We start from the raw sequence: 135,723 nt of genomic DNA, 5'->3' as shown, positions 1-135,723 counted from the left end.
CCTCCAATGCTCGCCTGTCCATGCAGAGGTTTTACTGAAGTGATGTTTGTTACTGGTTCACTCTTTCTGGCACTGAAGTTTTCCTTCATATCAGACTTATTGATAAGATTCTTTGGAGTTCTAGGGACAAAAATATCTCTGTTCTTCTTCCGACTTGGTGTAGTAGAAACACTAATACTTTTCTCCAAATCTGCCTCTAGAGCTCTTTCTCTGATTGAATCCAGTTTTGCTGAGAAAAAACGAGCACATTTTATTAAAGATAATACAGAAAGGAGCGTTTATTGGAAGTCCTGCTTCTAATAGCTTCGACTTACCATGACTAGAACACTCAATAACAGGAGAACATTGGTGGCAATGAATACCCAATTTCTGAGTGGATTTCAGCTTCACAACTTCTCTCAGTTGATACTTATGCCCACTAAGTTCCCCTGCACCAACTTGTGGAATAGCTACACCTCCATTCCCATTCTTATAACATCTTCACTAGTTGAATTGGCGTTTGATATCTCTGGATCTCATTTCTTAACTTTTTCATCGTCTCCAAAAAGCCAATCCATGACTGTTGACTACAGGCGAGGCTACATTCTCCGAAGCCTTAATTTCTGTTTGATCTCAAACATATAAGAATCAATTCACGGAGAAAAGGTTGAGCTCTGATTTATGGATTATTATTTTCTAATGAGAGTTAACTAGAGATGAAACACTGCATCTATTCAACCAAGGTAGCATCACTGCATTGCCAAGGAGGCTTAGGAAATGAAGATTTAAGGAGAAAAAAAAAATCAATTGACTTGCCATGGATTAAGGATGCATTTAGCACTGACCGTGCCTTGAAGCAGTAGCAGGAGTATCAGCAAAACCATCTATGCCAGCATTTAGACCTTCGAACTTCAAGGCTGAGACTCTTCCTGCCTTCAAGCCTCTACTTCTTGCACAGACAGATGTCTCTTTTTAAAAACACCGCCTATATATGAACAAGAAAAGACGTACATTTTTCAATAAAGATCAGACTAATATGGTGTTGTGTGCATATGAAAAAGGTTAATTATCAAAATGTTGTTTTCTTGGGATTCACCATTTTCACACAGGAAGAAGAGTTTGTTCAGATCATTCATTGGCAGATAAAATGCAATTAGAAGAGCAAAAGCACAGAGCAAAGATACTCACAAGTCACAACAGAATGAAACACTATGCAAGGAGAAAGTAGAATCACTTTCTTTCCTGCTATGAGAAATATCAGAAAATGATTTGCCATATGAAGAGACTCTTTCTTCTAACAGACTGTCAGCATCCAATATTTGCGGCGTTTTTTCTATCGACTTAACCCCATCACCAGCATTCTTAATACCATTATTGCTTCCATACTTCTAGTACTAACTTTGTCTGCAACAACATTATTGTCTGTACTGCCATCAACCAGTACATCATCACAAAGATTGCATCTACTCAGTTCATCAGAAGTAGAATCCTTGGAACTTGATGCTTCATTTAATCTCAGATTTGAAACCTCAATACCAGCAGCGATATTACTTTTCGAACACCCAACCACTTTTTCTGAACACACTGTATTGGGACCTACATAACCAAATGATAGCAAAGAATTTGCATCTTCTTCCTGCTTCATAACCATTACGTTACCAATCATTTATATGAGATTCTAGGTCTTCAGAAACTCTCAAATTTTCTGATGGTTGATCTCCCAAACAAGCATCAGTTGCTACCTTTTCTTTTGTACTTTCACTGTCAGCCTTACTAAACCCTATTAATTCACATAGATCTCCTGCAGTAGGGACAAATATAGATACTAAACCTCATCCATGTGTAGAAATTTCAGTAGTAAAAATATGGTCACTAAAATGAAATATTCAAGATTGATGACCAAAGGATACTCACCAAGAGATGAAGAAACAATAAACTCTGAGGCAATGGCAACACCTTTACACGTTTGAGGTTTGGCACAAGCATTATCAAGGCATGGTTCTACTTCTGTTGAAAAAGCTGAGCTCTAATTAAAGATCATCATTATTGTTATTATAAAAAGAGGTGGTGTATTCGCCTTCATGCAAGGAGCGTTTACCATAATTAGTAGCAGTAACTGGAGAATCAGTAGGACAATCAGCACCAATTTCAGGTTTTAGTGTAGAGGGTTCGGTGGAATCAGCAGAACAGGTGGCCACAGAACCAATATTATTGAGATCAAGTATTTCCTCAGTCTCTTCGGAGTTTAGTGTGTGGTTTTCTTCCTCAGAACCATATATGCCATTATCGATAAATTCTTCCTGAAAAGAACAATAATTAATACTTTTCAATAATGACCTTGAAAATTTTTTGTATTCAAGGTGTTGTGTACTTGTGTGCTGCAGACATAGGATCTAGTTTCCCGGCCCTTAATGTAGTCTTGCATGTGTATAAATTCTGAATATTTCAATGATAAATACACTCTGAATTTTTTTTTTTTTGAGAATAAATAATTCCATTAATAACCAAACAGATTACATAACATTAGATCCATAGTTACGGGACCGTCAACATAAGTGACTTCCATGAGCCAAAAAGCCTCAACCCCTAACCAAATTTTACGCTCATTCCCTCGAGCTACAATGAGGAACCACCTAACATATACCGATACAACCCAGTCACCAACATTACGATGAACTGTTTCCACCCGTTCGGACACCGCGATCCAAAATTGCCAGACCACGTGTAAGGGTGATTCACCATCACGTTGATAACCAAAAAGCACCGACAAAAGTCCAGACCACGACACACCCATGAACCCAAAACAAACTAACCCTCGCTCAATTGAGGAGGGACTTATTATACCTAAACAAAAACCAAAACGGAAAAAACCTACCCAAAAACCACCAACTATAAGTAAATAACAAGCCCAGGCCCAGAGAGCTAAAGCAGCCAAGCCCCACCTCGTTAGCCCAGTCCAGGAAGGCACCTGAACCAACACGCCACCATACTCGCCGCTCCGCCCCCGATGTCGGACCTCAACCATCTGCGAGCCATCTCCGCCGTCGAACCACCGGCCAAGACTACTCACCCACTCCACCACCCCAGCCCCACACATCCTCACTCCGGATATCAGAACTAAACCGGACCGACCTCTGATCCCAACCAGTCCCAGCCAGCCTGTCCTTCCGCCTCCCATCTCCGATCTCCCACCTATCCATGGTAGCGTCGCCGTCAGTCCCACTGCAGCGCCATAGAGCCAAACAACATCGATCCCACCTAGTAGCCACCAACCCGATCCACGTTCAGCCGCCTCCTGCACATGAGCACGACGAGAAAAGCAGCTTCCCAACTCCAGCCACTGAGCCACAAGCATGCCAACGAACCAGACCACCCGTCCGGCCGCACGCACCGTGCACCGGCGAGGCCAGAGGCCAGCGCCAGGGCCGAGGCACAGCCGGACAGGCAAGAAGGACCACGCGGCTCCCAAGATTTTTTCCTCTCTAGGGTTTTTTCTCTCTACAATATTGTCAAGATAAAGAATCAGTTAGGGTTGCGGGGAAGTTATACTTTCTAAGAAAATACACTCTGAAATTCACCCAACTCTTTCTTGTGCAAATGAAAGGAAAGAAATAGTTAAGCATAAGTCATTACCGAATCCATCTGTGCTAGCATTGTCACCAACTAGCATATGCATATTCTTCTTTTCAGGATCCTTGCCTATGACCAGGAAGACAATTTTCATTTAATAATAGCCATTAAGTCATTGTGCATTACCAGTACAGAAAATGATATAGAAGATTGTTACATAATATTAGCTTGAAAAAATCATATACATAAGGACGAGAGGAACTACAATAGCTAAACGCCTAAGGGCTAGTTTGGGATTGCTGTGACTTTTAAAAAAAACTGCTGCTGTTGTGTTGTGAGAATAATTAGCTGTGAATTAAAACAGTTTGGTGTTTGGTAAATAATATTTTTAAAAGTGTTGTCAGTACATAAAACAACTGCAGAGTGTGTTTTAATCCACAGCAGCTTCTAAAAGCAACCTCTAGGCGACTTCTAAAATCTGCTGCCAGTGACCTATAACTTTCAATTAAACCGGGAGAATATCAAGATGTATTTCATTTTTTAGTCTAACTGACCTAGCCGCTTTCTGCTAGGGTTTCTCGAGGATTTTTCTTCGACAAAATTTCCCAAATCTCATCTCAAGATCCATGGCAGATGCCATTGCTAGTCTCTCTGCTATGTTCTAGTTGGCTGATTCTGCCCGGGTTGACCTAGGATTGGCGGCTCTCCATGATGATCACTGGTATATGGTGGGGCGTTTACTCGTTCCGAAAGCGAAATTTCCAGGGTTCAAGGGCACTATTCCTATCATCTAGAGGATCAAGAATGGGCTTACCATTCGTGATGTTGGGTGATGCGGGAAGCGTGAACACGATAGTAAGAGGCTCCGTCAAGCGTCGAAAGCCATATGAGATGAGCTAGAATCCACTAGCAATTACGGGCACAGCCGTAAGAAACATAGAGAAACTTCTCTAATATTTGGTTTTTTATTGATAACTTGAATGAAAATTACAATCTAAGAGGTGTCTTCTATATAGGGCACATAACATAAACCTAATACAACTAGAAAACAAAAAGAATAATTTATTATAGACTAAAACTAGAAAACCTAATTGAACCTCATTAAATAAAAATCAGAAATAAAATCCTAGATACTAAAGAATATTATGCAAATATATAATTGGAATCCCAACCAAGATTTTGTTCGAGAATCCCGATATATCTAAAATAGTAATTTATGATTAATTCCATCATTAAGAAGCCTATTTGAATACCAATTTTCAATATTCAAATTATTCTTCTTGATGTGAAGACGCTTCTTTCTTTTCAAGATTCTTTGTTGAAATTGGCTAAAATCTCGTCCTACATCATTGGGGATCGCTATGTCTTTCAGTTTGATCAGGAGGCAGCAAGGAATCAGATCTTGCATGGTGGACCTTGGTTCTATAGGAATACCATGTTGATTGTGGAAGAGTATGATGGGTTCAGTGCTGTGGAGGCTGTTCCCCTTCAAACTTTGGAGACCTGGGTGGCTGTTAAGGGATTACCTCCGGCTCTACGCAATAAGGTGGCCTTGGCGTTGGTTGGATCCTCTATTGGGCGGGTCATAAAGTTTGATCAAACGGCTCTTAGCCGTAAGGAGGAAGAACAGAGGATTAGGGTTGAGTTTGATGTGAGGCGTAGGGTTAGGGTTTGGATGGTCTTCACCTTTGCTCCCACGGTGGAACCTAAACTCGATCTTGTGTTTGAAAAGGTGAAGGGCTTCTGCAGGGATTGTGGGCTCTTTGAGCACAATGTGACAGGTTGCGACAAGCTACTGGTGAAGGAACGAGAAGAGTTCATGCTTTAGCCGATGGCGGCGGCACTAGTAGATCTCTCCATTTTTTCACCTAGCTCGTCCCAGGGTTCTGGTGCTTCGACGCCCAAGGGACTGACGTCGTTGACTGGTGCAGTGTCTGATGGGAGAGGGAACAATGCGATGGTTATCTGCTTTGGGGCAGATCGCGGTGCTAAGCATAGGGAACTGACCAGTATGGCGTCAGTGGAAGGGCAGACTTCGTTGAGTTCTAAGAGTGTGAGAACTCCCAGCTTAGTGGAGAAAGGTATAATGGGGCTGGATTAGGCCTTATCATTTAGCCCTTCGACCCTAAGCCCGCCCTAAACTCGCTCGACCCGACCCTTACATTAGGGCGGGCTGACCCTACCCTTTCTCAAATAGGGTAGGGTAAGGGTCATGCAAATGAAGCCCGACCCTACCCTACCCTACGGCCCGGCCCTACCCTAAAATTTATATATTATTTTTATTATTTTCTATTACATAGGCTTTGTTTTCTTTAACTATTATTTTCCTTGTTACACAACAATTAATATTGATAGATTTAGAGAGATAGTTAATTGAATATAACCATCTTAACTAAATTAATAAATGGTATAAATTAATTTCTATATATGTGTGTGTGTGTGTGTGTATATATATATGTATTAAATATGATCAACAAAAAACAATGAGTCTTGTATTACGGTATTACCTATATAATTATTGAGCCACATTTTGAGGAAAAAAAAATAATGTATTTTTTTTTTTGGTTATACAAAATAAGGCCCTATTCGAAAGGCCGGCCCTAGCGAATCGGGCTTTTCGAGCTGGTAAGGGTTAGCATATTTAAGCCCCGGCCAGACCTTACCCGACCCTAAATTTTGTTGACTTTGACTAGGCCCGGCCCGGCCCGACCCTAAACCCTAAAATTTAGGGTAGGGCCGGCCCTAGCCCGGCCCACGATGACCCCTAGGCTGGATGCTGCATTTCTGAAGACTTGGGTGAGTACTTTTTCTTCCCCTCCTGTTCTTGATGTTATAAAGAAGATGGAAATGCTTGGGGTTGTAGTTCCTTCACCTGTTATTATGGATGAGGACTTTAATAGGCTGACGATTACTTCCATGCATTGCATGCATCATTGTCATACATATTGCCTTGACATGATGGGATCTATGGGAAAACGGATGTGTATCTTCTGCCGAACCGCAAAGTCAATGTTTGGATCAGCGCTAATTGTGGAAGCTGTAGATGAGTTTTCAAGTTCTTCAAGTCCAACTGAGGAACAGACAAATAAAACGACATTGTTTTGGTACAGAAAGCTTATCCATGGGAAAAGAACAAAACGTGGATATGTACTGCTTGACTAGTTGACTTTAATTAAGACCAACTTGGGTACTTAGAGCTAGCTAATCTTCTTCTATTAATGCTTGATATAGCATTTTAATATTGTATCAATTATTATTATTATTATTATTATTATTTTGAGGGAAACGGAGTCGGGCTCCATATAATATTTCAACGACGTCACTGCGTCAATCTAGAGGGAATCAAAAAACCCTCATAATACAAAGCGATGATCAGGTCTGCACAAAGCAGAATACAAACTGCCCAAAGCAGCCAAATTATTACTAGCCAACAAAACTGAAACCTAAAGGAACTGCAGAAAATAAAACAAGAAAATAAATCCCTAACCCCACCCTATCCCAAAGATGGAACCACTATCTTGAGCATTTTGATGCCTAAGAGGCTAAGACCCATATGGTGTACGTCGCAACAAATCAATCAATTATTGAATTCAAATTTGGATGAATTTATTTTAAAATGTTTTGAATTTTATTGTGTAACTCCTGGTTTTTATTTTGATTTATTTTAGTATTTCTTGTAACCTATGACATTTGGTTACTGCTCTATAAATTTCACTATTTTTTACATGCATCAATACATCTAACTTTTACCCAAGTATTCACCCATTAGCTTTCTATTAAAAATCCCAAAGTGTCTTGTCACTCTTGTGTCTTTTTGTGGCCAAAGAAAGGTGTTCGTTTGGTGGAATTTTGGATTCCTCCAATTTATATAGGTTGGTGTATGAGTCATACTGTTGTATCTTGGAGGGGACAAGTCAAGAGATTTCTGCTGCATTAATATTAGGAAAAATTTTACAAATAGTACCCGAAATAAAGTCCATTCATCATTTTGGTACCTCAATTTTTAAAACTATAACAATGGTACCTCAACATTGAAATCCCACACAATATTGATGCCTTCCGTTAATAACGCCGTTAGGGCATATTTTTTCCATGGGCAAAATCGTCTCTAGCCCTAGTTTTGAGAAAAAAAACCGTTTATTATTATTTTTTTCTTCCGGCCTCGTCCAGCCCCATGGACTGCCTTCGTTTTCCTCCAGCACCGGAGATCGGATTCGTCGCCGTTCTAGATCAGCGCCAAGCCTGACCTCGCTCGCACAGACGCTCGCCTCTGCCCAGCCGCCTCCCACTCTGCACCGCCGAGCCGACTCTAGCCCTGCACCGCCGGAGCACGCACGGACCAGTAAGCACCATTCCTGTCCCGGAGAAGACTCAGTCGAACCTGAGCTCGGCGTAGCAAATCCGGCCAAGTCCCGATGCCCCAGACCTCTTGGCCGGCGCTTCCTCCGTCAGTCGGCCTCCATCACCACACCCACCACCGCCCCATATTTGCCCAGAAAGAACGAACCAGAAGGAAGAAGACGCGAAGAAAAAAAGAAAAAAAAAAAGAGAAAAGAAAAATTCCCATGGAGAGACGATTTTGCCCATAGAAAAAATCGGCCCTAACGGCGTTATTAACAGAAGACATCAATATTGTGTGGGATTTCAATGTTGTGGTACCATTGTTATAGTTTTAAAGATTGAGGTACCGAAATGATGAATGGACTTTATTTCGGGTACTATTTGTAAAATTTTCTCTTAATATTATTCCGCATAGGGCTTGAATCTCCTTAAAGAGAGCGAGATACCCGCACCTTAGCCTTATTGTAAACAAGTATCTCAACGAGGACCGAAGCACGTTGACTGGTTGGTTTGGCAGAAAGGAGGCCATTAATGAAGAGTGGCGTCCATTAATGAAGAGTGGCGACCATTCGGTATTGAAACGCCTTTTGGTCGCATCGTTTCCCTCACTAAATCTCTTATTTAAATCTCGACGCCTCCGGCTCCATCAAATCACCAAAACTGTCACTCTCCCTTTTCGAACTTGACCTGCTCTTGCTTTTTTAGAGAAACCCAGAAAAAACCCATTCAAAACTCTCTCCAAACTTCATCTATTCTTTCCGAAAGAACCCAGAAATGGCTCCCAAGAAGAAATTCGTTATCGATCAGGCAGATGAAATCTCCGAGAAAGCCGCATTGACCTGGAGAACCAATATGGGTGCTCGATGCAGGAGCCAAACTGGAGCCGAGAGAATTCAACTAACGGGCTTTGGCGAAGGCGATAATCAAGCGAGCTTGGGTCCCACCCCTTGCGACCGATTGCCAGATGATACTACAGCTTCCCATCCGCTGTCCCATCGCGGCTCTTCGGCGGATGCCCGGTGATTTTAGCAGTTGGGGGCCAAGGAGGAAAGTGGGTTACTGGCCTACCGTCACCGCTGAGGAGGATGCTTGGTATCAGGAGGTTAGAGCGAGGGATTTGACCCGTTGGGATGCGGTGGGTATTACGCAAACCATCGATCTGTGTTCCATCTTCCCAGTAATACCAACCCTGCACCGCTAGCCGCCACTTTTTGTTTCTGGAACACCTCCAGCAATACATTCGATTTTAGGTTTGGGCAAATGAGCATAACCCTGCTGGATATTCTTACCATCACGGGGTTGCCCATCGACTATGAGCCCTATGTGCATGGCCAATTTGATGGCATTCAATTCCCTTCGCGAATGGATCAGGCTGGTCGAAGTCATTACAGCAAGTCCTACCCATCATGGCGCGAATTTTACTGCATCCAGCATGGTCGGACCGGAGGTATTGCTTTTCTTGAATACTGGCTTTGCAAATTTATCTTTTGCACTTCCTCCAACAAGCCTACTGGGCCCTGGAATTCTTTGGCCACTGCCCTTTACAATGGCATTTGCGTCGGTCTTGGACAACCTATGTTGGGCGCGCTATATCGCTCACTTTATAAAGTCGTAATGCGCCCATTCGATACCGACATTACTGGCCCTTTCTGGATCCTCGCTTTCTGGCTGCAGATCTATTTTCCTCGCTTCCGTCGCGCCGACATTCCAAGGGATCCCCCAGATGACTCTCTTTTGGGGGAATGGCTTTGCCGCGATGTAAAGTACCGGGCTCCACCATATTCCGAATGTTTCACTTACTTGTACTTGCTAGATAGGATGCCGGACCCAGAAATAATCCTTTCTAGGCGATATCCTGCTCCTCTTGATGACAGCTTTCTGCCCAGCGGACGAGAACATAGCGAAAGAGCCCTCCTGGCCTTTCGTCGCGCCATCTCCTGTTTGGATATTCGTCTTGCTACCGACAGCGTAAGCTACGAACTCTATGCCCCTAACCACTTTTCTGGTCAATTTGGGCTAGCCCAATTGGTACCCTGGCCTCTATATGATTCTGCCAATTACTACACTTCTTGGCGAAGACTAACCCCGCCTGGTTCTGGCCCCTTCCAAAGTTCGTTCACTCTGATAGAAATTCTTTCTTGGGTCAGAGTACTGTATCCCCTCGACGATGTCGATGAGGATTATGTCGAGTGGTGGAAAGAAGCGTCCGTGAACTGCTGGGATCCGCCGTATGACAAGGTGTTTGCGCTGATTTTCCATGGCTTGAGTAGTCTTGGTGCTGTGGACCGCGAAATTCTCGAACGCTTCCCAGATCCTGCGGCACAACCCCCGCGACCTCCTCGGCCTTCTTGACAATCTCAACCAAGGATCCAAATTCGCGAGCCTGGAGCAACAGTAAGTCTTTGCCTTTCTTCGCTATTTTTTTTCTTGTTTGATTGTTTGCTCATGGGCATGCTTTGCAACGAACCACCCGGAATAGGATTGCTCCGCCGCCACCTGGCAGCGACCAAGCTGGTTCTTTAGCGACAGCCTCTGTTTAGGCCGGGAAACAAAAGGCGATAGCAGAAGAGGTTCCTGATGAAGAGACTTCTGATGACGAAGATCCTGCTGAGGTAATTTCGTTAAGAACTATTCAAAACCTGTACTTTTGGTGTTGTTCCTCTTTTTGAGTTGTGATTCTTTTCTCTCACAGATTGCTGCTACCCTTGCCCGTAAGAGCGACCGCACCCAATTCATCGAAGAGAGTTTTGAAGATGATGAGCCTCTGGGAATGCGATTGGTAACCTCTGGCCCTGTCTTGTTTTATTTAAACTCTCAGAATTTGGGCAGGACCCTTATTATGTATCTCTTAACACGTCCGTCGGAGTCCATCTCATCCGAGTGAGGCTGGGTCCTCGACCGCTGAAGAAGAACTGGCTCTTTCGCGAGTTCAGGCATCGCCAAGTCCTGCGGCTCCTCTTCCCTCTCCTAGTTTTATGGAGCATTCGCAGGGTCCCATCATCGAAATACAAATCTCAGATGAAGACTCCCCGGAGCATGGAAATGAGGAATGTACCCCTGAGGCTTCTGCTCATTTTGATGAGGACCTGGTGATGACAGAAGCTCCTGCGGAAATGGATGCCCCAGAGATAAATGAAGCGGAGCCTCTTCCTCTAGATATCCTTGTCTTGGATGTCGAACCAACAGCCCATGAGGTAAGCCACTGTTGGCCAATGCTTTACATTTTCCTTAGTTCCAGTCCCGTTCCCTAAAATTTTTAAACTTGACCAGGACTCTGTTCGTACCGAGGAGGTAGTCCTCGATGCTGAAGATCTCGTCGACGGGATGTACATCCCAGATTTGGATAATGAAGCGAACAATGGTGGTGGTCTTTTGGTTTCAGAGGTAGACGAGGCAAACGATACATTCGAGGCTGAGGATTCTGTTCTTGAAGCTGTTCCTTTCCAACCTACCACTGGTGGGCCGTGAATTGAATTTCCAGAGTCCCCCGCTGCTGAGACGTTAGACCAAGCTCAAGAGGCTGTTGAGGGGGACGATGCTGAGAATGAAAATATTGAGGAACCAATCGACTCTCTGGCGTTGGTGGTTTATGATCCTGCTGGGAATCCTGACACCATTGCAAGCGACCAAGAACAAGCGGTGACAGGAACATCCACCCCTCCAGCAATGGTTCAAGACGCTCTGATCATTCCTCACAAGCAACATGCTGAAGAGGTACCCTCTATTCAAGTATTTCTTATCCTAGTCTCTTTCCCTTGATTCTTTGTTAATATTTTGAACTCCCTTTTCAGCGTCAGAGTCCTGCCCGCAACGAAGAGGCAGTAATCGCTGTTGAGCCGGTGGACGCCGGCGAGAATCCTGTCGAACCAGAAGTTGGGGTCGACGCTGAGAACAAACCTGTTCCTGATGCCCCCCAAGCGTTTGAAGTGAATCCTCAACTAGTGCCGGAGGCAGTTCATGTCGTGGAGCCTCTTGAGGCTCCTGTCATTGCTCCTGCTCCACCGCCAGTACCTCCCTTCAGACTAGAGCATTTGGCTCGCGTGCTCGAAGCAACTCCGCCCGGAGTTGTAGACGATGCCAGGGAGGGTCTCCGCCGTCTTTTGGGCCCTGACATTCTGACGCCTGGCGCCCCCACGAGCACTTTAGAGTACCTGCGGGTACTCCTCCGCGAGCGCGCTATTACTGAAGCCCAATTTCTTGATATAGACAAGATGCTAAAGGATCTCCCTAGGTGGCTCAACGAGAAAGCAGTCGCGACCGCGCAAGCTAGGCAGGCCCAAACACATTATCAGGCCCTTGCCCACGAAATGGACTCTTCGCGCGACTTCCTGGGTGAACGGGCTTCTCTTATCAGGGACCTGAGGCTCGCGGGGAATCACCTCCGGTCTCAGATTCAAGATCTTCAGGCCCAGTTAACTACAGTGACAGCCAGGCTTGCCCATGTGGAATCCCAACTGGAGCAACCCTTAGCTGCTTCTGAGACGTTGTCTCAAAACCTGGCCCAGGCTCGTGAGGCAGCCCAACAAGCCGAACAAGCCGCTGCTGACGCTAGCTTTCGTCTGGATGAACATTTCCTCCGCCTAACTTATGCGGGCCGAGGTCTTTAGGCCTCCAATGTTAGGCCCATTATCTTCTTGAACAATATTAATATTAATATGATCATCTATTTATTTAGCCCACTTCGCTGGCCCAAATTTCTTCCTTTACTTTCATGCAACAAACTGTTCAACTTTGCCTTAACTGCGCATTAAAACAGTTTTAAAAGATCATCTCGAAATGGAGCGGGCCTGATCTCGAGGCCTGGGGGGCAATGTTTGAGCCCAAAAGTATCTTTGGGTTGTGTCCTAGGAAAGATTAGCACCAAGGATTTATTTATTTATTTTTATAGTAGAATAAAATTCTGCCTAGAAGTAGTTCTTTAGAGTAAATCTCTTTTGTGAAGATCATATCAGTAAATATACATATGAACTTGGGAAGTTCAAAAGAAATAACAGCAGACGATTAACATTAGGCCTAGGATCGGTTCGGTTAACAAAAAAATTTGCCGGAACCAGAAAAGCAACTTCGGTTCGGTTGTATTGTTTAACAGTACCGGACCCGAAGCTTTTCGGGTCGGTTTTCCGGTTTTAACGGTTCCTTGATGAAGTTCAGAAAAACCCAGAAGTGGGGAATTTTCCAGTTCCAGACTTCCAATTCCATACTTTTGGGAAATCCATTCCTGCTTCTAGTTCATGTAAGTTGGAGATAATGACATGCACAGATGCATTAATGCAATGCAGCAATTGAATAATTTGAATCTACATACACAATGACTTATAACGATCAAATAAAGAAGTAATTTCCAACTACGAAAAGAAGTGTGCTGATATGCACTAATGTAAAGTCGCAAACTCACCAAGTGCAGAAATGACCAAATCAAATCAGTAATAAAAAGTAACAGGTACTGCAAGTCTAACAAAGTAAGACAATGTAAGTACAGTAAAAGAAATAACAACTAAAGTCATCAGTTCACTCTATCCCAACTTGAAGTCTTCAAATTCTCCAGTTCTGCAGTTCTGTTCTTCAAATCTTCAACTGTTCATCAACCAACAGCCTCACAAGTTCTGGATCCTACATACGTTCATGACTTCATTAGTGCATGCTTATTACTCGCAAAGAGAAGTAATACATAGTTACATACCAGATTTGTGAAACAAATTACAAAAGTACAAAGTCAATCAAAAATAAAAAATGCAAACCAATTGAAAAATCAAAATAGCTTACTGGCAGTTCCTTTGCTATGTGAGCTATTTTGTGTGCTGATATACACAAGAATATAAGCAAATTTTATTAGACTTTTTGTTAGATAAGCTTAAACGAAAAACAAGAAGAACAGGCAAAGGAACTCACATGAGACTACAACATGGTGCAAAGGACTCACTGATGTGCTCCTTGCTTCCAGTAGACTGCAGCCACCAATCACACACATATATATGATCACTATGCAGAATTGATTCCTTACTTCAATATATTGTGACAAGCGGGCTATTATCACCAAACAACTAGTTTCTCTTTACAGAAAGTTTTCCCCTTCAATTTCCCAAAAAAAAAAAAAAAAAAAAAGTTTTCCCCTTCAAAAAGAAACATATAGAAATTCAAGGACCGTTTAGCAAAATTGACCACGGTGCAAAATGATCATCTATGCCAAAGTTAGGGGTCAAAATTGAACATAAACCCCTGAGTTCTAAACCCTAGTCACTCTTTGGCTTCACTCTTTGTTCCTCACAGAAAAGTGAAAACCCAGATGCCATCAATGGCTTACATTTCTCTCTCCAAACCCTCCCAATGGCGACCCCGCTCCCTCACCCTCCTCCGCCTCTTCTGCTCTTCCACCGAAACCCCAACCCCCCAACCCGACCCGCAAAATGGATCCGCCGCCGCCCCGACGGCCCCAAGACCCAGGCAGCCGCGTCGGGTCCGGAGCCCGGAAAAGCCCGAGGACATTATCTGCAGAATGATGGCGAATCGGGCCTGGACGACCCGGTTGCAGAACTCCATCCGCGATTTGGTGCCCGAATTCGACCACCATCTCGTCTGGAATGTCCTTCACGGAGCCAAGACCTCCGACCAAGCCCTCCAATTCTTCCGATGGGTCGAGCGTTCCAGGTACCCTATATAAACCTCAAAAGTCTTCAACTTTATCTCCTCAAGTTTCAAACTTGAATTGCATTTCTACTGCTCAGAATTCTTTGGTAGCTAGGATTCTAGATAATGATTCTAGTTAGTTCAATGGCAACGTAGTCTGAATTGTTGTTGTGCTGACATGGCATTGTTTGATTCAATGAATTTGTTGCTGGTGATTCAAATGCTAGGTTGTTTCAGCATGATAGGGAGACCCATTTGAAGATAATTGAGATTCTGGGCCGAGCTTCGAAGCTCAACCATGCCCGGTGTATCCTACTAGATATGCCCAAGAAGGGTGTGCAATGGGATGAGGACCTCTTCATTCATCTTATTGATAGTTATGGCAAGGCCGGCATTGTTCAGGAGTCGGTCAAGCTTTTCAATCAGATGAAGGAACTGGGCGTGGAGCGGAGTCTCAAGTCGTATGAGGCTCTGTTCAAGAGTATTTTGCGGAGGGGGCGGTATATGATGGGGAAGAGGTACTTTAATCATATGTTGGCTGAGGGAATAGAGCCGACTCGGCATACTTATAATATTATGATTTGGGGTTTCTTCTTGTCCTTGAGATTGGAGACTGCAAAGCGGTTTTTTGAGGACATGAAAAGTAGAGGAGTTAGTCCTGATGTTGTCACCTATAACACCATGATTAATGGGTATAATCGGTTTAAGCTGATGGATGAGGCCGAGCAGTTGTTTGTAGAGTTGAAGGGAAAGAATATACAGCCCAATGTTATAAGTTATACTACCATGATTAAAGGGTATGTTTCTGTTGGGAGAGTGGATGATGGGTTCAGGCTGTTTCAAGAGATGAAGTCTTTTGGTATTAAGCCTAATGATGTCACCTTTTCGACTTTATTGCCAGGCCTTTGTGATGCGGAGAAAAAGGATGAAGCTCAGAATATATTGAGTGAGATGGTTGAGAGGCATATTGCTCCCAAGGATAATTCAATCTTTGAGAAATTGTTATATTGTCAGTGTAAGTCTGGAGATTTGGATGCGGCAGCCGATGTGCTCAAGGCAATGATTAGGCTGCACATTCCGACAGAAGCTGGTCATTATGGTATCCTTATTGAGAACTTTTGCAAGGCCGGGGTGTATGATCGAGCAGTTCACTTGCTTGATAAGCTAATTGAGAAAGAAATTATTATGAGGCCCCAGACTACTATGGAATTGGAGGCTAGTGCTTACAACCCAATGATTGAGCATCTGTGCAACCATGGGCAGACAGGTAAAGCTGAAGTCCTCTTCAGGCAGTTGATGAAAAAGGGTGTTCAGGATTCAGTTGCCTTCAATAATCTGATCCGTGGGCATGCCAAGGAGGGAAATTCTGATTCTGCGTTTGAGATTTTGAAGATTATGGGTAGAAGAGGGGTTCCTAGAGAAGCAGATTCCTACAAGTTGCTCATTAAGAGCTACCTAAGTAAAGGTGAACCAGCTGATGCTAAAACAGCTTTGGACAGTATGATTGAAAATGGGCATGTTCCAGAATCATCACTATTCAGGTCAGTAATGGAGAGTCTATTTGAAGATGGTAGGGTTCAAACGGCAAGCCGCGTAATGAAGAGTATGGTAGAGAAGGGAGTGAATGAGAACATGGATTTAGTTGCCAAGATCTTGGAAGCCCTCTTTATCAGAGGTCATGTTGAGGAAGCGCTTGGACGGATTGATCTACTTATGCAAAGTGGGTGTGCACCTGAATTTGACAGCCTCTTATCTCTTCTTGCTGAAAAAGGAAAGACCATTGCAGCTGTTAAGCTATTAGATTTTTGCCTTGAGAGAGATTGCATGGTAGAATTTTCAAGCTATGATAAGGTGTTGGATGCTCTCTTAGCATCAGGAAAGACTCTAAATGCGTACTCAATTTTGTGTAAAATAATGGAGAAGGGAGGGGTCACTGATTGGCGTAGCACTGACGATCTGATTAAGAGCCTCAATCTAGAGGGTAACACAAAACAAGCTGACGTCCTCTCTAGAATGATAAAGGGAGGGAAGGAGAAAGCCAGTCGAAGTAAAATGGGGAAGAAACATGCAAGCCATGCAGGACTGGGTGCTTGACAACCTATAGATCACTGGAAGAGTTAGCAATGAATTTCTTAACTTTTCTGTTTTGTGCAATGTTGGGAGCTCAGCATTTAGGAACAAAAGGAGGGAGAGTGCTTATTTAAAGTGCTACTTTGCAGCATTAGATATTAGCATGTAGAGAAATTGGGCAGCTTCCTCTTAGTGCTGGATTCATGTCCTAGCGATGAGCTATTTTGGTCTTTTCTCTCCAAAAAGTTTCCGTTAGTTAGATTTTCCTTTACGTCACTTTCATACATCTTTGTTGGTTACTCTGATGATTTTTGCATTGCCAGTTGAAATTTTGGCACAAAATTCAATAAATGCAGCCTGTTTCCAATGTGTCTCCCTTTTTTAGTGTTCTGTGATTTGGGTACTAGTAATGTTTGTGATCCAACCTTTCATCTATTCTATTTTCAGTTCTTTGAAAATCACTTCATCTTAGATTTGAAAGCACCCCATCATCTCTACTATTAGAAATGGAAGTGTCTGTTTTGGTCATATGCTTCACCAAAAATGAAATGCTTTAAAAGATTCATAATTGGAACAAAAATAACTGAATACATGTGAAAGGGTTGGTATGGGAAAACACAAACAATAATAAAAATAGATTTAGAAAAGATGGGAGAACTGCAGAATCCAAAGTGTAGTACACGATGGGCCGATGGCTTCACCCACATTCAGAAGCAGTTAGCATTGCAGTTCATGCAAAAAGGGTGACTAATGATCAACACAGAATGAAAAATTAGGGAATTGAAGGAAGAAACACAGAGGCAGGTATGTTTATGCAGACTACACTGAATTTATGGGGGTTTCTTTTCCCCAATGATTTAATCTGTACTTGCACGTATGGTTCTTGGTGTAATCTGGCTCACTCAGCACCTGGTTCACCCAAAACATCAGTTAGAATAGAAAAACTAATTTCAAATAAAAATCTAGAATAGTAATAAGTTCATAGCAAAATATGTCATAACTCATATCTGGTATGCATTAATAAAGAAACAGAAAGAGACAGTTTTTCATCTTTTTGAGCATAAAAAAGCCACTTTATTCTTCATAACACAATCAACCTCAGCATCTTTTTACTCTTTTTAGATCAAAGAACAAAATGCACAAGAAAAAACAGCACGTTGAGCAAATCAGCAAAACTTTGAACAAAGAGTAGAGAACAACAACTGACTGAAACACATAGAAATAAAGATGGCCAATTTCTCCTTCCAAATTACAAACCCCAATTTCTTTTCACCCTCACTAATACACATAAGTATATCAATGAAGTTTGAAAAAAGTCATAGAATCCATTTCATGACGTTTTTAAACGCCATCCTCGGACAAACAATATATATGAACATCAATATATATAAACATTAGTTGTTCAGACAAACATAACATCAGGAATTAAGGGTACTGAACCTTCAGATCATATTCAAGAAAGGTCCAAAGTTTTGCATCCAAAATTCAGACATGAGAATCTCATATTAGCATATTGCATTGCATGTTCACACACTTCTACACCATAGGTACATTTTCAAACATAGTAAATGGGCAAAAGACTTCCACATCTGCATGAGATATGCTTCTGTTTCAAAAGTGCACAGCCAATAGGAGCAAAGACAGACGAGCAGTAATTTACTTATTTTGGAGATCCTCCAGTGCTCGTCTGCTATGCAGAGGTTTCACTGAACTGATGTTTGTTACTGGTTCACTCTTTCTGGCATTGAAGTTTTCCTTCATATCAGACTTATTGATAAGATTCTTTGGAGTTCTAGGGATAAAAATATCTCTGTTCTTCTTCCAACTAGGTGCAGTAGAAACACTAATACTTCTCTCCAAATTTGCCTCCAGAGCTTTCTCTCTGAATGAATCCAGTTTTGCTGAGAAAAAACAAGCACATTTTATTAATGATCAATACAGAAAGGAGTGTTTAATTGAAGTCCTGCTTCCAATAGATTAGACTTACCATGACTAGAGATCTCTGTAACAGGAGAACATGGGCGGCAATGAATACCCAATTCCTGAGTGGATTTCATTTTCCCAACTTCTATTGGTTGATGATTATGCTCTCCAAGTTCCCCGGCACCAACTTGTGGAATAGCTACACCTCCATTCCCATTCTTAACATCTTCACTAGTTGAATTGGCGTTTGACATCTCTGCATCTGATTTCTTAACTTCATCATTGTCTCCAAATAGCCAATCCATCCCAAGACTGTTGACTACAGGCGAGGCTACATTCTCCAAGGCCTTAATTTCTGTTTAATCTCAAACATACAAGAATCAATTCATGGAGAAAAGGTTGAGCTCTGAATAATGGATTATTATTTTCTATGAGAGTTAACAAAACTAGAAGATGAAAAACTGCATGTAGTTAACCAAGGTAGCGTAGTATCCATCATTGCATTGCCAAGGAGGCTTAGGAAATGAAGATTTAGGGGGACAAAAAAAAAAATCAATTGAGCAATTGGAGCAATTCTTGCCATGGTTTAAGGATGCATTTAGCACTTACCATGCCTTGAAGCAGTAGCAGGAGTATCAGCAAAACCATCTATGCCAGCATTTACACCTTCAAACTTCAAGCCTGAGACTCTTCCTGCCTTCAAGCCTCTACCTTCTTGCACAGACAGATGTCTCTTTTTGAAAACACCGCCTATATATGAACAAGAAAAGACATACATTTTTCAATAAAGATCAGACTTATATAGTGCTGTGTGGATATGAAAAAGGTTATAAAAATGTTTTCCTTGTGATTCACCATTTTCACATAGGAAGAAGAGTTTGTTCAGATCATTCATTGGCAGATAAAATGCAATTAGAAGAGAAAAAGGCACAGAGCAAAGATACTCACAACAGAATGGAACATTGTGCAAGGAGAAAGTAGAATCACTTTCATTCCTGCTTTGAGAAATATCAGAAAATGATTTGCCATATGAAGAGTCTCTTTCTTCCGAAAGATGGTCACCTTCCAATGTTTGCAGGGTTTTTTCTACCGACTTAATTCCATCACCAACATTCTTAATACCGATTATTGCTTCCATACTTCCAGTACTAACTTTGTCTGCAACAACATTATTGTCTCTACTGCCATCAACCAGTACATCATCACAAAGATTGCATTTACTCTGTTCATCAAAAGTAGAATCCTTGGAACTTGGTGCTTCATTTATCACCATTACGTTACCAATCATTGTATGAGCTTCTAGGTCTTCCGAAACTCCCAAATTTTCTGATGGTTGATCTCCCAAACAATCATCAGTCGCCACCTTTTCTTTTGCACTTTCACTGTCAGCATTACTAAACTCTTTTAATTCACATAGATCTCCTGCAGTAGGGACAATATAGTTACTAAACCTCATCTATATGTAGAAATTTCAATAGTAAAAATATGGTCACTAAAACAAAATATTCAAGATTTATAATCAAAGGACACTCACCAAGAGATGAAGAACTATTAAACTCTGAGGCAATGGCAGCAGCATTACACGTTTGAGGTTTGGCACAAGCATTATCAAGGCATGGTTCTACTTCTGTTGACTCATCCCAAAAACTTGGAATATGCACATTAGTATCCATAATAGCAGAACCAGTAGGGCAATGGTTATACATTTCCTTAGCGGATTTCGACTCCACAACTTCCCCGACCTGATGATGAAGTTCCTCTACAACTTGTGAATTATCAATACTTTCTTTTAAATTATTCACATCCTCAATATATTCACTCTTTGAATTGCCTTTTGACATCTCGAGACCTGATTTTTCGAGTCCAGCAGTTTGGTCATCTGTGAGTCGTTTCATCCCAAAACTAGTCAATATGGGTGAGGCAGCCTCTAATTCCAAGGCTTTGTTTTCTATTTTTCAAATAAGCAAGAATCATTAGTAAAGGAAAAGCTGAGCTATAATTAAAGACCACCATTATTGTTATCATTAAAAGAGGTGGTTTATTCGCCTTCATGCAAGGAGCATTTACCATAATTCGAAGCAGAAACTGGAGAATCAACACCCATTTCAGATTTTAGCATAGAGGGTTCGGTGGAATCAGCTTTTTCGAGTCCAGAAGTTTGGTCATCTTTGAAAAGTCCTTTCATCCCAAAACTATTCAATATGGGTGAGGCAGCCTCTAATTCCAAGGCTTTGTTTTCTGTTTTTCAAATAAGCAAGAATCATTAGTAAAGGAAAAGCTGAGCGATAATTAAAGACCACCATTATTGTTATCATTAAAAGAGGTGGTTTATTCGCCTTCAAGCAAGGAGCATTTACCATAATTAGAAGCAGAAACTGGAGAATCAACACCCATTTCAGGTTTTAGCATTGAGGCTTCGGTGGAATCAGCAAAACAGGTGGCCACAGTACCAATATTATGGAGATCAAGTATTTCCTCAGTCTCTTTGGAATTTAGTGTGTGGTTTTCTTCCTCAGAACCATATATGCCAGTATCTAAACCTTCATCAACCTTCTCACCTGCGACACTTTCCAGCATTCCTGGAAGAACAATAAATAATATTTTTCAATAATGACCTTGAAACTTTTTGTGTTCAAGGTGTTGTGTACTTGTGTGCTGTAGACATAGGTTCTTGTTTCCCTTAAATGTAGTCTTGCATGTGTATAAATTCTGAATATTTCAATGATAAATACACTGAAATTCACCGACTCTTTCTTGTGCAAATGAAAGGAAAGAAATAGTTATGCATAAGTCATTACCGAATCCATCTGTGCTAGCATTGTCACCAACTAGCATATGCATATTCTTCCTTTCAGGATCCTTGCCTATGACCAGGAAGACAATTTTCATTCAATAAGAGCCATGAAGTCATTGCGCACTACCAGTACGGAAAATGATATAGAAGATTGTTATATAATATAGCTTAAAAAAAAATCATCTACGTAAGGAGAAGAGGAACTACAATAGATAAATGCCTAAAACAAGTACACAATATAAAAAATTCAAAAGAAGAGTTTATATTTCAGCCCCCTTAAACAAAATTATAAGAAAGTTTTATTAGATATCATTTTTGTTAGATAAGGTTAAATGAAAAACAAGAAGCACAGAGCAAAGGAACTCACATGCTACAGCATCGTGCAAAGAATAACCAAGGTCGCACTCGAGCCTGTTCCAAGAGACATCAGAAACTGATTTCACAACTGACGTGCTCCTTGCTTCCAGTAGACTGCCACCAATCAGTTTTTGCTCAACCATCTTAGTTCTATCCACATTATTCTCCTTACTAACTTCCATGCCTCCAGGACCAGTTATGTCTGCTGCATCATTATTGTGTCTATGGCCATCAGAGCTGATGGAAAAGGAAAGGCTTTCTCCTCCTCGGATATCCTTAGAACTTGAATCTTCACCCATCTTCCATGCATATGCTATCGTTTCTGCAGTTTTGTCATCCCTAGATATGGAGTCACTTGAAGCTGCTGAAACACATTTTTCCACCTCTGAGGATATTTGATTGCAATTGTCAGGACTTCCAAAGTTCACTTTATCTTGTGATTCGAATTCTATAACTTCATTTGCGATCTGATCTGTAACAGTTTCAGAAAAGCTTTCTTCGTGGATGTATACATTAGGATTCTTGACCTCTAAATATTCATTCCTTTCTTTCTCGCCATCTACATACTCTTGTATCATAACAGATACAATGTCTTTCTCTTTTAGTCTTTCATTATCTTCCAAAATAGACTCTTCGGCATGTTGATCACATTTTTCAACTATGTCTTTGCCGTCCCCAGCATCCATTGCATTCTCACTGTGCTTAACCTCCACTTGCCCATCAGAATGTTCACCTACATCTTGTTCAGCAACCCCTAAAAGTATTTCGTCTTCTAATCAGTGAAAATTTCAGAGACAACATGTAACTGTAAAGCCTATTATATGTAATTTCAAGATATAAGTCACCATTAACAAAGATATTCTATCAGTTTGTTATATATTATCGCAGGACATGCGTAATTAATTACTACTCCGCTAGTATCAAGGCCTTAACCATTTTCCAGAAACCAGAACTAGTAGCATCATTAATTTGTTCTAATGACGAAAGCAACTTATTTTTAAATCCACATGTTTCTGAAACTTCACTTATCAAAAACGTGTCATCATATGCATAAGAACTATGATCACTATGCAGAATGAGTCTTTACTTTTATTGAAACAAGCGGGCTATTATCACCAAACAACTAAATTTTCTTTAGAAAGATTTCCCCTTCAAAACCTATTCTGTCCTGGACACCATCTTAGTTGTATACTTGTATACTCAAGGTCAAGTTGAGATGTAGTTTCAGATGAGGACATGACATATTGACCCACATCTCACCTCACATATTAAACTCATCTTGCAAATTTTAAGAAAAACTCTAATTCTAATAGGCGCAGATTGTTGTATAGAGTCAACCATACAACAATGCAAGGTGTCAAGTTAGCAACCCTCAATGTACCTTTCTGGATATCAAGTAGTTCTTGACTATGTTCCTTGGAAGTTGCATTTTTATCCATACTCAAATCAGGCATAGCATCCAACATTTCTTCAACTTTACAGGCCCCTTCTTTATTTTCCTCATCTTCTTGAAAAGCTGCATTCACATCAAGACACTCATCGTCTATAAAATGAAAAGAGCAATTTACAACAGGGCTACAGTTATTAAAATAAATAAAAAAGTAAAAAATGAGAGGGCTTTTGAACATAGTGCTACACATGTCTATTAAGTTCGAAACTTAAACAAGAAAAGTACCTAGATCCTCATCAACATTCTCCTTTCCTTTCGGATTGTTTTTGTCACCCTTGCTGCAGTATCGATCTCCTGCATTTGAGACAACATGCTTACTTAAGTGTAGACAGTTACTTAAATCAGCCTCTCGTGTTATTACTAATAACCAAAATTTTGTCCTTCAGTAATAAATTCACCACCAAAATAGTATGCATAAGTTTAATAATCAAAAGATCCAAAGATTTGAGACAGATTACTGAGACAATGCCACTACTGGAATCAATTTGACACTTGGTACAAGAGTTATCAACAGATAGTATGACCTCTGTTAAGTCATCCTTAATACATTCAATATCAACTTGTCCATGCTGATAGTAATTCCTATTAAGTTCGAAACTTAAACAAGAAAAGTACCTAGATCCTCATCAACATTCTCCTTTTCTTTCTGATTGTTTTTGTCACCCTTGCTGCAGTATCGATCTCCTGCATTTGAGACAACATGCTTACTTAAGTGTAGACAGTTACTTAAATCAGCATCTTGTGTTATTACTAATAACCAAAAATTTGTCCTTCAGTAATAAATTCACCACCAAAATAGTATGCATAAGTTTAATAACCAAAAGATGCAAAGATTTGAGGCAGAGTACTGAGACAATGCCACTATTGGAATCAATTTGACACTTGGTACAAGAGTTATCAACAGATAGTATGACCTCTGACCCTCTGTTAAGTCATCCTTAATACATTCAATATCAACTTGTCCACGATCATAGTAATTCAGATCAGCCAGTTTACCTTCAGTCAAGCAGTTGCCAATATTATTATTTTCTCTATAAGTGACATAGTCCTCCATATCAGCTTTGCTCCCCATCATTCTCTTCTCAATACCCCCACCAAGGGTCCTGATATTATCACTAATACTAGCATTTTCATCCTTGTATGTCAGTTCATCTGTAGCAAATGAAGCCTTTCTTTCCCTATGCAAGTAAGAATCACCAGTGTTCATGCAATCTGGTGGGAGAGCAGATTGTGATGTTCTCACTCCACCTTCACTCTCTACAGACACCACTATATCCAGACCTTTCAAAGATTTTCTCTCATTTTCAACCTCCACAGCATCCATCGCACATTCAAGATTTGAATTCATAGTGAGTGCCGCTATCTGATCATTCACAACTATTTTCCCATCAAAAGATAAATTCTGGTACTTGCTTCCATGCAACAAACCCTCAACTTCTTCACAGAGATGTATGCCTTGAGCTTTAAGTTTGTTCCCTTCAGCAAATTAAACAATCACATTATTTCATAGCTTTCAGGATGCAATCAATGTTTTTCCTTAAATATCCCACATCTACCAGAAATTATGTACAAGTACTCATTTACATCTATTAACCATTTTGATTTTTACTTCTTTGAAACTGTTACTAGGAATTGAAAGAATATACATATCCTTCCAACTTAGTTATCAGGAATATTCTATAGGCCAAAAAGAAAAATGTTAACAGTAATGTTGGTCATCAAGAGCATAAACAAACATATATTAACCTGAATTGGCAAATTAGAAATCAGGAGTAATTTAAACTTTCCATATAATACAATATCTTTGTGAGGAGAGTTCATGGAACTGACCTTGTTCATATTCATCATTGCTACAAGAGACCCCACAGGAAGATGAGTTTTGGGCATCACCATCAGCTGGAACAAAGAGGTCATACAAATGTTATACAACAGAAACAGTAACAGGCAAAAAAGCTTTGATACTCCAAGCAGATAACAAAAAATAAAATAAAAAATAAATAAATAAAAAAAGATTTCTATGTAAGCCTCACGTTTTAAAACTACAGGGATTGTGCCACTTTCAACTTTATCCATCCTTTCTGCTAGGGTGATTGGACTTCTATCACCATTTGAGGATTCATGCTCACATTTCTCTTTAATTTCTTCACTGGCATTGACAATGCTTTCCTTCGAGAATTTATCCTCAGCAACCTGACCATCTGTGTTGTTTGAATCAGGAAGGGCACTCTCATCCGAGTTTGAGCTTTTTTCAATACCCACATTTACCTCTTCAATACCGGTTGGTAAAGTTCGAGCAATATATAATTCCTCAACAGATTCATTATCGGCTGGCACAACTTCTTCCGTCCTCTCACCATAAGAAGATTCATTCTCATATTTCTCTTCAATGTCTTCAGTAACATCTGAGATTTCAGGAAATTGAACTTCAGCAACCTGACCATCTGTGTTATGTGAATCCAGAAGAACACTTTCATCAAAATTTGAGTTTCTTTCAATAGCCTGATGAAGAACCTCTTCAGTAACAATTGGTATCATTTGGGCACTATCTAATGCCTTAACGGATTCATTATCTGCTGGCATAACTTCTTTTGTGCTATCATGATTACATAGTATCTCTTCATTCCAGGAAGATGTTGTTTCATCGGGGACTTCAGACACACATGTAGAAGAGAAATTTGTTCCAATATGATTTATATTTATTCCTTCAACAAGAGCGCATTGAGCTTGAAACTCATTCCCAACTGCACACCAAGTTGAGAAAGGAAATAAGAAAACAACAGAGGTTCAGAAACTGCGCTAGGTTAATATGATCATTTAAACATTACTGAAAAATGAAACATTCTTGTGGAGCAAGTATACACCAGTTAAAAATATGTATTATACAATATAAGCAAATGTTTGTAGAGCAAAGAACTTCCTTGTGGAGCAAGTATAGACCAGTCTCACATACCTTGCTTTACCAGTGAAGAATCTATTGGAGTTGTATCACTGGGAATGATACTACCCAGATGCATTTCTCCAACTGTCTCTGCAGCCTCTTCAGCAGGTTTTTTAGAATCCATATCAACTTGAACCATCACTATTTTGTCAATTGATTTCTGATCCTCGGAAACACTAGCTATGACCCCGTTTGCCAATTGATCATCCAGCACACCACCTCTTCGACTAATGGATTTAACAATCAATGACTCTTCTGATTCTGATCCTTCATTCAAGTCCAATAAGTTGGAAGTTTGACCTACAAGGTATAAGAACATATTAAGCACCAAAAATGATTAGTACATCTGTTTGTCACCGAACTGAATAGCTCATTTACCTTCACATTCTGATCGATAGGTTAATGACTGAACATCACGTACACCGGCATTTGCAGAAACCACCACGCTGCAGAGATTATCCGGAGATGCTACTGGGTTTTGTTCAACTGTGTTTTCTTGTTCAGTATCCTTTCTGTTAAAAGACAAACAAGGATCATCCATAACACCCACAGTAGAGTTACTGAAGATGGCAACTTCTACAGCAACACTTTCGATATGATTAATGATGGGTTGTGCAGCATTCTGTTCCTTATGTAACATAGAGGTCCCTTGAAAGTTCACAGATTCCACAACCCGATTTCCGTTCAGATGAGCCAAAATATCTGTGGTTTTCTCAATGTCCGAATATACAGTAGATGCTGCCAAACTAACTGGCTGATCCTTTGTGGCAGATTCTGTCTTCTTGCTTGATCCCTTCCTCTTCTTTCTTGACTTTTCTACAGCTTTGTTGAAACAAGAATCAGTTTCATTTTCATTTCCTGCAGGTTCCTGTATTTCCAATGCAACATCCATCTTTCGTTCTTCAAGTGGTGAATTATTTTCAGCAGGCATACTTTCTGTCAATAATGCAGTCTTGCTATTAGATCTCCTTGAATGAGCCTTGGGTGGAAGTACATTTTCCAAACCAGGCTCAACTTTGGAATCCCCTCCAAAGTCTTTATTCCTTGGCCTTTTTCTAGTAACATCTCTTTCCAGTTCCTTGCCCATCTGCAGCACCGGAGATCTATCCAATGACTCGTACACAACTAATGAACTCTCCTCTATCAGTGACGGGTCTTGGATTTCCTGCATAAGCCCATCCATTTCCTCAGCAGTTGCAGTTATGTCATCACAGGTTTCTGCTTGTACATTTTTACAAGCATTCCTACCAGACTTCCTTCCAGGTTTAGCAGCATTAGAACTCTTTCTAGTAACCGGCTTTCTTGCTAGTTTCACGGTCTCAACAGCTTCACAAATTCCCAACTCCTTCTCAGCACAAGCCACAGAAGAAAATGTGGTTTTTCGTCTGGACCTCCTTAAAGGAGGTTTAGGTAAGAAAACTTCACTTGGCACCACTTGGGAAGCGGCTTCTGTATTTTCGTTCCTTGTTCTTTTTCTAGCATCATCTCCTGCAACCTCCTTTCCCTTATGGAGCACAACTGCTTTACATTCCTTCTGGACTCTTACAGGTTTAATACCTATCCCATCAACATTTTCTGCACCAATTGTCACTTTCTTCTGCCCATGACCAGGCAAAAAAACAGACTCCACAGCTCCTGCAACCACCTTTTGCTTTCGAGACCTCGTAACACTAACAGGGGTGTCCTTAATTTCCACTACTTCAACTTCTCTTGCATTTTCAACCACATCCAAAACTTCCTTCTTCTCCGAAACCTTCTTCCCCATAGACTTCCTTCTTCCGCCCCGCTTCTTTGGTTTGTACTCACAATCCGAGTCCGAGTCTTTGTCAGTAGCCACAAAGTAAAAGGTTTCATTGTCAGGACTGAACTTCACTTTCTTAGCTTTCTGACTTTCAACCGAATCAATCACCATTTCAGTTGCTTCCAACTGTTTCTCCACCGGCTTAGCTTCTGTTATCGAATTTTCATCTTCCTGTTTATTAAAAACAAAAAATGGAAAGAAAAATTCCAACAAATTAAACCACACCCCCCAATTCCCGTTCTGATAGCCAAAGAGGAAAATTGCCTGGAACTAAAATTTGTAAAATTCATACGGATATCTCAAACCCAATAACCTAACCTATAGTATAAACAAAGAACACAGCCAACAAATCCGATTCGCCCCAAAAATTTAAAATTTTGAACTCAAAATATAACACAATGAAAACAAGAAAACAAAAATGTTTGTAGAAAATTGGAGGGGGATTACCTTAAGAAGCAAGGTAAGCCTTTCGGCCATTTCTGTGTTCTTCATATTGGCACGAATCCCATGCTTCTTGCACAGCGCTTGCAGCTCCTTCCTCTTCATCGCGTAGAAATCCATTTCTGGAGCAATCACCACTAACAAATTAAGACCCAATCAAATTGAAGAAAACGATTACAGTTCAATTTCAACGAAATTAGGGATTTTGCTTCGTTTACCTAAACATGCCCAATGCGAAATTGGGAACCGAGAGAGACCTAGAGGATATAAAGAGATCGATGCAGATTGCAGAGAGAGAATCAAGACGCTTCTTCTTCTTCTTGGTTTTCCCGAAAATCCGATTTGAATTTTTGGCTTTCTCAGTTTCAGCGCTTCTTCTTTTAAATTTCAAACTGAACGGGCTCTCCCGCTTTCCAACGCGAGTATCCGCGGTTGCGAGAGTAGGAATTGGACCGTTGTAGTCGCGGGATGATCAATGGGGGAAGGAGAATGCGGTGGTAAAATAGTAATTTGATAATGGGAGAGAGCGAGTCTGATTTACGCGACCCGGACTGAGGCGTGTGTGCCGATCCAGGAAGTTTGGGAGGCTAAACGTGTTCAATGCCAAAGTGTCTCGAAAAAAAACTAAGTGTCGTAAATGTTCATGGCTATGATCGATCAATTAGATTTTAATAATTTGCAATCCGATTGAGTTTTATGAGTTTATCCTAGTCAATATTGCTAGCTAGTGTATTCATCCTTTGTTACATCTGGCAGGAGATGATATTTGTAAAAAAACAGCTTCGTCTATCGATGAACAAATGAGCTCTCTTGGTATTGCTTTGTTTTTCTCTCCTCTTCTAAATCCAAATCTATTTAGTAATTAAAAATTTTCAACTCAACCCGTTCCGTTAACCCGACGGATCGTTGATAGCTCAATCCAAATTCGTATATGCGCGGGATTAACGAATACCCGATTTGCCCAAGTCATTTATAATTACAAATATTTTTAATTTTAAATAGTAATATTAAATTTTTATCATGATATCTCATAAAATATCAATATTTAACATCATTTCTAACCTAGTGGCCTTATGAGAATAAGAAATATTTGGTGGCCTTAGGGCATCTCCAATAGAGTAGCTATTTAAAAAAAAAAATTGAAATTTAACAAATATTAAGATAAGTTCTATCTCCAATAGAATAGTTATCCAATACCTAAATTTAGCTTTAGCTAAACATCCTAGCTATATTTAGCTAGAGTAGAGAGAGAATATGACTTCACGTAAAATCTCCAACGTTCCAATTCTTGAGTTCCAACGTTCCAATTTTTCAGTTTCAACGTTCCAATTTCTGGGTTCTTGAGTTCTCTATTCCTCTAAGCTTTCGTTTCTAAGTGTTTTGTCCCATTACCAACAATTAATAGTTGGTCATGAGTTCCACAGCCACAAATCCTTTAAGCTCTTGTTTACGTATTGTTTCGTCTCATAATCAACCAAATAATATATACTTCGTTGAATGCATAAACCCGGGAGGTTGCTTAATCACATAATCAACCAATATGTAAAACACCCAAACAACAATTGAATCTGATCATGAAATGAGTATGTGAAGATTGACATATGAAGGGTTTCATAAAGGGATATATAGTTTGAGATATGCAGAGCGTAAACATCTTAATCACATTGCTTACATAAAGGGTTTCGTCATAATCAACATGCAGAGCATAGTTTTAGTTATCTGCTTTTTTTTTTTTTTAAATTAAATTAACTCAAGAATAGCTATCCTTGCTGGAGGACAACTCTCAAATTGGATAGCTATATTTAGCTTTTAGCAATTTTTAGCTATGTTTATAACAAACACTGTTGGAGATGCTCTTAAAGCTAAAGAAACATTCAAATATGCATTTATATGTAATTTTCTCTAAAAACTAAACCCCCCTAAACGCTTTGGCTTTCACTTCCACTTCTCATACTCCGTTCGTCCACCATCTTTCACTTCTCATACTCGGTTCGTCTACCATACTCTCTCTCTCTCTCTCTCTCTCTCTCTCTCTCTCTCTCTCTCTCTCTCTCTCTCTCTCTCTCTCTCTCTCTCTCTCTCTCTCTCTCTCTCTCTCTCTCTCTCTCTCTCTCTCTCTCTCTCTCTCTCTCTCTCAACCTTGGGCACTTCACACTTATATATATATATATATGGCACATTGCAGTAAATTGCAAATCCCACCCATTCCGATATTTGTGCTAAGATTAAAAAAAAAAAAAAAATTTCTTAATCTTACTTTATAATTATTTATTATTGTACAATTATTATTGTGTGTTTCAGGTTTTTAAGTATGGGAATTGGTCTAGGCGAATATAGTTTCTTCCAAGAGATGAAACCTCATATGAAGGAAGGAACGTTGGAGAGTTTTGTAAAATGGAGTGGGCATAAAATTGGGATAGATGGTACTGTTTGGCTCGTGGAGGCTAATAAAAAGGGGTATCAGGACCGGTATAACATTTTCTTTATGTCATATATTTGATATTATTTTAGTTTTTTTTTTTCAAAAAATAATTGTATTCTTTTGTTTATTATAGCAAAGGTGAATATTTGGAGGACATGTGCAAAAAACTGACAGACATCAATATTAAGCCGCTACTTGTATTTGACACAAAAGTGCCAAATAAAAAGAAACATCAGAGACGCATGGTTATAGATTGTTATGTTGATTCAAGTGTCATACAGGTAACAATTTCATAGATTATTAACAAATGCATGCTACTAATGCCGGGCCTTGACAGTTTTTGACATACATTAATGAGGGTGAATATGTGTGTGTGTGTACACACTAGGACTTTGTAATTTTATATCAAGTTCGGCGCGGTCCAAGCCCGCTATAGATGGACTTAGCCTGACCCATATATTGATGACCCTCTACATAAATTATGTTTATTCCTTAGTTTTTCTTATCTATGATTATATATTTTGATGTTGTGAATCTCAATTGATGTCGTTTTTATTTATGTGTGAAGTATCTCAAGAAGCAGGGAATTGAATACATCTGTTCCCCGTACGAATCAGATGCACAGCTGGCATACTTGATGGAGATGGATTACATTTATGTTGTGATGACAATTGACTCTGATCTGATGGCTCATGGGGTTTCGAGGGTAAGTAATTTTTGCTTCTAGTCATGGAATTCCCTCATTTCTCAAGTATTTTTAAATTTTATTTGTTTTTTTTCTATTTATTTTGTGTAGATAATATATAAGTGGGATCCAACTAAGACAAACTGCTATTACTACGAATATGAAAAAGTGACAAAGAGAGGTGATTGGTACGGGTTTACTAAAAAAATGCTTTTAGAAACATGTATCTTATCGATTATCAAGAGAAGCGAGGTTATTACATCATGGAAGATAAAGATGGCAGCCAAAAGAAGACTCCTATCGACTTCAAACGTGCTCGTGACCTGATGCGTGAACACAGGAGTTACAAAAGACTGATTGAAGAGGAAAGGATAAGCACGGCCAGCGGATATTGATGAGCTCAAAATTAACCATGTTGACAATTGTTAGTATTTAGCAAGTAGGGATCGTTCTATCCGGGGATTGAGATATACTTTCTGTCAAAAACGTTAAACAAATTAGTATTATTCACAAAATATAAAAGAAAAAATAAAACAAAGTATATATCTACAAAATTACAAGATAAGGGATTTTCGAAAGTTTATATTCTAATCTAATTACATAATACAAGTGATCGATCAACCATGAATCATACAAGTGATCGATCAACCATGAATCAAGGAAAAGATGGACGGATAAGATGTAAGATGTAGTTATCAACCATTAACACGAAAACAGAATATCAAATCATAATTCACGAATCAAAACACACACTTGAACGAAATCAATCAAGAACAAACCATGAACGCATGCATAAATTCTTATTACTTTCCTTAGTTAAATTAACTAGATGAACGCACCATAGTTAATCATATTAATCATGCAAAGCTAGTGAGTGATCAATCCAATAAACAATACACAATTAACGCAAGAAACACTTTGAAAGTTTGATTGATTTAAGAAAAACACACAAGTTAGAACGCTCATCGAGCATGCAATTCTCTTTGTTGATTTACCTAAGTAATTATAGGTTTTCCACTTAAATTAACAAGACCTAGAACGCTAGCATCTTATTATGGATTCAATCATGCAATTCGAAACCAAAAGTGGCCACTAAAGAAATCGAAAACATGATAGGTGGGATTGAAGAACAAAACCAACAAACATTCAAGAACACATATTGAAATCGCAAATTACAAATCTGATCCTAAAACGAATTCATGCTTCAAGGTTATTGGAAACTAAACATCAAAAAAAATACTTTAATCTAACAAGAAATCGCAACATCCAAGAAAACCAAAAACATAGAACGCTATTGAATCTGATTTTTAAGTTACAAAGTATCAAAACAGAAAACAAGAGATTAAGGTTCATGGTTACACTTTTAAAGATGCTTCAAGAACGCAAGAAGGTCTTCAAAGGTGATGGACGGCAAGGAGGATCACGGCAAGGATGTGTTGGAGATGACGATCTTGCTTCACGACTTCAAAACCTTGAACACTTGAAGAGACCGAAACTTTGAGAGAGTAAAGGGGAGAGATTGCAATTTTTGATTCAGGGTTGAGAGATGATCTTCACGGCAATAGCTTCCCCCTTTATATAGTGCACGGCCTAGGGTTAGGGTTTCCTAGGAATTCTCTCTTGTGACATCATTCAACCAATAAGAAAATTCCATTTGAATTAGAGAACAAGTCACCTTAGTCTTGGCCGAATTCTCCATGTATCTAGACCATATTTTGGCTTCCTTGGATGTAGGAATCATAATTCAATACTTATTCCCATATTTTCTTGTCCAAAAATCCAAAGAAATCCGAAATAATCCCAAAAAGATATTTGCCGAAATCTTTGATATTCTTCTTTAATTCTCACGGCAAAAAAAAAAAAAATTCATCTAGGGTTAGAACTCCTCAAGACTTCATGGAAGGATCTAGAGACTCATGTGCAAGTCACATGCTTCAATCTTTGGGCCAGACTTCTCAATTGGACAATTTCAAAGCCCATTCCTTTATTGCCGAAATTCCTTGTGTCTTCTAGAACTTTCTTGAACAATCTTGAGTCATCTTGAAGCCACAACATCTCCTAGCGCTACCAGGACTCCTAGTGTCATCAGGTTTCCTAGTCCAACTAGGACTCTATCATTTCTTCATTTCTGAACACCATTTTTCCGAGCTCACTCCTAGTTGCATTAGGATTCCTACTTCAACTGGGATTCCGTTTCCTAGTAGGATTAGGAAAGTTTCATTTCTCCATTTCTTTCCATTTCTGCACCACATTTCCTCCTTGCCTTCATTTCCATCATTTCTAGCTCTTCTTAGCTCATTTCTTGCAATTGAAGCTCATTTCTACCTAAAAACAACAAAGTAAGTTAGAAATGACATTGTTAAAGGAATAACTAAGTAAAATGTAGGGAAAATGATACTAAAAACATAGAAAATATTACTCCGATCAGATATGTTGAGAAAAAGGCTGATCTATTTAATTTCAGAGTGTCTTATTTCATTCACAAGACAACAGGTGCATGATCATTTGACAAAGAAAAGCCCCTGCTTAACGCATTGGCAGATTGATTATGAACCAACTGACAATCAGATGAATTCACGGAATAATTGGATGGACAGTAACTGATGACGGAGTTAAGAGACTTAATGAAGAGGCGCGTTCCTTTAAACCTGATGAGTATGACAAAGGATCTCATAAACGAAAATTGGCCTGCATCTGATAACACGGGCAGCTGCAAAAGGAGCAATACGTACTAATCCAAATTAGATGTATTTCAATGTCATCCCAGTTCCAAATACCTGCTTGTATTTGACGGATGTAAACATCAATCATAATGTAATAAGTTCGTATGACCGATGATAATCTTGTCTTAATGAAGTTTGCTTAATCAAATGTTGCTTAACCGTAGAACTCCAACAAACTTATTAGTAGATTCTTTCGAGTCTCAAAATGTGAACTTGTAAGTTGTAACAAAGGAACGAATAGCACAAAAGCCACTCTGATTCTCTGAAGATAATCGGGAATAGAAAGTGGCAGTTTCTCCAAGCATAGCCCGCTTGATGATTTCATAGTACATGGTGATCCATTCTGACCAACTTCCATAAAGATACTTGTGACATCTTGAAGCAGCTTTGCATCAATCAGCTGCCCACAACGCTGTTGATCAATCTGCACCAAATATAAGTGTGTGAATCTAACCAATAAGTGTGTGAATCTATATTTATGAAATTTACCTCTAGAGAAAAGACTGAATTAGGAAATTACTCACCCTTCTTAATCATCCAATCCAAGCTTTAAAGCCACTGCAGTCCTTCTTCATGTGCCCTATCTTTTTACAGAAATAGCACTTAAACTTCAAAAAATTTCCAGCTTTAGCTTCTGCAGGTTTCCCAGCTACTTTAGTGATGGTGGTCTTCTTAGCCTTGAGCTTATTCTGCTTTTTCCATTTTGGCTTCTCAACCAGGTTAACTGTAGTAGTTGGTGCTCCTTCTCTCTTAATTCTTTCCTCCTCATCCACACAGATAGAGATTAGCTTGTTCAGGTTCCATTTGGTCTCTAGGGCGTTCTATGAAGTTCTCAGGTTGCTGTAGGTGTTTGGCAGAGAATGAAGTGCCACATGCACTACCTGCTCATCTTTAACTCCCTTGTCTAGGTCTCTGAGCCTAGAATTAATGTCAATTAGCTGCATAATATGCTCCCTCACACTGCCCTTCCCAGAGAAACTCAGTTCATTGAACTTTCTAGACAACCTAGCTGCTTCAGCCTTGTCACTCTCTCTATATTTGTCTGCAATTTCCTCCAGAAAGTCCATGGCTAACTCGGGCTCCACTATAGACCCTTTCACTGTGTCAGACATAGTACACCTAATGACATTTTTGGCTTTCCTGTTGCTGCTATACCACTCCTCCTATCCTCATTTGTACTCTCATTATCTAGTTCAGAAGGCTGGTCCTCAATTAGGCAAACATAATACACAACCCGTACCAGAACCAAAAAAAAAAAACAATTATGCAGCACACCATGCCAGAAGCCCTCCTAGTCTTGGTAGGAATAATCACTTTCAATCCCTGCAACCACAGCTTGTCCAAGAGCATTCACTGAGGCAGACATCTTCTAAGATCAGAAACAAGCAGCTGCACAATGGAAGAAAGGCGTCTATGGTTCAACACTATTAAGCTTCAGAATGGGGCTGAGAATGTATGCAAAAGGCAGTGTTGAACATTGGCCAAAACCTCATCCCGGACTCATCCCATAAGGAGTCCTAGTTTTACTTTATGTTTATCAGATAGGAGACTTAAGCTTTATCACAATCCCTTATGTTAATCAGGTCTTTAACAATGAGGTTCCTACTCCTATCAAGAGATATACATCTCGATAGGTGACTGGTATTAGAATTACAGCTACATATTTCTTGTTATTTATTTAGCTAAATCAATTGTTCAATTTACTTAATGCTTTTAGATAATGTTCACTACACCAAAAACTGCATCACACAACACTAATCACACAACGGAACAGAAATCATCCGTTGTGTGTTTAAGTAAACTCGATTGTACAACGGTATTAGTGATGTTCTATTGTGTGAATGTCAATAAAGTGATAACTTTTTTATCAGAACTACATTGCACAACGGAATTAAGTATTGTCCGTCGTCTGAGTCTTAAAAAATTTAGCGGCAGATTTCCCTCCACTTTGGAGTCTTGGTTGCCTCTTGAAACACTGAAATTTGGGGTGCTAGGTACAACGGATTTCACTATTTCCGTTGTATGATTGAAAAACTGAGCACCAAAGTTTGAGGAAGCTTGCTTGAATGTCTTCCTCTAGATAGGCTTAGTGCAAGCTGTAGAAATTATACAACAGAATTAAGATTTTTTGTTGTGTGAACTTGGAACTGGGCGGCAACATTTTGAGCTAAAATGCTGTAGGCGCCATGTTTCCCTCCATGATTTCACATTTTGATTTTTAGTGCGACACTCAGACGACAGTTGGGTGAGGTTTTTGTTGTGTGAGTAACTTTGACAATTTTTTTTCTAGGTTTAATTGCCACACCACATTGTGGTGCAAAGAAAACAAAGAGAGAAGAAAAACAAAACCTAGGTCTTTGTATCTCTCAACCCTCTCTCTCGAATAGCCTCCCCGAAACTCCTCTCTTTCTCTCTCATGAAACCTCGATCTCTCTCGTGAATCTTTTAGTCCTCCGCGAAAGCTCTCTGGCTCGTGAAACCTCTCTCGGCCCTCTCTCCCCAGTTTCCAATTCCATACTTAATTTCAACCCTCTAAATCCCTAAATCCTCCACCTTTACAGGGAGCCGACTACGATGGCCTCGATTCTCAAGCCGTCCAATGGGGTGAGATGGGAAGACGATGGCGTTTCGGGATAGGCAGAGGGCTCGCTTCTAAGAGCCTTGACTGGCGGTGGCTTTTTTCTCATCCAAATCAGAATTAGATGGGTATGTCAGTGACTCGATTTATATTGCTTAATTATGTAGATGAGATCTTAAGAGGTTTATTTTGTTTTCATCTACTCTTCCGCAGATGCCAAGCCTAAACCCTCTCATCCTCTTCGCAATGCTATCGCCGTCATCTCTCCGCAAACCACCGACCTCATCGCCTACCCTAGACGCCTCTGCGATGCCATTGGAGAGCTCCAGCGCCGCCAGCGCACCGCCGAGTTATGCGTCCTCACTTACCCACAGTTCTTACCCTCACTGCGAGGATCTGTTTCAAACAACGAATCCGAAACACCCATATCATCCACCGTCCTCACCAAATCGAACTTTTGGTAATAATTATTATAAGGTTTTGTTGGGTTTTGGTTAGTTGATCAGTTTAGCTCCAAATATGTCTTACACGTCTCATATCATCCACCACTCCAAATTGGTCAACACTTTAATTGAATTGGGTTTTGATTCTAATATGGGTGTTGCTGTTTACTTTGGTGTTGATCTTGTTGGCAAAACAGGTTCTTCTGTAGTGATAGGATTAGTTAAGCCAGGGTTTAATACTTCGTGAATTGAACAGGTGATGATGATCCTGACAAGAGAAACAAACTAGTTCAGGACTTGAATGATTTAACTGGAGAAGGAAACATTGGTAGTATGCTTGCAGTTGAAATGGGATTAAAACAGCTTGCTTTCCTGAAGGTTCAGTTCTTATACTTTGCTCTCTTTCTTTCATTCTTATATTGTTCTTTCTTATGCAATTCTCCAAATAAGACGTCAGACATTAACATCAACATGGGTCCTCTGTCATTATATTGCTGTCATGTTTCTTTTTTGGTGGTGTACTGCTTTATTGTTAACATGTGTAATGGTTAATATAATGAAGGTTGAGGAGAATATTGTGCTTTATTGTTAACATGGGTCCTCTGTCGTTATCTTGCTGTCATGTTTTTTATACGATCACTTTTCAGTTTATTTCGGTCTCTGTTTTCCGTGTGAATTTAGATTCCAATATCTTTTTGGGTTTATTATTTCCAAGTTTCAGCTGCTATTGTTCTAGCTTTTAATTTGTTCTCTCTTTCAATTGAAAAATACTTGTGTTGATGGTAGTTGTAGCTACAACCCAATTTTTTGTCCGTGAAATCATAGTGTTATGAGTTTGATGTATGAATTTCCTTTAAGTGAGTGTTCAAGGTTTCCCACATGTGTATACGTAAAGTAACTGTGCAGCTTAATTGTAACTACAGTTCAAATGTTAGATTTTTAGCATTAACCCTTGGATGTGCTCGTGAGGAAAAACGTTAAAAGTTGGAGTTGATAATGATTGATGAGCCATAGAATCTGTAGATATTTGTAATTAATCTTACTGTTTTTGTTTTCTACCTGTTCTTCACTCTCAACTTCATTTTCTTGCTTTTGATTCCTTAATTAAGGAATGAAGGAATGAATAACTTAAGAAACAATTAACCTTTTTATTTTCTGTTTCTGTTGTTCTGCTATGGTTGTAAAGAAGCTGAGTAAGTTGCATACCTAACTGCCTATCTTTGAATTTTGTACAGTTACAAAAGGAGCACAGCAGCCATATCTGTAGGTAATATATTATCTTCTCTTTTGGGTTGTTTGATACGTAACTGAAATTGAACTCTTGACATATGCTTAAGAAAGTTCAAGGAATTAAGGAAAAGAATTAGAGTTTAATGCTTCTTAGTAACTGGACTTAAAAATGATTGCTTGCTTGGGTTCTTCTTTCTGGTAAAGATTCAAGGGGAATGATAGCAACAATTAATATAAGAGACTAAAACTTGAATTTTGAACAAGTTTGGTGTTTTCTGTTTTCAAGATCACACCCTTTATGCTTTTCATGCTTATGAGTTTTCATGGTGGTTACTGATTAGACTGTTTTGGATAGGAAAGAAGAGTTGTGCCAAAGAAGAGGCCCTGATTTTTCAAAACTGTGTTGTGTGAGCTTGAGATGTCTGCATCAATGTGCTAGTAGTGGAGAATAGCAACTTTTGCGCTGACAAACTTGCTGAACAACAGTCTAGTTCGTTGTGCTTGAAATTGAAGAGTGCGAGGATGTTGAAATATATGTTGAAACTGTTAGGCTGATGTACTGCAAAGAAATGAGGCAACGGCTGATGAAGCAAAGCGTTTCCCGTGTACTCCGAATTCTGAAGGTAAAATGCAGAACTGTGTAAGGCATCAGTTATCTCATTTCTGTGTTGACTGCAGATGTTTTGTTGTTGGTTGTACTTCAATGCCATGTAATGTTCAACTACTATATCTGTTTCTTAATATTTATTTTTCTATCAGAAGATGAAATTTATTCAAAACTTTGGTCTAAGAAAACCTAAAAAGAAAAAAAGGTATAGTGGCGACATTAAAACCTTAGTCAGTAAGAAATAACTGATATAAGGGGAAAAGACATAGCTGAGTAGGGTAGTTCTTACTGCTGTATTGTTTTTATGAAATATTTTCAAGTTTTGCCGAGTATTAGGCTATTTCAGAAATTGCAGTTTTAGAAGCTCTAGTCTTTGAATGGAACTCCTCCTATTTGGACAGATATTTTTTGCAAATCCTTTTGTTTTGCAGAGTATGTATACTAGCTGACAACTATCAGACTGACATGTAGTTGATATAAGCTTGTTGCCCTTTCTAGTTCCATTGTAGAAGACTTTCTCCTCCCATTAAAGCTGCCACAAAATTGACTCTTATTCTAATCATCCCATTTCTCCTATTGTTTTTCCTGTTATTTGTACATCTCATCTAGCTTCTCTGTAATATAATTGTTATAGACAAAAAGGACCCAAAAAAATGGAGCAAATATAATAAAAGTTTACCCTTTTTTCAGCAATCGCATTAAATAAATCTGCAATGCACCTCCCTTAAAAGGCATCTGGTAATTTGCATAGATTGTTCTTTGTCCATTATGATTGGGAATGAAAAGAGAGATCCCGATGGGGGTATGTTTTATAGTTGGTGATTACTTATAGATATCTATGCACAAACTTTGTAATTGCTATTTTTGATGGAGATTCTCATAGTCCTGGTGATAATGGTTATTTAGACATGATTAGTCTGGATTAAAGCGATGGTGCTTCAACTATGTACAGTCATGTATAGGTAGAAGTGGCCAATTGCAAACTTTTTTGTTATTTCAGCTCTAATAAGTGTCTGAGGAAGAATTTCCCAGATAAATGTGTCTTTGGATTTAAGCAAGTAATGCAAGTCGCATGCTCCATCTTATTGGAGCTTTCCGCACCCTACTTCCTAATTGCAGAATATGATAAATCATTAGTAGAGTATTGGCACTTCTGATAAAGCATCATACTTTTTTCTTTGTTGCAAGTGATTGCTCTCTTGCATTTAATTTATACCTATGACATCATACTTTTAATTACTGCTAGAACGTCACTCTCTGTTTCTTTCTTGCTTGTATATTATAAATTGTTTAATTCTAAAATGCTTGTATATTATGTACATAGTAAGGCATTATCCCTTTTGTTTTCATTGCATTTGTTAATTGTGTCAGGAACTAAATGGTGGAATGTTGCATAAAGAGTCTTTCCGAGATCGAGCGTGGAGTACAAAGCAATGCAGCAAGCCATATTTTCTTTCATCATGTAAAACTTAACCAGGAAACTTAAATGCTTTTTAGTCTATGAGATGTATGAATGCTTTAGCAATGTTCCTTAAATTCAATATTTGATGAATTGATGTATCACAATGATTTTGGTACAAATGTTGATCATTTGATGGTTTGCATTCAATTTGTATTCCAATTGTTCACTATTAATTTATATCCATTCAAAATTTGGGTACTCACACAACGCAATTATATATATCACACAATGGATTTCAATAAGTTACGTCGTCTAGTTTTAAGCTCATACAACAGAAAATACTAGAACACAGTTGTCTTACTTTAAATCACACAACAGCTAAACTACAAAACCGTTGTATGAAAATCTCAACCCACAACGGAAAAAAAGCAAATTCTGTTGTGTGAACTGCTGCGCATGGATGAGTCCGGCATCTGTCGAGTTCTGGGACAACGGTGTTAAGGAATATACGTCGACTGACTTTATATCATACAACGGTGAATTCACCGTCGTCTGATTTTTCATCAGACAACATCGAGATAGACGACGGTGAGTCTCTAAATCACACAACGTTTTTTCGCCGTCGTGTGATGCAGTTTTTGGTGTAGTGGTTAAGTCCACTTTATTCTAACAAACCTCACCAAAGTTTTCTAAAAATATCAAGCAAAGGACAAAAGTTGATATCCCAGACGAATTGTTTAACAAAAGCCAATGTGCCTTGTATCTGATGGCTTTTAAGCATGCTCAATTATTGACTAATAAAACTTCAAGGCAAACTTTTTGATATCCTATAGCTATAGTGACAAAATAAGAAACTTCGCAAGAACATGAAAGCCAAATACCTGCCAGCATGTTGGAATCGAAACTCTCTAGCTATCATCCATACAATAATTTTTTTAACAACTCCCAGGAGGATACCAAGCACAATCAAACACCAATTAACCGTATGATAACATGAAACCATTACAAACAGAACACCACATACTGAGGAGCTGATGATGTCTTCCAAGCTCTTCTTAAATTTTTCATATAGCAATACCTCGTTTCCAGCCCCAGGCTTATCGCACATAATATAAACATATCTAAGGAAAGAGTGTAGGAAATCTCCTCCATTCAACCAGCGGATTTGGATTATACAAGACCCCTATACGAAAATGCAGTGCGTGCAGGACAATGTTCAGTAAACAGCTACAAATATACGGCAACAAATAATTTATGTGTGTGGGTGATGACCAAACGATAAAGGATAATCGTACTACTTCATATATTCTTCTGTGGTGAGCTTTGTCTCTGGGAATCCTTCCACTTTCTGAATTGCCTCTTCCATAATCATTAACCCTTCCTCAACTTGCATAGGATTATTTATCTTAATTTGCCGCTTCTTCACTTCAATATAGTACAAATAACTAGATCAGTTTATCGATCTGAATTTCAATCAAGCACACCTATACAGATCTCTTCACCTCAATACATAATACAGTTGATTCATGCTAAAAAGTCATCAAACCAGAAAGTGCATTGGGTAATCTTGCATTTGAGAATGTACCCCAGTATGGCAGGGTAACAAAACTAAAACACTGGAAAAACTAAATTCCTACACTTCATTGCCAAAGAATAAGGAAAACCAAAAATTGAAACCATCAAATGGCTCGAAATCTTTGAGAATAAGGTAACCCATTCCTAACATTCACTTACCCAAACAGATCGACATGTGAAAACAAACAAGTAAATAAAATACTTCCCATTCCTGCCATAACACACTCAAGATTGTTACTTTCGAATCAGATAATACAGTTATGCATACAATAAGTCAAACAGATACAATTCTAACAAAACCCTCAAGGTAAAACCCTAAGTTACGTTAAAAATTGAGGCATTTTACCACACACAACCAAAGAAATACACCCTAAAGTAGAACCCTCATGTTAAAACACAAGCAAGAGCATAAAACCCCTCAGAGAATTTTGAAAACCACAAAGCGTAATGATACAATTTGTGAAAAAGGAAAAGAGGAGGAGCATGAGAGTAAGAATTGTTGGGCTTACAGAAATGGGTGTGGAGAAGAAGACCCTGGCTTTGGATTTTGGAAGAGCTCAAAGCTGGTGAGGCACTGAAAGAGTGTGAGTGCGTTTTCCAAAGGTTTAGTCTTTGGCTCGTTGCACAAAGAGTAAAAGAAATTTTTTTTTTTTCTCCTTTCTTTCTCCGAACAATACTTATGGGCGGGAAAAAGTGGAGGGGAAAGACAAAAACGTCATGTCACTCATGGTGTCTTTTTTTTTTTTTTTTTTTTTGAGAAAGTGATGAGCAATCTAGATAGTTACATCAGAAATAAGCACATTGGAGAGTCATTGCGGTCCTTCTTCAACCCAAACTTGAAATGCAGGAAACAAAAACGCTTTTTTGGCTATACTATGCGCTGCCTGATTACATTTCCTAGGGCTATAAATACTTTGAAATTGAAAGTATTTTGATTGGTGAAATCTTCCTGTATGGTAGCAGTTGTTGAACAACACAAAAATACACCCAAATTTATGACTTTTTTTTTTTTTTTGGAGAGGTAAGGTAATAGTGATGATTATAGTTAAGACATAAGAATCATTTTTGCATAAGTTTCTATTTCATGATTTTATCTAATCAATACTTTATCTTTCATGAAGGATTTTCATCTTTCTACTTTTGAAACTCTGTACCAATTAGAGCTGAGTCTTGGACTCTTGGTGGTTGCACTTACTGGGAATTGCTAAGAGTGAAACATCTCGCCTTAAAAAAATAGTGTAAGATAGATTGAAACGTATTTTGAATTAGATGAGCTTGAAAGGGATCTGGTCAGTCCACCAGCGTAACCAAATTGTTTGCTTTCCTAGAGACTATCTCTTTTAAGCAATGCACGGGACAGCGGCCGGGATGAGATGGAAGTGGCAGAATATTTGTTAAAGAACGGTGAGGTTTTGAATACAATGAAGATCTATATTATGAATCCTAGATCTACAGGTGAGCATACAAAAGAAGAGTTATAAACTTTTAACGTATGAAAAGGGTTCGAAAAATTGTCAAGTCGAAGTTATCTGATGAAAATTGGACAAAGCATGCTAATGTAATCTATTTGCAGTTGATTGTTTTTAATTGTATAACTATCTCTGTTTAGCTTCTTGACTCTGGATAATTAGATTATTGTGACATATGATCACGGTCTCATTTGCAATGGAAGAAGTGTGTTAAATTCAATATCATTGAACTATTATTTTCCTCTCCTTTTATTTAATTTGGCCAAGTAGGGAGTTTAAAAGTGAACATATAGGAGCGTTGAGCTCTGAAACTAACGAGATACTATGTCTGTGGTTGGTATATTGCAATAACATAGAATTGAGAATTGCAATAGAATCTAGCTTATTTTTGGTTGAATGATTAATTTCATTCCATGTTTGGATAACATGCATTCACACGGGAATGAAATTTAAATTAACGAAATAAACAAATACCTATTTTATAAAACATTACCATTATGATAATTTTGCCACTATTATGATGATAATTTTGCCACTATCATGTTAGCAAATTTACACATCTTTTCACCTCAAATTGAATGTAAAAAGTTCACATTTATGAGTTACAGATGAAGTGATGACGGCTCTCCTAGTTCTCTCTTTTTTCTTTTCTTTTTTTTGGGCAAGAAATATTCAAACGTGGCGCGGGAAATCCCCCATCTAAAATATCCCCAAATGAAAAATGGGGCGCCGGGCAAATTTCAGGCGGGCGTGCGGGTATTCCAGTCATTCCTAAAATGTTTTGGGCCTCTGCCTATGAACTATTCCTTTTTATCACCTCCAAATAGAGATGACTAGAAAAGTTGGCCGTGCGGGTTTAAATTCAATGCATACTAAAGTAGCAAATATAATTCACGAAATAACGGTTTATTTTAATGCTAAATATGTAATGTAACTGAAGCTGTTATTATTTTACAGATTGCAAAAACTGGTATTCTAACCAGACTAGTGCATTTACAAATTTCAAAATAGTCAGAAATTACAAATTTGGTACTAAATACCTAGCTTTTTGAATTTTGACTGCTTGCACTATAATATACACTCATTGCAGCCCTTACACTTTTCATTAAGCTAATATGAGCCTAGCGATAAAATTAAAAGCCTGCTTGCATTATCAGATATATTCATGTAACGACTCTAACACATTAAAACAAAAAAAATTTCACTTTATAATGCCATATTTCTATATTCTATCAGCCTAGATCATCATCCAGTTGATTTAATGTGATAAATCAACATTTATCTGCTAAAGAGTTTCTGAATACAAAATGTCCAAAGTTTCAAATAATACAAACCCAATGGTGGTATGAAGCTGGTTGTGAAGGAGCCATCAGAGAATCGTAAAAGCAGGCAACTCTTTCCAACACCTGAATTTAGGTAATAGTGTCAGTCATTCAGAAACTGTGGTGACCCGAGAGGGGGTCCCACAGCGCCGCGACTCCGAGCCAATGAGGAATCGACATGTCACGAATGGCATCTCGATAGCTCATCAACCCGAAACCGCAAGGCCTTTTGAGTTTAGGTTGTTGGTTTACAAAACACTCTCTTGGACAAATCATTCTAGCAACCTAACAACACATTTTCAAAAGCGGAATTCGAAATGGGCTAAGAGTTTTGGGCTTGCGATCGGAGCCCAATTTGGAAAATAAAACTGATCCGTAAGTAACGACAAGTATGGGAGACGCGCCCCAGGGTTCCGGGTCTCCCGGAATTTTTGTAAACGAGTAGGAAATAAATAAATAAATAAAAAGTAAATAAATAAGTTACTACAAAATCCGATTGAGGACCAAAACCTTCTTTTGATAAAACTAAAGAGAAATGCGCCAAGCCGTGCCATGTGCCTCCCCTGTACGCTTCCCGACCACATGCTCGAAACCTGCACACTATAGTAGGGGTGAGCTTTCGTCCTCGCATGCCCAGTAGGGGCCGACCCAACCATGCTAGGTTTGAAAAATAATATACTTGAAAATATTACTACATAATATTGTGCACGTTTATCGAAAAATGCTTTAAGAAAAGTGGCAACCACAAACATTTGTTTCTTTTATAAAGCATATGCAGTATGCTTCACACAATTTGGAGCTCCAAGATACTTACCTGCCGGCTAAAGTAAAATAAATCAGTGACCGATCTGGTTCGTCCTGAGTAAGAGAACCAACCAACTACTCTGTAGTCCTTGTGACTACAAGTAGCGAAAGTGTCCATTTCCTGGCTCTGAGTCTCCTATGACTGGTTCACTGTCTGTACTTACCTTTCCCCGACAAACATAGGAGCACAGCCCCCTCCGGAGGTTCACGGTTATCGACACCGTGGGATCCCTAGGAATCAACGCGTCTAGGTCCCATTCACTTTCAGGTCACAAACATACAAAGGGTACAGTATCTCAACATGCAAGTCTAGCCTCGGTTTTCGCAATCAACAATTATCAGCTCTGAAAACACATGTATCACGAGGCATCGACTGATGAACAACCAAAAACGTTCTTGCATGCAACATACTATCATAGTATACCATTCCACATATACTGAAATGCCTCTAACAAGGAAGGGACAGCTCACCCTACCTGGATATGCCGGCGTATTCCACGCTCTGACGCTTTCCGCTTAAGCTTCCTTAACGATCGTGTTTCCTAAACCATTACTTAGTTTGTAAGTAATTATCCAGGTAAACATCATGATCAACTTTAAGTAATCGCGCACGCTAAATCCTTTTTATTTCAATGAGGCCATTAATTACTTCTTTTAACCTTTACCAATTTGGGAAACTAACTTCTTTCTTGAAAAGGAAAAACGTCCTTATCGCTCCGCTAAACTATCGTCAATCCGAGCGACCAAAGTCGAGTCAACCCTCATGTTTTACGAGGTCGGTCAACCCTGGTCAACTCTCGGAGTTGACTTTTGACCGTTGACTTTGACTTCTAACTTTTGACCAAGTATTCCCTTATTTACCATTATTTCTTATTTATTAAAAATAAATAAGTAAATAATTATAAATAAAGTTTTACTTTTCCCTTTTACCCAAATACTTCTCCTTTTTCACATTTTTACTTTTACCAAGACTTTTACCTCCACACTTTCACTTTTACCTCCTTTTTACCGAATTTACCTTTACTTTCACCTTCTTCACTTTTTACCACTTTACCACAGTAAAACCTCAATTTAATCCAACTTTTACTCTTTTCTTCATTTTCTTTATGTTCTTTCAAAAATAAAGTCATTTCCTTTTCTTCATCCTTTTCTTTTTCTTTTGGCCAAAATACACAACAACAATTCACCAAATCTTCAACACCAATTTCCAATCCTTTGAAAATTAGATCAATAAAATCCTACTAATTAAACTCTCTTCAAAACTCTATTTTTCACAATTTTTCCAACAACAACAATATCTCAACAAAATCAAAATCAACCAAATAAATTCCAAAAATTCTAGGGTTTGTCCAAAACCCATTCCTTACCCTCTCTTCTTCAAAACTCACGGCCTAAGCTTCCTCCATGGCCTTCTTCACCTACAAATCCGTCCATCATCAATACCACAACCAAAAATTGCGAAACAAGGTTGCATGGATAGATCCTTACCACAAATCCTTGTCAAACCCATAGCCTAGCTTGATGGTTCAAGGAGAAATCGGGTTCATGCAAACAAAATCACAAACCCAAATCAAAAACTCGGATTTAGGAAGAAAGATGTATAGATCGAAGGAATATAGGCTAGATTAGGATGGAAAATACCTTGATTTGAGCTTGGAAAGAAGAAATCACAAAAGCCCCAATTTTAGATTCGGGTTCTAGGGTTTTTGGGGGATTAAATGGCTAAATTTCATGATTTTGGTTGGAGAAATGGAAAGAGGGAAGGAAGAGGAGAAAATCTGGAAATTTTGGTTGAAATCCGGATTCCGGCGACCGGCGGCGGCGGCGGCGATTTCCGGCGACCGGGTAGAGAGAGAGGCTCTCGGTAGAGAGAGAAAGCTGATGGAGAAAATGAGGGAAGTGGTTAGGGTTTGAGAGGGATGTATTCCTTAAATACCTCTCCCAAATTTAATTGTGAAAAGTCGAATCTGCCCCTTCTTTTGGGCCAAGTGGGTTTGGGCTGCTCCAACTTTCTTTTTCTCTTAATTTCCTCAAGCCCAATCCGAAAATTACATCTCCAAACATCCTTATTTCTCCGACACTTCACCGAATCCTTTCGGGAAAATTTTCCGGGCTTGTCCTAAGCCTTAATACTTTAAAAATACTTTTCTAGACCCAAATTGGATTTTCTCTAATTTCTTAATCCTTTTAATGGCCTCATAATCTTAATCTAATCTCGAATACATTCGTACATTACGAATACGTAATTTCATACGTTATGCGACAAATTAAAATAACAAGAAAAAGTACGAAGTTAAAATGTTCTCCTTTCAAATTTGCTTCGGCGATCTTTTTGCTGCAAGGAACTTTAGTACCTTCCAGGCCCAAATGAAAGGACTTTGGCCCAAACTTAAATTGTCGACCCAGTAGGTGGTCTCGACACCAAAACAATTTCCAAAATCGATTTCTTCACTTAAATCACCTTGCGAAAATCTTATTGACGAAAAATTACCTTCTAAAAATTAAACAAAATTTTCGGGGGCTCACAGAAACCAAAAGCTTCATAGATGAGAATATGGGTAAAAAAAAAAATTGGAAGTACTTAAGTCCTGATACTTCACAATTACACCAAAACCAAAATTCATATCATTCTTATACATCTAAGATAATTTTCATAATGAAGCCTCTGATAGCATTAAACCTCCTTTGATGCCAAAACCATGACCTCTGACGCTCATACTTGATCTACCTAAATATATGCCTTTTCCTGAAACACAAATACTAAATGCTCATAGTATAGTATACCCTGGCCAACTCTCTTGTTTGTTTCAGTAGGCATATCTCAGGATACAGGTGAGGCAAACATTACTCATTGCAAGCTTCATAATCGGGCAAAACCCAGATCAAAAAGTCTATGCACAATTGTATTTAAGTTACAGTTTGGACTCATATACTTAACAACCATACCCAAAATCTTCAGAAATTCAGATCAGAAATAGGAAATACTTAATATTATTGTTTTTGCTCCATTTTTTTGCAATTTTTCATCCTAGGTGTTTTTAGTGTGTTCTTAGTGTTTTTTTTTTCCTTCTTCCACCAAAATAGATAGACATGTGAAGTACTACATATATATACCAATCTTTCTTATCATATGGAGCTAGTTAATTTGAACATTGATTATGAATGTGTGCAAATTTATATAACAGATCAATGAGGAGCCTGACAGAAACATTTCTACCTGGCTGAAGCAGCTGACAACTTTGATTTGATAGGTTCGTGAAACTGAGCATCTCAGATGGGCTTAGTCTGTGAGGTCCATTACGTGCTGGCCGGCCAAAGAGAACTCTACATTGACCAAAGAAATGGTAAGACAGAAAGACAACCAGAAAAAGATGTGTAGACAATAAGGAAAATGCAATAACCAAGTTTAGATCATGATTCATTTATATATGGGACTACGGGAGAATACATTTTCCGGACTTAAGATTTCGGTGCAAACTGTATTCTAAGTGAATCAATGTAATGCACTGGCTGGGAGTATTAATTTCCATTCATGACCTTCATGGAATATTTCCTCCAAAATAATAATTAATAATTTCATATATGTCCACATTAGGAAAATGCAGTGCATGCCAAAAAAAAAAAAACAATTAATAATTTCCTCCAAAAAAATAATTAATAATTTCATATCTGTGTCCACATAAGGAAAATGCTTCTGGCCCTATTTATGGAGATGAATTTCTTATTGACAGCGCATATCTGAAAACTTGCCACCATTTACCATCTAAGGTAAAGCTTGAGGCAATTTCAATTGCATTTTCACCTAATATCATCGACCTCCATCTTTTTACACCTAATTTTTTTTTTTTTTTATAAGCTTCTACACTCTAGATTGTCTAATTGCTATTTTTTTTTTCTTCGTGAACTGTGTTGATCAAGTTCTTGTCTCTGTCAAAATAACTTCGAGTTTGATGTTCAAAGTTCAAATACATCACTTATTGCTTTCATATCTGCATAAGTTAAATTCAGTACTGCGCTTCTATTTTATATGTGCACTTTGAATGGCATAATCTGCAGAACACTGTCATTTAGGTTTACATTGCTGCACTTTCAGGCAAGATTACCACAGGCAAGATTATCTTAAATGTATTGAATAGAACATATACTTTACACGTAACTGTATCACATGAACACACATAATCACAATGCAAAACTGAGGAAATCAAAGCTATAAAATTTAGACATCACATCAGAACTTAGAACCTTATTTGCTTGCAGAATTGAAATGTAATGCATATGCAACATTTTCTACCCTCAGCCCTTTCTTGGTGTTGATGACAGTTATAAATCAGGAAAGGAGTACTTATTAAATAACAGTACAAAATGAACTAAAATGACTAGTGAGATTTAACTATCATGCAGGTTTAGCAATTTTTCTAGACAGTTGATAGAGAATGATAAGATTTGTGTAGATGAGTTTTACCTGCATGGAATGGAAAGCTTCCAGTCATGTGCCTCTTCAAGTAAAATTTTTATTCGTCTCTGCAAAAGGTAGATACTGTGTTTAAATAAAAAGATTAATGAAAAGGAACATAAAGCTGTGTTCTTTCTACTGGGCATCAGTAAATTACAAATGCACTTGAAAAAGCATGGGCATCAGTAAATTTGTTTTAGCAAATAATGTGATTATCTTGTAAGAAGTTTTCAAAATCATGTACCTCAGGTTTTCCAAAACAATCTCACACTTCAATCAAGAAAGTGATCAATCATCCAGTCAAAGTAGTCCATTTTGACTCCATTCTCTCCTTCATTCAATGGAAGCACTGTCATAAAAAATTGGTAAACTTTATTGCTTTTGTTTCAAAAAGCATTTAACTATATTGCCATATCTCATTGCTGTACAGAAAAAATTTACCTTATCTTTGAACAGAAGCAAAGCAAAACTAAAGTATACTTATAGAAAGTGTGGTCTTTTTGCTGACAGAGGTTTAATGTTGAAAAAAAGAGGTTAAACCATACTAAATAAAATGAGTCATTGCAGGAGGGAAAAAAAAAAAACTTATATTCTGAATCAAATGAAAATAAATCTGAAAACTAGAGTTAGTTTGAATACCAAACTACGATTTTCATGGTTAATTCTCAAACCACCTTAAAGCCTGTTTTGAGTTTAGTAATGTATTGGCAATGAACGAATACAAATGAGAACATGAATTTCAGACCAGCTATAACAAATAATATAACATATTTCAATGATATATGATATTTATAGTTGTCTCTTTTTGTAACAATCCTTGTGAATACTTAACCAATAAATGCATGCATCGACTATCAGTTTACTGCACAGAGTATGCATGCTGGATGAAGAAGGTAAGTATCAAGTCATAGAGTTACCACTGGTGTTGAGACTTTGTCAGCGAAATCACATACACGAAGTAGCTGCACATAAATAAATTAAAGCAGATTTTAGTAAAAAGAATGCAAAATTCGTATAAACAATAAATATATGTATTATACTTCGACTCATAGAGTTACAAAATGTGAAATGTAAAGAAACAAAATCAATAAAAATGGACTCTTTAGCAAGCCATACAAAAGGCATATATACTCTCTCTCTCTCTCTCTCTCTCTCTCTCTCTCTCTATATATATATATATATATATATATTTGGTACTCACCTCAAGAACTCTTTCCATTATGTCCATGTCCAATATATTGGGTTTGAATCCAACCCCATTGCCAGTAATCGAATGAGGACCTATTACCATTGCAGTAATAAGTCAAACAGGACAATAAACCTTTACCTCAAAAACTCTACAACCCTCATACTGACTCTACAAAGCATTTAGGAAAGAAGGAATTTGAAATAAGGTAAAATACTTAGTGTTTAACCCTTTATTTTATTTTATTTTATATATATATATATATATATTTTTTTTTTTTTTAAAAAAGGGAATGAAGAAAAAAAAAAACGAAGGAGGCCAAGTCCACCCATTAATGCGCACTCGACACGGTTAAACATGAACTACAAGGCCCAATGATCGGTACCAATCCTTCCGCTTTACTCTCTTAATCTCTGTCTAGGGTTTCGAATCGTGATGGACGGCGGCTTCACCTTCACCTGCGATGAGGATTACTTCGGTTCCGATCCAGATGTTTACCGCTTTGACCCCAGCGACTCCGACGAGGTGCAAGCGTCCCGTCCGTTTCATGTGGACATCAATCCAGAAGTTATCTGCAATGGTACCTTCCTCTTCCTCTTCCTGTTGCTTCGTTGGAATTGAGAAATAATGTGCTATAATATATATACTCTTATATAATTTATGCCTTTTGATCCGTGCTCTAGTGATCTTATTCTTCCTCGATATTTTCGGTGAAAATTTATGGCTTATTATAATTGCAATTGTTTATTAAACGTCTGGTCCATGGTGATGAGCATATATAGATATGAGACCGGATGCAAAAACATAGCACTTGTGTATTTTGTTTGAAGGAATGAGCTGCATTGGCAATTAACATCCTATCTTTAGCACACCCTGATGGATGGCTGTAACTTTAGAAGCCGGGGGGCCCTGTGCCAAAAACAAAAACATTGATCGGCATTGTTTGCTCTTTGTGCAGATGATGCTGCTTGGGAAAAAGAGGTGGTACCAGCTTTTGCTGAACTTGGCTTTATATGCATATGGACCAGCGTATGTGTTCCAACAACCAAAAGGACTTTGTGTGTGTGTGTGTGTGTGTCGGGTTGGGACTATGAACATGACTCTCTCTTCTTATTTTGGGGCAGGAATGCAGGATAATAAGATGGGATTTTCGATCGATCCAAAACTAGGGCCGCTTGAGGACACGAGTGTCTACTTCAGGGCTGTGAATGCTTTAAATGCTTTTGCATGTGGTTTTCCTCGAAAATTCTACAATGCTCAGAGCTTGCCATGCTTGGGCACGTCAGCATAATATGGACCGCTGGATATCCAATCTGAAATCTGATGGTTGAAAATGCTAACCGGGTGACCTGCTTTCCATGGATACAAATTTGCTTTGACATTTGCCCAGCGCTTTACCTGAAAAAAACATTTATTTTGTCATCTCTTTTTTCCTTTTCCTTTGCTACCGAAACCCAGCAACAACTCCAACTTCAATTATTTTCCATCTTCATACAAACCCAAAACACCCAAGAAGAAATTGACAGAAACTCATTTCAAGTCCGAAGAAGCTTTTCCAAAGCTGCAATCCAATCTTGAGAGATGATTCTCCAATTCCCTCGCAGCAGCTCTCTAAGAACCTGGTGATGAACTGGCAATCCAAGCCTCAACGTCCACAACTCAAAGTTTCTGAATTTATAACTCCACCAAAATAACAACCCGTCAACAACGTAACAACAATCACAATTCAACAAAGCCGAGAGTAACTCAACTAACCTTATTTTGATCCTCAACGTTTTCCGGAAACTCGACGAAGCTCAACTAGTGATGAAGTACGATCTGACAGTCACCAACTCGAAATTTCCAGACTTTAACTTCAATCAAGGTCAGTCCTCGCCTATAGATGCAATCGAACCAGAAACCCAGCCAAGAAGTGTCGGAAAACCACCGATGTCGGAGAACGGTGCCGGAGCCGAGAGAGTAACCCAGAAATGAAAATCATCATAACTTAATCTAATTCGAAAACTAAGTACACCAACGTATAGAGCATGATGAGATGAGTGATTTTCATACCACATGCACCCCAAACGGTGGCCAGAGTCGCCGGAATTCGTTGAAACTCGCCGGAGGTTCTTCAAGCTTTGGATCGTCGATTCTCCGTTCACAGTCACTGCATGTATGATCCGAGGCCACAGGAACGGAGGCGACATCGAGATGAAGAGGATGGTGCTCGTGCGCCGTCCGGAGGCGGCCTGATGATGGAGCGCCGGTCGGGTTAGGGGATCGGGTGGCTGGCTCTCGGTTTCGAGTCTCGAAGCCTCTGGACGTGATCTCGATCCTTGATCTGATCAAGGGTATTTATAACCCCAAGTTCAATCTATTTCAATGGCTAGGATGAAGTGGTGGTGGAATTGAAGGCCACGATCGCACCGTTGATTTTCTATTATTTTCTAAAATCTCATAACTTCAGAAAATCACGATAAATAGCTCGGGTATCCTAAAAATTCCCCAAAAATTTTCACGAACTTGTCGTGTCGTGTACTTTATTATTCAATCCTTAAATCGAGGATTTCATTTTATGAAAATTTCTGAAAATATTCTCGAGCACTTTGACTTTTATCGAGATCGTTAAATTTTCTCGTACGATCTCCACTAAGCTCGATACATTTTTCCGGGGCTCACATCCGTCGTCATATCGACATGAAATAAACCGGTCAACCCTTTAAAAGCTTTTACTTCCCAAAGGGGAGCCGACCCTTAAGGAGATAAAATTCCCGAAATTTTCACATTGGTTGATATAGCTCCAACTCACGAGAGCGTGAGAGCTGCGTCAGCTGACAGATCGAAAAAATAAGTTGCGAGTGAGCAGTTATGAGCATATTAGTTTTATGTGGTATTTAAGGTTTATGGTTGACCTACTAGATCGAGACCCAAACGACGCAGAAAATAGCTGAAATTTTGACCATAGCTATATCTTCTTATCATGATAACATCCTACGGTCGATTTTAATAAAGTCTATTTCCTCCACATTGTTCCTCATGGAAGGTATGGTATTTGATACAACTAATAAACAAGTTATATCACATTAGTAAACATATAAAGATTTTGTGCGATGTAAACAATCGAAATTAGAAATTGATAAATTTTAAATTACCCGTCTATTTATAGAGTATTAATAGATATTATGTAAAAAAATTAACCCCATCCGCCTTCATTTCGACATGAAATAAACCGGTCAACCATTTAAAAGGTTCTACTTCCCTAAGGGGAACCGACTCTTGATGAGATAAAATTCCCGAAATTTTTACATTATTGATATAGCTCTTACCCACGAGAGAGTAAGAGCTGACAGATCGAAAAAAAAAAGTTGCGAGTGAGCGGTTATGAGCATATTAGTTTTATGTGGTATTTAGGGTTTAGGATTGACCTAGTAGATCGAGACCCAAACAACTTTGAAAATAGCTGAAATTTTGACCATAATTATATCTTATTATCATGAATACATCCAACGGTGAATTTTGATAAAGTCTATTTCCTCCACATTGTTCATCATGGAAGGTATATTTTTCAATACAACTAATAAACAAATTAAATCGCATTAGTAGGCATATAAGGATTTCGTTCAATCTAAACAATCGAAACTGAAAATCGATAAATTTGACATCACCCATTTATTTATAGCGTATTAGTAGGTATTTTGTAAAAAAATTAACCCGATCCGCCATCATTTAGATATCAAATAAAGCGGTCAACCACTTAAACACTTATAACTCCCTAAGGGAAGCTTAACCATGAGTAGATAAGCTTTCTGAAATTTTTACATTAGTTGATATAGGTCATAGCCACGAGAGTGTGAGAGCTGAAAGATCGAAAAAAGAAGTTGTGAGTGAGCGGTTATGACCATATTAGTTATACGTGGTATTTAGGGTTTAGGGTTGACCTAATAGATCGAGACTCTAACGAAAACAAAAATAGCTGAAATTTTGACCATAACCATTCCTTCTTATCATTATAACATTCTACGGTCAATTTTGATAAATTCTATTTCCTACACATCATTGCTCATAGAATGTATACTTTTCATTACAACTAATAAACTAGTTATACCACATTAGTAGACATATAAGAATTTTGTGCAATACAAAAAATTAAAATTGGAAATCAATAAATTTGACATTACCCATCTATTTATAGCGTATTAATAGGTATTGTGTAAAAAAATTAACTCGATCCGCCGTCATTTTGACATGAAATGAACCGGTCAACCCTTTAAAAGCTTCTACTTCCCTATGGGGAGCCGACCCTTGATGAGATTAAATTCCCGAAATTTTTACATTAGTTGATATAGCTCCTACCCACGAGAGCGTGAAAGCTGACAGATCGAAAAAATAAGTTACGAGTGAGCGGTTATGAGCATATTAGTTTTATGTGGTATTTAAGGTTTAAGGTTGACCTACTAGATCGAGACCCAAACGACGACGAAAATAGCTGAAATTTTGACCATAACCATTTCTTCTTGTTATGGTAACATCCTACGGTCGATTTTGATAAAGTATGTTTCCTACACATTGTTGCTCATGGAATGTATACTTTTCATTACAACTAATAAGCTAGTTATACCACATTAGTGAACATATAAGAATTTTGTGCGATCCAAAAAAATCGAAATTAAAAATCGATAAATTTGATATTACCCATCTATTTATAGCATATTAATAGGTATTGTGTAAAAAAAATTAACCCGATTCGCCGTCATTTCGACATGAAATAAACCGGTCAACCATTTAAAAGCTTCTACTTCCCTAAGGGGGAGCCGACCCTTTATGAGATAAAATTCCCTAAATTTTTACATTATTTGATATAGCTCCTACTCACGAGTGCGTGAGAGCTGACAGATCGAAAAAATAAGTTACGAGTGAGCGGTTATGAGCATATTAGTTTTATGTTGTATTTAAGGTTTATGGTTGACCTACTAGATCGAGACCCAAACGACAACGAAAATAGCTGAAATTTTGACCCTAATTATATCTTCTTATCGTGATAACATCTTACGGTCGATTTTGATAAAGTCTATTTCCTCCACATTGTTCCTCATGGAAGGTATAGTATTTGATACAACTAATAAACTAGCTATACCACATTAGTAGACATATAAGGATTTTGTGCGATCTAAACAATTGAAATTAGAGATCGATAAATTTGAAATTACCTGTCTATTTATAGCGTATTAATAGGTATTATGTAAAAAAGTTAACCCGATCCGCCGTCATTTCGACATGAAATAAACCGGTCAACCATTTAAAAGCTTCTACTTCCCTAAGGGGGAGCCGACCCTTGATGAGATAAAATTCCCTAAATTTTTACATTATTTGATATAGCTCCTACTCACGAGAGCGTGATAGCTGACAGATCGAAAAAATAAGTTACGAGTGAGCGGTTATGAACATATTAGTTTTATGTTGTATTTAAGGTTTATGGTTGACCTACTAGATCGAGACCCAAACGACAACGAAAATAGCTGAAATTTTGACCCTAATTATATCTTCTTATCGTGATAACATCTTACGGTCGATTTTGATAAAGTCTATTTCCTCCACATTGTTCCTCATGGAAGGTATAGTATTTGATACAACTAATAAACTAGCTATACCACATTAGTAGACATATAAGGATTTTGTGCGATCTAAACAATTGAAATTAGAGATCGATAAATTTGAAATTACCTGTCTATTTATAGCGTATTAATAGGTATTATGTAAAAAAGTTAACCCGATCCGCCGTCATTTCGACATGAAATAAACCGGTCAACCCTTTAAAAGCTTTTACTTCCCTAAGGGGAGCCGACCCTTGATGAGATACAATTCCCGAAATTTTTACATTAGTTGATATAGCTCCTACCCACGAGAGCGTGAAAGCTGACAGATCGAAAAAATAAGTTACGAGTGAGCGGTTATGAGCATATTAGTTTTATGTGGTATTTAAGGTTTAAGGTTGACCTACTAGATCGAGACCCAAACGACGACGAAAATAGCTGAAATTTTGACCATAACCATTTCTTCTTGTTATGGTAACATCCTACGGTCGATTTTGATAAAGTATGTTTCCTACACATTGTTGCTCATGGAAGGTATACTTTTCATTACAACTAATAAGCTAGTTATACCACATTAGTGAACATATAAGAATTTTGTGCGATCCAAAAAAATCGAAATTAAAAATCGATAAATTTGACATTACCCATCTATTTATAGCGTATTAGTAGGCATTGTGTAAAAAAAATTAACCCAATCCGCCGTCATTTTGACATGAAATAAATCGGTCAATCATTTTAAAAAGTTTCTACTTCCCTAAGGGGAGCCGACCATTGAGGAGATAAAATTCCCGAAAATTTTACATTATTTGATATAGCTCCTACCCATGAGAGCGTGATTCGATCTGTCAACTATTTCAGACAATTCCATCATAGTAATGACGTCGATCCACTCGGTCAACCGATTAAGGCATAATAACCCTATATTTTTTCACTACAAGATTTAAAGAGCAAGGGTGTCATCGGATCGTACACTTGAGACACCGTCCGTTAGATATGACAAGTACATCATTTTAGGCTTCGGGTTCAAAATTCAGACAATTCCGTCACAATAATGACGTCGATCCACTCGGTCAACGGACTAAGGCTTTTTTCTTATTTTTATTAACTTCGCACTTCGAATGGCTAGATCGTTAAGGAATACAAGGTTTGGGACACAATATTAGAGTACACGTCATGATGAGTCTCTAAGAATTTTCGGGAATTTTTGCGGACACCCGAGCTATTTATTATGATTTTTAAAAGTTTCAAAATTTTTAAAATTATTTATGTATTATTCTTAAAAACATATAAATTATTTAAAAAATAATAATTTCTAAGAGGTGCGATCTGGACCGTCTACTCTCCACTGTTTGATATGAACCGTTGATCGAAACTATTTATCTGGGCTCCAAAGATTGATGAGATCGAGATTCCAGAAGAGTTCTCGATCCGGACACCAGCGAGGATGACCCGACCGGAACTCCGGCGCCAGGCGGCGTCACGGCTGCCCACCAGCGAGGACAACGATAGCTTCTTTCCCGCGCATTTCGTCAAGTCCGTCGAGGAACTCCCCTACAACATCTCCGTCATCCACATCAACGCCGTCCTGGCCTCCGCTGTCAATCTCATCGGGATCATGTCGGCTCACGGCTGCAAGGTCTTCGCTGGAGATGAAGGTGGTGCTGCCGCCGATGTCGGAGTCCAAGGGTGCACATCAGGGATTATAATACCAGAGAGCTTCGAGTAGTCGCCGCTACAGTCGCCTCCGACTCCATTGAAGAGGAGAGCTAACGCCATGAACAGGTGGAGCTTCCACGTTGCTCGTATTTCTCTCTGCGATTCATTCCCTTCTGTTTCTGGATTTTTTTGCAGAACAGGAGAATTTGGCACCTCTCTGGGACCCACTCGGCTGCACTTGGTTCTCGGTGCATTCCAGAACTTGCCTTAAACCTCTTCTCAAAAAAGAAAAAAAAGAAAGAGTAATGAGATACTGGGAACCCGCCAAGCCCTTCCCTTGTACAAATAAACTGTCATGTGCACCTCACATGTATGGACCCAACAATCCGAGTATGGAAAACTCGGAGCATGGAAGACGTTCCCGGTTTTCCTGCACATTGGGTAATCACAGCAGATCTTTTGCGTTGTTTTCTTTTTCCTTTGTTCTTTCCGCATGCACACTTATTTCTCTCCCCTCCTTCACTGCAACAGCATGTAAATAAATAAATACTTGTCCTAGGACAAACAAACATTAAGCGCACATGCACATAATTTTATGTCAAACAATTACATTAGTGGAAAGCTTAATCAGTTTATGGCTTCACTTTTTTCTTTTTCCTTTTTCTTTTGATGATTGCAGGCACTGAAACCACTGTCGGGCGATATGGAGTTCGATTCCTTCGAGCTGACACCCGCGCACGGGAGTACTGAGGTCGGCATTGCATAATTCTTTTCTAGTTTCTTTGTGGAATTTTATTAAACAAAATCAAATTTATTGAACTCATATTCAAAGTCTTCTCATATATTTTATGTTGAGAGGCAGTTTGATTATTTTAGGAATCTAGTGTTGTTTGTAATGCTTCCGTTCGAAGCTAGACAAGCAATAGTGTTTTTATTTTTTTAATATTATTATTTTATGCAGGAGCTCACTCTTCTAATTAATTTTTCCTTTCTGTGCAGGCACAATTGGTTGAACGGTACAACATTTTTAAAGGCCTATATCAACATCATCCTGTGAGTAATCTAACTAATCTTGCTCTCTGATATTGCATGAATATATATATATATATCTTGGCAAGTACTGTTAGCAGTTCTAATTTTTCACAACTTAATGGGCATGCAGGAGCTTCAGGCGTTGCCCTGTGCAATTAGGTTTTATGATGTAAGTAATCTTATTGTTGTTGCTATTATTCCACCTTTGTTTTTCTCATCTTCCTACTTGTGAATTATGACTTTAACTTGTTTTTTAATGAGCAGGAACCTGATATTTCTCTTGTGGCAAGTAAACTATTAATTTATCTACTGGTAGATTTCTCGGTGGAATTCATTAAGTGCGGTGGTGATTTTGAAAGCCTGGCCAAGGAGTTGTTGGAAGATCATGAAAGACTAAAGGATCACCCATTTCCATATATGGATGATACGATGGAGACTGGCAAAGCACTAAGTGATGCACTGGGCAGATGTAATCTGCTGACCTGATGAACTCCACTTTTATAAATCTATGTTCAGGATCTTTTTTACATTTCCAGTTGAGATTTTCACTGCTTTCTCTGTGATGATTTAAATCCACGTATTCATCCATTATGTAACTCTGTTGTAGCATTTTGGATTGAAAACATTTTAGTTTATCTTTATCCTTCTGTGGTTGGGGAAATTTGGTGGTCTTTATGTCTAGCTTATAGCTCAGTTTCTCTCTCACAATTAACCTGGGTTCCACTAAATACTCTTTACTTCTAATATCGGGTCGTTTTGATGCATCTCAATGAAGGGCCAGGATCTTCGTGATCATGTGAGGCCGTCATCTCTCTCTCGATATTTGTTCTCTTATCTTCTCGCAATTTTTGTTGACTCTCGCTTTGTGGTCTATATTATCTCCACCTCCCTTTTCACAGCCTCCGTCTTTCTTGTCTCCTTTTCTTGAATTTGGGGCTAATTCAGGCTAACAAAATAGTACACTAACCATGGCTTTAGATTCAGGTTCGCTCGAACTTTCATAATACCAATCATCTAATTTTTGAACTAAATTGATACAATATTCACTGTATGAAGTCTCATTGGATTCTATGCATCAATTTTACTCTACGATTTCTTGCCAACTGATATATTTGTGTTTTTCAATTGTGGGTTTCACTGAAAGCTACAAGGCCAAAAACTCCAAAAGAATTGTATTTGACTGGAGTCATAAGCTCTGTGGGCACTGTATGGCAAGTCATTGGTGCCATACAAAGCTTCAGATATGCTAATATGTCCCATTATGATGTAGTCTGCCTCAAAGAATTTAGAAGCATGCTGGTTGTGCTGGTAATTTTGAGTTCTTGAATTAATTACAAGTTTGCTGATATTCTCCCAGAATCTCTCTTTCTTCAGTAGTTGAACAAGTTTTCAAACTAAAAATGATGGTTATGCTAACATTAGGTTTCCTTTCTTACTCTTAAGATAGAAGTGGTTTATAACTCTCGTGTCTATTTTCTTGGTATCTACCTTGATTGATTTATCAATTTCCATACAGATTATTGTTACCTGTCTCGTTTTGGTCTATGATCAGAATCTACAGTTGGAGTGTTGATTCAGCTCAACCTTCTGACATGAGCAAATGGAGCAAATGGATCATATTTGTGGAGATGCCCACGTTGTGTTTCTTCTGTTAGTGAAGGAATTGAAAGCTATAATGAGGTTCTCATGAAATCCTTTACAGTTCATATTGTAATTTCATAATTGGAGTTGAATAAGATGCTGATTAATGAGAAGCTTCTTTTCCATTTGGTTTGTTGTACTCCTTAATTTCTTTTGACTAAGATGGTTACATGATTTTCTAATTATCAAATGGTAAATCAAGTGTATTCTGCAATAAAGGATTTCAAGCATTAGGCAAAAGAAAGTACAATCAAGCTGTGAAGCAAGTGAAGCTGAGTGCTTGCCGTAGTGAGAGACTAGAGCTCTAACTGATCGTAACCACTCAACCGGCTAAATGCGTGGTTCCTGATTACATGCCTTATCACCATCTGTGAAGTATGATTTTCAGACCCATCTCTTTGAATCAACATTTGAATAAGTCGCACCCGACCTAACAATGTTACACAAATCTACTAAAAGATTCCCCCCCCTTCCCTGATCACCATCTGTGACTCTAGGTACAAGGACCAATACATTTAAAATAAGTCACGCTTGACTCAAAAATGTAACATCAAACTCAACACTTTTCAAACAATAGAAAAACATCTTTTTCCACAATATTGTTTCCCAAAAATTCGCATTCAAACAACAATATGAATACGATCATGCATATTGTTTCATCACACATCACTCACAAGAATGTATATATTTCACGTAATTATCTATATACGTAGTTTTTTTTTTTATCTGCATATATATACGTAGTCATTCGCTCATAAATGTCACTAATACTAATTATAGTTTGCAGTTAACTAGATAACTCTCAAAACAATAAAGGTACGGTAACTCCGTTCGAAAATAAACATTGTGAGAATACTCACCTCAAAATTCTCGCTGCGTCTTCACACCACTAGGTAACTCACAGAACGCACTCTGTCAAGCACCTAAGGAAAATACGGTCTCAATCAGTGTACGAATCACAAAATGATTAAAATCCCCCAATCGAACTACAACCCGATAGTAACATCGATCAAGGCAAAACCTCATCCGAGACCACCCAAAGTCTTCGGAACACTCCTACGATCGGTATGACAAAACTACAAGTCGATCGAAAGGCCAGATCCTCTCGGATCGAAAACCGAGATACTCAAAACCGGTAAAAACCTTAACAAATTCATACGATATCCAAAAATTACGTATTATACATCGAAATGCTCGTATTGACAAGTAGATGATATATAAAACCAGAAACTGCCCCTGCATGGCCAGAAACGCCGTCAAGCATCGTAATAGGAGGTGGCACACCGCCGTCGGCCAAACTCAAAACCACGACAATCCAACCGTCCAAAATTTAATTTACATCAAGTGGAGCAACTTTAATACCTGGGGTTCAAGCCAACTCGGCCTAGATCGCTGCCGATCGCCGTCCAAAGCTAGAATTTACTGTTCACCTGAAGTTGCAACTCCACAATGAGAATTGATCTACGACCAAGGATTGATGGAGGAAGCCTCTGCGAGCTCAACAAGTCCGGTTTCAAGCCTTGCCGTCAGCGGAGTTGAGAGAACCAGTTGGGTCCGACAACTCCAATCTTCGCCGCCTTGCTGTGCTGCCGTGGGTGAGAATCGCCGCTAGAGACCATCGCAGGGAGGACCAGACAGGGGAGGCGAATCGATCTGGGTAGGTATCATCGGTAGAGGTCGCCCGAAAATGGAATTCCGATCGGTCGGAAACCGGAATACGGGTCGGGTCGGTCGCTTTAGAAGAGAGAACGGAGGTTCCAACTTTTCGAAAATGGAAGCTTCCAAAAATGAAAATAGTAAATTTATGAAAACAGAAATTTCTATTTATAGTGGTTTCCAAAAATTGCAGAAACTTCCGATCGCTATAACTTTCTCATACGAACTTCGATTTACGCGTGCCACATGTCCACGAACTCGTATCGACGCGCTCTACGAATTTTGTGAAGGAAGTTTTTGGAGAAACTCAACGTATAAAAAGTCAACCTTTGTACCCCCCCCCTCCCCCAAAAAAAAAAAAGACGCTTCCTAAATAATTATTCGTCTTAAACATTCCACTTCATAAATAACATACGAATAAAGCAAAACACTCATAATTCATACAACTGGTCCCTCATTAATTGCAATAATTAAATAACAACTGGTCCCTAAATAATTGAATAGAATGATTCGGGTAGTGAGCCCGTAGCCATATGATCTGGGCTAGGAGTTTTAGCATAAGCAGCATTACGAGTGGACGATAAGCAACATGTGACCAGTGTGTCTTCGCATCAACCAACACCATAAAACATCTAAATGGTCAGCAAATTGGTTGAATCGGTCCACAAAATCCCTTTGGATTCTATGTAAGAGCATAATGAGAACACTTGTATCCTTTGCATAGGACGGTCTCGGTCCTAATTTCCCTAAGGAACAGGATTTGTAAAACGAGCGATGGGCCATAGAATCAACCAATGAGGATTTTGGTTGAGCCACAAAGTCATAATTGACTTGAGAAGTAAGGAGAGGTGGCAACGTGCCACTCTTGGAGTCAATGCCAAGTTTATGCCGTAGGGGGGTGACGACATCGCCGTTTTCCAGCTGGCGGCTAATGGTTGCAGTGTCGTGAGGAGCAGTGGCTGTCCGAGTGTCTCCACTAATCAACTTTTGATTCATACTACTCTTCATTCTAAAGAAAGGATGTCCATGTGAAGTCTTTAATATACAGATGCCCATGTCACGACCTGGGTGTCCTAAACAGTCATGTCAAAGCCTATATGTGTCGAAATCCCAAATGTCATATCTTGTGACGTTGTTGGATTCAATTACTCGAATAGTGGTTACATATAACCCACTAGAGCGACACATAAGCTTCTCTAATACTCGTTTACGTCTGCAGTCATTAGAGGCAATGCAAAGGAACTCAGGTCCATTCTCACTATGTGTTTCCACATGAAAACTATTGGCTCTAATATCTTTAAAACTCAAAAGGGTTCTTCCGGCTCTAGGAGCGTAGAGAACTTCAGTGACATAAATCAATGTGCCATTTGGCAACAGATTTTGAGCTGGTCCTCGAACCATGAATCAATTGTAATGGCCATGTCATCGTAGTCACAGAAGATCGAGTAGGCATCATCTCAAGGAATAATTGCCTATGTCAAGGTATGGTATGCGTAGTAGCACTATCCGCGATGCATTCTAGCTCTTCGGGAAACATACCTAAGTAAATAAAGCTCGAATTAAAAGAATTGACACTTTATTAATAATAGCCAACGATTACATCAAAGTTTCTAATCCAAAATAATTATAATCAATACTCGACTGATGGTCGTTACTCAATCCTTTCGGTAACTCCAATTAAGCATAACCAGGAAAGTATGAAGAGATGTCGGTAGAGCAAAGCTCGCTTAAGTACCACTTATCTCAACCATTTCCTAGACATCATACTTAATTAGATGAGTCTAGTTGTGAAAGAGTTATAACCAATGTCTTTATTGATAATAGTTTAAGGCAAAATACTGTTACATATATATATTCTTGGAAAATAAATTAGTTTCGGAGTATAATACTTCCACGACAACTAATTAAGAATTTCTGAGCCTCTTTGCTACCAAGAAATCGTTTTTCCAAGAAATTTGGATTAGACGGCCGAAACAATGATGTTTGAATGGTCGTTCAAATTTCGATGCTCACGAACACTTTTAGTTCGTAGCTTATGAATGCTCTTAGTTCGTAGAATAGCGTGAACTCCCCATGGTTCCGCTTTTATGAATCGAAACCACATTATAAGAAAGGTGGGATGTAGAAGAAGGGATGTTGCAAGTCCTCGAGAAAAAGAAGAGAAAATTAAAGTACAGAAAGCAGGAACTTTAATTGTAAAATTTACTTGGATTTTTTTCTTGTTCTTCTTCTCAGTCTTGAACTCAAAAGATGATGGCACATGGGTGTGCATGAGGATGGCGGTGTTGAAGGTGGTGCCCGGCCAATGAAGGTGCGCACGCTGTTCCTAGGGTTTTGTGGTTCTAGGGTTTGATGTTTGCATAGCAGGATGCTTTGCAGAAAAGTATTTGGCTCCTGATTTCAGGGTTAGGGCTTGTGCTGATAACGTGTTTAAAGAAAAGAGAATTGTAGAGAGAATTGGGAGACTAGTTGTCTTTCATTGATAATAGGAGCCCCTATATATAAGGAGTACAAATACATAATCTTTGAGTACAATGAATCCTATTCTAATTAGAACTAGGAATCTAGAACATTCTCTCCTATTACAACTCTAGAAAGTAATCCTAGTTTGGTAAGGCACACATAATCCTAATGTCCTTCAACAAGAAATCATGACCAAAAAATTATAGTCTCCTTTCTATCAACTCTATTGCATTGTTTCATAGAGTTTGCTAAGAAACCTACAACTAATTAACCTGGCCATTTTGAAAAAGAAAAAGAAACAAAAAAAAAAAGAAAAAAAAAAGCAAACAAGTCTGGAAAATGAAAACCAAATATATCCACTTGAGCTATGGGAAAGGAAGAGCAATTACACTGATTATGTAAGTTGCTCTTGCTTCTTCTTCTAATTTGTGTGAAATATCACTTGTACACTATTAGAACAAGGAGTACCATCAAACATAATCATGGAGTGACCCTATGCTTCATCTATAATGGCATTGACATGTTGCAGAACTGCAGTAAAATGAAGTATGGCAATATGAGTTTATACATCTAGCTAGCTAGAATATTACTTTTCATAAGTTTCTTGACATAAAATTCTCTTTATAAATGGGAGCTCCTGAGATGGATCAGTTTTATAAATATATATAGATATTAGAGAAAAATTCAGTGTCAGTGCCCAAACTCTAGTGCCAAGGCCAATTTGATACTCAAACTCTCAACTATACCAATGTAATACTTGAAGTCTTATTTTGATATCAACTTGATACCTCCTGTTTGGACCCAAAATGAGCATTTTGGCCTGACAAAGCGTGTCTTGGAGAAATTGAGCCAATGTGAGTGGCTCAAGCTATATATTGTCGACTAGTTCGAAATATATTATTTAGAGGCTAAATAAAGCCTACTTGCAGAATTATGGAAGATTATGCAAACTGCAAGAAAAGGAAATGATGGAAGCATGGAAATGAAAAGTCAACTTTAGCACATTTTCCTACTTCGGCTAGGAGAAACCGAGCTAAACAAGGAAGGAGGGGCGGCAGACTAACCAAACGAAATCCAAATGAGCTAAAACTCTCCAGATTAATTCTAGACATCCCAAGGATCATTTCTTATGAAGAGTGCCAGAGCTAGTTTTGAGTGGAAAGCCTTCAAACAATCAGTCCAATTTTCTGCACAAGCAAAACTGGAAAACTGGACCTGTAAGGATTCCAGCAGCGTTTCCGGCCCAACCACATGGAATTAAGCTTTGAAATTGTACCACAATGATCTACACTCATTATGGATCATTTTATATGAAGAAGTCGAAGGCCCATTCTAATTTCTTGGTGGAGATATAACTGAAGGAATAAAGGAGCAAAAAGTGACTCAAACCTAACAAATTCCATTAGTGTTTAAGTGCTTAAACCTAACAATTCCATTAGTGTTTAAGTGCTCAAACCTAACCCATCATGATTTGTTTAAGGCCAACCACTATGGCTTGGTAGCCTATATATAGAGGCTACAACAAGTAACAATTCACAACACAATTCATCAAAGAATCTCTATGATCATCCAAGCCTCTCTAGAGCAACCCCTCTCTTTCTCTTACCGGTGATCACACTCCAGTCCTAGTCTTCTCAAGAGCCGACTGTCAGTGCCACCAAACCCTCTGTCAAAGTGCTTCGGTCCTAGTCTCCTCAGGAGCCTACTGTAGTACCGCGACTACAACGATTACGGAACCAGCCAAACAAGGGTAACGCCCTCGCAAACCAACCAAGCTAAAGTCACGCTTTAGCAAGTTCTCTCTACTTCCCGGTGATTTCGCTCTGCTTAACCTACAACGCTGAGTATCGACTTAGTGACACAAGACAAAGTCCTCACCACGAGGCACAGAAGACCCCACGACGAGGTTGGTGCTCTCCTCGTCTACAGTCGCTCAAAAGAAGTCAGGTCAAGGGACACCCCCAACGACCGTACCCGAACGGTGCTGGCACGCCCGCGCAGAAAAGAGACTGTTGACCAGCTGCAGCAAAACTAGAGCCAAACACCTCCGTCCAATTTCCGTAACGGCTCCGTCAAAGTAATGATGTGGCAAGCACGTGTCACATTTTTTAAGGGTAAAATAGTCTTTCACTACTAACTAATTCAAAAAAAAAAAAAAAAAAAAAAACGAAGCATGCGTCTTCCATTCTTCTTCACAACCCTCTGCAACTCCCATTCTTCTTCTTCTTCTCACTTAAACCAACCTGCTCTGTTTTGCCAATAAAAGACTTGGATTGGGTCTGAGAACTCACATGCGTCTTCAAATTGTTCTTCACAATTTGACCCCACCTCCTCCTCTTCACCTAAAACCCCAAGCCCGATCTTCCCCTCGGTTTGATCTTTCACCCCAAGATGGCCAACTCTACCAGAAACACTCGAATCGGGCGAGTCTCTGGCCAGGAGATCCGAGAGAGATGACAAACAGAACAAGATATTTTCAGTCTCCTCCGCCAATCAAACGGCGTTTTCACCATCGTCACAGAAGCCACCTCATCTCCAAAAGAGAGAAAGAGAGGAGAGAGAAACTGCGAAGTAAGAGAGGCGAGGCAAAGAAAATCGAAGACGAAGTCGAAGAAGAAGAAGAGGGATTATGACTTCGGTTTGGGGTCTTCAAGTGGTGGCGGTGATTCTGAGCTGGAGAGGAGCCGGGTTGAGCCGCAAGAGGTTTTGCGAGACAGTGGAGGTTCCGAAGATCTTGGGGTCGTTCACCAACACCATTCGTATCTTCCTCATCTGCATCTAAGAACATTCATTAGTTTCTCCAAAGATTGCTCCTTTATTTCCTTCTTTGCATGTCTAAAGCTACCTGGGCTTTTCCTTGGTGAAAAATTTGGATTTAAAGTTGTTGAAGAAAACAAAATGGGTTTTTTAGATTATACCCAAATCTTGTTTCTTTCTTATCCAGCTGAATTGCTTGTTAATTTTTGGGACAAGGGTCAGAGATTCAATGTGGGTTTTCAAGGTTTTGATATTTCAGCTCAAGTCAATAGTCTTTAGCTTTTGAATGCAAATTGATGGTTTTATGCATCTGGGTTTTTGTCAATATAAGCCAGGATGTTAGATTGTTAGTTGTAGAAGGTCAAAGTTTAGTTTACTCGAGCAAAGTATGGACTTTTGGTTTGATAGATATAGATCAGAGATCATAAACTAAGCAAGCTGCTGATTTTGCATTGTTCTGTTTCATTGGATTTAGCTAGAACAAAATCCCAGAAGAAGAAGAAGAAGAAGAAGGAGAGAAAGAAAAAAGGGTTCTTGACCCAAAGCACCAAAATTGGATAAAATTAGCTCACTTACCCCAGCAACAGATTTTAATTCCCACTAACCCAATTTAAAATAAAATGTCAATTTCACCCTTAACCTAATTAATAAATTACACCCATACCTCTCTCCTCTCTTTCCCCAGCAGGCCAGCACGACGCATCTCTGTCTTTGTCTCTCTCTCTCTCATCCCCGCTCTCTCTCTCTCTCTCTGTGACTCTCTCGCATACCATAAATCAAGTCCACCTCGATCTCCGATAGGCGTTGGGCTGGATCAGTGGCCGTCGACATCGAGGAGCCGGAGTGGAGGAGGCAGGGGCAGCAAGCGGCTCGGCGGTGGGTTGGCTCAGTGGTCATCGCCATCGCCGTCGACCTTGAGAAGCCAGAGTGGAGGAGGCAGGGGCAACAAACGGCGAGCTTCTGGAGGGAGGACCAGTCGCCGCAAGCTACTGTACCTGCAGACCAAGTCGGTGTTTGTTTTCGACGACGGAACTCTGGCGCTCAAGCGCTGCACTGTGATCGCTCGCCGGAGACAGCGTGAGAATTCTCAGACTAAGCACCACAAGACCGCTGAGAAATTGCTTCTCAATCATGTAAGCAAATTTTGGTAGAGTTCAATCAAGTCTAGTCTAATTGTTGTAGATAGTGATTGTTGATGATAAGGGCAGATCCCTCTAAGGTGTTGGGAATCAATTCAGAAAAATTTGATGCGGTATTGAGGACTGTTGGTCATCGAGAAAAGCTAGACGAAATGTAATTGCATACAAGATTATTTACTTCTTTAAGTATTTAATTGGATGAATATTGATATTTAATTTTTAATTTAGGATTGCAGCTTCTATTGCGAGACAGACAGTGTAACTAATAATGCTAGTGTAATTAAATTGGGGCAGTAAGGTCCAGAAAGAAAGAAAAATAAAAAATAAATAAATTCTATTGGGAGGCAATAGACGTCTATTGCCCCCCAATAGACGTCTATTAGGGAGCAATATATGTTTTGAATTGATGTAATGTCCTCATTTTTTTCCTTAATCAAAGTTTTATTTGTTTAATTCTACGGAGATTAGTTCTCATTCCGGTGACTGAAAGTCCTATTGGGGGGCAATACATGGCTGATAGTCGTCTATTGGGGGGCAATAAGGGGCAATAGACGTCTATTAGGGGGCAAAAGATGTCTATTGGGGGCAAAAAAACCTTTCAGGTGAGATTTTCAGCAAATTCCAGTGGGCGGAGGCCGGTGACTGGATTTCGGCGGCCGGTTACCGAAATATGGCGAAAGTTGGCCGGATTCCGGCGGCCGGTTACCAGAATCCGGTGAAAGTTGGCCAGATTCCAGTGGCCGGTGACCGGACTCCGGCGAAGTCTCCTATGGTTTCTCTCTCTCTCTCTAAGTAACAAAGGGGTGAGGGTAAAATGGTATTAAAAAAAATTAAAAAACAAAAAAAAAATCTTAATGGGGTATTAGGGAAGACCTCCTTAGAGTGTTTTGGGTAAGAGGGAATTTAAAAAATTTAATGGAGTAAGTGAGAAAAAAATCCATAGAAAGGGGGTAACAGGACAAAAACCCAAGAAAAAATGAATTAACAAAAGAAAAGGGTAAATTGGTCATTTATTTTTTTATTTTATTTTTTGTCTCCACATGCTTGCCACGTCATCAATTTGACGAAGCCGTTACTGAAATTGGACGGAGGTATCACATCGATATCAAAATAAGACTTCAGGTATCACATTGGTATAGTTGAGAGTTTGGGTATCAAATTGACTTTGACACTAGAGTTTGGGCACTGACACTGAAATTTTCTCTAGATATTTTTTTGGGATAATGACCATTTACACAATTTTGGGGTTAATTAACCCCATTTACCCAAACACTTTAAGAGATTGCTCACTTACACAATATTATATATATTTTTTGCCCTAATACCCAATTAAGTATATTTTTTTTAGGATTAAAGTTTGTTTAGTCCCTGTACTCTGCCTCCAACATCGTTTCAGTCCCTGACATTTTAATTTCATCCAAAAAGTCCCTGAGGTCACAATTTCCGTCTGATTGGTACACTCCGTCCAATTGCTCCGTTTATAGGCTGACGTGGCATTAAAGTCAACGTCAAGTCAACCTTTTCAATTGTGAAATGTCCATACTATCCATGCCTTTTATTATTTTTTTATTTATCTGTTTATCTCTTCTTCTTCCCTATCTCTCTTCTCCTTCTGTTTATCTCCCTCCTCTCTCTTTCTGTTCGTCTCTCTTCTCTTCCCCATTCTTTCTCAAATGTCATCATCCACCTCTCACCACCTCCTCCTCGCTTCACCCTCCTCTCCCCCCTCCTCTCTCAAATCACCTTCCTCGGCCAAAACGACGCCGTCCTCCCCAAAAACGCAGACAGATCCCGGATCCTCCTAGCCAGGGACTGCGCCGGAGGGAACCTGGCCCACCACGTGGCCGTACGCGCCTGTCAGTGTCGGACAGTCAAGTTGGCCGGGTTGGTATCTATCCAACCGTTCTTCGGCGGCAAGGAGCGAACCGAGTCAGAGATCCGGCTCGAGAAGGATCCATTGGTCTCGGTGACCCTAACCGACTGGCTGTGGAAGGCGTTTTTGCCGGTCGGGTCGACCTGGGACCATGAGGTGGCGAACTTGAGCGGGCCGAACGCGGTGGACATTTCGGGTATGGAGTATCCGGCGACGGTGGTGTTCGTGGGAGGAGCGGATCCGCTGCAGGACTGGCAGATGAGGTACTATAATTGGTTGAGGAAATCAGGGATTGAGGCCAAGCTGATCGAGTATCCCAATATGTTTCATGGCTTCTATGCCTTGACGACGGGTCTGGGTTGGACGGAGGAGAGCAGCACGAAGCAGTCCAAGGCCTCGCTTGTTTGTTGTGCAGCTTTGTTTATGTATTTGCTAGTTCATCCATGGTGTTCGGTTCAAATTGGTTTCTGTAGAGTTTGATTGATTGTGCAGGTCTGGTTCTTGGAATTTGCTGATATATGATGGCAATGGGATTGGTGGTTGAGCTCGGTGGTGGTGGTTGTGGTGATTTGAGATAGGAGGGGGGGGGGGAGAGGAGGGTGAAGCGAGGAGGAGGTGGTGAGAGGTGGATGATGACATTTGAGAAAGAATGGGGAAGAGAAGAGAGACGAACAGAAAGAGAAAGGAGGGAGATAAACAGAAGGAGAAGAGAGATAGGGAAGAAGAAGGAGAAGAGAGATAGGGAAGAAGAAGAGATAAACAGATAAAAAAATTAATAATAAAAGGCATGGATAGTATGGACATTTCACAATTGAAAAGGTTGACTTGGCGTTGACTTTAATGCCACGTCAGCCTATAAACGGAGCAATTGGACGGAGTGTACCAATCAGACGGAAATTGTGACCTCAGGGACTTTTTGGATGAAATTAAAATGTTAGGGACTGAAACGATGTTGGAGGCAGAGTACAGGGACTAAACAAACTTTAATCCTTTTTTTTATTACTTTTTATTTATTTTTAGTACAATTTTGCCCTCTCCATCTTTGTCACTCAGAGAGAGAAGTCATCGGAGACCTTGCCGGACTCCGGTGACCGGCGCCGGACTCCGATTCCAGTGACGGGAATCCGGCAACTGGTGACTGGAATCCGGCCATCGGACCGGTAGCCGGATTCCTGCGTCCGATTTGATTGCCCCCTAGTAATACCCAATAATCATATTATTGCCCCCCAATAAATATATTATTGCCCCCCAATACTCTTTTTATTGCCTCCCAATAATCATATTATTGCCTCCTAATAATCATATTATTGCCCTCAATAATCATATTATTACCCTCCAATAATCATATTATTGCCCTCCAGTGAATTGCATAAACTCCCAAAACCAAAATGAATACACTACAGACACAATTGATCAATTTATATGTTCAATTCTACATGTTCATTTTTTTTTCCTTCCCCATTCTCGGAGCTCACAGTTTACCCAAAAAAAAAAAATTGGCCACCCAAAAAATGCTCTGGGCACCAGATCGGAGCAAACTTCAACCTTCCACCCCCCCTCCGGCTGGGACTTCCTCTCTACCAATCCTTCCAACTACCACCTCCTCCTCGTCGCCGGCGACTGCCAGGGCCGCATCACCCTCCTCGACCTCCACCACAAGTCCCCGTCCTCTGGTTCTCTGGTTCGACGCCGACACCACTAACAACTCCCGCCTCGCCGTCCAGGCCCGACCCGTATCCTACCTCCTAGCATATGATGACGAAGCCCGCAGACGTTGCCGGATTCGGTCTCCGGTGAGAGAAGAAATCAGTGAGGGGGGAGGGGAGAGACAGAGAGAGAGTCTGAGAGGAGTCAGAGGGCGACGACGTTGCTGGATTCGGTCTCCGGTGAGAGAAGAAATCGGTAAGGGGGGAGGAGAGAGAGAATAGATCGAAGAGGGGAGGGGAGAGAGAGAGAGAGAGATAAGTGTAATTTATTAATTAAAATGAGGGCAATACTGTCAATAGATGTTAGATTGGGTAAATGAAAGTAAAAAACTATTGGGGGAGTAAGTGGGCAATTTTTAGGCCAAAATTGTGTAAATGGTCATTATCCCTAATACACACATGCACACACCTTTGGTAGCCACCTCCAAATTTACTCAACTACTGGCAAAAGATATTCACTCTTTTACTCTGGATCCTGGTTCAAAAAATCTACCCAAGTACACCAATTTCTAGAGGCATCAGTTATTTAAACTCGAGGAACTCTAAACAAACTCAGCAACACGATTCAGCAATGGAAATAAACATCCCTCGTTCCCTCCCAAACTTGTTTAAACTTTAAACCAATATATTAATTAGCTTCTTCTTCTTCTTCTTTTTGGTAAATGAATGATTAAACAAGAGTAATAATGTATTAATTAGCTTCTTCTTCTCTTTTTTTTGGTAAATGAATGATTAAACAATAGAATAGCTTCTTCTTCTTTACAATGTGAGATCTGTCCTCTCCAACATGCCCCCTCACGTGCAACCTAGCTCTAGGTATGCACATGGAATTAATTGACAAACCCAATTCCACATTGGAAATTGGGTCACAAGTCCCACATTAGAGACTTGACCAATCACATAACAATCCAAGGCCCACATCAGACACTTGGCAATAATCCAATCGGAAACTTCCGATGACCAATTTAATGAACCCAAACTAGGTCCATGATTGGAGAAGTGATTGGTGAATCAATTAATGAATGAACCCATATCCGGGTCCATGATGGCGACGTATTGAAGAGTGACCCGCTTTGATACCATGTTAAATAGCGACAAGCGTGGCCCGTGGCCCACCATTGTACCGATACTGTCCCAACTTAACCACCCGTTAGGTGTTGGGTTTTAATCACAAAAGGCCTCGGTACAATTGGGTAAGAGCCACCCACTTATAAGTTATATTATATTTTATCACTTTTCCAATGTGGGATCTGTCCTCTCCAACAACTTGTTGTTCCTTCGCTGCAACCTTTCGAATACCAGAAGGGCGAGCTGATAATCAAAATACACCAGAAATTAGTGTACATTAATTATAAGTAGGAGAAATCAGAAAAGGTAAATACATAAATTCTTAATGTATTAAAGTACTACTAATTATATCAGAAGTGTGTGTGTGTGTGTAAACAGTCAATTTATACCATCTACATCTACTTCTACTTCTACACACCTTTGTTATTTGGTTTGAATATTTGTGAAAAAGACAGAAGGCACATGTTTGATCTTTTCAAAATCCTCTCCTCTTTCAACAAGTCTATGGCAGAGTTCACTGTACATAGTTGATGCTTAGTTCCTTGAGGATAGTAATATATTTCAGGCCCCATCTGGAACTAATTCCCTCAATTTTTTGCAATGATAAGACTTCAATGTGCAGTAGGCATGGCTCCCTTCTCGACCCCTAACTCATTTAAGATCAATTTATCAAGGGTAAGACAAGGCAAGCCTCATTCTCCGACTTGGAAGTACTAAATCCAAGGGTAAGCACTCTTAAGTTTTGGAGCTTCTGTAAAATGTCTAATTGGTGGTTCTCCTCAACCTCAGTTCCCTACAGGATTATCTTGGTGAGTTTTGGAAGGCACAGCAGGTCTTCCAGTAACTCTGTGATTCCCCCAGTCTTCACCGTTTGCACATCCAGTGATAGAGATCGAAGTTGGTTAAAAGTGATTCTTCTTGATTTCAGGATTTCCTCCAAATGTTCAACTCTCTTGATGACTCCAATCTCCAAGACTAGAGAGTGACAATTTCTCACTTTGTAAATGATCTTGCGGTAATAACAAATGCCCCAGTTGCTTCATATTCCCAAACACTTCTAGCATTTTGTACACCCCGCACACATGTAAGTCTAGAGTTTGTAGACATACCAAATTAGCTATTCATGATTGCAAGGGTTCCCTCACACTATTCTTTAGACTTGAAAACCTCAAGTGAACTAGAATCCCAATAGCACTCAATAACTTTATCTTTCCCTCCATTTGTTCCAACTTCAAAACTCGAAGCAATTCGTACTCCTTGAAATGTGATGGTAACAACATTCTGGTCCACTTTTGGGTAAAAATATAACAGAGACCGAAGGTGGCCGTCTCCTTCCCCTCTTGTTCAAGGTAATTTTTCAACTTTTCCTTTCAAATAGATGGCAAGCCTTCTGACCCTACCTGTTATTGGTGCCTTGGTTACTGAGTCTGCAGATGAAAAAATCAAAGAACATGGAGAAAATTCTACTCTATAGCTTTAACAAGGACAAGTCTCGCATAAGATCATGGAGCCGGCAAGTTTTAACCTTCCCATTTAAACCAGGTTTTACAACTTGAACTATGCACCTCTCCACCAATTCACTTGATTAGGAGATTATACGATACATCTTCCATTGTCTCCACTGGACCATGCATTTCTCGAAGATATAATCTCTTCTGCAGTCCATAATTGAGTCAACCATTTCACCGGTACATCATAATCTTTAGGAAATTGGGCTAAATATAGAAAGCATAGTTTTAAGTGGGATGGTAAGTCATCAAAACTCAATGCCAAGATACCTGCATGAAGCGCCATTTCACCTGGTGCCTTTCTTGATTTCAGACAAGAGATCGATATCTCTTCATTGTATATGAAGTTACTTATTAAAACAACTACATTAATAATACGATTTGAAATTGTGAACGTAAAATTTTACAATAATGCAATTTGGATGCAACAGACGAGCCCATCACTAATGAAGTAATGATAATTCGGTATAAAAAGTTGAGTTTACCCAGAAGCTCTGTTACTATTGGTCAGTTACCTAATACAATAAGGGCTGCATTGCACCCACATGTGCGAGTACCAGGGTTTCCTTGTACTCAATTGCATTTCTCAGTCCAAAGATACTTTGTTAGCTTAGAAGAACAAGTGAGCTGTTAAATATCGGAGCTGAACAAGATTCAGAACATAGATTCTCTTGATCACCAAAACATGAATACTCTTGGTCTCAAGAACAGCATTGGATGGAAAGACCTATAGTGTGCTAGTTAACTACTGGTGATGCTAAGATGAGGTTCTTTCACTTGATCACCACCACTCCTGTAATACCCCGAAAAAAATCCAAATTAAATTCCGTGGATTTTTAGAAATGATTTCACGATAGTGGGAGCGAGTACGAGGCTCGGAGAAGTTGTGGAATTAGTTCGAACGATTAATTTTCGAAAAAACGAACGTTATTTAGGGGCTCGCGAAAGTTGACTTTTTATACGTTCAAAATTTGGGAAAACTTCCTTCGTGAAAGTTGTAGAGCTCGGCGATACGATCTCGTGCATATGTGGAACGCAATATTTGGAGTTCGTATGAATTAATTATGATTTTTCGAAAAAGTTTCCAGTTTTGTATAAAGCTTCCATTTTCGGAAATTCCAAAAAAAAAAATATATTTTCTTTTTTTCCATTTTGGAAACTCAGTTCTCTTTTTCTCTCTCTCGAGCCGCGTCGGCCTCTTCCCTTCGCCGGCGTCTATCTTCCTCTTCCGGCCATCTCTGGACGAGAAACCACGTCCAGCAGCTTCGCCTCACTCCTCTGAAGCCATCTGTGGCAGCCTTGCATGGCGGCGCGGCCTGTACAAGCGGCGGGGAGCTCGACCCGGTTTGATGTCGATTTTGAGTCAACGCCGATATCTCGAGTTTCCGCCCACCAATCTTCAAGATTCTTGGCTTGTTGAACTCGCCTCAACCTTCTGATCATCCTCCGAGAAGGATCGCACTTGGGGTGAACGTTTTCACGTTCGTCGGAGCTCGCCTCGATTTAGATCGAAAATCACCTTTTGATCCGTATATCTCGAGCTACAGACCATCATTTCTTGTGATTATTGAGCTGGTGAACTCAGATTAAAGTTCTGAACAACTTTCATGAAGGGATCGAAGCGAGAAATTGAAGTTTTTACGTCGAATTCAAGCTCGCCGGATTCTGGAAATTTGCCGGCCACCGACGCTTTCGATCAAGATATCTCGAGCTGTAGAGCTTCGTTTTGAGTGATTCTTGAACCAGTGAGTTCGTCTTTAAGTTCTGAACAAGTCTCCTGAAGGAATCGAAGCGAAAGGAGGACATTTTTACGTTGATCGGAGCTTCGCCAGTTTCTGCAAATTCTCGCCGGTTTCTGGAAAAATTCCGGCCACCTCGACTGTTTTAGGTAATTTCAACCACTTCCGGTCATTTTCAGCTTACATGGTAGTTATGAAAATTGTTAAGCATGATGAGAGGAAGAAGAGCAGCCCTGCCCCGACACCATTGGCGGTGGTCGGCGGCGGCTCTGCCACTAACTCCGGCGGCCCTTTCCGGCCACCTCCGGGGATCAAAAATATGGTTTCTGTACATTTTCAGATTCTATATTTCAATACGATCATTTTGGTATATTACACGTAATTTTTGGATATCGTATGATTAAGTTATGAATTTTTAAGTTTCGATCGATTTCGATCGTTCGATTTGTGATCTGTGAAGATCAGACCGTCTGATGGAATTGTAGATTTGATATGTTGATCGTATGACTGTCCCGATGACTTTGTGTGGTCACGGACGAAGATCCGACCGTTGGATCTTCGTATAATTGAGAAATGGTGATTCGGGAGGCGATTTGTGAGAATCCATCCGTCGGATTTTTATATAAGTTAGAATCCGACCGTCAGATTCCCGTATATGTGTGCTTTTGAGTTGTTGGCTAAGTTAAGATCATTATTGGATTAGGTGATCGATGGATTTATTTGGCGGACGATTCGTGAGATTGTTAATTGAGCTGTTAAGAAGACGCAGCTGGATCAGAGGTGAGTAAACCTCACGCGGTTCATATTACGAACCGAATAAATTTAATTACTTTATTTTGTCGTAATTGTGTGAAAAATATTTATGAAATAAATATTTGTTTTAAATCATATGGGCTTGATCAACTACGGTCCATAGGTAAGTAAAATGTATTTAAACTATAAAAATGAATTTCACGATTTTATTGTGTGGACTATAGTTGGTATTAGTGATTATCCCTGAGCGGATAATTACGTATATATATATTTATGTGGAATATATATATGGATGGTGTGGCATTGTGGTATGTGGATTATTGAATTGAATATTTACATATGTCGGAAACATATATGTATTGGTAGAATTGTTGTGATGCAAACAATATTTGTGAGTGAGTTCATATATTGTTTTTGGGTATGACTTTTCGGGAAACAATATGTCGTGGGAAATGGTATTTCTATTGTTTTGAAAAGTGTTTGAGGATTTGGGGAGTTGCAGGTTGTGATTTCTCCTTTTGGGTTGGGAAACATTTCAGGTCCGGTATGACCATTTTAAATGTTTTAATCTGACGACCGGTGGTCTGAGGATTTGAGAGTCACAGGTTGTGATTTCTCCGTTTGATTTGTTTTAACATTTTGGGTCCAGTGCGACTCGCTTAAATGTTTTGATCTAAGGGTCAGGTTGGCCTAAAGATCCGGGGTTTGCAGGTTGCATCCTCAGGCAATATATCGTAATTACGCCTTTGGCCCGGTTAGTGATTTCGATCAGTTAGAGCTCTAGTCTGTCTGCCAACGTGTCCAGGTTGGACCGGATTTTCATAATGATTTGTTAGGTTAACATTTCCTATGATTTTGTCACGATGTGACTTGTAAGAGTCCTTTTGGTAAAAGGTGTTGAGTTTTGGATGGATTTATTAGTGTGAGTTGATGATGTTTTTAATTAATTTCCTTGTTAATTCTTTTGTTTAAATTTCTATTCTTTTTCTCTTTTCTTCTTTTTCGGTTATATTGTTTATTATCTCTATTTATTTCCTTGATCATTTCTATGGTTCGATTTCCCGTTTATTTCTCGTTTTCATTTTATTGTTTGATTTTAATGTAATCTCCTGAACTAAATTATATGCAGGGATTACTATGACTTCTGATTTTATGCGTGTTGGTTATTTCCTGAATTAATTTTCTATGCATGATTAATGTTCTTATTAGTTTAATTGGGAAGTGCAGTGATGGATGAGACTTGTAGAAAGTTGAGAAATATTATTCCGTATTGTGGGGATAAAGACATCTTGTTAAGAGTAGAGATGAGTGATTCATTTGATTTCTTTGTGTGTGATTTCAAATGATTTGGAGTTAATGATTTTGGTGATCGATTATCGAGATTGTGGTTTTCTTTGTGGATGTTGAAATTGTTGGTTGTTACTTGAGTTAAAAGTACTGTGTTATGATAAATCAACCATTCTTTCTTTTACTCATACTGGCTGTCAAAAGCTTACCGGGTTTTGTGTTGTTGCAATCCCGGTACACTATTCAAACGGTGTAGCGGATAATCCTACAGGACTGGAGAATTCAGGAAGGTGATCGAACCGTGTAGAGTAGCTGCTTTGTAATACTCTGATTTTCAGTTGTGAGGTTTGTTATGCTCATTAGAGCTTTACAATTTACTTTGTACGAGTGAGTTGTATTAATTAACTCGAGGTCTTCGAGTTTTGAATTTGAGCGTGAGTGGCGAGGTTGTTTCTGAAAAAAAAAAAATTCAGAACGTTTATTTGTTTAAGTTGTTTAATTCATGTTTCGGATTTGAATTTGTTATTCAAAATTCGGGGCGTGACAACTCCAATTAGATGTTCTCTGCAGATGGTCCCTAGAAATTGAGCTGCTGTTCTTAATGTGAGGTGTATAACCTAGGGTTAATTATGAATTTATGATATCAAGTTATCAATCCTGCACTAAATTCCATTCTATTCTAAATGAACCAAGATTTGAATTTGGCGTACTAAGACGGGTTTTGATGCTGGTTGGTTTCAACTAATTTCCTGCTGCATAACTAAAGTGTCTATCTCGGTGGTTCGAAATGCGAAACCTGGAAAATTCCTCCAACCTGGGTTTAGACAGGGATATCACACATCCATACCTATTGTCAAATTGTTCCAGCAGTCGAGGACTACTGTTAAGTGTAAATCCTAAAGTTAATCATGATATAAACTTTTCAATTGTTCTAGCATGCAGTTATATTTCTACAAAACTCCCAGAGTCCTGCATATATACATTTTTGAAAAGTCCCAGGACTCATATACTTCAATTGAACTCTCAACTTAACCTTTTGGTTTTCCTGAACCAGATAAATAAAATTTAAAACATCCTAAAATAAGAAAATGTAAACTACCAAAACTAACAAAATTCATAGAAGAACAAAAAGTTCATAACAAATCTGTAGTAGGAGACTCACCTATGCAGGCAAATGAAGTGCCCCGAACCACCAGGCAGCCTTCTCACTTCAAATTGAACTTGCAGATTTTCCCTCACTACATGCCAAAAAGATAGAGACCTTTATTCTGGATATTAGTTTCAAAAATCTATCTAATTAAACCAATTTACAGTGGGAACAAAAACTCAGCAAACCTCTAAACATACTCCATTAACACCATTCAACAAAGAAGAAAACAGCCCTACTAAATTTAACTGAATTACACCATATTACTTCATTACTGCTTTCCCGTATCCAAAAGAAAGCAAACACAAGATGCTACAATAGTGGTCACTTAGAATAGAAAAACAGAACATTAAGATAATCCCGCCACAAGTGGGAACTAGCCATTACATACACATTGTGATCATTTGTGAAGGCGATATGCTGGAATTGCCAGTAGATGCTTGGCCCTAGGAACCGTTATTCCAAATTCTTCCGTCATGTCCAAATCATCCGGTGACATGTTTTCTGGAAGTTCCCAATCAAAACAATGCACAAGTTGCGCCAGCACTAACTGGACAACCGTTAGACCTAGTTGAATTCCAGGGCAACGCCTTCGTCCAGAGCCAAAGGGAAGAAGCTCAAAGTGGTTTCCCCGAAGATCTATACTACTATCCACGAACCTCTCAGGTATGAACTTCTCTGCTTCAGTCCAAGCATTTGGGTCTCTCCCAATCGACCATACATTTATCATAATGCGCGACTTTTTGGGTATGTGGAAGCCATTAACAGTGCAATCTTCAGTTGATTGATGGGGAAGCAATAATGGTGCTACCGGATGTAGCCTCAAGTTTTCCTTCACTACCATGTCCATGTACTCCAACTTCTCCAAGTCTGACTCCTCCACCATCCTCTCCATTCCGACTACATTTGCTAACTCTATTTGCACTTTCTTCATTACCTCTGGATGCCTGATGAGTTCGGAGAGTGCCCACTCAATTGTTGTTGCTGATGTGTCCATTGAGGCGGTGAGCATGTCCTGTAAAGAAATTCACCATTGTTAGACAGAATGTGGAAAAGAGATCCTCTAATATGTTTCTCCTTTCACTAATGACACTTTTTGAACATAGAGTAAAGCGTTAAATCAGAATCATTCTGACCAAGAAACTATTGTCAGTTTGTCACCCATTGGGATTCATATCAGAAATATATCAGAAATATAATATATTAAATTAGAGCTTAAAGCAATGTCATTATATGAACACAGTGTATAAGCAAAAAAAAATAAAAATAGAAGGAACCTAAATAGAAAATAAAATGAATCTCAGACAAGAATACCAAGACAGATATGTGAACGTGCTTAATTGTATATATACTTACCAATATGATGGCTTTGATGTTTGAGCGTCCGATTTGGTACGCAGATTCTTCAGACTCCATGAAGCCCAGCATGACATCAACAAAGTCCTTGGTTCTTCTTTCTCCATGATCCCTAGATTGAAGATGCTCCTCCACAATCTTCTCCAAAAAGTCATCAAAGACCTTGTGAACAGCCTTCATTCGTTTAGTGAATCCTTGGAGATCAAGTGGAGCAATGCAAGGAATGTAATCTCCCAAGTTAGGGGCAGCTCCTAATTGCAAGCCTTCTTGAATCACGGATTTAAAACCCCTCTCACTAAATTCCTCATCCTTGTATTTCTTCCCAAACACCATCCTGCAAGTCATGTCTGCGCTAAGAGATGACACCTTGGAGCTCAGATCAACCGAAACACGTTGGTCCTTGGCTGCAGACTCTCGAATAGAATCCACCATGAGGGCGACCTCTTCTTTCCTCATTGACTTGAAGGAGTTGATTTTGTGGTTGCTTAGTAACTCAAGAGTGCACATCTTGCGCATGTCACGCCAGTAAGAGCCATACTCAGCAAGAGTCAAGTTCCTTTGGCCATAAGAAATATGCTTTGAACCTTCGTGAGGCGGCCTGCTCGCAAACACAAGGTCGTGGGTTTTGAGGAACAGCTCGGCTGCTCGAGGGGAAGAGACGACAATGACAGGCACAAGGCCTAACCGCATGTACATGATGTCACCGTACTTTCGGGCCAGTTGATGCAGATCTTTGTGAGGGAACTTCCCTAGCAAGTTGAGGCTTCCGAAAATGGGAAACCCTCTCGGACCAGGAGGCAACCGCTTCTTGCTTCTCCATGACCAGGGTTGCAGGACGTAAATAAGTGCAAGCAATCCAACTATCACCCAAATGAAAGCCATTTCTCAAAGGTTAAGCCAGTTAGGAGCTAGTATAGAAGTGTTTGGTGTTTAGTGTAAGAATGCTCTGTTTAAATAGGCTCGGTTTAAGATTGTAGGGTTCAAATTTTAGGGAAATGGTTGAAATTCAACAAAGGATGGGCACATGTTGTGTAGCTTGGTGGACACGTACCGAGTTTATTCATTTCTTTTATTTTCTTGGTGATCACTCCTAGTCTGTTTTCCACAAATAGATGTGCCCAGCACACAATGCTAGTATAATATCCATACAAGGATAAAGGGTTTTCTTTTGCAGCCACGAAAGTCCTCGTAGAAATAATAAAGAAAACATTGTCTTCGAGATTATCCAACAACTAAGAGATAGACATGTTTCTGTGTTTTTTCTGTGTAGCCAAGTCCTACTTGTCTTTCTAATATCCAACAACAAGGAAACACACAAAAACAATATGCATAGAAGTAGAAAATGATGATGCAAAGTCTTTAGGGGGAGCCTCACCTTCGTGTTCGTCGTCCTCCGTTGCTTGTATTTGAAGCCAGCATGGTCTTTTAAATTTTTCTCTCAAATAAGCAAGTCTTATATTCATTTTTCAATTAGTTGAACAATATTTTTTCTTTGAGTGTTTTTATTGGGACCTCCAATCTGCTCAGTTGACCTCACTCTATTATAAAATAATTATTAAGGACAATAATTATACCAAAAAAATATTATAATTATTTTTCTTAGACTTTCCAATTCAATAATATTAGATTATATTCTTTATTATTTTCCTTATTTATTTTCATTTTTCAATTTCACTACATATGTTTTAGGGAATTAGAAATTGAGAGAAAATTGTTGTGTATTCTCATTGATAATAGGACCCTCTTTATATAGAGGATTACAAGGTATAGAATCTGAACCATACAAGGAAAGGTAATCATACATTGAATAGGAATATCTAGATCTTTCTAAACCCTATTACCACTAGGTCAAGTAACCTAGAGTTTGGGCCAGACACACAAATATGATTTATTTGAACACTCCTCTTTGTGTCGCCCAAACGTGGTGCTTCTCTCGTTGCCTCGCTAAAAACCTTGCCGAGTAACAAAAACCCAGTGGGACAAAAATAACTTCGGTCGAAGGGGAAAAAAGAGCACAACACACCCTTCACGTTTCGAGACCATACATGTAGACACCTCCCCTGATGTCTGCATCTCCCTCTGATGACTACGATCATTGGAGTTCGGATAACTTCCACAAACGATGCTACCGACATGTTTCTCGAAAGTGGAATTTAGGCAATGACTTAGTGTGCAAGCCAGTCATACTGTCCTCAAATTGAACCTAGTTCACTTTGATATTGAGAATAGTCTGTTGTTGCTGATTATCCTTGGAGTTGTCGCTTTTGATGTAGCCTTACTTCACTTATTGAAGATAAGCAGCATTATCCTAAATGCTCGTAGGCTTATCTGTGGTAGCCTTCAAACCACAATTGTTCGAGCATGCGTAATTATGGATCCAATCCATATACATTCACGAACCTCTTCGTAAAGAGCAATAATCTTTGCATGGTTCGAAGATATAGCAACTAAGGTCTGTTCTGTAGACCTCCAAGATATCACGGTCTTTTCCCATGGTGAACACTTAACCAGATTGGGAATGACCTTTGTATGGGTCAGAGAGATACCCAACATCAACAAAACCTTCCAAAACATATGTCGTTTTGGGATGGGGATAGTGGACGCAGGCCAGTGTTGGTGGCGTTCCTGGTGTGTGATGGGTTCGAATCCATCGTCTCTCTGTAGGGATATATAGAACAAGCTCATATCAATCATACATCTCAAGTATCGAAATATATCTTTTACACCAATCCAATGGCATCGCGTTGGCGCGAAGCTATATCTAGCTAACAAGTTCATGGCAAATAAGATGTACGGTCTTGTGCATTGAGCTAAGTACAATAAGGCGCCTATTGTACTTAAGTAAGACACTTCTGTCTCTAGCACATCTTCGTCATCATCCTTTGGGCGAAGAAGATCCTTTTTAGGATCAAGACTATAGACGATCATGGGGGTGCTTGAAGGCTTGACCTTGTCAAAATGCCTAAGCATCTATTGACACGATGTTCAAGTTCCAAACTGAGACATAATCGTGTTCTCCCAAAATCCTTCATGTCAAACTCGGATTTCAAGTGTTCAGCGGTTTCCCTTAACTCTTTAAGGGCTTCCAATGAAGATCATGTCCAACATGAACCGCGATAGAATCTGAAACTTATTATGAAAACGCGTGGGCATATCCCTTCCCAATCAAGTAGTCACTTAGTGAGTGTTTCAACCTCTTTGTAAAACGCGCTCCGTGGTCTAGAGCCACTTGACTTGGGTAAATGAAGTTCACCATGAACCTTCATGTATATTCCGTATCTAGATCCCCATAGAGATACGTAGTGACCACTTTCGTAAGCTGCATAATCAGTTATTTGGAAACTACCAAACTGACAGGGTAGTGGAGTGCAATGACATCCATTACGAGAGAATATATCTCATCGTAGTTGATTCCAGGGCGTTTTGTGAGAAGCCTTGCGCCATAAGGTGAGATTACCATCTCTTTTTCTCATCACGCTTTCTAACGAAGACCCATTAGTCAATAAGTTTTATGTTAGGAGGTGTTGGTATCACTGGCTCGAAAACCTTCCTCTTCGTTAGAGAACCTATCTTAACCTGGATCGTATCTTTCCATTTAGGCCAAATTTCTCTACGTTGGCATTCATTCATCAACGGAGCGTGGTTCGATATCATCGGACTCAACAAACTCATACGTAATGGAAAACACGATTACGTCATAAATTATGATGGAGTTTCTATCCCACGTCTTATGTACACTAGTGTAATTTTCATAGAGCTCTATATTCTCAAGAATAGGTTCTGACGTTAAGGCGTCCCCCAACGATAACCATAACCCGGAAGATTCTCATGAGACGGATTTTGAGTCTTGATGATCAAAGGATTGGAATGTGCCAAAGTATCCTTCGAACCTACGGGTCTCCCACGCATCCTAGCTGGGGTCATGGCCTGTAACGCCAAAGTGCCACTCTCTTTGGCGTTGGCGCCATGCCTACCTCCGTGTAGGGTGGCGCTACGTCCTCTCGTAGGGACATACTTCCTTGCAAGCATATTTGCAGCAGATGTGTGATCTCGTCACTTTAGTAGGGATCGAGATGAGACATAGTGAGGACAGGCCACGACAATTCCTATCGTTCCTGCTGAACATTCATGTTTTTATCTCCCTTTAACGACGAGAAGACTGTCTTATCAAAGTGACATCAGCAAATCTAGCGGTAAGGAGATCACCAAGCAAGGGCATTAAGTGGCGGACGATTGTTGGAGTCTCAAATCCAACTAAGTTGCTCATTCGTCTGTAAGGACCCATTATAGAATGCTGTGGTGGCGCAATTGGCACATAAAGGCACACTCAAATATGCGTAAGTACGATACTTGTACCCAGTCACTAGCTGTAACGCAGAGGTACATTGAGTGGCAGTGGGTCGTAGACGAATTAGCATAGCTGCATACGATATTGCATCACCCCAAGCGGATATAAGGAAATTAGTGCGCATTACCAATGTCCGGACTACCATCGTAGTCGTTTCCGAGAGACCATTTGGGTGTGTACATGGGAATATGATGTCCAACATCAGTCTCATTGTAATGATCATCGAAAGTCTTCGATGTAAACTCTCTAGCAATGTCAAATCCAATTGACTGAATAGGATGATCCGGGGAGTGAGCCCATTGTTATATGATATGTGTTAGGAGTGTAGTATAAGCAATATTACAGGTGGACAATGGCACAACACGTGACCAGCGTGTTGGCGTGGCAACCAACATTATGAGATATTTAAACGTTCGCAAGTTGGTTGAACTAGTCCACAGAATCCCCAAGGATTCTATGTAAAAACATAATGAGTATTTTCATATCTTTCGCATAGGACGGTCTCAGTCCTAATTTTCCTAAGGAACGGGCTTTGTAAAACGAGCGAGAGGCTTTAAAAGCAACCAATGAGAGTTTTGGTTAGGCCTGAGCATCTGATACGCTATTTGAAGCAAGTTGGTGATTGCAGCATCACCTAGGGCGCCATCACCATGATGGACGCCATCCATGGTGTCATGGATAGGGACTGTGCCAGCCCTAGGCTGGTGGTGGACAGAGGCGGTGCCCTAGGCAGCAGCGTCTGTCGCACTTAGTCTAGGAATCAACTTTTGATTCATGCTTCATTTCGCTCGAGAGAATTGATGTCCGTGTGAAGTCTTTAGTAGACGGACCATCATATCACGACTAGGATGACCTATCCTGTCGTGACAAAGCCAATATGTGTCTAAATCTAAGAGATCTTCTCTCATAATTTTATTGGATTTAATAGCTCGAATAGTGACATAGAGTCCACTAGAGAGACACATAAACCAAGGTTTTAAATATCGGTATCTTTGTATATATTGGTACTTTGAAAAAGGGAGATATTGGAAATATCGGGGATATATCGGGGATACAGGGTAACAAAATGTCGTTTTTAAAAAAAGTCAATTTATTAGAAATTTAGAACTACATATAAATACATATGAATGTCAACTTCATCTACATCCAAAAAGATACTCTAGGCGGTTGAAAAGCCGCTCGTTGGTCTACGAAAATGCAATAATCAGACCAAGACATATGACCCATATAGTGCGAATTGTAGTGATGAACATGATAGTTATAGATCTCTTAAGAGCTGCCGACTGTTTCTCCTATAAGGGGCTAATAAGGATGAACCCAACTGGATGACTGATCATATACGTCTCCATATTGATTATATCCATAAGCATCATAACCAAATTGATTGCTACCTTCATGAGATTCATTTGAGATCACACTGCGCTATGTGCCTAAACTGATAGAGTCAAAACTTAAGGCAATTGAAGAAACATCAGATGGGGTACTTTGATCATCAGTTGCACCTCTAGTCCTCCTCCCATATCGGGTCTTCTCTTGAGCACCATGACCAGCTGTTCTCACTACGTGGTCTTCATCTTGGGTGGTATGATCAAAATTACCTTCACAGGTAAATTGGAATCCTCCATCCACAGAAGATTGTCCATAGTCATATCTTTCACCTCCACCACCTGTTCCACTTCCACCCTCTCCACCATCATCAGAACTATCTGGAGTTGCTGTACCACCCCACGCATCATCACTATCTGAATTATCTTCTGGGTTTTTAATAACTTCTTCAGATAAGACTCTCTCTACGTTGATTCCAACATTAGTTGCAGTTTCTACAACTTGTGGAAGAGGTCTTCCAGCTTCATCATCGAGGTGTGCAGGCATAATCCAATCATGAAGTGGATCAATGCCATTATCAAGCGGCTCGCTTGCAACATGAAGTAGATCTATATAGTTGTTTTCATTGACCACATTATTCTTTGCCTGTTTATCTCGCAGCCGCAGCTTCATGTTGTAGTAGCAGTATACAAGCTTTTCCAACTTCTGATATGCCAAACGGTTCCTTTGCTTGGTATGAATAATAGAAAATGTACTCCAATTTCTCTCACACGCAGAAGAAGTCGTTTGTGCCAAAATACGCATTGCAATTTTCTGCATGTTTGGTGCAGAATACCCACATTGTGCCCACCAATCAGCTGTAAAGCTACTACAATGAGTTACTGCTATAGTAGATCAACATTTTCTATCAAAGAAATTATATGTGTGTGTGTGTGTTTTAATGTATACATATACCACAAACCTGTTTTTTTGGTTTCTCTTGTTTTTCTTGCTATGGTTGACCCAAATGATTCCTTTGCATCTCTAAAGCATACAATCTGCATTAACCATTTGAAAATTGGTCATTTATAATCCCAAACTTTTTTAAGGTTGTCATCAATAAGAAGTTACCTCATCCACAAACGTATTCCCAATTTCTCCATTTATGTTAAATTGTTCGACAACTGTTGCCAGAGAGTTTGTGAAACGTGTGCTATGACCAACATCAGGTTGATAATGAAAATTTGGGTTTAAGAAATGTACTACAAACAAGAAACCAAAAAGTTATATACACTACTAGAATTTTGTTCATAGACATCGGTTCTGGACAGATGTTAAACTAATTTTCGACCGATGTCTTAGTGGGTGTAGAGAAAAGTATAGACATCAGTATAAGCGCATTTTAAACCGATGTCCCAGACAACAACCAACATCGATTCTAAAAAACAAATCGATGTATAATCGTTATAATCATCATATTTTTGTATGTTAGGTATGTCTAATTCTTCATATTTTCACATTTTATGCTTAAAAAAGTATATGTCGAACAATACCTACTTGAACATTTGCATCGATTTCTATTCCAGAAGCGATGTCCAATACACTTGTAGACATCAGTTCCCATGAGTATTGTTTGTTCGTGGTCATTTTTACATGTAGGTTGCCACATTATTTTCCTAGGAACGATGTCTGTATCTTTATTCTACATCATTTTTTTATTCAGAAATGATGTTTCCTTTAAGACAGAACATCGTTTCCAATTAAGTAAACCGATGTTCAATGGTATTATGTACGTCGGCTATTTTTATTCAAACTGATGTGTTAGTTCATTGAAGACATCGTTTTTGCTTTCCAAAACCGATGTTCACCTTTTGACCACACATCGGTTTCCTCCATGGTAGGTGATTTGTATGTTCATAATAGATTACGGTTTGGTGATTAGAAATCGAGAAATCGATGTGCAGTAGTTTTGATTACATCGGTTTTGAGTTACAATTCAATATATTGATAATCATAGGACATCGATTTCATCTAGTTGCTGGAAAAAGAAATACATTTCTCATCACCCAAAAATTGGAGCTTTCCATTAATTTTCTTTCCAAATTCATGATTCAACATAATTCACAAAATAAAACCCAAAACCTACAAAGGCTAGCTTAGAAACATATTAGCAACCAACTACAAAAGTACGTTCTACACCAAACTTTGCTTCAAAGCAAAAACTAGCCTTACTCAAAATCATGGAAGCCAAAAGTCTTACGCCAAACTCTGTATATAATCAGCCACTTCAATGCACACCTCGAGGTATTCTATCCTTGAGAAATACCTCATCCCTCTTTTTTTGTTCCAGGGTTACTTCAGAACTCTCACCATCTGCTAAGCACATAACAACTATTAATCTTCAGCAGAAAACATATTCATTCCCACAAAGAATAACTAGACAATAAATGTGAGTTCAGAAGATACTGATAAGATAATTTAACCAATGAAAGATGCCTTGAACAATTAACTTGACTCAGGACCTAAAATTAAAATTAGTTTTGGCTCAACTATCAGAACTCAATTTAAGTTCTCTTTATCTATATCTAGCAGAATAAACCACACAGTATGCCTGTGCAGTAAATACATATAGAGTGCTACTCTTAAGTCAAATAATTTACTTTAGCATTCCTAATTACAACAACAATATTAAATGACATTGATGTTTAAGCCAGTTATGCTCTTACGTCACAACTCAATCCAGATTACTAGATAACTACTACAAGCTAAGAAGAGGGGAAAAAAAAAAGGTTCAACACTGAACTAATGCCTTCCGTATATGATTCAATGTGAAGAACTAAAGGGTGTCAAATAAATTATCCATGAATATTGTACATCATATGAATACTCACCCAACTTTTCTTTAACCAAAGGAAGATTGTTCTGTTTACTACTTTTATTGCATATTTCCTTGATAGTAATGGCTATAATCTTGATCAAATTGTATGGACCATCCCCCAAAATAAGGGCAATAGCTATGAAGACCTGTAAACAAACATTACGGATTGAGCCAAACCACAAATATAATCAAGATTATTGCTATAATGACCACCTTGTTGCCTCCAACAAAAATGATTCCACAATACCTTATATCCATAAAGACCTTTGAAATCATTGCTACCAAGGTCAGCTGGATACCAGTGCCCAGCATGTTGGGATATGAGAGGCCAAAGGAAACCCCATGATATGATAGCCCCAAGAAGTACTGAGCAGTTGACTATGTGAGGGCAAATAAGACCACATCCGACATAAGTAGGACTGGAGGCGAAATAAAACCTGCACATAGAAGCTACTTACGTGTTCTTAAAAAGAAGCTACTTACGTGTTCTTAAAAAGTGTCAATCCACGGCTAGGAAAGTTGTCAAACCCACATGAATCTCCAATACCACTGAAGAACCACTTAAAGCAGCTCCAAATTAAACTCATGCTTAGATACTTTCCAAGACATTGCACTTGCTTCCTGCAATAAAAAGAGTACATATATATTCAGTGCAAAAAAAGTAAAAAAAAAAAATAATTCATTTTGAACTCAGGCCTCTATTTGAATGAAAACAGATAGAAAGGGCTTCGGATATTAAATCTTTTTTTTTTGAAGGGGAAAGAATGACCAGTTTCAGTGGTGGCATTTCATGAAGTTGAGACATAAGAGTTTACCCAGCAATCTCTGCACCACTTCTAGTGTGAAAGCTATTGATCAACATTGTTGTGGCAGTCCCACTGGGGTATGTAAGTTTGTAATCCATAACCATTACCTGATTTCAGAAGCATATACAAGTGAGGATGCTTTCAACTACAACGAATGCCAATCATGGTGGCCAACAGGCATGTCAAACTTTAAGAGTCTTAAAAATGGCGTGGCCAATGCCTTACAAAATAAGAGACAACAGTTCCTCTGAAAGGTTAACATAATTACTTAGGTATATAAATTGAACAGCCACATCTATCGCAAACTAAAAAGACATTGCGAAAAGTAGAACCATGGAAGCTAACAAGCAACTAATAGGAACACAGCAACTACAACATAGAAGAACAAAACACCCAACATTGTTGGAAGATTGAACAAACCACAGTGCAAGTAGTTACCTTGCGAAGCGGAACAAGACTAAAAAGTCCAACCTGGAACGCTGAGCCAAAAACTCCCTGCAATAGTATCACTGAGAGTTTGAGTAAGTTTCAAAGTGAGCATCATATTGTCGTCAATTTAGCTTATCTACTTGCTGAGTATAAAACCGCAAACAACCTTAACTTAGGGTTTAAGGCCCAAGCACTTGAGTCTCTTTCCACAAACCACAACACCACTACAGATTGAATAGCCACAAACCTCACCGATATCATCATTATTTGCTCCATTCAGACAGTGAGAAATCTTCTTTAATTTGCTCCATGGTTATTGTAAATATAGCATGTGAGCGACTGCATTGTGAGAAGAAAAAGAGAAAGCAATAGAAATAATATGTCAGTTCCTTCCTAATGAAGCTAATTAGAAGCACACAAATGGTCTTTTTTGAGTTAATTAATGTCTCAACATATGAATTATGAAAACAAAAGGTATGTCATTACACAAGCCAAAAGCAACACTTCCTATTAATGATCAATTAGACAAAGTCTATCCACCCCCATCATATATAAAGAAGTAATAAAAATATAAAGCATGGATATCTATACATAGACAAATTTATTTACATAACAAATACTGGTTCCACAAATCAAATGCAAAACAAAAACAGAAAGTGCAATAATATAATATGCCCTGAACTTAAAGACATACATATATCACTAATATTTGTTAATTAGTCATCTACTTAAATGCTTCAGTCTTAACAGAAAAAAGAACAGGCATTGCACCTTGACTGACTGTTCATGTTTGTGCTCCCTGTAGCACGAGCTAAAGAACCTCGAACCAGATATGATCCCATATCTTCCTTCGTCCTAACCTCTGGCTCAGTCACACCAGCAAGTGTTATCCCTCCACTCACTGTTTCTCTAACTAATTTGAATAGGCACTCTTGCTATAGGCTTTGTAGTAGCTGCCCCTTCATTTTTAGAGAGAGTTGATGAATTTGGATCAAGCAAGTCAAACACTTCCTCCTTGAATATCTGAGTGTCACAAATTCATCATGAGCAATATACACCACATAACTTTACACCAGGCTAAAAAAAGTAATAGACATTTACCTCAATAAACGATACCCTGATCAAGAACTCCGTGTTATCTTTCGTTGTCTCCACTCTTTTGAAAATAGTTTCCATCACTTTCTGTATGATTCCGCCAGTGCTTCCTTCCCCAGAATAGTTAGTGCCCATCGTTCTAATTTTATTCTTTTCTTAGAAATTAGAACTGACAACTCAAAGCCCAAGCTTCATTCACCAGATGTAGATCCATCGGAAAAAAGAATCTGAATGCATACCATTTCAGCTACTAAAATCTCCAAGTACGATCCACAAATAAGAAACTTAGCTACCTATCCCTCTAATACAGTTTCTCTACAACCGAATGATTCCAAACAAATCCGAAATCGGAAATTGAAAGATCCAGTTCACGATAAAGCTTAAAAGAAAAGCGAAGGATCACGAAGCTTACCCTTTCTACCGGCGAGATTACGCTTTTCCCTGCAGAAGATCCTATAAACCTTGTCCTTCAACGAGTTCGGCGAAACGCTTTCGAGGGCGAGCAATTTTGGGGCTGAAGAAGGATTTTCCGTGCTTGGTTGAGATGGATCTGGGGTGGAGGTTTCGAATCGATGAGGCGGAGATGGTTCCCAAGAATCGAGACTCGCCGGTGGTCTCTGTGGGGGTGTTCTTCGCGTTCATTGTTTCTGAGACGAAGAAGGAGAAAGGAGGAGGGGGTTAAGGTTGGGGTCGGAGGCGGAGGCGGATGCGGAGAAAGGCGGAGGACGCTGGGTCCGGGTCTGAGCTAGAGAATGGAGGAGGAGGTCAAGTTCGGGTTGAGAATGGAGATCGAGTTTGGGAGGAGATCTGTTTTGGGGTGAGCTCAGAATGAAGGAGTCGAGCGAGAGTTGGGGTCGGGTTTTCGATCTGTTTCAGTTTTGGGGTCGGGCGCAATTTTTTTCTAAGTGTGAAAGTTTTCCCCGCTTCTTCATTTCACTTAAAAACTTAGCGCTTTTTGCAAAAATAGGTTCCCGCAAATTTTCGAACAAAATTTTTAAAACCAGTCATTTTAAGAACCGATGTTAATAATATACATTTAAGTCGGTATTTTCGTAAAACGATGTTAGATTACTTTTTTACATCGTGGGCAAGTCTGACTGATTTAAAACATGCGATGTCTAATAACATAATTCTAGTAGTGATAGTATAGATCTTCATCTAACTAAGTAATTATCAAGATACAAACGTAATGCGAGATAGAGAAATAATACCTGCTGCATGCAATGGTTGACTTAATGTGTTATCCCATCGATTATTGAGGGTATTTCTCCAATTCTCCTCACCTAGATTCGCCTTGAGGGGATTTTTTTCCTCACCTAGATTCGCCTTGAGGGGATTTTCTACTCCCCTAGATTCACCTTGAGGGGATTTCTCCTCACTCAGATTTACCTTTAGGAGATCTCTCTTCACATAGATTTTCATTTGGAAAATTACTGAGTTTTTTTTAAATTTTTACCTCAAATTTTACAGATATTTCTTCACTTTATCGGGGATATATCGCAAATATCTAATATATCGGGGATATTTGACGATGTCGGAGAAATTTCGCAGAAACAGTAAAAGATAAGATATTTACCCCCTTAGATATATCGATCCGTCGAAAAAAGGAGATATTGGGGGAGATATTGGAAATATTGCAGATATTTAAAACCTTGGGTCATAAACTTCTCTAAGATGCGCATTTGTTTGCAATCATTAGAGGTATTTCAAATGAACTCATTTCCGTTCTCTACATGCGTTTTCGCATGGAATCCGTTGGCTATTCGTAGGTGCGATTTGCCCTAGGAGCGTAGAGTTTCTGTGACAGTAATCAAGGTGCCATTTGGCAAGGGGAACTTGGGCTATTCCATGTCCTTGAATTAATACTGATGGCCCAGCCATCGTAGTCACAAAGTCATATGCTCAGAATCAAAATAGAGTCATAATGAAAAGAACTCAGAATTTTATTCATAAGCCAACGGAGTTACATCATTGTCTCTTTGATCAAAGAAAATTTAATCCAAAATGCTAGCTAATGCAAAACAATGGTAGTCGTCTAACTTCTTTCGGTAATTCCAAAATAAATGTGACCAGGTGAGTAGAGAGATGTCGGTGGAGCAAAGCTCGCTTAAGTACCACTAATCTCAGAACCTTCCTAGAAATCACACTTACTTTGGGTGAGCCTACTTTGAAGAAAGACTAAACCATTGACATCTACTACAAAAATATATAGCAATTGCCTATTACATCTCTTGGAAAAATAAAGATTTAAACAGAATTGGCGATCTATTGATCCCAGCCAGACTTGTAGTCTTTAACCCTTCACTCTATATCATCATCTTGATCTTCTTGTTCCACATCGTGAGCTTCTCTTGCTTCACAATATGCTTTGTAGGCGGTGACAATTTCTTCACGAGCTCTACAAATGTGTGCCCAATGACCGGATACTCCACATCGAGAACATACATCTCTTTTCTCATACTCCATTGATTGAGGCTCTTTGAAAGCGTCATTTAGATGGCTCTTAGTGTTGGTGGCGCCACCAACATGGCCAGAGGTGTTGCCTCCCTCTCTCTTTCCACGTTGACCTCTTCGGTTCCGTGTTCGCCTATTTTGGCGGTTACCTTCCCAAGTAGAGCGCGCGATTATATGGACCAGAACGTCCAAAAGTATCCCTAAGGTTAGGGTTTCACTCTTGGCGCCTTCTCTTGGGGGCGCGACTATAATTGGATTCCAGAATATGCTCTATTTATACGGATCTCGAATTATAGTCCTTCACAAGGATGTTGTCATGCTTTTGAGCGACATTCATAGCTCCAATAAGCTCATGAAACCTTGTGATCCGTCCTGCGGTAACATCGATTCGATAGTTCTTAGCAACCATCAATGCAGAGACGAGGAAGGTAGAGAGAGTCTTCTCAATCAACATCGCATTTGTGATATCTTTTCCACAGAATTCCATTAAGGATTTAATGCGATGTGCTTTCGAGTTGTAGTCAAGAACTGACTTGAAATCACAGAAGCGGAGGTTATGCCATCTCACTTCTAGGTCAGGAAGCAGGGAGTTACGGACGTTGCCAAATCTTTCTTCGAGTGAGACCCACAGCCTTCTGGGGTCTTCTTCATTCATACACTCGTACTGGAACGAATCATCCATATGACGAGTCATTAGGATGATGGCTTTCGCCTTATTTGCCTCTAAGGCTGCTCTATTTGCTTCCAAAGCTTGAGCTTGCTCAACAGTTAGCAAGTCCTGGCTAGGCTCGAGAATCATATCCAGGATTCCATCGACCTTGAGATGCTGGCAGACATCACGAACCCACCTGTGATATCCAGAGCCAGTTGTTTCCAATGGAGCAAAGTCCAATTTGTTCAGGTTGCTCATCCTAAAATAGAACAAGAAATTAGGGTAAGTTTCGGAGCGTAAAGGGCTACCACGAAAATATATAAAATTTCTGAGCGTAGTCGCTTCCAAGAAATTAGGAATTTCCGAGCTTAGTCGCTTCCAAGAAATTCGATTCCAAGAGGGGTTGGATTAGATCGAAACAATGATGTAAGTGGTCGATCATAAATTCTCTACAAACTCTAAGTTTGGAGATCTCAACAAGCTCTAAGCTTGGAGTGAGCACGAACCCCCACAGTTCGGCTTAATTTGGTCTCCCCTATGATGAAGAAAGGGGGGTAGAAGAAGGGAGGTTGCAAGTCCCCGAAAAAGAAGAGAAATTGAATTTAAAAACTCTAAAAAAATGGGAACGTTTAGTAAAAAATACATTGAAATAGGTCGCCGGAAAATTTGGTCGGAAAAAGTGGTCTGAAAAGTCACCGGAAAAGTCTCCGGCGATCGTTGACTGATGACGTGGCAGTGGGGTCCAGTGCTGACGTGGCTTGAGTGAGTGGGCCGCGCCTTGGGCTGCCTCCTCCCTTTTTTTTCTTCTTTTCTTCTCTTTTCTGCCGGTTTTCTGCATAAGGTTTAGTCGGTCGGTTCACTCACTTTTAGGCCGGTTTTTGTGCTTTTTCTTCCGGTTCCTGAATCTTCAGATTGAGAGATGTTTGCTGACAAAATTTTGTTGAAATTAAATGCCCGGAAGATGGTGAACCGGTGGAATATTTGTTGCGGGTTGTATGGAGCTTCCGGTGGTCGGTTCGGTAGGTTTCCGGCTGGTTCTTCAGGTGGCGCCGCCGATTCTGGACTCCTGGAATCGAGTGCTTCAAGGTGTGAGGTGGAGGCAGAAAAGGCTTCAAGGTTTTGTATTCGGATTCAAGGTTTTTAGCTTCTTGAATCAAGGTTTGGCTATTTGTTTCAGGTTAAAGCTTCGTGCTGATAACATGTTTTAGGGAATCAAAAATTGAGAGAAAATTGTTGTGTATTCTCATTGATAATAGGGGCCTCTTTATATAGAGGATTACAAGGTATAAAATCCGAACCATACAAGGAAATGTAATCATACATTGAATAGGAATATCTAGATCCTTCTAAACCTTATTACCACTAGGTCAAGTAACCTAGAGTTTGGGCCAGACACACAAATAGGGATTTATTTGAACAACATACTCTTTTTTTTTTTAATCAACAAATCAATTCTCATTCAACTCAAGCCCGAATGACACAGATACATACCTTCCCTTGCCATCTCTATTAACAAGTCTAGGACGTGGCATGCTAGCACTACTCATTAGACAACCAGTGCTCACTTTATCCAAAAGCAAGCCTATAACTATGAAAAAAACTAAGACATAGTAAATAGGCATTCAATAAAAATTTAGATTTTCTCCAAGCCTTCCAAGCTAGGGCTAGGAGTTTTGGGCGAGCCGATCCTCCTAGATCCCAAATCTGAAACCCCATAGACCTTGAGCCCAAAACTTGAAGTCCTAAATTAGGATTAAATTGGGGCACCCAACTTTGTTTGGACACCCAAGATGGTTTGGGCACCCAAACAGAATTGGGCCTCCAACGTATCTTGGGCCACAAAACTGATTTAGGAACCCAACCCACATTGGTTTTGTCCTCTGCTGCACTGTTCACGATCATAGCCTCCAAACCTTGGTTCCGACGATCGACGTTCGTCTTCACCTCCCTCCAAAAGCAACCTCGTCTCCTCGGATCCCCACCACGAGTCCAAATGTTGCCATAACGGTTTCTGTCATCGCCATTTTGAATGCCTTAACGATAATCAATTTGGCTGAAAATTTACAAAAGTGATCTACACATTAGGACTTAAAAACTGAAAGGTTGAGATGCCAAAATATGATCGAAAAGTTGGTATAATACCCTATCTCTAGAAAAGACCAAAATAGGGCACTTCTAGTGAGGGATCCCTTTTTTGGTGCTTTCTAGGAATAGGGTATTAGACCAACTTTTCGATCATATTTTGGCATTTCAACCGTTCAGTTTTTAGGTCCTAATGTGTAGATCACCTCTACAAACTTTCAGCCAAATTGATTATCGTTAAGGCATTCAAAACAACGATTTACAATTATATGTATGAACAATTTATGTTGGACAGATTCGGTTCGTCCATTGATTTAAACTAGTTCGATACCTTAACGATCACTAATTTGACTGAAAATTTGCAGAAGTGATCTATACATTACGACCTAAAAACTGAACGGTTGAGATTGCGAAATGTAATCGAAAAGTTGGTCTAAAAAGGGATCCCTTAGTGGAAGGGCCCTGTATAAATAAATAAATAAATATATATATATATATATATATATATATATATATATATATACAGGGCCCTTCTAGTGAGGGATCCATTTTTTTTTTGTCTTTTTTAGGGATAGGGCATTAGACCAACTTTTTAATCATATTTTTGCATTTCAACCGTTCAGTTTTTAGGTCCAAATGTGTAGATCACCTCTGCAAATTTTCAGCCAAATTGATTATCGTTAAGGCATTCAAAACAGCAATTTACAATTATATGTATAAACGGTTCATGTTGGACAGATTCGGTTCGTCTGTTGATTTAATCTAGTTCGATACCTTATGGATCACCGATTTGACTGAAAATTTGCAGAAATGATCTACACATTAGGACCTAAAATCTGAACGGTTGAGATGCCAAAATATGATCGAAAAGTTGGTCTAATGACCTATCCTTAGAAAAACCAAAAAAAGGAATCCCTTAGTGCAAGGACCCTCTATATATATATATATATATATATATATATATATATATATGAAGAACATAAGCTTGAATATTAAAGCTACTCAATCTTGTTTATATATATTGGATTTGGATTCAGCTAAACTTATCTCTAACAAGAGATGCATGCATACTTGTGCAGAAAGATGCGTGAGCTTAATTACCAAGGCATATAAATATCAATTTGCAATTGTTACATTATAACAGATGACATTGTCGAAAATATCTCATATCCACTTCGTGCTAAAATGTGATAGCTCATCTTTTGGATAATTAAATTATTTCAAGCTAGGATTAGTACTCAAACATTAGAAAGAGATTCATTGATTGGGTTTATAAGGTCTCATCAAAAAATTCTCAAACCCATTAAGTAAAACTATTTTCCTACAAGTCTATATGTAATAGGTGATAAACTGCTGAAATACACACACACACACACACACAAGCTAGTAAAGAAAATTTATCACATGAATGTCTACTTAAAATTCTAGGTTATTACAGAATCCCTCTATCTTTGGTTAAAAATTTTGAAGCTTAATCATGAGTATGAGAAACAAAACTATATTAATAACATTTCATTCAGCAAACCTAGTAAAACCTTTAAATTCAGCAGCATTAAGGGCTCATCCGGGAGTGCTCTTAAACCAACAGAAAAATACATAAATCGGAGAATTAGATGCAAATATGTTTAACCAATCATATTTTATATATTCAGTGAGATTATGATCATAAGTCACTAATGAAACAATCAGCCTTGCACAATTAGATCAGCAAGACTTATCTAGACAGATGCAGGTAAAGTCTTATGGTAGGTGATGAAAACAGTGAATTTAGAAAATATTTGACATCAACCGAGATCAACAGCACTACCTGAATGCAAAGTACGGGTCTGTAATTCAATTTTGTGCATAAGACAATGACACAAACTAAAAAGTAAAGAAAAGAACGACAAAGATCCACAAGTCTGAAACTGTATCGATAACCCACTGTAAAATAATAATACCCTTGCTTATACACAGCAACATGTATCCTAATCTGTACAATATTTGCAACTAACCAATACACAAAATTCTCGTCAGAATATAACATCTTGAAAGAAACATCAGACAATCTCCAATTCAATAATAAAGTTCCAATGTATAAAAATGCATTAATGTATGGAAGTTAGGGTCACCTTCCAGTTCCACCAAATAAACTCGTATTTTCCAATCTTAGCACAACAGATATCAAGCAAAACAAATTATAACATCCAGATGAATAATTCAAACAAGACAACTAAGTTGTGAGCTATAACTGAAATTTTCATTCAACCAAATTATCATCACATTTCATACGTACCTTTCATGTGATCAGTTTACCTTTAAGGTAAAGGCAACTAAGTTCTGAGCAACAACTGAAATTTTCATTCAACCAAATTATCATCACATTTCATCAATACCTTTCATGTGATCAGTTTACCTTTAAGGTAAGGCAACTAAGTTCTGAGCAACAACTGAAATAAGGTAAAGGCTTTAACAAAAAACTATCACCTCCAAACCACCCCCTTAACAATTCATATCTAATGACCTGAGTACCTTAAGTTCTTGTTTCAGAAACAGATCCAAAAACTATGATCCTACATCACCTGCCACAGAAACCATGCATATCTAACCTGATTTAACTACACTAGACAATACAAAACACAACTCTACTGGAAAGCTGGCCTCATCTGATTAGCAATAGGCAACCCCTTGAACCGGAGTCCAAGTCATACCACCACGATCAATTTCTTCCAATTTCTCACTCAAAACAGTAGTCTTCCACCTTTTGGCACAATTGCTTCAACAGCACTCTCTGCATTAATTTTCTTCTTCGAAACCATTGAATCTCCACCATATTTACACACCACCATTCTGCTTCTCAGTTTTTTATAAATTAATACTCCACTCGAAATAGAATCTTTTGTATCACCACCAACTCCCTCACTCAACTTAACCTTCAGAGGCGGCTTATCACCACCTACATTTTCCTCAATGCTTCTGACTTTCTTCTGCGCAGAAAAAGGCAAACACATTGCTTCTGCATCACCTTGTTGCATTCTCTGTGCACGAGATCTTATATGTCTAACTGGGGTAACAATTATGCTCACCGAGAGTTCAAGTTCTCTCCCATTTTCAGCAAGCTGAACCTGCTTCTTTGAAGCTTGCTTCACCCTGGACTTCCTCTTTTGCACCCGTTTCTTCTTTAAACTGGAGTATGAATATTTGGGCGTAGCCACAAAGAAAAATATTTCATTCTCAGGATTGAAGCTTACTTTCTTCACCTTCTGTATCTGAACCTTAAAATCAATTTCACTTTCAATTTATCAGCACCCTAAAACAGAATTGACCACTAAAAGGTAACAAAAAACAGAGGAAATGCTGGCATATATATTTTTGGTTACCTTGTGAAGCAAAGTAAGCCTGTTAGCCATTTCTGTGTTCCCTATGTTTGCAGGGATGCTATGCTTTTTGCAGAGTCTTTGAAGTTGCTTCCTCTTCATTGCATAGAAATCCATCTCTAATTAAACAAAATAAAAAACTTAACACTAGAAGAATGAAAAATATGCAGAACTTTTATCATAGATTTGCAAGCATGGAATGCCCTTCTGTTAAGTAAGAGCAAAGTCGAAAAGGGCATGCATATATGTATACACTGAATACCTTTAAATGTACACTTCTACCATAAAATGTTGCTCTGATACCTGAGTAACCAATTTTATTCAAGTAGCCTCGGATCTCTTATTTTAGACATTAAACAATGGAGGCGACATAGCAAAGCTTCATATATAATGAGCATCATCACAATTACTCCTATTTTGGACCTCTACTAATTAACCTTTTAGTTCACTCTTCATCTTTCAGCAGGAAAGGGAATGCGGCATATCATGTTATGTATCGGCAATGACGAGTTTAATAGAAGAGAACCAGAGATTTCACTTCTGAGTTGTAAAAAACCGGAAAACAATCAAAATCAATCTCATCCACAATGTAGCCTCAACACTTAATAGGAGGCCCCAATACTGACTATTTGCAAATACTAAAGAGAAAGAGACCTAATTTATTTTCTGAGAGAAAGAAACCCCTCCACCGATTTCTCTTAAACGTACCCCAATAAAGAATAAACCCTGATAATTTCAATTCCAAAGTTTTGTTTTGTGTTTCATAGGGCTTTGAAATTGAAAGCTCAGCTGAGCTCTTTCTTTTCCCTTTTCAATCCTTCCTTTTTCTCTCGGGAGAAAAGAAAACCCCTGTTGCCAAAGACTCACCAAGTCTCTCATCTCGCACAACAAATCACCCCATACACTAATCTCTCTGAAACACTCAGATTGAAATACCCAGATGAAAAAAAATCATATAGAACATAAACATGAGCAGAGGACCAAAGAAATCAAGGAAACAGAAAAAGAAAAATCAGAGGTTAACATACCCATGAGACCTATGACCAGAGAGGAAGGGGCCGGCAGAGTTGAGGAAGTGAAGTTGGACAGACTGTGAGAGGAGAGTGAGGAGGGGGTATATAAAGTCTTCATCCTGTCGCTTCATATGTCAAGTCCCTGCTGCAACCAAATGGGGGCTAAATTCAAATCCAACGGGTTCCCGCTCTCCAACGAGTATACCTTTTTTTTTTTTTTTTTACATGTAGAAATGTCAAGTTTATTTTCCAATTTCATTTATTTCACGATGTTAATGAGGTTTGTACATTTGATTCTCTACAATATTAATTAGTCCAAATAATCCATTCATAACTTTCTTTTTTCTTTTTGTCAAATCACGTAAAGAGAATTTTTTTTTTTTTTTTTTGAATCAATCGATCAATAATTGTCATTAATAATCAGCACAAGCCAGAATAGGCCGTTACATACCCTTCCGCTGTCATTTAAGGGCATAGACAGACAAGAAGATAGTGGTAGTACCCACAGTGGTACATAGAAATAGACCTACTCATTAAACCTTTAAATACGTAGAGGTAGCGTGAATCCTCCATTGGTACTACTCCAGAGGCGCTAGAGGTACATAGTGCACATTTGTGCTTAGGTTCCTAAAACAAGGAAATTATTGTAAAAGACAAGCTAAAACATAGTAAAGGCCTAGGGCAACAACCCTAGCCCAAAATAGCAGGCCCAAGAGCAGCCAAAGGAATAGTCCAACTTCAGAGCCCATCAAGTTGGTCTGGCCCCAGCCCATCAACCTCGACGACATGTCGTACGCCACAAGCCAGTGCTCCAGACGACATGTCGTACGCCATAATCCCAGCAGCGTTACTCGACTCGTGCCGCGCCTATCTACTCCTCCGCGACTCCCACACGCTTCGGCCCAAACCGTCGTGCCTCACACCGCCATAACTCACACCAGAAATAGGCCAAACACGCCCTCTGAAATACTGCTGGTCATGATGAACACGCCCACGCCGCCGGGTGAGATGCAGTCAGAAACCAAGGCTGTGCCGTCCGGAAACTATCCGAAGCGCACCACCCATCGACGCTCCTCGGACCAAATCGAAAGAATACCCGTCCGGCAGCAAACCCCAAGACGACGCAAGGCCGGAGGCCAGCAGCGGTCGAGGCGCCGCCGGACGAGATCGGATATGGAAGCGGAAAAAAACCGGACTTTGGGGTATTAGGGTTTCTCTCACTGAGAGATAACGCACTTTTTTTCTAATCTAAAGAAGTTTTAGGCTAGTCGATCCGTAAAGAGAAATTTTATTCACACATTGTTAAATGATATATATACATCTCCTACTTAATACACAACCTATTAACTTTTTTATTTTAATATCTTACTAAAAACATAACCCCAAACTTCCTAAACTATCCTCATTCACAATACACAATATCTTTTCACTAAATACATATCTTTTTTTTTTTTTTCTGGTAAGAGACTATATATATATATATACACAAGATAGACTACCTATTGCATTGCTGCAGTTGAAAAAAAAAATGATGGGCATATTACACCAGAAGACTCAACATCAATTCCTTAATGGCTTAATGTGAGAGTTTCGGTAAATCACATGGTCATCACTAAAGTTAATACAATGACACCCAAAGAATGTTTTAATTGTTTTTCACTTGTTGGGTTGAACATACTCCGATGCCAATGGGGAATTGCTTGTCATTGAGGACTTGACCAAGACAATACTCAGATGCCAATTGTTGAGTTTTGTGAACTATTGATGATGAAATTGGAGCGAAAACAAAACAATACATCACAAGAGTTCTTAAGGAATTTTTCAGCAGTTTTCATTTGCTCTTGTTTCACTATGCCAGAAAAGCAATAAGACGACAGAGGAGATCTGTCGTCTGATTAAAAAAATTTCTGTTGTCTAGTACGGTGCCGTCTCTTGGGGCATCAGACGACAGATTTCCTCTGTCGTCTTATTTATCAGACGACAGAAATTTGTTAGGTCTTCTGTTGTCTGATGAAATCAAGACATGAGCTAACTGTTTGTACTAGTGAATTCAAACGACAGATAAATGTCGTGTGATCTAGAAACAAATAACAGTTCCTTATAATTTGTATGATCTAATGCTTATTCCAAAGACAGAAAAATGGTCATTTCTGTGGTTTGAATGCACCAAAGTAGAAGATATGAAATCCTATATGTTGTCTGAATGGACTTATAATAACAGTTTAGTGTTGTTTTATTCAAATTCCAATAACAGTTAACTGTTATTAGCATTCAGTTCAGATTACATTTATCTATCGTCTTTAGTAGCCTACAATAAAATTTATCTGTTGTTTTAGTGCACAAGTAACAACATATTTTTTCTTGTATCTGTTGTTCTTAGACATGTCCAACAACATATTTGGATTTCATTTTGTCGTTGTTTTTTATTTCAGATGACAATTTTCTGTTGTTTGAGTGCACAAGTAACAACATATTTTTTCTTGTTTCTGTTGTTCTTAGACATGTCCAACAACATATTTGGATTTCATTTTGTCGTTGCTTTTTATTTCAGATGCCACTTTTCTGTTGTTTGAGTGCACAAGTAACAACATATTTTTTCTTGTTTCTGTTGTTCTTAGATATGTCCAACAACATATTTAGATTTCATTTTGTTGTTGCTTTCTAATTCAGATGACATATTTGTATTCTCGTTGCGCCACAATTATGTAAATCTGGAAACTACCCAATGCATTCATCAAATATGGAATCCATTCATAAAAATACCAATATTTGATTAATCTGTTACTGCAGCTATACATACATCCATAATGGAGCTAAACTTAGTAAACATCAGTTCAATAACCCATAGCAGTTGGCATGATCAACAAATGGAACCCAAAAAACACTGATATCTCATACTGTTGATCATGTTTGGTGAAGACAGATTTAGGTGGTGCATCAGTCTCCTTAACAAAATTTTCCAAGAAACTCATAATGACAAAGATCTACCTCCCAGCAGTCATGGTTCATGTAGCTTCACTTCTATTTCAGAAAATCCAACGTCGTTTTGGTATACAAATTGTATTCTCCAACCTGAAAGAACCGGATGGAGATCATGTCAAATACTCCATCTTATTCAAGCTTCATTTCACAAGGCCAAACAGAATATAACTAGACCACAAGCAAGCAAAAAAAAAAAAAAAAAGGAATTTCCTCCAGTTCATGAGCTTCAAGCAATATTTCCTCCCGTTCTAGAGTGCATGCCTAAAAAAATAATAATTAATAATTGCATGCCTGTCCACATTAGGAAAATGCTTCTGGCCCTATTTATGGAGGTTAATTTCTTATTGACAGCAAATGTCTGAAAACTTGCCACCATTTACCATCTACGGTAAAGCAATAAAGTGATCAATCATCCAGTCAAAGTCCATTTTGACTCCATTCTCTCCTTGATTCAATGGAAGCACTGTCATAAAAAATTGGTAAACTTTATTACTTTTGTTTCAAAAAGCATTTAATGATATTGCCATATCTAATTGCTGTACAGAAAAAAATTTACATTAACTTTTAATAGAAGCAAAGCAAAACTAAAGTGTATACTTATAGAAAGTGTGGTCTTTTTGCTGACAGAGGTTTAATGTTGAAAAAAAGAGGTTAAACCATACTAAATAAAATGAGTCATTGCAGAAAAAAAACATTAAGATAAATTTTGAATCAAATGAAAACAAATCTGAAAACTGGAGTTAGTTTGAATACCAAACTACGATTTTCATAGTTAATTCTCAAACCACCTTCAAGCCTGTTTTGAGTTTAGTGATGTATTTGCAATGAACGAACAGAAATGATAACATGAATTTCAGACCAACTATAACAAATAATATAACACATTTCAATGATCTATGATATTTATAGTTGTAACAATCTTTGTGAATACTTAACCAATAAATGCATGCATTGACTATCAGTTTACTGCGCAGAGTATGCATGTTCGATGAAGAAGGTAAGTATCAAGTCAAGAGTTACCACTGGTGTTGAAGACTTTGTCAGCGAAATCATATACATGAAGTAGCTGCACATAAATAAATTAAAGCATATTTTAGTAAAAAGAATGGAAATTTGTATAAACAATAAATATTTGTATTATATTTGGGAGTTACAAAATACGAAATGTAAGTAAACAAAATCAATAAAAATGGACTCTTTAGAAAGCCATATAAAAGGCACACATATGCTATATACATATTTGATACTCACCTCAAGAACTCTTTCCATTATGTCCATGTCCAGTGAGAATCAACTCAGCTCCTAAGGCTCTCATACACAATCTTCTCTCCAAGCTCGTGTAAGACGGCATGGTCAAAACCATCTTGTACCCTTTCATTGCGGCCATAAAAGCCATGTTGATTCTCATGTTTCCTGATGTTGGATCTATCAGAGTTTTCTGTTAATACAATTAACATAGTCGTTAGTGATGGCTGAAGGTATAATGTGTAAAATTTGAAGACAAATTTATCTCATCAGAGGTTTAGGCTTTTACTAACCACTCCAGGAGTTAATAAGCCTTTCTTTTCAGCATCATTGAACATAGCAAGTGCTGGTCTGCAACAAAACATCATCAAAACAATGAGAATTGGAGTCGCGGTGAAGTAACATATTCAAGAACTTGTAGTCACCAAAAAATTCTAGAGATTACAGGAATGTATGCAGAAATATAAAATTCAGTCATAAAAGGCATTACTTGTTATAGAATGAACCATATCCAAATTCACAGATCAAAAGTGAACAGTCAAAAACAAACACAACAAAAACTTTACTTTCTCAATCTTAATTTTACAGTTGTAGAATGAAGAAGAAATAAGAGATAAACCTGAAACACAAATCTTCTGACAGATAGATCACTTGAATCAGGAACAGTAATAGCAAGCAAAACCTGCAAGCAAAATCAATCACAACCCAATATCAAAAACAGCATATATTCGATTTTGAAGCATCCAATCCTTGACTCATTAAATACAGGACCCATAAACAACTTCAATCAGAAAATCTGAGATTTAAAATAATACCTTCCACTTGTTTTCTCTCAAGCAAGCAAGAGTTTCTGATCTCTCTCTTCTTCTTCTTCTCCTCCTTCTTCCCCCGTTCTCTGGAAACAAAGAATAATTATGATTAAAGGACAATTATCCAGAGGACCTTCTCTGACTAGCTTCTGTAGGTAGAACAACTGGATCCAATGCCCTGCAAGAAAAACCACTGTGATCAGTACATTACTTCCAAAGGTGATAGGCTCCACATTTATAAAATGTCTCCAAATGTTCAGTTTTGGTGGAACTTCAGTCACCTGCATTTTCTCTTTTTGAGGTACAAACAGTAATACCATGAAACAATTTTGACATTGTTATAGTAGAAGAAAAAGAACTTTGTTGGTGAGAAAGGATTAACAACTGTTCCACTTCTATAATCATGCTGACTACATAGTTGAAGGCAAAGAAACTAGTCAAACTTCGTTAGAGAACTTTTAGATTTTCTCACTTTTATTATTTCAAAATTGTTTTGGTGGAGGAAGCAGCTGTTTTGGATCTGTTTAATACTTCTCATGAAAAGATAAAAATTAGAGATAACCACAAAATTACAACACAAGGACACCTGCAAATGAGCATTGCTCCCGTCCATAGGAGCAAAGGTTGAATATAGGAGTTCGTAACATAGTGTGTGTTACTTTTTTTCCAGCTGCTATCATTCTTCTGCAGGAGGTTATGAAAAACTAGTTAATATTATCAGGTGTACATCCCAATCCAGAATGAAGGCAAAATTTAACTACAATTACTATATAAACAATGATGAACAGACATGCGAATAAACATACACTAAGGATTAGGTTTCTGCTCAGACGCATAAGTGGTGCGAGACCCCATATGGCAAATATAATGACGCCAACTGATGGAACCAATTTGAATACAAGAGAATAACCTTGCAAAACATCATATGACCTGCATAATAAAAGAACAACTGTTTATTAATATCTAGAAAAGAAGACTCCACAAATCACAAAAGTAGAGCGCTAGAGATGGCACCAGACTACTGACAAACATGAAAACCTGCATTTACAGTATATGCACCAACTGATCATACAAGTATCTCATGGAATTCCAGATACTATTAACCAAGCCAAAACACCAAGTTATCCTTCTAACTTGTCTAGACTAATATTCCTGAGTAGTTTTACTGTCATCTACCATTGTTACTAGAGGTCAAAAATATTATTGTTGCTCATAAGTAGGGAGAGTAGGATATTAATGACAGAGTCAAACATGATACATCAAAATAACCTTCCTGAAACTCATCCAGGCCACCAAATACCTATTACCATTAATGGGACAAAAGGTTTGCAACTTAATCTTCAAACAAGAGAAACTAATTAACCCTAAGAGGGAGATACCTTAATGTTTGTCAAAATCTTCTCCTCCCCCAAACTTCACACACGTCAATTTTGTACCTAAATCATAGACAAAGTTTTCCTCAATTCCATTGCTAAATTAAGGAGTTCTAAAGTACAAGTATAGGAAACATAATGAAGCACATCACCCTTACCTCCCTTGCGGCTAAATCCCTCGCTTCTAGGTTTTCCTTCTCCAAAACTGTATTTCCTTTGTTTCCTGCAATTACAACGTGAAAACTATTTCAGGACTCACAACGTAGAAGCAAGGAAGAAGAATTAATGACTAAGTGGATATATGGACTGGAAAACCAACAAGAGTAATCGATTGATTCAATTCAAAGCCCATCAAAAGTTCAAAACAGAATAACACTCCCTGCCTGGCTTCTGTAATAACATCACTTCCCTTTGAGAATAACAGATTAACAAAATAACATCACTTCTCATAATTCATATAATCATATTTATAAACAGAACAATAGAATAAGCCAAGAACTGGGTTTAATCAGTTCTAGATTCAGAGCAATCAATCAAAACCAATCCTAGTAATCAAAACCCACCTAATAAACTGATCAAAATTTTGAATTAAAGACTGAGATATCTAGTGATGTGGAGAGAGAGATGAAGGTCGTCATTCAAGGAGAGACCGAGAGAAGAGATGTGTCGCTGCCCGTCATGCAACCGCCGTCGATCATCGATTCGTCAAGGAGATTAGGAGAGAAATCTGGGTGAGAGAGGACTGGGTTTCAGAAAGGATTGTGAGAGGTCGGATTTTTAGTTTTGAATCAAGGGGATTGAGAGAGGACTGGGTATCAGACTTTCTGTTTAAAGAATGAGAGACGAAGTCTCTTTATTCGTCGTTTTGAATGTTGACCGTAAACTAGATGAAGCAAAATCGAAACTCAATCGAACAAAGACCTAACAACTACATCGAATTTGCAATGAAAAACCCCAAATCAATTTCCAGAAAAACCCTAAAATGGAACACTGAACCCAATCGAAACCCCTAAACTAAATGAAGCAAAATTCTTACCAATAACCCAATCGAAAATAGAATAGTCCAGCTTCTTCTAATCTCTTGAGTCGCTGGTGGAGAACTCCATTAAGCCGGACTTGAATGCAAACAGTAAGGATGTCGGGGTTGAAGGAGAGATTAGTTTTGGGTAAGGAGAGATTAGATTTGAGAGATGGCCGATTTTTGAGAGGTATAGATGGCTAAGTTTTCCTCCAGATGCTGTGAGGTACCGAGTTTCTGGTTGGTAAGAGAGTTTTAGACATAGGTAATGTTTGTGGGAATGAAAAACACGAAGCTAGGTTTTGTGTTATGTCAAAAGAGACTTCAAATAAAAAAGTCAAACTCACCTTATTCAAACAACAGAATTTCTTAGCTCTGTTGTCTGAATAGTTTTACATTCACTAGTCACCGATAGGGTTTGGGAATTTGGGAGGGAAAAGACTTAATCTTGTTGGAGGGAAATCTAAACTTTCTGCTAAGAAAATTTTCATGTTTTCAGACGACATTTAAGTGTCGTCTGAGTCTGACCATATCTTCAAAATGAAACAAGCATGGTTTCTCATTGTATTCAGACAACACATTTAATTTATGTGTCGTCTGAGTTTAGTCTGAAACACTCAGACGACAGAAAATGACTATTCTGTCGTCTGAACTCTGTTGTCTGATAGCTTTTTTGGCATAGTGTTTGTCCATATCATTTGGACAGTTAATACATTTTTGAAACTAGATTTATAGGAAGGCTCGATCCCATGCATACTAAATTAATTAAGAATCATTTCATGATATTCATCTGCGGTAGACCTGGAAAAAAAAAACCGCAGTTGTTTCTTAATTTCAACTATGTTTCTTTATTGTTAATATAAATATCTCTTTTGGTAATTTAACTTACCCATAAAATATGATGTTGGGTGTATGAAAAAAAGAATGTGTATTTAGTATTTAGAGATGTGTGAATAAAATTTCTCGTCTCTAACGTAAATTGTATTAGACGATCCAAAAAGTCCACCACAAAACAAGAGGTACAAAACTCCAGCAAAAAGAGGCACATAAGCCCTAGAAATAAGAGGCACATAGGCCCCGCAACAAGAGCACAAAGGCCCAACATAAACAAAATAAAACTCATAATGAGCTTAGCTAAACTACAAGACAGAAACCCATAAATAAAAGGTAGAAACCCTAAACATCCTAGCAGCCTCCATATCTTCTTCACCAGCCGCAAAGAATTTCTGCCGCTACTTTAAGCCGCCGTTTGACGTCAATCAGCCGTCGAAGCACCAAAACATATCACTTTCTCTACCGGTTGAGACACACGTCGGGCACACACAAGAACGCCCACAAGAAATCAAGTAACTGTAGAGGAAGTGATTACCAATGTAATCTGGACACCTTCTTTTAAGTTAACAAAAATTCGCCAACGGGTGAAAGTTTGTTTATATGTGGCGGAGAACGGAGCAGACCTGGAAGCTAAAGAGGTCAAGCCTATCAAATAAGAACAAAAGCAGAAGAGGAGAAAATTATGTGCTATGTGATGGATGATATGTAGAGATGAGATTGGATTTGAGTTATGGTGAAGAAGTGTAGAGATGGAGAGGCGATGAGGATGGTATGAATTTAAGCTCATCCAGGCATGGGAAAGCTCAAGATGGCAGCAAAGAGTGGTGGGTAGATGGGAAAATTGGAAGAGGTTGAGGGAAAAGAAAGATGAAGAAATTGAAAGAGGGAAGGGACATATCTAGTCTAGATAAAGGCTGGGTGGATATGGTGGAGGTGGAGGTAAATTAAAGTGGTGGTGGTGGTGGTGGAGACGGCTGAAGTGTTAAGACTCTCAAAATTGTGTTTTGATTTCAGAAAATTTCTAGAGAGAAGGAGGACCTCTCTATCTAGAAACCTTCCATACCCAGAAGAGAGAGGTTTTTTCATAATCTATTCACAACTCACCAACTAATTGCAATGTCCTTAACTCTTGCAAACTGTTCTCATGAATTTTTTTTTTTTAATTACATAACAACTAACTGTATGCAACGATTAGACCTCATGAATTGTTGCTAGCAAGTTTATGTGAGGTATGTTAACATTCTTGGTTAATTTTATTTGTTCTTGGGGTTACTCCTAGCCTCATCATGAATTGTTGAATTACATAACAACTAAATATACACAATGATAGGGGTCATCATGGGTCGGGGTAGGCCCGCCCCTACCCTAAATTTTAAGACTTAGGGTTGGCCGAGCCTGGGCGGGGCTTAAATATGCTAAACTTTACCTGCCCATTAAGGCCAGGCCGCTAGGGTCAAAAGTGCTGGCCTTCTGAATAGGGCCGAAATGGGCTTAAAAGGGCCTTATTTTGTTTAACAAAAAGAAGTACATATTTTTATTTTTATTTTCTCAAAATGTGGCTCAATGGTTATAAAGGTAATCCAAGACTCTTTTTTTTTTTTGTTAATGGGTCCGGATCAAGGGACATATTTTTTTACACAAATTTTGACACACCTTGTGAGCCATTAGATTTTAAAATGTTTAATGGTTCGGATTTATTATTTGAATGATGTCAACAACAACAAAGTGACGTGGCAAATGACATGGCATTACATTTTCAAATTTAAAATTAAAATTTTCTTCATTAAAAGAAAAAAAAAATTACTATTTGGAAAATCAAAATCAACAATAGCTTTGATAACATGCTAGACTTCTCTGCAGGGCCGGCATCCGTATTTCTCCCAAGTGAGGGCAGCAGAAAGCAGCAGGATGCGGACACAATAGCTTTGATAACATCAAGTCCCATGTACGGACTACAGTCCACGCCTGCTACTTGGGAGTGTATTGTATACTTGATAATCACTGGTTGCATTTATCAATTGTTGGTAGTTAAGTTAATGGGATTGTTGAATGGGATTTTACTGTATGATCTTCCAGTTACTGGCTTTGTTTCATAGATAATTAAAGTATCTAAAGCATGTTTTCCTTGTATATATATTGTTGTTGATGGAATTTTAACAGTCCGAAGAAGGTATTTGCACCCTCATTGTTTGATTGGCAATGGACCAGGTTGAACGTGACCAATATAGACCCGATCACCGTCATATTTTAGGTTTTCTGAGAAATGCTTGGTCCCTTTCAATTTCTGGTGCTGGTTCTGGTGCTTTTTGCTCCCGTCAAATTTATCAGGTAAAAATACGTACATGTGGTCTTGTTATAAGTATTGTTTAGTTCCAATTAGCAAAGTAATTGGGAGGATTGAGATGAGAGCTTGGAGTTGGAAAGGACGATGAGAGCTTGAAGTTAGAGAAGACGATGTTCCTTTTGGCTTTTGGCGCGTGTTCTTGTGCTATTTTTTTTTTCTTTGATCATGTATAGTACTCTTTATTATGTTATTCTTCTTCCTCTTTTATTTCTTTTTAGTTTTTAGTAATTTTGTTTTTTTTCTTTTAATGAAGAAAAGTTTAATTTTAGATTTGAAAATGTAATGCCATGTCACTTTGTTGTTGTTGACATCATTCAAATAAGGGCAAAATGCACGAACAGTGTCTGGAGACTCTGAGGACTGTCAAAATGATACCTGAACTTTCAAACGTATCAATGTGATACCTGGACTTATATTTTCTTGTCAACGTAGTACCTACATCAACTTTCTGTTACGGCTCCGTCAGTTCGAGTCACGTGTGACGCATGTGAGGCCGAAAATGAGGGCAAAAAAGACTTTTTCACTCCATCAAATCCTAAAGGGAAAAATGCACGAACAGTGTCTGGAGACTCTGAGGACTGTCAAAATGATATCTGAACTTTCAACGTATCAATGTGATACCTAGACTTATATTTTCTTGTCAACGTAGTACCTACATCAACTTTCCGTCACGGCTCCGTCAGTTCAAGTCACGTCTGACACATGAGAGGCCGAAAATGAGGGCAAAAAAGACTTTTCCACTCCATCAAATCCTAAATGAATAAATTTAAAATTGAAAATAAAAACATAATAATTTATTATATTGAAAATAAAAGATGATTAATTTTTTTTTGCGTTTTCTATTAACCAAGATCAATCCAATATATTCTCAAAAAAAAAAAAAATCCCAATCCGATAAGTATGAACCTAACATTTCTTCATGTTCATCTTCTCAAACCCAGCAAAAAGGCAAAAAAAAAAAACAAAAGAAATCTCAATTGTTCATGTTCTTGAACCCATTCTTGTTCATCTTCTTAAACTCGACAAACCCATTTTGAAAGAGAAATGAAAGATCTGGGAACTCCAAGAACAAAAAAGAATGAGAAATAATTTTTTTTAGCAAAGCTTCTCCCTTGTTCGATTCACTTCTAAAACACAAAACCAAGTCCAACTTGTTTCTGCAAAATCATTCAACCCTATTCAACTCCCAAGTCTGCCTTAATTGGTGGCAACACCAGCAGCTGCGGCGAGGTCCGCGCCCCGAAGAAGCGGGCCAAGCATTGGATCTAGGAGAAGACCCGCTGCCTTATCAGCTTCCGCCGCGAGGTCGATGGCCTCTTCAACACCTCCAAGTCCAACAGAGAAAGCACGAAGACTTGGATTTCAAATAATAAATCCGAATCATTATACATATAGGATATGGTGCTATTCACACACCATTTTTCTCTATTCACACACCCCCTCTATTTTTCTATTACTTTAAATCAAATTTTTTTTTTTTACAAATTACCCTAACTACCCTCTCTTGCAATTATTATTATTATTATTTTACTTTTTCTATTTGGAAATTAAATATATTAAAGTCTCTCCCTTTGAGAGAAACCCTACCTTGGCGACGACCAGGGTGCAAACTTCTCGTCCGGTAGTGGCCTTGGCCTCGCCGATGTCACGTGGTCCTGCTGCCGGACGGGGACTAAATGAGCTATTCCGGTTGTCCTTTGATTGGGTTGCTCAAGTTTCTGGCAGGTGATGGTTGGTTTTGAGTTTTCAGGCAGGAGATCTCTGGGAGGTGGCAGATCTCGTGTTGCTAGGGGCTTGGATTGACGGCACGATTCGAATTCGTTGGCAGCGTCGATCGGGGATGGTGAAATCGAGACGGATTCGGGGATGCAGCTTGTGGCGGTGCTGGTTTCGTCGTGTTTCTTGTGGCGATGTGTTTCGCCGGGTTTCTCAGGCGTGGCCAACTGTGGCGGTCTCGGGGCGGTGGGGATATGATGGAGCAGGCACTGGGGCAGTGCTGCGCTGGTGATGCGGCTTGTTGCAGCGGTGGTTTCATCGTATTTCTTGTGGCGGCGGGTTTCGTCGGGTTTTCTGGCATGGTGAACTGTGGCGGACTCGAGGCGGCGAGAACAGGACGGAGCAGGCAAGGGGGCGGGGCTGCACTGATGGTTTGGTGGTCTGGAGGTGGTGGCTGGATCTCGAGCCATGAAGTGCCTGCTGGGCCTTGAGTGGGCCTTCTTCTTGGGCTACTTGGATTGCAGAATTTTGGGCTAGGGGTTTTTGCCCTAGGCCCATCTTTACATTTTTAGTTAGTCTAATTACAATAATTCCTTGTATTAGGAAACTAGGCATTCATATGCTCTATGTCTCTCTAGCGTCTCTGGAGTAGTACCGAAGGAGGATATCCGCTATTTCTACGTATTTGAATGTATAATGAGTAGGACTATATGTATGTACCACCTGTGGGTACTACCACTAGCTTCTTGTCTGTCTATGGTCTTAAATGACAGCGGAAGGGTATGTAACGGCCTATTCTGACTTGTGAGGAATATAAATGTTGAATTTCATTCAAAAAAATTTGGAAATTCAATCATCCCTAAATCCTAAATTTTTATTTTCCTGCAGGCACAGAGGACTTCAAACTCTTTTCTATTCCCTTTTTTTTTTTCATCAAAAACTTCTCTAGCATAGCCATTCTATCTCTCTAATGTGATCCTTTGAAGTTCAATCAAAGTAGAACAAGCAACTTTAGACCCATCTTTGGAGAAAATTTTCCACTTGATTTGCAATTGAGACATGTAAGAAAAATATGAGTTCAATGATCATTCGAGTCCCTTTGAATCCACCATTCCTGGTAAAATTCTAACTGAAATTATTTGGTGTATTTGAATCCATTGAGCAACTATAGAACTTTACAACAGCCTGATAAATTAATAATGATAGCCTTATGATTATAGACATGATTTGTTCTACTATATTATGCTAGAATATGAAAGATTTTTCCATAGGAAAATTATACAAATATGACTCGAGGGAGGTTTCAGAGATGAGTGGTTGTTTGTGGGGGTGGGGGTGAGTTTCAACAAGGATTTGTGTTTTTAATTGAGGGTTGATTGGTTTTGATGCTTCTAGTTACTCTTGTTTATTAGCTTTTATTTTTATGAAGTAATGTTGTGGACTGGTACATTGGTTTTTGTTATTTTCTACCAAATTATTTGGGTAATTCATGCTCCAATATACATTATTGAAGTATTTGTGCTGACAATTTTATCATTGCTTCTAGTTGAAAGGAATTAAATGTGTTGAGATAAGGATAGCTTGCTCTTTGCTACTGTAAGTTCATGTGGAACTTTTTACTCTCTGGTTTTGCGTCCCCAACTATGGTTTATGCATTTCATTTTTTATATACGTACCAACTTTTTAACATCTATACGTTTCAGTTCAGTAACTATAACTACTACTTTAAATAACCAACTAGTTATTGTATTGGCATTCTCTTCACAATGTTGAATTAGGTCCGACACCTTTTTACCTACCAATCAGAGTGTGGAGAGCAAAACCATATTTACTGCTGAAAATTAATGTTACTTGGAAGATCTTCGTAACATAATATCTTAGTAGCAAAAAAAATTGATTTATTGTATAATGATGGTTGATTCATGATTGACTTGCCAAATAGAAAAAAGAAATAAGAAAAAGAAACATAATTGAAAGGGAGAGTAGTTAGGGTAATTTGTAAAAAAAAATAAAATTAAAGTAATAGAAAAATAGAGGGGGTGTGTGAATAGCACCGCCCTACATATATTGGAATTAACTTAATAACAGTTATAAGTATTAGTTAAGGTGGTTATATTTAATTAACTATCTCTGCAAATCTCCCAATTTAATTGTTGTTTAACAAAGGAAATGTCAACTAAAGAAAATAAAACTTACAAAATCAATTACAAAGAAAGAGTAAGTCCTTTAAAAAAAATAAAGAGAAATAAATTGTATGTTATAGACCAATGCATATCTAAAAAATGTTTCTGCCTCTCGAAAGAGAGTTTTCCCCTCCTCCTCCTTTCTTCGCTGGTAGAGGTTGTGTACTTACGATCTGGAAGGATGGCTTTACCTCCATTTGTGGTCCAAACTGCGGTGGTGAAGACCGGCCTCTCCGTCGAATCCTACCTAATTTTTTCTCTCAAGCTTCTGATGGGGGAGGTAAAGGTGATCTGGTGTTTGACCGGCTCTACAGAGGTATGATCGTGGGTGACACGAATGGCGGCGCTTGGTGTCTGAGGCCGTTGGAGATACTGGGTTTTTCGTTTAATGGTGGCGCTCTCTAGCATGGCTGGGATCGGTTGATTCTTATGGAGGACAAAGGGACTGGTGGTGTTCTTGATTTTTCTTTGCCCGTAGAGGTGGATGTCGGGCTGGAATTGGGTTTTGAGTATGCTGGTGGGACACGTTATCCTCTGCTAGAATTGGGTCCATTCCTGTCCGGGCTGCTTGCTGGTATGGGCGACGACCTCCAGGAGGATGCTATCAATGGTGGTGGTAGCGCAAGCGACGTACTCCGGCGAGTGGTGTATGGCGGCGGCGGCTTGACTGCATTCTCATCTAGGGTTTACCCTAGGTGTTTTGGTTGGGCCTGGTATTGGGCTGCTAGGGCTTTGTTTTGGCGTAGGCAGTTGCTTTGTCTTTAAATTTTAATTTAGTTTTGGGCCTTCATTCTTTTCTGAATGATGGATCTATTTTTTTCTTGCATTGAGCGAGAGAGATTGCAAAGAAAAGAGAGACCTCGTTGTCCCCATTGGAGTTTTTTAATCTTCTTCGAGGCTCTGCTTTTCTTTGTTTTGGGCTTAATCCTAAAAGGTGGGTGTGCTAGGAGATTACTATTTTGTTTGCTCTTTTAGTTAGGGGTGGCTTTATAGTAGTTTCTACAGAATGGTTCTTTCTGTCGACCCCATAGGGGTGGATCGTTTTTGTACTGCTTGCTGAATTACATAATGTGATGACCTCTTTTACTAAAAAAAAATTGTATGTTATAGAAAAAACAAGAAACATATTTAAAAAATAGAAAATTATTAGAGCTTGATTGGGCCGGCTTAAAAGGCCAGGCCGGGCTTCATTTGTATGGCCTATACCCTATCATATTTGAGAAAGGGTTTGGGCTGGCCCACCTTAATGCAAGGGTCGAACCGAGCTTTTGCCCTACGGGCCAAGTTGGCTTGGGGTGGGTTTGGGGTTGAAGGGCCAAATGATGACCCCTACGCAACGACTATACACAACTAACTATACTAGTACATTTTTGGTTAATTTTATTTGTTCTTAGGGTTACTTAGTTTCTTATTTTTGCGCTTAACCAAAAAAAAGTGGTGTACTAGCTGAGTTGTATGCTTGTGTTAGAGGTGTGCTAGTATAGTGTGCTTTATGTCACGATTTTTTCTGACAGCCCTTTGGGAAACTCATTACCTCTGCTTGCTTAATTGCATAATGGATTACATTTTCAACTAAAAAAAAACTTTTCATTTAAGAACTAGAATAGAAGAATCAGATGCCATCACTTCGATGGGTCATAATCTTCCTAATCCCAAGATTTGGATTGGTTCCATTCCTCGTCCGCCCTACTTCTAGATTCTGTTAACCTTGGTTGTCCAAGGGGTTTCTTGTTGTAATTAATTCATTTTCTCTTCAAAAAAAAAAAAAACTTTTCATTTAAGAACTAAAATAGAAGAATCAGTACTTTGTTCAATGCTAATCCAGTACACTATATTTACATAAAAGAATAATAAGTAAATCTAAATTATTGACAACTAATTATCTATATGTCTAACTTGCACTTATTCTCATCATACCATAGGTCCAAATCATGACCAACCATTCTTCCCTTCCCTAAACTATGCACATACACAACGTCAAAACTATGTGAACACCGAACGTCGGTTATCCAATATCTCCCTGTAGAGTTGGGCAATTGAAGAAAGTCCGATGACACCACCATGTTCATCTTCAAACTCATACGCAAGTGCCCTCTTCTTCTTTCCTCCCTCATCTTTCTGTCCAGTTCATTGTCAAAATCCTCATTAAGATCATGATTTTTTTGTCCGCAATGCTTTGTTTCGAATTTTAGAGTCACCATCCCTTGTTTCTCGCTTTTGATCTCTAACATCGGTTTCTCATTCGAGGTGCACGAGATGCCATGGTCTTTGTAAAAAAGGACGCTTTGGAGGTTTCGTATGATGATTTTCATGTCTCTGTCTCTGCTGGTGTCGTTGATGTTGTTGTGGTTTTGGATGGTTATATTCGCTTCCCATTTTGCCAAAGATGGAGGAGCTCCTCGAACACGAAACAAATGTTCTACTGTTAGAGAATGCAAACGAACGATGATTTCGCTTTGTCTTGGACTGTACTTTTGGGACATATACACGAAACCCAATATCGAGAAACCTGTAAACCATAAAAACGCAAACATTGAAAGCACAATCTTGGCCTTGCTTGGAGGTCCTGCTGTACTGTTACTATTGTTTTTTGAAGACACCATTTCTGCACGAAGAATAAACCCAGCATCCAAGATCAGAATTCAAGTTTCATACTCGTCTTGGTCATTTGTTGAACTTAAATTCAAGACCTTGTATGTAAAGAACAAAAATTTAATAACTGAAATATTGAATTAAAGAGTCGTAGCTAGAACTAGCTAGTTATGTTAAACAAAACAAGTGGAGTATATAATAAGGTAGTATGAATTTGTTGTTTGCGGTTTGAGATGGTTCAACGTCGTTCAACGTTGTTAACTCTTCGGGAATTGGTTACAACTAAAATGAATTTTTTTTTTTCAGAGCTCACAATTCATAATTCTATTTTTGGTTAATACTAATAACCACTAACATTACATACTGTTACTGAAGTTTTTTTTTTTTTTTTTTAAAGAGGATCAAAGGGTTTCACTCCTGCCCCCATGGTGACTCGAACCCATGACTTCGTACATAGGTAGCGAGTGCTCTAACCACTGAGCTAACACCACTTCGTCCTGTTACTGAAGTTGTTTATAACAAAGTGTAATGGATGACCAATTATATTATGTGTTATATATATAATCTTTTTATTTTGTCAAAAAAAAAAACTGAAATTAGTTTATAACACACTGCTAGCCAGCTGGTATCTTAATTGCCAACTATGCTACAACTAGCTTTGTTTTTTTTCTTTTTCTTTTTTGAAAGGAAACTACAACCTTGTTGGTGTGTGTCTATATATATATATATATACACATGGCCTTTTTAGTGAGGAGAATTTTTTTTTTTTTTAGTCAATTTAAGAGATCACTTATTAGACTCACTTTTTGATCAAATATCAACATCTCAATTCTCAACCACTCAGTTTTAGGTCTATATGAGCAGATTACCTTTGTAAATTTTTAGCCAAATCGCTAAAAGTTAAGGCATTCATAATTGAGATTTACAATTATAAATATGAATGGTTGAGGTTTGACAGATTCAGTTCGTCTATTCATTTAATGTAGTTCGATATCTTAACGATCATCAATTTGGTTGAAAATTTTCAGAAGTGATCTATATATTAGCAGCTAAAAACTGAACGGACGAGATACCGAAATGTGATCGAAAAGTGGGATCTCACAAGGGATCCCTTAAAATGACCAAAAAAATGTATCCTTCACTATAAGGAGCATCTCCAACGGAATAATCTTTTTCCACGTGGAATACCAAAGGATATAATTGACTGTTCAAACTCTTATCCAACCCATATGTCATATACACGTGGATTTGAAATAGAGCCCTCCTCTGTCAAATTTGACAGCTTGAACTCCTTCTGTCTTTTATTTTTTATTCTCTCTCTCTCTCTCTCTCTCTCTCCCCATTCTTTTGGTCGTTTTAAGGGATCCTTTGTGGGACTCAATTTTTGATCATATATCGGCATCTCGACCATTCAGTTTTTAGGACTCCATGAGTAGATTATTTCTGTAAAATTTCAACCAAATTGATGATTATTAATGTAGTACCCCGGAAATTTGTTATTATTTTCCGAGGATTTTCCGGAATCTAAATTGTGGTTATAGGACGGTTTCGTGGCTCGTAGACCGAGCAGAAGTGTTTCGGACGAATTAATTATTTGAAAAGTATGGTTTTAGGGGGGTGCAAAGGTTGACATTTTATACATTGGGATTCTCCGAAAACTTCCTTCACGAAAGTTGTAGAGTGTGTCAATACGAGTTCGTGGACATGCGGAACGCGTCAATCGGAGTTCGTATGAGAAAGTTATGGTCTGCGGAAGTTTTGGGAAAGTTCTATAAATAGGAGTTTCCACTTTTGGAAATTTACTATTTCCATTTTACTTTCACCATTCCGGAAAAATATCAGAAACGCTCCGTTCTCTCTCCTCACCCGCGATCGACTCGACCCGAACCCGGTATTCCGACCCGGTCGGAACTCCATTTTCCGGCGACCTCCGGCCTTGAAATCTGCACAGAACGATTCGCCTCCCTTGTGCGGTCGTCTCTGTGGCAGCCTATTGCGGCAATTCTCGGCAGAGGAAGTGCAGCAAGGCGGCGACTTTTTGGAGAATCGGACCCAATCGGTTCTCCGATCTCCGACGTCGGCGGGGCTTCAAACAAAGCTTGGGGAGCTCGCAGCAATCTCCTTGATCGATCCTTGGTAGTTGTTTGGATCGATTCACGTGAAACTTGGTTCAACTCGGGTTGAACAGTAATCCACGGCTTGTAAGGTAGTTTTTGACCCTATATGCTTGTTTTCTGACTTCGAGCTAGTTATGAAAATTCACAAGCATGCTTAGATGAATAGCTTTGATGTTGGGAGTTTTGTGAAATATTGAGTTTTGGCTGGCGGCGGTGCGCCACAGCCTGTGGCGGCTTTCTGGTGGCTTTCCGGTCATGTAGGGAACTGTTTTTGGTATTATATATGTTCTACTCGTTGATACGAGCGTTTCGATATATACTATGCAAATTTTGGAGTTCGAATGGATTTGTTATGATTTTTACGGTTTCATACCGGTGGATTTATTTGATCCGTGAGGATTCGAGCTTCCGATCGACTTATGGTTTGGACATATCGATCGTGGAAGTATTGCGGAGACTTTGGGAGGTCTCGGATGTGGTTTCGCCTCAATTGGCGCCACTTTGGGGATTTTAGTTCAAAGTAGGGGTTTCAGACTTAAATCGTTTGTGAATTGTTACTAAGTTGAAACTGTATGTGATTAGGTACTTGACGAAGTATTATTGGACGGTTATTTGGTGGTTTGGCTGCTTTGTTCTATATTGAAGACGCAGCGGGAGTTTCAAGGTGAGTAAATCTCACGATATTCGTTATGAGCCTAGTTAACATATTGTCTTGGAGTTATGGGATTAACTGTGACTATAGTGGTATTAGTGGTATTCCTGAGTGGATGACCATGTATATATATGTTTGCGTGATATATATGTATTGATGGAATCTGTGTGATGAGTTGGATGATTACTACCTGTGTGATGATTGGTGAAATTGTGTATTGAGTTGTGATTGTACGATATCATGTGTTGAGATACCATGGGTCTAATATGACCGTCTTAAGTGAGATTTAAGATATGGTAAAGCTTTTGTAGGAATATTTGTGTAATGAATCGTTGAAATCAGTGTGATGAATCTTTGTGATGATTGTCATGTGAAGCTTGTGTAGGAATATTTGTGTAATGAATCATTGAAATCAGTGTGATGAATCTTTGTGATGATTGATATCTGTGTGATGACCGGCCGAATCTGTGTGATGACCAGCTGGATAATGGTTATCTTTGTGATGACCCGCGGAATCTGTGTGATGATCAGTAAGATAATGGCTATCTTTGTGATGACCCACGGAATCTGTGTGATGATCAGTAGGATAATGGCTATCTTTGTGATGACCCGCGGAATCTGTGTGATGATCAGTAGGATGATGAATATCTATGTGATGACCGGTGGAATCTGTGCGATGATCAGTGTGATGACTGCTCGGTAGCGGAGCTGAATTGTTATTAAGTTAACAATGATCGAGAAGACTGTTGTGATAGTCGGGGTTACCTACGAACGTCAGAGTGTGGGGTTACGATGACTACTTTGACTTGAATTGCTTGACCTAATGTGACCTCCTGAACTAAATTATATGCATGAGTTACTATGAATTGTTTTGCTTGCTGCTTGAATTGTGATTGCCTTGTTTTCTTCTTAATTTTATTGATTGATGGTTTGATTTATCTTAAGGGCCATAGTGGTGACGAATAGTACTATGTGGTGAGGATAGGAAGGTGATTCATTGCTTTTCACCTTTGATGTCATGTTGATGACAAAGGCTTCCAGTGGGAAGTGAATGAGTGTGATTCTGGAATTCGCCATAGGGCGTTAGGATGGCGTCAAACATTTCTTGAGGAAGTCTTGTTTGACTGAAATTTGTGTAATTGAATGCTAGGATTAGGATTTGAGCATGAGGCTTTAGTCACCATTTGACTTATGTAAACACGATATGGAAGATTATGGAATTGATGGTTGTAGGTGTGAGATGTGTGCTTATCGTTGTTTAGGTTGTGGTGCCTTAAGAAATGTGTTTTGCTTTGTGGTTTTGAGTTTACTCATACGAGCTTCATAAGCTTACCGGGTTTGTTGTGTGGCAACCCGGTGCACTATTCAATGGAATGATGTAGGGGTTAATCCTGCAGGTCAGGGTAATCGTGGCTGAAGCTGAGGTGGCGTGCTGGCAACATTACGGTAGGAAGCCAATTTTGTGACTTTACCGTTGTTATGACTTCCGCTTGTAGTAAGCTCTGAGGAGCATTTACTTATTATTTTGTTGTTGACAATTTAATTCGTAAGCTTATGTAATATTTGACTCTGTGGAGCGGGTCAATATTGACATAGTGGGTTCAGGGCATCAATATGTGGGTAGTTTAAAGGGAAAAAGTTTCCAGGTATTTGATATTGATGACTGAACGATCACGCATGTATAATTATGGGGTTATATATCGATTTTTATTGTGTTAAAAATCAGGGGCGTGACAATTAAGGTATTGAATTAGATCATATCAATGGACGAACCGAAGCTGTCCAACCTGAACCGTTCATGTTCAAAATTGAAAATCACAATTATGAATTAACGACCATCAATTTGGTTGAAAATTTGCAGAAGTGATCTGCTCATATAGACCTAAAAACTGAACTGTCGAGATGCTAATATATGATCGAAAAATGGTTGCCACAAACAATCTCTCAAATTGGCCAAAAAAATCGATCCCTCAAACTAAAAAGGCCCAGATACATATATGTTTGTGTGTGTGTGTGTGTATAAAGCTAAAATATGATTATTCACATCATTTTTAGCCACAATTGTTAGGCACTTTTCCCTTGAGCCACATCCACTCAAGTTGATACTTATGGTGCAAGTTTCGGAGAGTTCGTTAACATCTCTCGTAAAAATCTCTCATCGAGTCTAGTGTTTGCAAATTTTCATTTATTAGTAGTTGATTTATGCTAGCTAAGTTCATACCCGCCATTTGATTAGGCATTTTTACATCGTATTTAGCTTCCCTTTCAGGTTGTTTGTTTGGAGGTAAGTTAAATGAAAATTATTGATGAATTTTCTACCCGAATAATAGTTGATTCATGCAATTTAGGTAAAGGTTTACGGTAGAAAATTTACACCCCACTGGAATCATTGAGGGCCAAAAGCACCTCAGAATTATTCGACTTGCACCCCATATTGCTTTAGGCAAAGGGAAGTCTGTATTCATTTGGAACCTCGTTGTATAAGAATTAGAGTTTACACCATAAGAACATAATTAATAAGTATTTACAGCATCAAGTTATTTTCGTTGAGGCCCAAAATGCCCTAGTTGAGTACACCGATTTACACCTCCCGTCCCGTTGTGTCTTCAACTCCTCCGTCTCTACTCTACCTTTCTATTCTGTTCTCCACTTGACCGTAGACCCTTCAAATCCATTGAGTCAGGTACTTTCAATCTGCCCTTTATTGCTATTCATCTTCCCCAATTTTGATTCTTCTCCTTTCTCTCAGCTTCTTGGGTTTATTTCTTTTTATCATTTCCCTTTAATTTCTCATATTTTTTAACTTCTGATTCCTTGGGTTTTTTGATGGGTATATGCAACTCTATTCCAAATAATAGGAGAGAAATATAAGTGGGTTTGATAAAATTGTTGGGTTTTCAGGATCATTCAGTGAAATGGAAGCCCAATTTTTCCGGTTTCTTAAGATTGTGGGTGTGGGCTACAAAGCCAGAGCCGAAGCTCAGGGGCGGTTGCTGTATCTGAAATTGGGTTACAGTCATGAAGTTGAATTGACTGTGCCTCCTGCTGTTCGTGTCTTCTGCTTCAAGAACAATGTCGTTTGCTGCACTGGGATTGATAAGGAGAGGGTGCACCAGTTTGCTGCCGCCGTTCGTAGTTGTAAGCCGCCGGAAGTTTACAAAGGCAAGGGAATCATGTACATTGACGAGGTTATAAAGAAGAAGCAAGGAAAGAAGTCCAAGTGATTCATTGTTTATCTATGCTTTGGACATGGTAATGTTTTTGAATTTTTGCCGTGTTATTGTCAGGAAACTCTAGTGGTTTGGGATCTTGTTTCAAACTATTGTTATTTGAGATGTCTATGTCTTAGTTGATTCCTTATTTTCTTGCCACAATGGTGATAGAGCTAACTTCACTACACATTAGGCTTTAGATAGTATATACTTGAGGATTGACTTATTCTTGGACCGGATGAACCTATGAGGTCATAGCATCATGTATTACCGGTTTAGTAGAGTTCCATTTCTGATAGGAAAGCCTAAAAAAATTCCATGTCTGTGCTTTTGCTTTAGTTTTAGCTCAAGACTAAGGAATGAGTTGGGTGAATTCTATTATACCTTTTGCTATTGAGGGAAACAAATATAGGTGTAGTGTCTACATGTGCACATTCTCAAGATACTGACTTGTTGAAAAGGCTGCAGAGTTAGAATTTCTCTCTTAAACTCATTTCACAATTAGAACTCATTATGCATCTGTCATGTAATAAAGATGTATATAAGATCTCATGTTATAGAAAGAACACTTTCCATCCTCGAAGTTTCATTTAGCTACAATAAATACTTTTATAAATTGTCAATAGAGTTCTTGAAGTATTCATAAATGATGTTTAGGCAAAGATTAGATTTTTTTTTTTTCGAAAATATGTGAATATTTGATTTGGTCAATATGGTTTCATTATTATTATTTGTGATCTCTTCTTCAGTTTGTTCCTGGGCACTGCCTGATTTGCTTCTGAGTCTGAAAATATGATGTTTTCGGATTTATATTTTTGGATTTTAGGTGGTTGTGTAAGTTTAATGGTACTATCAAAGACGGGCTCTTTGAGGACTCTACTGTGCTTCGTACCTAATGATTTGGTAATTGATAAGAAAGTGTTATGACTTATGATTCTTACTTTTTTATAAATGACTGATTTATAAGCGTACACACTTCTCCAAAGTTGTCATCAAATAATATATATATTTTAAAAAAAAAAAAATTTAGGCTCTGTTTGATTCATATACCAGTTTTCGAAAAATAGTAAAATTGAATCCTCAGTATTTATAATGAGGGGCTGCTAGGATTGAAGTAGCTTGAAGTTGTAAGATGGAAGAAAAGTAGTTCATGGCTGTCCTCTTCTTTTGCAGACTTGGTTATAATCGCGACTTTATTAGTTTTTTGCTTTGGACTTGTTTACAGATTTGCTTAATTATTCGCTTATCTGTTAATTGAGTTGACTAATGATTCTTTTGTTGATTATTGTAGATCTTAAATTATTTTGCCGCGAATTTATGGATTGGTGATGCTTTTGTGTTCGACTTTTGATCAAAATGGAGGATAGTTGAGGTTGTATTTTGATGGTATACAGTGTATTTTGATTCCAGTTGGCACAGTTAAAATGGTATTGATATATAAGAGTCAGAATATGAGGTACTAGTTGACTTTTGGATGTCTGAGCATTTTGTTTGTGTGACAAAGTGAGCCTGATGACATCTGAATATAAGCTTTTAGTATATCTATTGAAATGAGAAAACCCCGGCACTATCAATCTTCATGTAACTCTTTGGCATTGTTTTTTTTCTTTTTTGGATGGACTTTTTGGCATTGTTGTCCTTAGGTACTTTTCCAATCTAGGATAGGCCAATAACTATGCTGAGGGCCTAACTTATCTTCGGAGAAGTAGCTTTTCAAGAAGTTGGACCAATTGTAAGAAAATGTAGGCCAGATCATTAAAAAAAGAATGTTATATTTAGTATGGCAAATATCTTCAGAAACTGTAGTAGTCTCTTTTATTTTGTCATCCTGCAGTTCATTGTTCATGGTACTCGGAGTTAGTTCAACAAAAGAGATGAGAGTGAATGGAGTATTTGCCTTTGTGTTTGGTATTTTTATAAAGTGAGCTATTGAATTGCATACATGTTTTAAACACCTAACTACATGTTAATAATGGAGGCACACCCATATTTTTTTCAGACACACTAGATGTCAGTTGGAACTTGCAATTCAGATTCAGTTAGTAGAAAGAAAAGGGTCAGACAACCATTAACCTCTAAATGAAACAGAGAGATAGCTCTACAAAATTCAAATGGAACAGAAGAAGTATTGACGGGTACAAGGAGAAATGAATGGATGTTTCTGTTTCTTAATCTTGATTCTTTATTCTTGTTGACTGAGGACTTCAATATATATATATATGTGTGTGTGTGTGTGTGTGTGGGATTTTCAGGCTTAGTAAAAATGTATGAATGATTTATATAACAAGGATCAGATGAGATAAGACATGATCACTTAGTTTAGGCATCTTCTGGTCAAGTCCAATTTTAACATCTTTTAGCTATGGTGATTGCTGGAATTGTTACTGTTTTGATGATTTTCTCTGAGTTTATTGAGTCTTTGATTGTGGAAACTTTAGCAGATGTCTGTAGCAGATATTGATATTAGTAGATGATATTGCATAAGATAAGGCTTAATATGTCTGTTAACCAAATACCATTGATTTTTGGCTTGAGGAAAGAGACTTCTTGTTCCATCCTTATTGTTCATAGAATCATAGCTTTCCCCTGTAAAATCTACTTTCAAGTAATAACAAGCATATCGATGAGGAATAAAGCTATAAATTCTCAAGCCTACTTCTTGTTATGACCTGTCGACACAGATCATTTACATTACTAGTGTAAGCAATAATGTGCTTATATAAGTGCAATCACTTGCAAATATCTGGTTTATTCACTTGACATCCTTACGGATGGTATATAACTAACCATCTAAGAATATAAGTCAATTATATATCAGAAATATACATCTGAGAATGGGTTCAGCTGGATCTAGTTTTTGAGTGACAGCACAATGAAATAATAATTCAATCTGTTTGAACTTCCCTTTTCTGGTGGCAGATGATGGACCAGTTTCGAGTTGGGATTACAACATTTGTATCCTTCATGACAGGATTTAGTTGTGGAAGTTGCATCATAGGTTCTTCTTGCTTTCTTTTTAAATCGGTTTAATCCCTCGAGGCCTCGAGTATTGAATGGATGGGCAATTTGGTTTAATTCCCTCGAGTATTGAATTATAAACCAACACTCTCCTTCCTTCCAAAGATGGTTACAGTAATCGGCTTTTTCCTCATGTTAGGGCTTGAGCATGATGCACATAATTTGAGGGAGCACATAGAATTGATCCTCATCCTGATTCATATTGCTGTTAGATACTCTTCCTATGGTGTCTGTGTTCTCTGGATTTGATGGAAGTTGCTATTAGAGTAAGCACCACATTCATTTTTGTCGCTCAATCGGCTCTGTAATTGAGAGAAAAATTGCTTTTTATTTTCATAATAAAGGTGATGTTATGGATTGTAAGTTTGTCCTTAGAACACAAATAGGTATATGTTTGGTCTCAGAAAATGAATGATGCTCAAAACTTGCATCCTCACATACCAAGCTTAAAAATGACACCCCTAAATGCCCCAACGCATATAGAAATCTCTAAATCTAACTTTGTCAATCCCTCAACAGAAAAGTGTTGCGGTTTTTCAATGCAGAGAAAAGTGTACGGTTTAAGAGGTAGACGAAGCTTCCAAATCAAACTCCACCTCCACGTATCTCATCCTTAGAACATGAAACATAAGCCGGTTTGACAGAAAACTTATCATTTGAACAAGCCTCCACATGTGTCTTTTTGGCTAATATTTTCAGGAAGCAAATCAGAGAAACAGTGACTTGAGCAGAGGGCATTTTGAGCCTTTAAAGGCAGCATTCGAAACCATGTTCGGTCATCTGATCTGTCATCCAAAATTTACAAGAGCATCCGCAACCTAGTTCCCCTCTCTTTATCTGTGCTTGTAAGTTATGTTATAGACAAAGCCAGAGGCGCAAACGTTCCCAATCCTCAAATTTGAAGCACGTTGTTGATGCTCCATTTCCTTGCACCAGAAATAAGTTGTTGTAACCAAGTAGCAGTTTTGAGAGTGAATTCTAATCAATAATGTTTTGTTGTTGTTTAGGGTTCCATCGCATTTCCTTTCATGATCCAAGTTCTGGGTAACCTTTAATTACTACCTTTCCAGGCAGGCTTCAAAGAAGCTGGCTGTCTAAACCTGTTCAGTTACAAGTTTCCAATCTAATTTGACCAAAGCTGCAGTATTTGAACCAGACAGATGTCTAAGCCCAAATCCACCATTATGTTCTGGACTTCTGGAGTACATGAAACAGCTGGGATTTTAGAATCATGTCCCAGAGAGAGTTCAGTATTGATAGAGGTGTTTATCTTTGCCTGTAGGTTGTATTTGGATTCATGGGAAGCACAGGTTTGCTTTGTATATCAAAGCAATAATTTCAATGGTATCTAAATCAAAAAGAAAAAGAAAAGATCTTGGGAAACAAAAAGGAAGTGGTGTTAGTTCTGGGATTGCACCAGTCCAAGAAATGCAATTTGTAAAGCAAAGCAATGAACCAGAAAGAAAGAAAGAGAGAGAGAGAGAGTCAGAAATCTCGTGTGGAAGTGCCGCTCATCGAAACCAAGATAATCATGGTTACTGCGTTTGCACATCGCTTATCATCATCCTCTCTATATCTCATTCATACACACAAACATCGACAAAAACCAAGAAAGAAAGAAAAAACAAACAAACAAACAAGAACATGAAGAGAGGCGGAGCTAGCTGCTCAACTGAGAGCGTTGCCCTGATAGCGGCGTTAACCCCCTCGTTTAAATAAGACTAGGGCTCGAGAGAGTTCGACCCAAAAGAAGAGCCCCGATGGCCAACTTGACCCGGACATGAGTGATGAGACCATCCTGCCCAATTAGGCCCAAATAAGTATACAAAACTGTTTATTCAAAAAAATATATATATATACAAAACTGTATATTTCATGAATTGCTTCATTTTTTTTTTTTTAAAGAAATTGTAATCAACGCACTCTAAATTTCAATCTACACAATTTTTTGTTGTCTTTATTGTACACAATTATCTATTATATTTTAAATATTTTATTGCATTGAGGATATTATAAACTATTTAGACAATAAAGATATATTTTCTCTCTTCCTCGAGAAACCTAAAACCCTAAGACCGGTTCTTTTCTAATTGAGTAATCGAGCTCGTCCGGCGGAGCCTCGATCGATGCTGGCTGATTGGAGCATAAATGCTACAAATATAATGTGCAATACTTTACACTTTCTTAGCTATTTCCTTTAAAAAATCAGTTTTAACTTTGTTTTCTTTTTAGGTAGTTCGTGGGGAGATTCAAGAGAAATAAGAGCTTAAAGGGAGAAACGAAGCCATGTATCATAAAGTACTGATGCAGAGGACTAAGTTTGATCAACCTTTTAGCCAGAAATCACAAGAGAAGTCCACGGAAATCGTTGTGCAAAACAGTTGCTGCAAAGCAGAAAACTACAGTTTCAGAATCAGCTTTCTGGGAACGGTTTTGAGGAGCAATTATTGCATTCTTTCAGATGCACCTTTGCATAAAGGGCCAGTGAACCTTGAATACATGATGTTATACTTCAATAAGAGCCAAATAACTGGTCAGAAGTGTCAACGAGGCAGTAGGAAACCAAGCGCAAAGTAGCTTCCCGATAAGGCAGAAACTGTCAGCTTTTCACGAAGCTTTTTGGGAGATCTTTTCCGGCGATTTTCTTGGAGTTTTTCCAGAAGTTTATTGATCAATCTAGAAGATATGATGTCATAGAGAACGTGGGAGTCAAGAACCATCCAGAAACTTGTCAAGACGAAGTCGTTCCTTGTCCAAGAAGGAAGCTTCAGAGTCAGAAATTGAATCCTAGTCAAAACAGGACAGTTTGACAGAAATCTTCTATGGACGGATTTCTTGGGCATTTTTGGAAGGTTATTGCTGCTGCAAATATGAAGGAGAGTCCTATAATGATTCATCAAGAATTTGGGAAGATTATTAAGCCTTGAAAATCATTTAATTGTGCACCAATCAGAGTAATCCTCAAGCAACTAGGGGAGGCTTTCAAAGCAGAATTGGAAAAGGAAACTTGGGCTGTGTTTCTCATACACAGGGCTTCTACAAACGTGAAAAACCAGCAACCACCCTACAGCGCCATCTTCTGCCCTAAACCCTAGCACACAAAGTCTTGAAATTCCCAAGTCCTCCAAGAGCAAAAACCGTGCACACCATCATCCATCTTCATCAAGCCTTGCCGTGTACCATCTTGAAGGGAGTTCTTGCGTTCAAGGCTGCCTAAAAGTGAATTTGTGGCTCTCATCTTCTGCCCTTTACGGTTTTTATTTTCTTGTAAATCAAACTCATATGTTTTTAGTTGTGAATTTTAAGACAATGTGTGGCTAATCTACTTTTGTTAGGGGCGAGGTTTGAAGCCCCTAAGATATGTTTTTGGCAATATTTTGATTCCTAGTTTCGTGATTGTTTTGTTGTGAAATTGTTTATTTGGTTTTGGTTTACAGATAACTCTTGCATGTTTATGTTTTATGAGTGCGCACATAAAATATTATGATCATGTGAGTGAGGCTAGAAATAGGTATTTTAATCTCCTAAACGGTTAATAATGCTTATTTCAATGGTAGTAAAACCTATAGGACAATAGGTGAAACCAAATAAAAAGGATTGCATGCTAGGTAGGCGTTCCACACTAGTTTTGCATACTTGTTCGATCAAACTTCCACACGTGATTAATGCTTAGAATGAATTGTTGATAGGATAGCGTTCTATACCTTGATTGTTTATTCTAAAGGCTTAGTAATGGTGTGTTCATCTTGCTTAAGTAATCTAGGGAAGTAATAAGAACTTATGCATGCGTTCATGGTTTGTTCTTGATTGAAACCTTTTTCACGACTTAGTAATTGAAACTAGGATGATAAATTTGTCTCAAGCATATTTTGGTGGTGGATTTCCGAGTTCCTAACATCTTCATCATTATCTTTCAAAACCCTAAATTAAAAATTATTTTCTTTTCTTATTTTCTGTTTATTTTCGTTAAAAACCCAAAAACCCCAATCCAGTTTTGGTTTTAGGATTGCAGTGCCCTCTTCTATCCCCTATCTGTCCCTCCATCTTTATTTCTTTTCTTTTTGTTGTGTGACGTTTTCTTTAGTATTAGTTTTGTTTTCTTTTGTGTGATTAATATAGTTACCCTCAATCTCTGGCATCGAACGATCCTTGCTTATCCTTTACTACTGACGACTACATCATTGCAGGGTTAAATTGAGCGTCCAAATTGGGCATATCACTGGCCTCCGGCCTCGCCGACGTCTTGGGGTCTGCTGCCAGACGGGTATTCGATCCAATAAGTTTCAAGGGTATTCTATGGGTGGTTGCGCTCGAGGCAGTTCCAGACGGCTTTCGGCTTGTGTTTTTCTGGAAACATCTCTGATCAAGACCGGCGACATGGGTTCTGAATCGACGGTGGTGCAGATGGTGAGGCGCTAAACCAGTGTGATTCGAGATCAGGTCTTAACGGTGTGGGGCGCAACGGTTTGGGTCGAAGTGGCAGGAGGTCACAGCGACGTCGATCAGGGCCAGCTTGATGGGCTCAGGAGTTGGACTATTCCTCTGGACGCTCTTAGAGCTCTCTGACCCGAGACGCACTCGCTACCCGACCCGGCCGGCGCTCCACCGTCCAGTAGCCTCAGGTCGTCACGCGGGCACCTTCCTCTTCGTCTCGCCATCGCCAACAACCTCCTGTCCTTGATCGTCCATGCACTGAACAGAGAAGGAGAATCTCTCCGGCAGCTTCTGCAATTTCCGGCGACTCCGGCCACCGATTGGCTTATATGTGGTATGGAAATTCATCCCCTCATCATGCTCTACAAGCTTGTGTAATTTTTTTTTGAATTTGATCGGGTTTTAATGACTTGGTTTCTAGGTTGCTTCTGCCTCCGTCGCGGTTCCTCGACGTTGGCGGCTCTTCCGTCACTTCTAGGCTTCGTTTTTGGCTTGACAGTGTCTGTAGGCCGAGCACCATGGATCACGCTAGGTTGTAGCACCAGAAATCATCAGTTCATCTTCAAACCAGTTTCGGCAAAGTGTCGGTAAACTGGGTTTGGCTGAAAATGATTCTTGAAGGTATAATTAGAACCTCGTTGTCCCTTTTGTGATAGTCGAAACTTGATGAAATTGAGTTGGTTGTTTGCCTGAGATTGTTGTTACGCTATTGACTGGTTGTTGCTTTGGTGGAGTTGAAATTTCAGAAGCTGCGAATTGGTGGACATCAATTTGACAGTGTGTTCATAGCCGGGTTACGGGAAGGAGTTGAACTAGAAGGTTGGGTTTTCCACCTGCAATTTGCACCATCAAAGGTAAAAACTTGAAGTTTTGTTCTTTGGTGATTTTGGACAGATTGGATGAGCTATGGTGTTTCGATTTGAACGGATTGTGATTGTTAAGTGTTGCTATGGAAAATTGTTGGATGATGTTGTTGATGAATCTGGGTTAAGGCTAGTACTCGGTATTGCATTAAATTAGAGTTTTGTTGTTGAAAAATGGTCGAGTGATGATCTTGGGTGTCCTTAGTAGTTTTGGGGCACATCTTGTATAGGGTTTAGGGTGGACTTAGTAAATCAGGTGCATGCACCTAATATATATTTGGTCAATATCGTAATCTCAAGTAAATGTTCCATCATTTGAGTTAATTATCGAACTTGTTGCGATTGGTCAAACGTGGTCAAATTGGTCAATCCTAGTCAAACTAGTAAAGGTTGGTCAAACCTTGGTCAAGTCCTTGTCAAATCAGGAAAATCGTTGAGATTTCGTATAATTGTTCAAAAGATATAAACTATCGAAATGTCGGAATTTAGGACTCCAGTTACTCGAAGAACGGAAGGTTCGCAACTCTCGGAGTACGTAAGAAAAAGCATCGGAATCCAGGTAGGGATTCAGGACCCTTATCCGTTACTGATTTTCTTATATATTGTTATTCAAATGATGCATTTTAAGTGGTATGGTTTGGTTACGTTAAAATGCAATGCATACTAACCAAATCATGAGAGATGTGATGGCTTGAGAGCGAAGGGGGCACTGACTTCCCTGGGTTCGATGCCCTAAACCTCCGGAGGGTTAGCTACACTGGTCGGACAGTGAGCCATCACAAAGACGACCTGATTCCTTGTGTGTAGCTAGGTAGCAGACGCTCTCGCTACGCTTACCTGGTGATAAATCAAATTGAGGTAAGATCAGGTAGTGGGTCTATGGGATCGGCCATCAGGTAAGATTCAACGTGAATATTCAATTGAGTATCATGCATCGATTTTCGAGACAGAAAGCATTTCTAAGAAAAGTTTGTCGTTCCTTTAAATATTTGATTTAAGCATGTTTTCATACTGGAACTCCAAAAATTTATTTATTTGGTTTCAAACCTAGTCGGGATAAAGTTCTTATTTAGCAGCGAGGACGAAAGCTCACCCCTACAACAGTATGAATGCAGGTACTGTGCACTGGTGACAAGACAACAGCGGACGGGGTTGGGTGTGCAGAATAAGTTTGGTAAACTACCGTCTGGAGTTTGTTCTAAATTCTTTTCTTGAATTCCGTATTTCGAAATTTGTTGATAATTCTCTGTGTCCGATTGGATCGAATTCTCATTTCCTGAAGTTCGTATCTTTCGTGTGTACATTCATTTCAGGTTCCAGACGAACGAAATAAATTCTAGTGATTTAAAGATTTACACCTCAAAAGTATTTGTAGCTTCTGCTGTGTTTTTACAAAAATTGCCTTGCGATAGAGGTCATAATTACAAGATCTTTAAAGATTACATACCGTGATTATATCAGAGTCTCAAGGATACCACTTTGTCGTAGAATATCGTCAGCTAGATCAAATGCCTCTGTTACTGGGGTAGACTGGGAATCTGCAGTCAATAACTTGTCATTTGGAATGACTATCAGTTTGACTACTTAAAGTAACAGATAAACCATATGTTTGCATCAAAATTATGTATGGTGCATATACCTTGAGTGACTTGCCATGAGACTCCATCTACACCCCTTCAATACTTTCAATTACATGAGCCATCTTGATATTTTGATTCAACTACAAAAACATAACAGGGAGACGAATGCATAAATAGAATAACTAGCAATGCAAAAACCAATATTTTACAAAATGATAGACAGTGAATCAGGGTCTGCAACTGAAAAGCCTTGGACCCTCTACGAAGGAACAAAATGGCAGGAGTAAGTGCCTAAGTGGTAGCTTCATTGGTTCCTTCACTAACACTAACCGCAGCAAGCACAATACACAAAGACCAATTGTAGAAAAAGGTTTCATTGTCATTATATTCTAAATTAAATGGACCAAATTAAATTGGCTTAGAACAAGACTTTACATAGATAAACTAAAATAAAATTCTACAATTATGCTCATCCAAATTATACATAATACTAAAGTTGGTGGGATGGGGTACTGTTACTAAGACGAGTAACAGTAGCGGCTCCAGCTGAGCCGATGACTGAAATTACGGTTTTGCCCTCATTTTTTTTCATTTTTACAGCCATGCCATTAGCCCTATGATCAACCTGTGTTTTTTTTTTTCTCTCTTTTCTCTCGCTCTCCGCTTCTAGCTCCGACCATGATTGAAGCAGAGCGTATATTGCTCAACCATGCATTAGAGGATCCTCTTAATCAACCTTTGCTCAACCATGCTCAATCATGTGTGTTTATATGAGAAGGAATTGATTCAGGT

General features: G+C 38.8%; 7 protein-coding genes and 7 long non-coding RNA genes across 34 annotated transcripts; 5 read left to right on the top strand and 9 right to left on the bottom strand.

Moving 5' to 3' along the window:
* The first annotated feature begins 14,101 nt into the window (after positions 1-14,101).
* On the top strand, positions 14,102-16,957 carry LOC133739739 (large ribosomal subunit protein mL102 (rPPR5)). The gene is made up of 2 exons (XM_062167532.1): positions 14,102-14,535; positions 14,742-16,957. Exons 1-2 carry the CDS (start codon positions 14,174-14,176, stop codon positions 16,606-16,608), a joined length of 2,229 nt encoding a protein of 742 aa, XP_062023516.1. The 5' UTR covers positions 14,102-14,173; the 3' UTR covers positions 16,609-16,957.
* Positions 16,958-17,169: 212 nt separating this feature from the next.
* On the bottom strand, positions 17,170-28,794 carry LOC133739927 (uncharacterized). Of its 9 annotated transcripts, none has more exons than XM_062167755.1 (20): positions 28,507-28,794; positions 28,295-28,410; positions 26,425-28,018; positions 26,059-26,346; positions 25,139-25,849; positions 24,939-25,004; positions 24,105-24,584; positions 23,724-23,792; positions 23,334-23,402; positions 23,040-23,201; positions 21,669-22,412; positions 21,306-21,371; positions 20,865-21,086; positions 20,575-20,745; positions 20,042-20,455; positions 19,570-19,929; positions 19,117-19,257; positions 18,572-18,862; positions 18,245-18,485; positions 17,170-17,493 (listed from the first exon to the last, which is right to left on the bottom strand). In XM_062167755.1, exons 2-20 carry the CDS (start codon positions 28,406-28,408, stop codon positions 17,487-17,489), a joined length of 6,210 nt encoding a protein of 2,069 aa, XP_062023739.1. In that variant the 5' UTR covers positions 28,409-28,410; positions 28,507-28,794; the 3' UTR covers positions 17,170-17,486. The 9 variants fall into 9 exon arrangements, with proteins under 9 accessions (XP_062023739.1, XP_062023736.1, XP_062023732.1 ...); XM_062167752.1 differs by having other exon boundaries at positions 19,456-19,929; positions 20,042-20,386; XM_062167748.1 differs by having other exon boundaries at positions 19,456-19,929; positions 28,295-28,425; positions 28,507-28,793.
* A 7,637-nt stretch (positions 28,795-36,431) lies between these two features.
* Positions 36,432-40,580, top strand: LOC133739364 (uncharacterized). The gene is made up of 6 exons (XM_062167145.1): positions 36,432-36,824; positions 36,910-37,156; positions 37,396-37,517; positions 38,375-38,406; positions 38,725-38,992; positions 40,348-40,580. The coding sequence occupies exons 2-5, from the start codon at positions 36,910-36,912 to the stop codon at positions 38,819-38,821; spliced, it is 498 nt and encodes a 165-aa protein (XP_062023129.1). The 5' UTR covers positions 36,432-36,824; the 3' UTR covers positions 38,822-38,992; positions 40,348-40,580.
* Positions 40,581-44,641: 4,061 nt separating this feature from the next.
* On the bottom strand, positions 44,642-51,686 carry LOC133741287 (uncharacterized). Its single transcript, XR_009861788.1, has 7 exons — positions 51,573-51,686; positions 51,203-51,282; positions 50,919-50,963; positions 50,246-50,350; positions 50,011-50,069; positions 48,766-48,872; positions 44,642-44,828 (listed from the first exon to the last, which is right to left on the bottom strand). It is a non-coding gene; the product is annotated as an uncharacterized LOC133741287 (long non-coding RNA).
* LOC133741286 (uncharacterized) lies at positions 51,573-61,214 on the top strand. 4 transcript variants are annotated; one of them, XR_009861786.1, is made up of 10 exons: positions 51,573-51,767; positions 52,146-52,216; positions 52,320-52,427; positions 58,849-58,857; positions 59,096-59,167; positions 59,416-59,469; positions 59,579-59,617; positions 59,713-60,432; positions 60,593-60,756; positions 60,965-61,214. XR_009861786.1 is itself a non-coding variant. In XM_062169223.1 (9 exons), the coding sequence occupies exons 1-9, from the start codon at positions 51,623-51,625 to the stop codon at positions 60,994-60,996; spliced, it is 735 nt and encodes a 244-aa protein (XP_062025207.1). In that variant the 5' UTR covers positions 51,573-51,622; the 3' UTR covers positions 60,997-61,214. The 4 variants fall into 4 exon arrangements, 1 of the variants encoding a protein (XP_062025207.1); XR_009861787.1 differs by lacking the exon at positions 60,593-60,756; XR_009861785.1 differs by having other exon boundaries at positions 59,713-60,756.
* On the bottom strand, positions 52,788-53,334 carry LOC133741288 (uncharacterized). The gene is made up of 3 exons (XR_009861789.1): positions 53,240-53,334; positions 52,943-53,063; positions 52,788-52,855 (listed from the first exon to the last, which is right to left on the bottom strand). It is a non-coding gene; the product is annotated as an uncharacterized LOC133741288 (long non-coding RNA).
* A 15,728-nt stretch (positions 61,215-76,942) lies between the features above and the next one.
* Positions 76,943-79,401, top strand: LOC133736745 (uncharacterized). The gene is made up of 3 exons (XR_009859694.1): positions 76,943-77,147; positions 77,702-77,778; positions 79,295-79,401. It is a non-coding gene; the product is annotated as an uncharacterized LOC133736745 (long non-coding RNA).
* An 821-nt stretch (positions 79,402-80,222) lies between these two features.
* LOC133740224 (cytochrome P450 71AU50-like) lies at positions 80,223-82,448 on the bottom strand. Of its 2 annotated transcripts, XM_062168164.1 has the most exons (3): positions 81,542-82,448; positions 80,577-81,200; positions 80,223-80,276 (listed from the first exon to the last, which is right to left on the bottom strand). In XM_062168164.1, the coding sequence occupies exons 1-2, from the start codon at positions 82,421-82,423 to the stop codon at positions 80,586-80,588; spliced, it is 1,497 nt and encodes a 498-aa protein (XP_062024148.1). In that variant the 5' UTR covers positions 82,424-82,448; the 3' UTR covers positions 80,223-80,276; positions 80,577-80,585. The 2 variants fall into 2 exon arrangements, with proteins under 2 accessions (XP_062024148.1, XP_062024147.1); XM_062168163.1 differs by lacking the exon at positions 80,223-80,276 and having other exon boundaries at positions 80,283-81,200.
* Positions 82,449-89,247: 6,799 nt separating this feature from the next.
* On the bottom strand, positions 89,248-90,542 carry LOC133739968 (uncharacterized). Of its 2 annotated transcripts, XR_009860942.1 has the most exons (4): positions 90,531-90,542; positions 90,320-90,450; positions 90,086-90,218; positions 89,248-89,567 (listed from the first exon to the last, which is right to left on the bottom strand). It is a non-coding gene; the product is annotated as an uncharacterized LOC133739968 (long non-coding RNA). The 2 variants fall into 2 exon arrangements; XR_009860941.1 differs by lacking the exon at positions 90,531-90,542 and having other exon boundaries at positions 90,320-90,503.
* A 24-nt stretch (positions 90,543-90,566) lies between these two features.
* Positions 90,567-93,192, bottom strand: LOC133739967 (uncharacterized). Of its 3 annotated transcripts, none has more exons than XR_009860939.1 (6): positions 92,815-93,192; positions 92,409-92,652; positions 92,079-92,330; positions 91,317-91,646; positions 90,888-90,985; positions 90,567-90,693 (listed from the first exon to the last, which is right to left on the bottom strand). It is a non-coding gene; the product is annotated as an uncharacterized LOC133739967 (long non-coding RNA). The 3 variants fall into 3 exon arrangements; XR_009860938.1 differs by having other exon boundaries at positions 92,409-92,629; positions 92,815-93,191; XR_009860940.1 differs by having other exon boundaries at positions 92,409-92,591; positions 92,815-93,191.
* A 6,810-nt stretch (positions 93,193-100,002) lies between these two features.
* On the bottom strand, positions 100,003-102,103 carry LOC133736247 (uncharacterized). Its single transcript, XM_062163685.1, has 3 exons — positions 101,975-102,103; positions 100,950-101,065; positions 100,003-100,844 (listed from the first exon to the last, which is right to left on the bottom strand). The coding sequence occupies exons 1-3, from the start codon at positions 102,075-102,077 to the stop codon at positions 100,311-100,313; spliced, it is 753 nt and encodes a 250-aa protein (XP_062019669.1). The 5' UTR covers positions 102,078-102,103; the 3' UTR covers positions 100,003-100,310.
* Positions 102,104-105,203: 3,100 nt separating this feature from the next.
* Positions 105,204-106,224, bottom strand: LOC133738882 (uncharacterized). The gene is made up of 3 exons (XR_009860355.1): positions 106,193-106,224; positions 105,962-106,007; positions 105,204-105,404 (listed from the first exon to the last, which is right to left on the bottom strand). It is a non-coding gene; the product is annotated as an uncharacterized LOC133738882 (long non-coding RNA).
* A 4-nt stretch (positions 106,225-106,228) lies between these two features.
* Positions 106,229-109,669, bottom strand: LOC133738881 (uncharacterized). 2 transcript variants are annotated; one of them, XR_009860353.1, is made up of 9 exons: positions 109,405-109,669; positions 108,527-108,591; positions 108,375-108,431; positions 107,802-107,925; positions 107,582-107,679; positions 107,002-107,173; positions 106,806-106,868; positions 106,480-106,537; positions 106,229-106,379 (listed from the first exon to the last, which is right to left on the bottom strand). It is a non-coding gene; the product is annotated as an uncharacterized LOC133738881 (long non-coding RNA). The 2 variants fall into 2 exon arrangements; XR_009860354.1 differs by lacking the exon at positions 108,375-108,431 and having other exon boundaries at positions 109,405-109,668.
* Positions 109,670-124,357: 14,688 nt separating this feature from the next.
* On the top strand, positions 124,358-128,089 carry LOC133735215 (large ribosomal subunit protein uL6m-like). 5 transcript variants are annotated; one of them, XM_062162624.1, is made up of 3 exons: positions 124,358-124,507; positions 124,726-125,076; positions 127,956-128,089. In XM_062162624.1, exon 2 carries the CDS (start codon positions 124,740-124,742, stop codon positions 125,046-125,048), a length of 309 nt encoding a protein of 102 aa, XP_062018608.1. In that variant the 5' UTR covers positions 124,358-124,507; positions 124,726-124,739; the 3' UTR covers positions 125,049-125,076; positions 127,956-128,089. The 5 variants fall into 5 exon arrangements, with proteins under 5 accessions (XP_062018608.1, XP_062018609.1, XP_062018606.1 ...); XM_062162625.1 differs by lacking the exon at positions 127,956-128,089 and adding an exon at positions 127,036-127,238; XM_062162622.1 differs by lacking the exon at positions 127,956-128,089 and adding an exon at positions 126,328-126,970.
* Positions 128,090-135,723: the final 7,634 nt, after the last annotated feature.

Source organism: Rosa rugosa, chromosome 3 (genome assembly GCF_958449725.1).
Source record: "Rosa rugosa chromosome 3, drRosRugo1.1, whole genome shotgun sequence".
Lineage (NCBI taxonomy): Eukaryota > Viridiplantae > Streptophyta > Magnoliopsida > Rosales > Rosaceae > Rosa > Rosa rugosa.
Note: the sequence above shows the minus strand (reverse complement) of the source record. Positions and strands in the feature narration are given on the sequence as shown.

Coding starts and splice junctions, on each gene's coding strand:
- LOC133739739 (XM_062167532.1), top strand. CDS start 14,174: ATGCCATCAATGGCTTACATTTCTCTCTCCAAACCCTCCCAATGGCGA. Junction 14,536..14,741: donor CGATGGGTCGAGCGTTCCAG/GTACCCTATATA, acceptor TTCAAATGCTAG/GTTGTTTCAGCATGATAGGG.
- LOC133739927 (XM_062167748.1), bottom strand. CDS start 28,408: ATGGATTTCTACGCGATGAAGAGGAAGGAGCTGCAAGCGCTGTGCAAG. Junction 21,087..21,305: donor TGCTAGCACAGATGGATTCG/GTAATGACTTAT, acceptor TTGTTCTTCCAG/GAATGCTGGAAAGTGTCGCA. Junction 20,456..20,574: donor AGTTTCTGCTTCGAATTATG/GTAAATGCTCCT, acceptor TTTGAAAAATAG/AAAACAAAGCCTTGGAATTA.
- LOC133739364 (XM_062167145.1), top strand. CDS start 36,910: ATGCCAAGCCTAAACCCTCTCATCCTCTTCGCAATGCTATCGCCGTCA. Junction 37,518..38,374: donor AACAGCTTGCTTTCCTGAAG/GTTCAGTTCTTA, acceptor AATTTTGTACAG/TTACAAAAGGAGCACAGCAG. Junction 38,407..38,724: donor CACAGCAGCCATATCTGTAG/GTAATATATTAT, acceptor TGTTTTGGATAG/GAAAGAAGAGTTGTGCCAAA.
- LOC133741286 (XM_062169223.1), top strand. CDS start 51,623: ATGGACGGCGGCTTCACCTTCACCTGCGATGAGGATTACTTCGGTTCC. Junction 59,470..59,578: donor GCCTATATCAACATCATCCT/GTGAGTAATCTA, acceptor ATGGGCATGCAG/GAGCTTCAGGCGTTGCCCTG. Junction 59,918..60,964: donor AAGTGATGCACTGGGCAGAT/GTAATCTGCTGA, acceptor ATTTCCATACAG/ATTATTGTTACCTGTCTCGT.
- LOC133740224 (XM_062168164.1), bottom strand. CDS start 82,423: ATGGCTTTCATTTGGGTGATAGTTGGATTGCTTGCACTTATTTACGTC. Junction 81,201..81,541: donor ACATCAAAGCCATCATATTG/GTAAGTATATAT, acceptor ATTTCTTTACAG/GACATGCTCACCGCCTCAAT.
- LOC133736247 (XM_062163685.1), bottom strand. CDS start 102,077: ATGAAGACTTTATATACCCCCTCCTCACTCTCCTCTCACAGTCTGTCC. Junction 101,066..101,974: donor TCTGGTCATAGGTCTCATGG/GTATGTTAACCT, acceptor TTGTTTAATTAG/AGATGGATTTCTATGCAATG. Junction 100,845..100,949: donor GGCTTACTTTGCTTCACAAG/GTAACCAAAAAT, acceptor ATTGATTTTAAG/GTTCAGATACAGAAGGTGAA.
- LOC133735215 (XM_062162624.1), top strand. CDS start 124,740: ATGGAAGCCCAATTTTTCCGGTTTCTTAAGATTGTGGGTGTGGGCTAC.